At 46.6% G+C, this 144,179-nt stretch overlaps 2 protein-coding genes and 2 long non-coding RNA genes across 14 annotated transcripts in view; 2 read left to right on the top strand and 2 right to left on the bottom strand.

The window, feature by feature from the left end:
- Positions 1-37,283, top strand: part of Ano10 (anoctamin 10) — a 119,067-nt gene extending 81,784 nt beyond the window's left edge. For 4 of the 6 annotated variants that reach the window (XM_017596162.3, XM_039082772.2, XM_063266494.1 and 1 more), the window contains 2 exons: positions 12,067-12,183; positions 36,659-37,283. In XM_017596162.3, the coding sequence (XP_017451651.2) occupies positions 12,067-12,183; positions 36,659-36,811 (270 nt within the window). In that variant the 3' untranslated portion in view covers positions 36,812-37,283. Of the gene's footprint in view, positions 1-12,066; positions 12,184-34,733; positions 36,635-36,658 lie in introns of those variants that run through there. The other 2 variants (XM_063266493.1, XR_010054536.1) reach the window with 2 other exon arrangements.
- Positions 37,284-44,998: 7,715 nt separating this feature from the next.
- Positions 44,999-99,256, bottom strand: Snrk (SNF related kinase). 3 transcript variants are annotated; one of them, XM_006244062.4, is made up of 6 exons: positions 99,096-99,256; positions 79,963-80,658; positions 57,106-57,247; positions 52,740-52,952; positions 50,574-50,708; positions 44,999-48,390 (listed from the first exon to the last, which is right to left on the bottom strand). In XM_006244062.4, exons 2-6 carry the CDS (start codon positions 80,549-80,551, stop codon positions 47,229-47,231), a joined length of 2,241 nt encoding a protein of 746 aa, XP_006244124.1. In that variant the 5' UTR covers positions 80,552-80,658; positions 99,096-99,256; the 3' UTR covers positions 44,999-47,228.
- On the top strand, positions 80,656-90,828 carry LOC120094304 (uncharacterized). 3 transcript variants are annotated; one of them, XR_005488601.2, is made up of 4 exons: positions 80,656-81,683; positions 87,479-87,565; positions 89,153-89,325; positions 90,433-90,828. It is a non-coding gene; the product is annotated as an uncharacterized LOC120094304 (long non-coding RNA). The 3 variants fall into 3 exon arrangements; XR_005488599.2 differs by having other exon boundaries at positions 80,656-81,910; XR_005488600.2 differs by having other exon boundaries at positions 80,656-82,584.
- A 42,955-nt stretch (positions 99,257-142,211) lies between the features above and the next one.
- LOC134480253 (uncharacterized) overlaps positions 142,212-144,179 on the bottom strand; it is a 5,158-nt gene continuing 3,190 nt past the window's right edge. Inside the window, exons 2-4 of one of the 2 annotated variants that reach the window (XR_010054533.1) lie at positions 143,081-143,181; positions 142,442-142,711; positions 142,212-142,314 (exon numbers count right to left, since the gene is read on the bottom strand). This is a non-coding gene — a long non-coding RNA (uncharacterized LOC134480253). Of the gene's footprint in view, positions 143,182-144,179 lie in introns of both variants that reach the window. The other variant, XR_010054534.1, reaches the window with a different exon arrangement.

Below are 144,179 nucleotides of genomic sequence, written 5' to 3'. Positions count from 1 at the left end.
TGCTGGTGGTTAAACCTGATGTTGATGTTTCTGTAAATAGGTTTCCAACTGGGAAAAAGCTTTTTTTTTTTTTTTTTTTTTTTTTTTTTGACTGCTTGCAGGTCATCCCAGTGGCGGTATGTAAGCAAAGTCATTAGTACTTCCTATTAAAAACACTTAATGAAAATTATTTTATAATCAGAGTATGTCTATTTAGAGATGAAACCTTAAAATTTCCAATCTTGACTTACAGAATAATTTAAGTTAATTAACCTTCACTTTTAAGAGCAAACTTATTTTTGCAAAAATAAGTACAGAAAAGGTAGAGTCACCACGTGTTCTCCACTCACACAGTTGCCCTGTTCGCATCTTAAATACGTGGTGTCTGCTTCAACACCGATGAACCCACTGCAGGTCATTGTCAGCAAAGGTCCAGTTTATACATTAGATGTGTGTGTGTGTGCGTGTGTGTGTGTGTGTGTGCGTGTGTGTGTGTGTGTGTGTGCGTGTGTGTGTGTGTGCGTGTGTGTGTGCGCTCGCGCATGTGCCACATTCTACCATGACAATAGCACCAGAAGGCTTGTGCAGGCTTCTATGGCTCACCATTCCCGCTGCCCTTCCTCCCGCCTCCATTGCCTTCACGTCACTGTCCCTCACGTCACCACCCTTCATGTCCCAGTCCTTCATGTCACCATCCTCCACATCACCATCCTCCATGTCACCGTCCCTCACGTCACCTCACGTCACCTCACATCACCGCCTGGTTACTGCCCTTAAGTGAGCGTAGCTAGAACACTGGAGCCAGTTAGCCTTTGCTCCTTGTCTATCAGCAGCTGTTAAGACTTTGTGGCTTTTGTGCTTTATTAACTCGTTTCTCCTTCTCTCTGAGGCAGTAAAGATGTAGTGTGGTTTCTTTAACCCTTCACCTATGTGAAAGGCTTTCTTTGGGTGCTTTCTAGCTTTGGAACTCATAAATAAAGCTGCTATGATCTACAATGTAGTTTGAAGTGTGTGCTTACAGTAGATACGTCCCTTAGAATGAGAACTATCCACATTTGCACCCCCCCCCCCACTGACTCATCTGTGCAGAAGAACATTTCTAGACAGCACCTGTTACCCATCATGCTCGGTTTCATGGAGCTTTCTAGTCTGATCTGGAAAGAGCCTGGCTTATGGTTAAGATGTATACACACAGAGAGAAGCACATCAACCTACATGTGAATGCCTGCAAGAACTTTTGGCTACCGTAGTCAGTGACGAGTAGTAGTACTTCACCGTGCTGTGTATTAACCATGAAGTGATACCACAGACTCCTGTTTAGAATGCTTGGTCCACAGCAGATATGACTTGGAGAAGGTTGTAGAAACCTTTACAAGTGCTACCATGCTGGATGAAGTAGCTGGTGGGGCTCTGGGGTGTGTCCTCTGCCTGATGCTTGTTCCATGCTGCTTCTGAGCTTGCTGTGATGTGGCTCGAGCAGCCCGCCATGATGGCCCGCCATGATGGCCCGCCATGATGGCCCGTCATGAGCTGCCCGCCATGATGGCCCGTCATGAGCTGCCCGCCATGATGGCCCGCCATGATGGCCCACCATGATGGCCAAGCCTCTGAATGCATGGTTGAAAATAAAGACTTCCTCACTTAAATGGTTTATATCACAGCAACAGAAAAGTAACATTGAAAACTGGTTTCAGGTGCTCATTTCCGTGAACAGACCTGAGACTGTGTGGTTCTAAGCCTGATTTGTGGGAGGAATCGGGAGAATTTGTAAGAGCTTTGAGAAAGCCTACAGTCCTGAGAGCAGCTGATTAGATGACTCCATGGGGAGTTCAGACAACCAGAATGTGGGAAAGTGGAGACTGCAGTGCAGATGGGCTGCAGCAAGTGCTGTGGCACGGATTTGTCTGCACCATGCCCATGCCCATGCCCATCATGGGGGATGAGTTGGGACACGGTGGACTAATCAATTTAGCAGAGGAACTTTCACATCAGCACAGAGGTCGGGCTGTGGCATACATATTGCCAGCTGCTTTTAGTTGTACAAGTTCTAGAATCTTCTTCCTCCTGTCTGCCTGTGTTCAAATAAGCTAAGCGTTGGTGCAGGAACTCCATGCAGCCTCTGCCCCCTCGGTACTCACCACCTCCTCGGTACTCACCACAGCAGGCCAGTGTCTGGGTCAAAGATGGGCCGTAGGCTAACATGGGACATGATGGTGACCAGAGCAGTAGTGGGATTATGGAGCAAACTTGTGGAATAGACAGATCACTGTTTGAACCGTTGAGACCTCCTGTCACCAGCACAATCTCCTCTGCTTTACAGCAGCACACAGTGTCTACAGTGTTGTACAAACAGTGCATACTGCGGCCAAACAGGAGAGTACTTACCTCTCCTGTAGGAAAGGCAGCTTGTGGGCTGGGAGGATGTGTAACCAGAGCTGAGATGTGAGCTTCCTTGAGCACAGGTAAGAACCAAGCTACCAATGCCATCCCTGGGATGAAACAGGAAGTGTCTCTGCTTTGCTTTTGAGTGCTATGACGTCACGTTGATGGGAAAGACCTAGGTTTTCTCTGCCTCTGACCCTGGTAATCCCAGCTCTTGGTCAGCGTGTGACTCAGAGAGCTATCCTGAGAAGAGTTGAACTTCACTGTTCCCTTCTGTTTTCCTGAGACCTTCACTAGTTTTATCAGGTGGATAACTCACATAGAACGAAAAGAATCCACTTCAAATGCTTGGTTTGATGGGTATATCTGTGTACACAGGTGAATTTGGAGCACTCTGTCTCTCCAGGGGTCCCCTGTCACACATACCCCGGCCCTGACAGTTTCAACACAGGCTGTCACTGTGGAGAATAATCACTTGTTATACATTCTTGCCAATGGAGTAACAGCCTTTATATCTGATATCTTACAGCCTTTGTATCTGAATTTCTTTTATTCATCATGAGGCTTTGGAAATCCATCAGTGTGACTGTGTGTCTATTCTAAATAGTCTATAACATTGTATGACCACACCATGATTTTCATATTCACTCGTCCCACAGACGGCTGCAGAGAACCCTCCTCTGTACGGTCCATGTGCTTACATCAGCACTTGAGTAGGTATGTCACAGTATCATTGCCACACTTCCTGTAAACACATCGTCCGCCCTGTAAGCACTTGCCGGACTGCTTCCCACGGTGCCTTGAGCATTTGACACTTCCACTGGCAGTCAAGAGCGTCATGAGCTCCAAACCTTCCCCATATCTATTTGCTCACCACTTCCTTTTGCTGCTTTTGGCTTTCAGCCTGTACGGGTGTGTGCTGGTTCTCCATGCAGCTTTAGCTTACGTTGTCTGGAGACAAATGGTGTCATGTGTTTTCCTATATTCTCACTGTCACTTTATGTGTTGTTAACACTGTTTTAAAACATTATTGCCACCATGCAGTCTTTCCATAGTCGAGGTGTTAGAGCTCTTGTCTGTTCAGTTAGTGTGACCAGTGTCAAAGTACACGGCAGGTCTGTCCCCCCAGGCTGTGGCTGGGCTTCTCACTGACTTGATGCTGTTTTGAAGATGAGTTTTAATTGTCATAAGCCTTAACTTGTCACTCTGCATGGTTATTGTTTTATTATGTCTTCTTTTAGAAACTTCTGGTTACCCCACAGTCCCAAAGACTTGCTCTCGCAGCCCCATAGTTTTGGTAATCCTGTTTCCAGCCATTTTCTGTTAACTTCGCTTGTAGCTGGGATAGGGGTTGGCATGTTTTATCCGGCTATCTCTCTGTCACTGTTGAAAACATCTGTATACTCCCTGATCCCTTATCAAATTTTTCTGTGTGTGAGACACATTGTATAGATATCCTTTTCCTCTCTTTTAGTTTTTTAAAATTTATTTCATGTGTGTGTGTCTGTATGTTGTATGCATACATGTCTGTGGAGGTCAGAAGAGAGTGGTGAATGCTCTGGGCTGCAAGTTACAGTTTTTAGCCGTAGTGTGGTTCTGTTTTTTGTGGGGGAGGGTTTTGTTAGTTTTTGTTTTTGTTTCTTTCCAAGAAAATCATGTGCCTTTTCCCATAGGGCTCTCTTATCTCCACAGCAGTATTTTATAGATTTTATTTAGTTATGGTTGTGTGTCTGTGCATGTGAGGAAAAGAAGGGGTGAGTATGCATGTGCGGTAGGGGACAACTTTCAGGAGCCGATGCTTTCCTTCCACAGTGAGCCCCGGGCTCTGGCACAAGTGGCCAGGCCAACATAGCAGCATGGCCGCCTCCTTTACCTGCCCAGCTGAGTCTCTGGCTTTATAGTTTTTTCTATAGCATTTGTAATAAACTCAGCAGTCCTTCTCATAGATGAGTATATATTGGTTTTCTATTTTAACTGCTTAGCGGAAGATTTATTTTTGTTTTCACTCTGTATTCCCTGACTCTGCCTGTCAACAATAGTAAGTGACCTCCATGGGGCGAAGCTCAGACCTCATATGCACATAATTTTCCATCTGTAGATCTCTAGAGCGTTCCTCTGGTTGGCTGGCTGTACTGACTGGAGCCTCTAGTGGAAGGTTGGTACTTTGTTCCCGGTTTTCAGGGAAAAGCAATGGGTGTTTTGCCATTTATATATGATACTAAACTATGATGTTTCATTGGTGGTGGTTGTGTATGTTGGGAGTGGTATATGTTTTTGTATGTATTTGGGGTACACTCCTGTGCATGTGTCTGTGGGTACACCCTCCTGTGTGTGCATGTGTGTCTGTGGGTACATCCTCCTGTGTGTGCATGTGTGTCTGTGGATTATCCTCTGTGTGTGCATGTGTGTCTGTGAGTGTATCCTCCTGTGTGTGTGCATGTGTGTCTGTGGGTGTATCCTCCTATGTGTGCATATCTGTCTGTGGGTACATCCTCCTGTATGTGTGCATGTGTGTTCGTGGATTCATCTTCCTGTGTGTGTGCATGTGTGTCTGTGGGTACATCCTCCTGTGTGTGTACATGTGTGTCTGTGGATTATCCTCCTGTGTGTGTGCATGTGTGTCTGTGGGTTATCCTCCTGTGTGTGTGCATGTGTGTTCGTGGATTCATCTTCCTGTGTGTGTGCATGTGTGTCTGTGAGTTCATCCTCCTGTGTGTGCATGTGTGTCTGTGAGTTCATCCTCCTGTGTGTGCATGTGTGTCTGTGGGTTATCCTCCTGTGTGTGTGCATATGTGTCTGTGGGTACATCCTCCTGTGTGTGTGCATGTGTGTCTGTGGATTATCCTCCTGTGTGTGCATGTGTGTCTGTGGATTATCCTCCTGTGTGTGCATGTGTGTCTGTGTGTACACCCTCCTGTGTGTGTGCATGTGTGTCTGTGGATTATCCTCCTGTGTGTGTGCATGTGTGTCTGTGGGTTATCCTCCTGTGTGTGTGCATTTGTGTCTGTGGGTACATCCTCCTGTGTGTGTGCATGTGTGTCTGTGGATTATCCTCCTGTGTGTGCATGTGTGTCTGTGGGTACATCCTCCTGTGTGTGCATGTGTGTCTGTGGGTTATCCTCCTGTGTGTGTGCATGTGTGTCTGTGGGTACATCCTCCTGTGTGTGTGCATGTGTGTCTGTGGATTATCCTCCTGTGTGTGTGCATGTGTGTCTGTGAGTTCATCCTCCTGTGTGTGTGCATGTGTGTCTGTGGGTACATCCTCCTGTGTGTGCATGTGTGTCTGTGGATTATCCTCCTGTGTGTGTGCATGTGTGTCTGTGGATTATCCTCCTGTGTGTGCATGTGTGTCTGTGGGTACATCCTCCTGTGTGTGCATGTGTGTCTGTGTGTACACCCTCCTGTGTGTGTGCATGTGTGTCTGTGGATTATCCTCCTGTGTGTGTGCATGTGTGTCTGTGGATTATCCTCCTGTGTGTGTGCATGTGTGTCTGTGGATTATCCTCCTGTGTGTGTGCATGTGTGTCTGTGGATTATCCTCCTGTGTGTGCATGTGTGTCTGTGGATTATCCTCCTGTGTGTGCATGTGTGTCTGTGGGTACATCCTCCTGTGTGTGCATGTGTGTCTGTCGGTTATCCTCCTGTGTGTGCATGTATGTCTGTGGGTACATCCTCCTGTGTGTGTGCATGTGTGTCTGTGGATTATCCTCCTGTGTGTGCATGTGTGTCTGTGGATTATCCTCCTGTGTGTGCATGTGTGTCTGTGGGTACATCCTCCTGTGTGTGCATGTGTGTCTGTGGATTATCCTCCTGTGTGTGTGCATGTGTGTCTGTGAGTTCATCCTCCTGTGTGTGTGCATGTGTGTTTGTGAGTTCATCCTCCTGTGTGTGTGCATGTGTGTCTGTGGGTTATCCTCCTGTGTGTGTGCATGTGTGTCTGTGGGTACATCCTCCTGTGTGTGCATGTGTGTCTGTGGATTATCCTCCTGTGTGTGTGCATGTGTGTCTGTGGGTTATCCTTCTGTGTGTGTGCATGTGTGTCTGTGGGTACATCCTCCTGTGTGTGCATGTGTGTCTGTGGGTACATCCTCCTGTGTGTGCATGTGTGTCTGTGGGTACATCCTGCTGTGTGTGTGCATGTGTGTCTGTGAGTTCATCCTGCTGTGTGTGTGCTTGTGTGTTCGTGGATTCATCTTCCTGTGTGTATGCATGTGTGTCTGTGGGTACTTCCTCCTGTGTGTGCACGTGGAGGTCAGAAATCATCGTAAGAACTCTTTCTCCTTCATTCTTCATCTTGGTCTTTGAGGCAGGGTCTCTCACAGGACCTAGAACTCACTGTTGCAGTTAGACTTGGGGGTTAGCCAGCAAGCCCAAGGCTCTGTCCTGCACCTCAGGTGTTGGAGTCACGGATATGCATTGCCATGGGGTACTAGGGCTCTGAACATGTCCTCACAGCAATTACTTCACTCCTGAGCCATCTCCCCAGCTCCTGTATCTGCTCATCTTTCCCCTGACACTGGGCTACATTCCCAGAATTAGATGTGCTGTTTAAGTTGAAGATATTTCCTTCTGTTTGTAGTTTGCTGAGGGTTTCCATAATGAGTGAATATTCCATGTCAAAACTTTTCTGCATTTGTCTCCTGAGAACAGTGTGTTGTTTGACATTAACTTTCTCCTGTAAAACCAGCTTTGTGTTCCTGAAATACTTATCAGTGGGCCTACAGTGTATTTCATTTCTCTCAGGAACCACATCTGCAGAGTACTAGTAACAGTCTTCATTGTAAGGGGTCTCTGGGTGAGGAGTGCAGGTCAGCATGGTCAGAATTTACGGGATTTCAGTCTTAAGTAACAAGTAGCACAGGTGCATGGGTTATGTCATCTCTCTTGTATGGGTAGCACAGGTGCATGGGGTTATGTCATCTCTCTTGTATGGGTAGCACAGGTGCATAGGGTTATGTCATCTCTCTTGTATGGGTAGCACAGGTGCATAGGGTTATGTCATCTCCCTTGTATGGGTAGCACAGGTGCATGGGGTTATGTCATCTCCCTTGTATGGGTAGCACAGGTGCATGGGTTATGTCATCTCCCTTGTATGGGTAGCACAGGTGCATGGGGTTATGTCATCTCCCTTGTATGGGTAGCACAGGTGCATGGGGTTATGTCATCTCCCTTGTATGGGTAGCACAGGTGCATGGGGTTATGTCATCTCCCTTGTATGGGTAGCACAGGTGCATGGGGTTATGTCATCTCCCTTGTATGGGTAGCACAGGTGCATGGGGTTATGTCATCTCCCTTGTATGGGTAGCACAGGTGCATGGGGTTATGTCATCTCCCTTGTATGGGTAGCACAGGTGCATGGGGTTATGTCATCTCCCTTGTATGGGTAGCACAGGTGCATGGGGTTATGTCATCTCCCTTGTATGGGTAGCACAGGTGCATGGGGTTATGTCATCTCCCTTGTATGGGTAGCACAGGTGCATGGGGTTATGTCATCTCCCTTGTATGGGTAGCACAGGTGCATGGGGTTATGTCATCTCCCTTGTATGGGTAGCACAGGTGCATGGGGTTATGTCATCTCCCTTGTATGGGTAGCACAGGTGCATGGGGTTATGTCATCTCCCTTGTATGGGTCGCAAGCTCAGAACAGTGGCCATTCCATCCTTCTCCCATGTGCTCCTTCTCATTGTCTGTCACCAGCTCCATGTCACTCAGTGACAAGACAGAGAATCATTAATGACCAAAGCTGCCAAATTTCCACTGGAGTAGGAACTGGGGACCCCTGTGCTGGCTGACCAGACCTTGAGCTCCAGAGACTCCTTGTAGACACTAGAGACCGAGTCTCCACTGTGCCTGCCAGTGTTTCAGATGTTACCCCACTGAGCCCATAAGGGTGTTCGCTTCATTTCTGGCACCGAGCTCCTTGAAGTGTGTGATGATCTTGTGGCTCATAGGAAATACACATCTGTCTTATGGTGAAGCACACATAGTCCTGGACATGTGACAAACACAGAGAAATGCACATGTGACCCACACGTGCTGCAGTAAGAGCGCTCATCTGAATTAACTCAGACACGAGTTAATCTTTGTGTTGACTTCCAAGTCTTCAAGCCATCTTTGTCTCCTCTCCTCTCTGAATTATTCCAGTGTGACCAACGCCGCCTCCCTCATCAGATTCTACCAACGCCGCCTCCCTCATCAGATTCTACATTAGCTGTTTCTCTTTTGGTAGCTTACCCGAGTTCCCATGAAATGTCATCCACAAATTGAGTTAATGGTGGTGCCAACACATGTCAAGCTTACAGAATGGTGATATTCTGTTTTGTGCTCCATCACAATATATTGTGTACATCTCTGAGCAAGACTTACAAGTAAGAAATACTAGAAAGCCTTGGCTCTTCTACTCCATTCCCAAAAATGCCGTGTGTAGACCACTGCCACCTCAGGTGTGCTGACCGAGCCAGCCCTGCTCCTCTGTCCATGGTGCACACACCTTTGCCCAGTTTCCATTCATCCCCTCTTCCTGTGTGGGCTCCCACAGTGGTGCATGTATGTGTGTCCTCCCTTTCTAGGGAAGCTTGGATACATAGTCAAGGCTTGGGGTTCTGAACAGCTCAGTCTTCTTCACTCAGCATCAGGTTTACCACGTGTACAGCGGCGTCTATAAATCCGGTTTGTTGCTTCTCTGGGTTGTACATGTCCATCTTGGTGCAGTCCAGTTTCCACTGTTTAGCATCTGGGCTCAGCCTTGTGCACTTCCTTGTGGCTGTGAGCAGAGATGCGTACAGTGAGCCGATGTCTAGCATCTTCAAGGTAAACCTCTGTGTGCTACAAAACTTTGGGGACCTTAAAATATCCATGTTTTATCTAAGGATGGCATTCAAAGTGTGGTAGAGATTGTCATTAATTATAAACCCCAGCATCTGTGAGTCTATTTTTATAGTGTCCTCTTCCTTTTCTACTAATGACTCTGCAGGTGTTGGTGGCTTTTCTGCACCTGCTGAGTACCAGGTTGCCAGGGAGAGCCAGCTAAGGTATCTGAAGAGCAGGCAAAGTGGTGTATATCCATTTCTATTTAAAGAAATTAATTACTTCAGCATATAGCAGGCATTTAAGTGGTTTTAAAATGTTAAACACAGCCCTCAGCTTCCCCTCATTCCAGTGCCATGAGTTAGCACCCCTGTGCTTTGAGCTTTTGAGAACGGCAGTGCCCAGAAGACAGAGGGAAGGAACCTCACTGTCCCTGTGTGCTACCAGATTTTGTAGTTCCCTTGTCCTTTTCACTTTCATGACAGGACCTAAGATCAGTTTGGGAATACCAAAAAATTAAAAACAGAAAAAAGAAAAAAGAATAGACAAACATCTGTGCAGGCAGATGCCCACTGTTAGAATGAGACTTTCACAGGGTGGGCTGAGGAGGTGACTCAACCGGTAAGTGCTTGCCTCGTAAGCATAAGGACCCAAGTTCAAACCCTGTAGCACATGTAGAAAAGCCAGGCGTGGGGTTGGGGATTTAGCTCAGTGGTACAGCGCTTGCCCAGCTCCGAAAAAAAGAAAAGAAAAAAAAAAGAAGAAAAGAAAAGAAAATCCAGGCATATTTAATGCCAGCAGTGGGGAGGTGGAGATGGGTAGAGCCTCGGGGCTCCCTTGTCAGTCAGCCTCACCTACTTGGCAAGCTCCAGGCCAGTGAGCTATACAGCTTCAAAAAAGAAAGGTGGACAGAGTCTGAGGAAGACATTGAGGTTATCCGTCACATGTGCACACACAGAAGTACACACATGCACACACATGAGCACACACATGCGCGCACACATATACACACACAATCAAGCTCTCGCATGTACTTCCTCACACAAAAATTCAAAAGGAGGTTTTTTTTATCTCATTTTCTTGGGGCACTTTGGGTCAAATCCAGGATTTCGAGCATGTTGAGAAGCACACGAACTGTGTCCCTGACCCACCATCTTTTTTTATTTGTAATCAGGCATGGCCTGATTTTTAGGTTGTGATTGAAGGACACAGACATTCATCACAACGTTATTTTTCTTCTGAAACATAGATGACAGGCAAACTGACCTGAGGCCCAAAATAGGCTGAAAGTAGCCAGGGGGTTGGATTCGACAAGACAGTTAACACAGTGATTTTATAGATGACCACATCTGTGTATTACCATACACCATGCAGAAATGACAGACACATGAGGAAAAGATGATTCATGGATTTGCAGTGTCTTGTAGGAGGACCTGACCATAGGTGCTGTGGTACCCCAGCCTGTGCTGTCCTGTGGTTAGTGGTCTCTGTCTACTTGGTGAGGCTGAGGAGCCTACTAATTTCTAGGTCTTCTGGTTACGACATGCTCAAATCTAGCATGATGCTGACTCCTATGCCCTCCCACTCTCTCCCACTGCTGTGCCCCCTCCCACTCCTGTGCCCTCCTCTCTCTCCCACTCCTGTGCTCTCCTCCCACTCCTGTGCCCCTCCTACTCCTGTGCCCTCCCACACTCTCCCACTCCTGTGCTCTCCTCCCACTCCTGTGCTCCCTCCCACTCCTGTGCCCTCCTCTCTCTCCCACTCCTGTGCCCCTCCCACTCCTGTGCCCTCCCACCCTCTCCCATTCCTGTACCCCCTTCTCCCACTCCTGTGCCCCTCCCACTCCTGTGCCCTCCCACCCTCCCCCACTCCTGTACCCCCTTCTCCCACTCCTGTGCCCCCTCCCACTCCAGTGCCCTCCTGCCCTTTCCCCAGGAGTCACTGTTTATTTCTCCTCTAAAGAATTTATTTTATTTTCCTTCACCTATCTTTATTCCTGTCAACAGTAGTGTAACTTAACTTGTCTGTCTCTCTTTGGCTTCTTTACCACCTTCTAATTTTCTTTTTTTACCTTTAAAGATTCCCACCTTTTGATGTTCTCAGTCATTCACACTCTCCCTTACCCCATGCTTTGTTCTCTGGTGATTCAGATATCTGAGGGTGTTGAACCTCTATATGAGACCCTAGACAATCATGGGTTTGGAGAAAGTCTTTTGGGTGGGGCCGTGCATCTGTGGGATTCAGTAGAGGCAATGCTCTCTGCCTGAATGTAAATTGCACGTCATATTATGAGGCATTGAGGATGCTAGAGAGGAAGGGAGTGGTCCTCAATTGCTAAGGTCTGAAAGGGTACACGGAGTCTGTGTCCTTAACTGCTGTGTGTGGAGAGACCAGTTTAAGGTTCAGTTATTCTATCAATGTTTAACAATGGTCATGTCATAAAAAAAGCCACACCAGACATCTGGGGGTGTAGAGAATTTGAGCATTTACACCGGCTATGGCCCCGGCTGTGGTTCAGATGAGCGGTGGTGGACAGAGGATGGAGCTGATGAAGAGTGCCGGGCACCGGCTTATTGCTCACCAATGTGCAGGTCAAGAATTCTCTGGATGGCTTTGGAACAAGCTTTACTTTTCTACAAAGCACCAAGAGTGTACATGGTATCAGTTTATGACAAGAACTTACTTTCAAAGAGTAAAACAAAATAAGCCAGTAATGGTTGGATGGACTATACCAGAGTCAGCCAGTGAACTCCTGTCCTGATTAGTCAGTGATATGTCAGAGGCCACTAACTCAAGAGTCCCCAAAGTTAACAGGAAGAGTTCACGTCCTTTATGATCTAACCTCTCTGATGGCGATAGGTGGGTGGAAGTCTCAACATGAGGTCTTTCTCTTCACAGCACGCACTCTTGGCTTTGAAGTTCATACTTGCCTTTGCCATCCCTGATAAACCACGCCACATCCAGATGAAACTGGCCAGGCTGGAATTCGAGTCTTTGGAGGCACTCAAGCAGCAGGTAAGAGCCGTGCGCCTGGAGACGCTGTCGGACTGTATTCCTCTAGCACAGGAGCCAAGTCACTGTGTTTCCCTTAGCACTGACTCAGTGAGTAAACACAGAGGACTCGGGCGGAGGATGGGCTAGCACAGCCCAGACCTATAATGTCAGCAAGGGCGCGGTTAAGCAAGTAGAAATAGCCAAGCAATGGGAAACGGTAAATACAAATCTGAGGTTTTTATCTGGAGACTACTAGATTCCTCTAGAACACCATGTTCCCCAGTCTAGCAACCACCACATTAGAGGGAGTCCCTTGTCTGTGGAAACACAGTCATAAGACACCCCAGGCAATGTAAATCAGTAGGAAAAACAGCATAGAAGATTGTTTCCTGGTCCTACCAAATGAAAGAGAAGGTGGGGGGAGGGGAAAGGAAAAGGGAGAGGGGTAGGGGGGAAGAGAGAGAGAAGTCAGGGGGAGAATAAGGGGAGAGCTTACCCACAGTGGGATTCACCACTGGCGATTTTCTATCTGTGAGGAGAAGAACCAGAAGACAGTGAGTTTCTAGATGCTCAGAGTGGTCGTCTCCTGTGACATGTCTCAGTTTAAACAACAAGGCAATGGAGGCAGTGGAGTGGGCAGTGTCTTCTTGAGAACCCACTTCAGCTCCAACACCTTGAGCACCACACCATACTTAACTGGAGGGGGAAACATGAGAAGAGTTCACCGTAGCTGACCCTCTGAGAAGGAAGGGCTCTCAGGGCAGTGTTACAGATGTGGACCTCCCCCTTGTTAGGAGAGTACCATGGCTGGATGTGGGGGTTCGGCCCAGAAGAGGAGACAAGAGAACCTGGTCCCAGACAGCTGGGCTGGTTGTGCCATGGTGGATGACAAGACTCAGTTTTGGGGTTTGCTAGAGAAATGGGTCCGGTGTGTTCTTACCTGAAACTCAGCCTCGTTCAAGCTCCTAGTGCTCCACAGTGAAACCTCCCTGTGGTGGAGATCTGAGTTCTAGAGAACTATACTGGTCACGTGGCAGACTGCAGACATGGAGGGTTACACAGCTAAAATCCGTAAGGTGTTATGAGAGCAGCAGGACGCTGGATGGCACCTGAGCTTTGGGTTCTAAGGCAGCCAGGACTACAGCATAATGAAATGCTGTCCCCCAAAAGGTAAGGAGACAGGATATAAGTTTTATATAAAATAATGTTTCTTTCACGCAAAATAAGCAGTTTTAAATATTATTGGAAATTTTCCATTTACAGAAAAATGAGAACATAAAGTCTTTAGATGGTAACTTGTTAAAATAGCATGGATAATCTGTATGAAGGATATTTTTAAAGTGTCCTGGAATTAGAAAATGCTATCTTGGGCTGGGGAGATGGCTCAGTAGTTAAAACATGAAGACCAGAGACCAGACTCCAGAACCCACATGGCGACTGGCCTGCAATTCCAGCATCAGAAAACAGAGATAGAGACCCATCTGCAGAGCAAGCTGGCCAGCAAGATTAGCTGTAGCAAGGAAGTGTGGGATGACTGGGAAATCCTGCCTCAATGAACTACATAGAGGGTGATTCCCGACATTGACTTTGTGCCTCTGCATGTCCCCACAATCTGTGCACAAACACACCACACAGCCAAACCCACACATGCACATATACACATGTGCCCCCACACACACTTGTAAATTAAAAAAAGAAAAGGTATTTAGTCTTGGGGAAACTCCCTGTCAGTCAAATAGGCAGGAACAACATGGGGAGAGCTCAGCTTTTCTTCATCCCTCCCAGTTAGCCTCACTGCTGGAGAAGGGGACATCCCAGAATGTTCAGATGACCCTGCTTGTGCCTCTCAGCACTTCAGTTGCCAAGTGCCTTTCATAGAGCTTGTGGTTTCTGCCTTCTTAGCCTTTCGTTCCAGCCTCTATCTTGTAACTAGCTGTGGTTTCAACTCCCTGCTCTGCCCTCTGCCACAAGAGAGGCTTCTGCTTACCTCCTGTTGCCCTGCCTCCTCGGTTCCCACCCCAGAGCCAGGCACAGTCGAGCTTAGGCAGCCTCTGCCACCAACCCTGTCAGGAGATGGGTTTGCGCTTGGAATGGGGTTGGCCTTTGGGCCAGCATACCAACAATCCTGACTCGCAGACCCGGGTCTGGAGTTGGAGGCGCTCAGCACCTTCTGTTGAACCTCCCAGGGACAAACTGTTTTGCAGTGAACTTGGAAGGAAAGTGCTAGAAGCAGAGCTCAGTCCCTCACGGCAGGAAACTTGCATTCCTAAGCACACAGGCGAACTAGACATGGATAAAAAGAGCAAACAGGTGAACTCATTTGCTTTACAAAGGGCATTTGAAATAGCTCAGCTCAGTTGAGACCTTCAGGAAGAACTTGGGCAGATGGGCTGACAGAGACCACCACCCGATGTTTGTGTTTCTTTATAAATTGGCTTACTTGGTATCCAGTCCTTTTTAAAGATCCAACTAAAAACAGAAAGTTTATCCAAGATCCATTTGGTAACTGGAGTCCAGTACACATCCCAGAGCAATCCGTAGCACTTAGCTAGCTACTCCAGGCAGTGAGGATGGAAGCCTAGAGCCTCCCAGGAAGATGGCAGCCACTGAAATCAGCTCAAAGAACAAGACAAGGGCCCAAGTCAGCACAGGACTGCTGCCCAGAGGGTTGGTGCTCAGCCCTCATCCACACTGCCTGTCTAGCTGGGATAGCGCTCAGGAGGGTAGAGTCTGCTAAGCATGTGTGGTGCCCTGGCTTCCCTCCCTCCCCAACACAGGAAGAATGAATATTGTCTTGGTTTTCTGGTGTTAAATACATTTTAACCATTTCTCTGGTATCTCCCTTTCTCTACTTCTGTGTCCTTGAGGTATGGGAAACACATCTTTAACAAAACCTGTAAGGTTTCACACAGAGAATGAGGGTGCAAAGGCACCCAGCACAGAATGAAATGTCAGAGGGTGTGTGGAGACTACGCTGCCTATTGTATTGATCTAGAAATCTAAGACTTGTAAACCTAAAGTTTCTCAAGTCAGAGACGTTTGTTTTGGTCCAATAAAGAAGCGACAGCTGTGAGAACTGGGAAGTCCCTGGGCCTTGAGTAGGGAAGGCCCAGTGCCCAAGTCCTAAAAGCAGGTCCACGTCCAGTAGGTGAGCTCCGCTTTGCAGAGATTGAGGAGCCTGGTGCCCTCCGAGTCAGCCCATCCCTCTTCCTGGGCCACACAGCTCACCTCAGAGGCCTGTGAAGTTGCTGGGCAAGTCTATACCTGTGCTACCTGTGCTCTGTTCTTCTTGCTATTCCACAGGGCTCAGGAGAGATGGTGCCTACCACACAGGCCATAAGGTCATGATGAGGATATACTGGGACAGTGTGCTGAGGGGAGACAGGGATGCTAGGTGGGAACAAGGACCTCCTCATTCCTGAGCACCTTGTGTGACACCTGCAGCCACATCTGGGTGGTGTCTTAGAGTTCTGATTGCTGTGATCAAACACCCTGACCATAAACAACTTGGGGAAGAAAGTGTTTATTTCAGTTTACAACTCTCAGGTCATACTCCATTGCTGACAAAAGTCAGGGCAGAGACCATGCATTGTTGCCTACTGGCTTGTTCCTAATTGTCTGACCCAGCCTGCTTTCTGTAGCATTCAGGACCAATAGCCCAGAGGTGGCACCACCCACCTTGAGCTGGACCCGCCCACAATAATCATCAACCAATAAAGTGCACCACAGCTTTGCCCACAGGCCAATCTGGTGAGGTCATTTTCTCATTTGAGGTTCCCTCTTTCCAGATCAGTGCAGTTTGTGTCAGACTGACATAAAACTAGCCAGCAGAGAAGCAAGTAGGATTGGACCTTGGAAGCAACCCCAACTTTCTCCATGGTCCTCCACAGTTGGAAATTCTAGGTGTTGGCTGTGGCATCTGGTGTATCCTACGGATAAATGAGCTACACACGAGTAAAATCCCTCACACCTGGGTGACTCCCAGAAGCCTCTGAGTGGGGTCTGTTAGCCATTCCTTGGTGATTTCTCCCACAGTAGCTTTGCCTCAGCTAATGAATTAACCTTCTAGACTTTTCTGCCTTAGCTTCTTCAGTATATCCTTCCTGTGCCTGCACAAACACCATGATAAACATCCTCACAGGTGCTGGAGAGGTAGCTCAGTGGGTGAGCGCTTGCTATGCTAATGTGACCTGAGTTAGTACCCAAGTACCACAGAAACCAGAGGCCGGATGTGGCCATGTCAGGCCTGTACTCCCAGCGCTGTGTGGACAGAGCGCTGTGCGGGGCTCTCTGGATGCCACCCTCGCTCCAGGTTCAGTGGGAGGCAGTGCCTGGAGGGGGATGTAGAAAACTGAAGGAGCAGGACACTTGGTGTCCCCACCCCGCACACCCTCTAACCTCTGTGTGTAAAGAGTAGGGGGGTTGGGGGAGGGGCTGTGTCTGCTCCTAGGAGGAGATGTTGGCTCCTGGGTGGCTCATTCACTTCCTCTGCCATTCTTCTCTCGCTTTGGGGTCTCAGGGTCTCCATCTCCTGCCACTGTGTGATGGGGCCACTGTCCTTGGTCAGGCTTTTGTCTGTTCTGTGAACCGTGAAGTCCCCAGGTCCAGGCAGTGTCCCACACAGTACAAGGCCTGGCATCCAGTAGTCTCTGATTAAAACCTCAGATTTGTTGGCTCGTACGTAGTTCAGACACCAGTGCATTAAATAAATGACAAAGTGAGAGTCTTAAAATAGACACAGGCAAGAATGGAGACAAGTCATGTGCCTTCCTGGGATTGCTGAGGGGAGGAATGTGCTGAGTCGTTCCACATAAGCCCTTCAGACGGACCCCAGGAAAACTTGCCTGGTAAAACTCAGATTCTGTCCCATCGGTAGTGAGGAAAGCTTACGAAGTCTGTAGAATGACCACAAAGTAGGCCGGGTGCTACATTAGCCCTCTAGAACCTGGCAATGCAGGTTGCTAGAACCTGGCAAATGCAGGCTGTGGAGCAGCCCTGTACCCTGCTGGGCTGCAGTTCCCTCTGTATTCTCCATTCTCCAGAGAAGTCCTCAATGTACATGACTCCTTCAAATGGAGCTGCAGCTCCTAAAGGCCTCGTGACTGTGTTTGCTTTTCCCAGGGAGCAGCCTGTCAGTCGCTGCTGATCTCATTTGTTCTCTAAACAAAATTTAATCCGTACATCTTAGTTTCTCCATCAGATATGAGATGCGTGACTGAGGTGAAAAGCTTTGCTACATGTACTCTACTATGGTAAAAAAAAGAAATTATTCAGGAAAAGGATAATACAAATATGGTTTCCTGTAGTTATTGAGCTTGGAGCTTCCTGGGGAAGGCTGTGTTATGAACACCTGCGGGGTTGAAGCCCGCATATGTTTTTAAGCTACCAAATGCTAGTCGTTGACTTTTGAATGACCCTCCACTCATTGTATCTGCATATTGGAACACTCTACATGCAAAGGACACACAGGTCATTGTTGTTCCGGGCAAGAGTCTCAGTGCGCTGTCCCCCAACTCACCATTTGGCTGCCTCAGCCTGCTAAGTGCCGGGTTATAGATGGGCCCTGTTGAGACGTACCCTGTGAAACATTCTTCAACTTTTCACTGCTAAGATTAGAGATCCTTTGAAACAGAAGCAGCTATGCTGTTTTTACTACTGATTTACATTGCCTGGGGTGTCTTATGACTGTGTTTCCACAGACAAGGGACTGCCACTAATGTGGTGGTTGCTAGACTGGGGAACATGGCGTTTTAGAGGAATCTCCAGGAATTGCACGTCTGCTCATCTCTTTCTCTGAGGCATAGAAAGCAGAACTCAGGGAATGTTTGAATCCAGTAATTATTTAAAATACCACCCAATCAATAGGAAATAATCATACTGACGATGGTTCTGAAAATATAAATAGCAATATTGTAATGCAAAATAAAAATGCAAGCGATTAAAATTTATCCTAAAGATATTCCCTTCAGTTAGCCCCCTGGGTCCATGGGTCGACTGTGCCCTGGGGCATTGCTCCCTAAGCTGTACTGCACACGCAGCTGCATCTGTACTGTTCACACAGTAGTAGGTACTGGCAGATGACTAAGGGAGGCTGTGTGGGTGAGATGCTGGGTCATTTGTGCAAGGACACTGGTGTCCATGGAGCCAATCCCTCACTGACCCTGAGTCACCCCAACCATATACGATGGTTGAAGCTTAAATATGAAGTAGATCAGACATTACCTGCATTGTTCGATTGGCGAGTGTTAGGAGAAGAAAGCCCTACTGATCCTGACTCAACCCCTAAGGTTACAGTGTAAGAACACGTCTCTGTCTGTGCTTGTCGGCTTACAAGATGGACCCAGTGTTCTATGCCTCCCAGTATTTATACCTTTGTGAGTTCCTGTGTCCTTGTGGTTCTGAGTGTCCAGAACAATACTGCAGCCATGATGGCAGGTCTACTCCAGGCGAGGTTATGAAAACAAAGGCCTCTGGCTTTCTGGCTCCTGAATCACTGGCTCTCGGGAAGAGAAGGCTGCTGGGTCCTAAGGACACTCAGGCAGCCACATGACAAGGAACATGGCTGCCAACACCCCTGAGTAGCTCAGATTCTCTGCACCAGGAGTTGACAGATCATTCTCTGTGAAGAACAGATAGTAAACAGTCCCAAATATGAGGACCAGGTCCTCTGTCACAGTATTGAGTTCTCCAGTCTGCCAACAGAAAAGAATGACTCTAGGCCACAAGCTTCACTTACAAATGCAGATCGCAGGTGAAGTACTCAGCAGTCGCCTCCAAGCCTTGGGCCAGCTTGGAGACTGCAGTCTGACTCCACTCTCAGAGGCTTCTCAGGAGCTCTGTTCTGACCACAGCTGCCCAGCCACTTGCAAATTCCTGTCCCACCTTAAGTGTGAGACAGTGATCTGGTAAGCCTCTGAATTTTGGAGGACTTCCTAAGCACCAGCAACCCAGAAAAAGAGACTAGCTGGGTGATCCATGGCCCAAGTTTTGCCCTAAGTTAGCTGTTGATGAAGCTGGACAGTGGCAGACTGGGGTTCTTTCTTTTTAATGAAAGCAGAACAGCTGGTCTAAATTCAAACACCCACCCCAGGCCTTCGGCTCTGAGGCCCTGTGTTCTTAGTTCCCTTCATAATTTCCTTAAGATTACGTAAAGACACACCATCATTGCTGCAGTTCTGTGCAGGGTACACAGAACCACAGAGACCCCACAGAAGCATAAATGCCAAGAGTCCCTGATCACAGGGACAGGGACAAGCACAGCCAGAGGCGGACCCTTCTCCATGGAGTCAGTGACAGGATCACTGATGTTTTCCCACTGTCTGAGTCCTGGCTTCCGTCCAGCACAGTTCTTGGAACTTAGATGACACTGCTGCTGCCGAACCACCCTGGAGCCATCTCCACCTCTTTGTGCTGTACACTAGGTAAAACCAAGACTTGTTCACTGCAAAAATGCAGTAACACTCGGAATTTACAGTCCAGTCAATGTTCCTACAGGCTGTGCTGTGGCAGCCAGTGCTCACAGGGCCTGGGTGTATGGACCACCAAGTCTCATGCCAACCTTTAGTTCATTCACAACATTTTATTTGTTTGTTTAAAGACAGGGTCTCAACTCTGTAGCCCAGGTTGGCCCTGTCTTTATGCCTACTGTTTGAGCCCCTGAGCACTGGGATTACAGGATCAATAACTAACTTTATAGGCAAATAAAGTTCTGCCTATAAGGTATACAGTGTTGTGTTTATAAAAGATAGGGAGTGGGAGGGGGTAATGTTCAGCGGTGTTCATGCCGAGACATCCCTAACCCCTGAGGGACCAGGCACACGACATAGAGTAGAGTTTGTTTAGGGCATGGGAAAGGGAGTTCAGAGGGTAGTAGGTCAGAGATGTGGGGGATAGAGAAATGGAAGAGTAGAGGCCGACCACGAGCACGTGGAGAGAAGGGAGGAAGGGAATGGGGAGAGAGGGGACAAAGGGGGAAGAGGGTGAGAGCAAGAGAGCAAGAGGAGGGGGTGAGCAGCCCCTTTTATAGTGTCAGGCCAACCTGGCTGTTGCCAGGTAACTGTGGGGGTGGAGCTTAGACAGAATGCTAACATACAGAATGGATGTTTGAAGTAACCTGTCTTTGGATCTGTTTTATGAACCCACATATTCACCTCCCCAGACTGGTCCAAGAGTGGCTCTGGCTGGGTGAGGATCTCGGAGCTGGGTCATTCTGATCCTGTGGTTTCCAGAATGGCCAAGAGATAAGATTCAGGCTGTTTTACTGTGACAAGTTTCCTGGACAGTTGACCAAGTGCTCTGGGTGATACCATTCACAGAGAACATGACTGTGAATGAGACCTCCTGGGGAAGCCATGGGGAGAACGAACATCAGAATCCCAGACCATTTCCTGTTCTTAGGCTGCAGCAGCCCATCCTCCCACCTTGAAAACTCTCCTCAATGTTGTTTCCCTGTTTTCAAAGGTGCCTGAGAAAAAAACATTGCCTCTTGGTCACTGTGAGGTGGCTTTCTTGCTGGCTCTCCACTTAGAGCCCTCAGGGAAGTTCTGGCAGGATACTTTAACTTGGTAATGCAGGTCTTGACCCCAAGCCACTGGAGGGGAAAGACATGGCCTAGTGTGTGTTATTTGAAAAGTAAGTGGCTGTCTAGAGGCTGTCCACCCCTCCTCAGGTGCCAAGAGCCACCCTCCTGCAGCAAATTTTCACTTTTCTGTTTGCATTGCCTTGGCAGCGACTGCAGGCGTATTGCTGATTTGCAAGGCTGGGTTTCCTGACGATGAGAGGAAGCAAACTGCCACATGTCTGAGAGGCAGCTCCTACCCTGTCTGCTTTCACGTGGGATAGAGATTGTTTTGATTAGAGACAGAGTCAAACTAGATTACTTTTGGAGGGGGTGGGGGTACAGAACTAATGTGTTGACTTTTTTCAAGTATGTCCTGTACAAAACTTGTTTCGCACTGATTTATTTATGTGTACATTAATGTATTATGTAGGCCTCTTTTCTGTTAACAGTAGGCAAAGTGAAGACAGAGCCAACCCTGATCCTCCTCGTGGGTTCAGCCCACTGTGGATTTGAATGACTATTCTCAAAAGAAAGCACTCTTCTTCTATGAATGATGCCATATGTGTGTGCATGTGTGTGTGTGTGTGTGTATATGTACATGTGCATACATGAGTATGAGTGGCCTGTGGTACCAGGGGTGGAACTGCTACGACAGAGATTCACAGGACCTTATCACTTTATCTGCAGATAGGATCTTGCTAAGTTGCCTCTGCTGGCTTTTACTAGAGATCCCTCAGCTGCAGCCCACAAGTAGCTAGAAAGCAGCTGGGTGTGTGCACAGCGCTCTGGCCTAATCCACTGGTAAGTGCTGCTGTGCTGTAGGATCACAAATGGAAACGCACCCTGGGGGGTTGAGAGAAGCAGCAGGGTTTCTTCCTTCAAGGAATCAGCTATGAATGAGAAGTGAGGCACGAGGGCATGTCTGGGGTGCCCTCATTCCCCTTGACCTGCTGAAGTGAGCCTCCCCAAAAAGATGAGATAATCCAGTCTTGCTCTCCAGGGAGATTCCAGGTCTGTGCAGAGGGTCAGTGTCAGCAGCTGAGGAAGAGCATCTGCATTTGGTTTGGCAGCATGAGATCAGATTGTCAAGAGATTCTGGTAGGATTCCTAAGCTTGTGACTCCGAGGACTGGGTCAAGTCTGCACTGGGGTGGAAGAGACGTGTAAACCAACAAGTCACATGGCCTTGGAATGCCCAGGCAACCCCTGCAGAACTCTCATGGCTGTATGCATTGTGGGTTGGGGTGACCCAGAGGTGGTCGCAGGAGGATCAGCCAGCACGATTCTACAGATACCATGTTCTCAAAGGAGGGGAAAGGATTTGAAATGTTGAGGAATTAGCATCTTGACTTTGTCGTAAGGAAGGATGAAGAAAAGGTTTCAGGTTGTGTAAGCACATCAGTGTCACGCATCGCTCATCCTTGCCAGCCGGGGCCGTGCACAGGCTGTAGCAGTATAGCAGCATGACATTGTTTCAGACTCACATCACTGGAGTTGAGGTCCCCAACATTTTAAATGCAGCCTCCAAACACATGGCCACAGTTAGTTCTGACTTTCAAGTGTTTTACCGATGTGTGGATATGGGCAATAAAGGTACCTGCATGCACTTACGTTGGTATGCAGTAGCTGTGCCCTGAGCCCCAAGCAGCACGAGCCACACCATTTTCCAAAACAGCCTGAAAACAAGGCCCCATTCCACCCAGGGCCACCCAAGAGCCATGGAAAGGGACCACGGAGCAGTTTCCATGAAAATGGGATTCTTCCTGTGCCCAAGAGCCACAATCCGTGATCCTGAATGTGTTCATGTTCTTCAAAGAAGCCTGTGTGCTAAGCAGGCTGTTTTCTCTTTTTTTAATGATGGTGAGACAGAACCCAAAGACAGGCAGGTAGGGTACTCCAGAGGCAGAGGCAGAAGATGGCTGCAGAGCCCCATACCAGTGTAGACTAAGGAGTGAGCACCTGTACAAGAAGATAAGGGGGAGGAACAGGAAGGAAGGGGCAGGGAATTAAAGGTCCAGAATTAAAGTGGGACCCTGGACCTTTAACACAGACAATGAAATGAAAATTGACTGTGGGATGTTTCTTCTTAATGATGTGACCACCACAACTGCTCACTCAGGCCCCGAATAGCCACAGCCGTGGGTTTGTGTCACAACACTTTCTCATCCCTGAACTCAAACAGTGCATGTCAGAGGAAGTCTTTAAGATGAAACAAAAATGAGTCCGCCCACTTGAATGTTATGATTTTTACTTAACTTTAAATTTTTCTTCGTCTTGAAACCTTTCATGAGCAAGGTGACCTAGGAGTCACAGTCACCATGCAGACATCTCAGTGCATGCACCCCACCCCCTCTCACCCTCACTCCCTCCCCCCTCCTCCCACCTCCTTCTTCCCTCTGTCCCACCATCCTTTGTCACACCTTGGCTCCCCTGACTCTTTGTAGCCACAGTTAAGGCTCTTGTTTCATGGCCCCCCAAGTCTGTGTGCTCAGGCCGCTGAGGCTGAGGCAGAGCTGGGCTGAGCTCTCAGTGGCTGACAGCAGAGACGCTGGTTTATGAGTTGATTGGACTTTTCCTCCTTTTTTCACATCACAAGTTGGAGAATGCCTCAATTAGATATTTCACCGTAACTCTATGGTGCCTGAAAGAAATAGAGGAAAACATTCTTCTCTCCAGAACCGAAGGAGGAGGCAATAACCTCTGTCACAGTGGCTGCTGAGAATGACCAGGGTCCTATGAATTTGTTGGTAATTAGGCAGTGAGAACCATATATTTTAGGCTAAAATTCTAGCTTTGAACAAAAGCTTAGAGATTAAACTGTGCTGAGGAATAATTTGCCTGTTTCTTATAAACTGGAGGAAAGCAGTGAGTCCACAAAATCACCACACAGGCAGTTCCTAGAAAGTAAGTGGGCACAGCCTCTGCTCAGTCAGTGGACGGCAGAAGCCTTATTCTGAATGATTCATAAGCAATAGATATTTATAGTTCTACAGACCAGGAAACCCAAGGTTAAGGCACTATTGGACTCTGCATCTGGTGAGGGCTTCGTTCAAACACAGAGCCCTGACACTGCAAGCTCACATTGTAAGGGCAGAGGGTCTTGCTTAGGTCTCTCTCTGTCTCTGTCTCTCTGTCTCGGTGTCTCTGTCTCTGTCTCGGTGTCTCTCTCTCTCTGTCTCTCTCTCTCTCTTTCTCTCTTTCTCTCTGTGTGTGTGTATGAGAGAGAGAGAGAGAGAGAGAGAGAGAGAGAGAGAGAGAGAGAGCAGAGAGAGAGTGTGGGGGAGAGAGACAAAGGGAGACACTCATGGAGACAGACAGAGACAAGGGGAGAACCCCTCTTTCTTTTGTGTGTGCACTGCTGTGAATTAAGGGTCTTAGGCCCCACAGATGCTTGGGAAGTACTGTGCCACTGGCACTTAGCATCTCAATCATCAAGTCTGTCTTATGAGAATACTAATCTTGCTCATGAAGGTCCAACTCGTGATGGCTTAGCCATTTCCCCAAAGCCCCACCTTTCCATGTACCACAGTGGTGTGTGGGTTCTAACTTGAGCGGGGACACCCATGTTTACCCTTCAAAGACTTCCTGCTGGAAGTGGCCACCGTCAGATTACCTCTCTGCCTACTGTGGACTGTGGCAACTCACCAATTCTCCCAAGATGTCAGTCTGTTTCCCTAGGATCCCTCCACACCCATGAGAGCTTGCGCCTCAGAGTTCAGAGTTCACCAAGGGGCAGTGCTCCTTGCGATGAGCACTGCAGCTCTGCAGACCTGGAAACAGCTGCCAGGAGACTCAGGAAACCCATGGGATTTGGGGTTTGTTTGGGTTAGAGCGACATCTCAGGACACTTTGCAGCTAAAGACTATGGCACAGGTCTTAACCATTTTTAAGTCTTCACTTATTTAATGCCCTAAAAGATTTTGGAGCTACTCCTTGGTTCACAGAAGTGTAAGCCTGCAATCTCAGCACTTGGAAGCTGAGGCAGGGGAGCCACAAGTATGAGGCCAGCCTGGGCTATATACTAAGAAATTGCCTGGAAAACCAAAACCAAGAAGGAAGATGAAAGGGAGAGGGTGGGGAGTAAGCCATGGAGGTGATCCTAACTCTTCCAAAGGCGCAACAGTCCCTCAGCCTGACTTTTAAACTCCTGTTCCACTAGCAATTAGCTGGGTACTAGAAATCCATGCCCAGGTTCCCAGAGACCGCAGGCAGGCTGAGGCATCCTGAAGATGGCAAGGAAGAGTAGAGCCTCTGGGCAAGGCAGACTGTGACCCAACTCTATAAGCATCGTCTGCACTTTGACTCGGGCCTAATACTGCCCCTGCTTCCCTGTCCACAGCACCAGTGTTCCCCAGTCAGAAGAAACCTTTAGGTGAAAACAACTTGGGGATCTCGCAGCTGCTGGCTCTTTCCAGAAACTCTGTTCTAGCTACTCCTGGGTAAGGGAAGGGGCCTCTTCTAAAAGCCACCCTATTTTAAAATGGGAAATGAATGAAAATGTAAAGCCATTAAGAATGTCAAAAATGAAAGTACTGTCAGTTAACCACGTAAGTCATCTAGGATGTTCATAGAGCTGGTAAGAACCAGAGCTGAGGAGAAGTGGCCTGAGCTGCTGGGAGGGGCAGTGCCTTCTTCAGAGCACCCCCAGGAGCAGGTAAACACCAGGGGCTCATGTAATATGGAAATAAGGGCTGGTGTTTATACTAATTACAGCATACCTCAGATGCAAATAAGGGTTTGTGTCTACACAGGTCACAGTCTTTGAAACCTTTAGCACCCCTCACAGCAGTGCCTCTCTAGGCCACCAGGGGAAGTACTCCACATTGGCCCCAGGAAAAGATGGTATCAGTTTCTTAGATCTCACTTAAGATTGTGACCCCCAATGTCTGGTACAAACTGAGACAGCCCTGACTGAGACGGAAGCTGCTGTGTTCAGTTGTAGTCATCATGTGTTTTTCACGAGGAACTGTGTAATGTTCAAGATGTCTGGTGTCAAAACAAGGCAAGCCCAGCTTTTGACTGACAGTTCTTTTATTCAAGGCAGCTAGGGCAGCAAGGAAGAGGCCAATAGTTACTCATTGGAGAATCAACATCTCCCAGCCTCTGATACTTATTTACAGGAGGATGAATATCAAAAGTACTAAAGTAATGTAAAGATCTTGTCATTAACTTTAAAATAATGCCTACCACCTGCCCAGTGCTCCAGGGACAGGGGGACCCCTTCATCTCTCTGAGCCCAGATTGGCACCTTCAAAAGAGGGTTCAGGGAGTCCAAGACTGCTGAGGATCCCAGGATAGGCAGAACCATGGAATGACAGGGTGCAGAGAAAGCACCAGAGGTCCACCAAGGCCCTGTTCATGCCGACCAGGGTGTGTGCATGTGAGGAAACTGACCGGGGAAAGAACTGTGAGGAGCAGAGGGGCCTCACCCAGCATGCAGGGCTGGCCAGTGTTGTTCCTGTAGCAGTTGGAAAACTCAGAATTTACGGGGAGCTGGAAGGACACTTGGGAAAGCCTGCCCAGCCGGTTAGTAGGAAGTAGCTCCCAGCTGAGCCCTCCTCTGATCCACCTGACAAGCCACAACCCCAAAGCACCAACGTTTCGAGCCTTGTACCTGTGTGCCCTTGTCACAGATGCCCAGCAACTGGGACTTTCTCACCCGGATGCAGGACATCGATGGTGGAGCTGTAGGTACTCTCATTAGCAGTGGGCGACTGTGGCCCTTTGCTGTGAGGACCAACGGGAGCCCAGGAGTCTGGAATGTGACCTACACATCACTGCTGGCCATGCTGCTGCCCCTTCATAGGACAGCGGAGTCTTCTGGTAACCGAAATTTGGAACAGCTTTATCACGGGGAATTTGGCAGCCTCTGGTCTGTGTTTCTGTAGAAGCTAATAAGCCTGTTTCTAAAATTGACATGGAAAATAAAGGACCTAAAAATAGCCAAACTTCAAAAAGGAAGACCAAACCGGAAACAGTGGTGATGTTTTCAGAGTGTGCGGTGAAGTCACAGTGAGGACAACATGGGCGGAGGACCTGCCTGTGACCACAGAGAAAGGCTGCAGGTGAGTGAGCTGGTGATGGCTGCAGCTGACGTCTCTGGAAGGTCTGGATGTCAGCAGGCAGGAAATCAGCACAGGACCACCCTTGATCGTGAGGGGGACTTCATATCTTATCAGTGTGCTGAGAAGCCACAATCAATGGCTGACAATAGGGGTGTGGGGGCAGGAGGAGAAGGGTTTGGAGCCAGCCTGGGCCGCATAGGAAGATCCTATTGGAAGGAAGGAGAGAGGGCAAAGGAAGGGAAGAGTGGAGGGAAACAGAAGAATCTACAGGAATTTGCCTGGGTCAAGAGAGGCTTCCCTGGAGCTTATGCCCCCAACCCCACTGCCCAGGACCTTATCTCAGCCTACTGTCCTGCCTCTGACCTATATGCACTGCTGGGAATGGAAGCCCCGCATAGACTATCCCCACAGACCTCAGCTCCCTGAAATCCAGAGGAAAGCTGCAAATATGGGAGCTGAATTGCTCTCCCCACACATATGTCCTGTGACCCACCCTCCAGCATTTGTGGCATGGGAAGCATATTGAAGTCTCTTGAGAGAAAGGGAGGCTAGGTCTGCCCTTAGCTGGCTTGTGTTCATTCTCAGCAAGGGAACATTGTATACTGTGTGTGTGTGTGTGTGTGTGTGTGTGTGTGTGTGTGTGTGTGCGCGCGCACACACACGTGCACGCGTGCACCTATAGAGAAAGATGGGATGTGGCCTTGTAATAGGAGTAGAAACAACTTCTGTAGTCCACAAGGAAAGCAGGGAATTGTCTTTTAGCAGGAAACTAACAAGATGGAAAACGTAGGGCCTGGTTGGCTAATTATTTCCCATAAGTTTCAGCCAATCTTGACACAAGGGGTGCATAGCATCTGTTTTGAGTGGATCATGTATTCCTCTGTAAAATGGGAAAGTTCACAGAGGAAGCCAGGAACAGAAACATACAGAAAAGGCTAAAGATCAAGAGGCCAAGGGAGAAGAATTCTATATAGGGAGAGGAAACTCTAGAGTGACTGTGAGAGAAGCCACCAGGGAACAGCTGGCTTTGTAAGGGGAAGCTGAATACAACGGGGGGGGGGGGGGGGAGACCACACCCTACTGAAGGAAGCCTGGGGATAGCCACCAGAGGCTGCCTGTCTGGGGCAGAGACAGAGAAGGATTCCAAGAAACACCCAGTGGGAAGTGAGTTGCCGCCTTGCCTTAGAAATAAAGATAGGCACCGGGCTCCAGCCTGTGACCCTGGTGAGGGACCAGGGGAGGCATACAAGACCCCTGGGGCCCATGCAGCCAGAACGAAACACTTAGCACTGCAGGAATGGGGTGGGGGGTTGGAGACCTCTTGTATCAAAGGTAAAGACTTTGGCTAAGAAAGAAAAACAGTCACAAGGGATGGACAACAAAGAGCACAGTTTAGGATCCTAAACCAAGCTTAAAGCCAGTGAGTAGACAGGATCTCGGAGAACCCAGAATGGACTTGTTAGAAACCAGCAGTGTGACTGGCGGCTTTCAAGCCCTGATGTGGGCAGGGGCATCACAATGCCCAGACAGGCCTTCCCGCTCAGTGGAATAGTGCATCAGGCTCAGTGCAGAGAATACCTAGTAATTTCCAGAAGAATGAGAGGTTTTAGGGTTTTGACAGCCTGGAATAGCTCTGGGTGGTTTCCATATAGTCGAAATCATGAAGTGAGCTTGCCTGGAAACAAGTCCACACTGACCTCCCAGGATTGGGGAACAACTGAGCAACATCACTAATGACCTACGCAGGCCTTTTCTGTTTTCACATCCAGCCATCCTTGGCATGGCCATTCATCATGGTCTCAAGGGTAGCTGCCTCTCGCTGCTCCAGGCACCACTTATCTATTTCCAAAGACAGAGAGGAAAGGAAACCTTAAGCACAAGTATCCAGGGTCTAGCAAGTAGTTCATTCTTGCCCTAACTATGAGGCAATTGAGAAGGCTCCTGGTGGTCTGACTGGTGGTGTAAATCCTGGGCTCTACCACCAGGGGGCAAGCCATGGACACAGGTGGCCTAGGCATCTGGAGCTGTCCTTTCAGGAGCCTGGCTGTCTGCAGCTGTTGACATGGAAGCTCGTTCAGTGGAGCCCTCAGTTGCCTGTGCACTGTAGGTGTTTGCCAGCACATTCTGTCATCAGAGTTCTGTGGAGACAAGAGAAACCTAGAAGGGACTTTTGAGAGACGGCCATCTTCTGAGGGTCTGCTGGAGGAGTACGAGCATGCAAGACTCCTCAGATCCCAGGGCAGAAAGTCTCTAGGAGATAACTAGGCCTGTTGGCACATACCTATAGCGCCAGCACTCAGGAGGTGGAGGCAGGAGGATCTCCAGTTTGAGGCCAGCCTGAACTGCAAAATAAGTCTCAAAGCGGGAGGGTGTAAGAGTGTCAGTGATGCTGTAATGTAGGTGAATGTCAAGAGACCGGGTGTGTATAGTGTGGCCATGATAGGGCGAGTTACCTCACACAGCCGCTTTGTTGGATTGATAAGGCAGAGATTAGTCTGCAGAGGCTTTGGGAGCTAGAGATAAGGAAGCAACCCCGTGGACAGGCACACCTCTTCGTTTTTCTCAGAAGAAAAAGGATAGGCTGGAGACTGGCGGGGCACCTAGCACACAGCCCAGTGTCTCCACCATACACCATGTCTCATTTTCTGTTAGCTGAAAGCAAGTGGCTAGGTCTAACTCACAGTGGAGGATAGGAGGCTCCACAGAAGCTGGAAGCCCAGGGGCGGGGACAGGGTCATGATAGTCATGAGAATCATGAGAAATGCCTGACCCACATTCTAAAACCCAGCTATGGAGAACAGCTTTCATGTCATAATGCTCTGGCTGGTTCCCTGAGAGAACTTTGTTTAGGGCACACAGTTTTCCTGTGTCTTCCTTCAGAGGGACTTTAAGGTTTGGAATTTAGTTTGATTTGTTTTTGCTTGTTTGAGTTTTGGTTTTGTTTGCTTTGTTTTTGAGGCAGGGCCACACTATATAATCCAGGCTGGCCTCGAACTCCCTACCCTTGTGCCTTGGTTTCCCTGGTGCTCGGTGTATGGGAGTATGCACCACCCCTGACTTCACTTTTGTCTTGTTTTGTTGTTTTGTACTTTCTGGATTTTGTCAGCTTTGATACACTTTAGAAAGTGGGAGGCTGCAGGAAACCGATCATTCTTTCACTGTTGGTTTATTTCACCGTTGAGAATCACTGAGTTAGCAATGTCTTTGGGTATGTAAGGAAAGGCTTGTTTATTCTTCACTGACTCGTGTAGGGCTGAGAGGTTGTGAGTCACTTAGCTGGTTCAGGAGAATGTGGGGTGAGGCATGGGCAGCTGGCACAGCCATGTGATTTGGGACTCCTCGAATTTTGTCCGCAGCTTTTAAATGTGATACAATGCCAACAGTTAAGTTATAAAAACACATTATTAAACCCTCTGGAAGGTCTACCTAAAAGAGAATTGTAAATGGGACACCTGATTTGCAGACAGTCTGTGAGGGACCCCTGTTGTCTGTGGAATCCTCAGATGGCCGCCGTTGTACTTTTGCTTCTTAGTGTAGAAGGTTGTCCCTGAGAGCATGTGCAGTCCCCAGCGGCCCTGGCGCTCTTCCACGGAAGCTGCTGCTGGGGGAAGTGGACAACTCAGAGAGGCAAGCTTACCCAGCTGCCTGTGGAAGAAAGGGATGTGAAGAGTGACGGCAGCTGGTGTCACGGCACACGAATAAGAAGTCTCTTCCAATTCTGGACTACGGTTCAAGACTGAGAAGGCCAGCAACTAGGTGGCAGACACCCTGTCACCTTATACACCAGGAGAAGGACATAGGGCATGGCCCGTGAGAGCACTGTGTGCCTGGCCCGGGCTCAGGCACTGTTCTCAGAGAGCAGCTGGGGTCAGGGGTGCCCTGGAGCCAGGATGCAGCTGCTGGTCTCGGAGACGATCAGGAGGCCAAGAGTGGTCTGCACATGGCCCTGCCCTGAGCTGCCCCAGCTGGAGGGCAGAGAGAAAGGCACAGGAGATGCAGGAGGGACCTGGGGTACATTCCAGCTGTGTCTCTGGTGGTTGGACTCTGAGGGGCCTTCAACACTTCTCAGTGGCTGTAACTTTCTCACAGCTCCTATTAAAATACCAAGATGGGTCTGTGGGATCCTGCTTCTCTGAGGATGAGACCATCCCTGGAAGCTGGAACTCCAGGGATGTTGGCAGAAGTCCCTACTCCCGTGTGTTGTGCATATGTCTTTTGTACCTCATGAGGCTTGGGGTCTGAGTCACACTGGTGGGGTTTTGTCCCCTTTCTGACTGGGTCATGTTTTGCTGTGTGATCAGCCATCACTTGCTGCCTGCCTGGGCCACTGGGTTGTGTGTGCCAAGGACACAGGTCTGGTATCCATTCCTTTAGGAGAGGAGGATTTGAGTCCCCTCACCGTGTAGCTCTCTTCCCTCTGTCATGCCTTTGAATTGAGACTATGCAAGGAGGTACACATGTCCATGTGCTCTGCCACATGTTAATTTGGGACACTTAGTTCAAAGGGAAAGAAAAAAGGACACCCAGGATTTGGTTATTTGGGTGGCCTATGGTTGTCTGACCCCAAAGGACTCTGAGGAACAGTTTCATTTCATTTCCTAAGGACATGTAAATTGAGTCTTCCATGGGCTTTGCTCAGTGACAGAATCATTCCACAAAATCCTGACCACATGTTCCTGAAGCATCTCATCTGTCAGATGGCTTTCAGGTCGCTGCAGGCAACACCTGCATTTTCCCAGGAGACTCCCACACTGGGTAACAACCAGCCTGCCTCCTCTTCTGTCTGCTGGTTTGGGCTCCACAGCAGAACATAGATATAGCGTTAGGAGAAGGAAGGACAGATTATTTGAAGGTGTGTTTAGTCCAACACCTATGAAATGGATCAGTCCATCTATCTGAAAAGCAACCTGGACACTGTGGCTTCTGCTTGGAAACCTTTCCCCTGCGGTCCAGTGGATCTTGACAACACTGGCCTTGATGACAACATTGGCTTAACCCAAAGTAATCTCTTTGTCAAAGAGCAGATCAAAGAGACCGCTCTTCACGTGTGGGGTGCCATCCTGGAATTTACAAAACACGGCACTGGAACAGAGAAGGAAGCCACTGCTATCAGACTTCAGTCAGGGGCATCTCTATTCTTATAATCAGTGAGAAGAGGCCAGTGAGGTTGGCATTAGGACTGTTTGGGGGAATGGTCAGACAGATTCCCTCCCACCCCACTCAGGATGGCTGTCATCAAGAAAACAACAAAAGCTGGCCAGAATTGGGGAGTGTGGCTCCCATAGTATACTTGAGGGAATGCTCAGTAGTATAGCTACTATGAAATTAGTATTAAGGTACCTTAAAAGACTGAATATAGATACCACTCCTGAACCTCAAGAAATCAGTCAGCATAGAGTGGACACACCTACACAGCCACACACATACCAGTCAGGTAATGGGATCTGATAGGAAGAGATAAAGAAAATATCACACACACACACACACACACACACACACACACACACACACACACACACCATTTACAGGATAGTTTAGAATTAAAAGTAGTATTAAGCAAGAACAACCAGAAGTAGAAAGAGAGATGCACATTTTTCTTGAAAGTAGAATCCAGTTTTTCAAACAATCAGGAAAATAAAACAGAGACTTCTATTTTGAGGGCTTCTGTCTGAACAGGATAGTTTAGAGTCTGGGTAGCATCTTCAAGAACTGAAGACAGATTACTACATTCAGAGGAACAGAAGCAGTGCAGTTTGGCTGCAAGAGAGCATGGGTTCCATGTGGTCAGGAGTTAGTGTTTGGGCCTGTGGGGGTTTGAATAGGTTTGGCCCCCACAGACTCATGTGCTTGAATGCTTGCCCATAGGAAGGTGTGGCCTCATTATAGTAGGTGTGGCCCTGATGTAGGAAGTGTATCACTGTGGGGTGGACTTTGAGGCCTCCTATGCTCAAGCTCCTCCCAGTGTGGCAGTCTCCTCCTCGCTGCCTATGGATCAAGATGTAGAACTCTTATCTCTTCCTCCAGTACCAAGTCTGCCTGGACACTGCCATGCTTCCCACAACAATGATAATGGACTGACCCTCTGAACCTGTAAGCCAGCCCCAAGTCAATGTTGTCCTTAGAAGAATGGGCTTCTTTTTATGGGATCCAGAAGGAGGAGGAGCAGTTGGTATATATGGGTGGTTCTCTTTTTGATTGACAGGCTTGTATTATGCAAGCTTTTGCACAGTAAGCATGTCCTTCCCCAAGATGCATCTGGTTTTATCATATGAGCATCAATCTTATGCACAGGCATAAAATGCTAAATGGGGAGCACTTTCCCAAAAAGTGTACTCAGAGGACAGTTTGTCTTACTGCAGACACCCCAGATCAATCCAGCCCCCCCCACACTCACACACCTACTCATACACACTCGCCTCTCTTATGTCCAGGTAGGATCCTCTGAGCACATCTGCATGGAAACTGGCCACAAAGGACGCTCACTGAAGGTTGCTAGGGAAGGGGAGAGGCTCTGCTGTTGCAGCCGTCCAAGGAGGCGAAATGACGGGGACGAATGTGGTCAGAGCACCGTGTGTGAAAAGCTAAAATGAAACCATTATTTAATTATATGACGGAAATGAGAAAGGATGACTAGCTTCTCACTGTGGTGAATGCAGAGACCTGGTGACGACAGCTCATCCCTGCTGTTCCTACACATAGTACTTTTGTTTATTATCCTGGCGTCACCTAATCTCACTGTGTTTGTGGCATAGGAAACACTCCTGTTTCCCTTCGGTGGGCGAAGTGGATGGGCTGTGATATCTCATGTCGAGTACTAAATTAGCCCCTGGGGTTACCCATTCCAGAAGGAATCATGGGAGTCTTCAGGATATGTTAGAAGGAGGGATAAGCCCAGACAGCTGCCCTGCCACCTCTCACAGCCACATGTGAGCCCGTAGGCATCCAGGTAACACACCTGGTGGCTGGCATGGCGAGTCTGTGACTCACTGCAAGGAAGCTGTGGTTTTGATTCCAAGTGGCCTCTTGGGAGGAACTTGCTGCTGTCTGGCCAGCCTGCAAGTCAGGAGCCAGGCACAGTGCACCCCTTCACCCACCCTCATGTCTGGTTTGGGGTGCAGAGGCTGTAAAGAGCTTCATCCCTCAAGGATGAAGCTGTCCTCTGCCTTCACACACGAGCCCATTTCGTTGCACCCCACTCCTCTAAGACAGGGGAGCCTCCAAGGCAGGGTTGTGTTGGAGGTTTAGAAGCTAGAAGACAAAGCCACCCAGTGGTAGCTGCCCCAGTGTACCCCAAGCCTTGATTAGGCCCACCATGCCTGGATGCTTCCAAAATGTGGTGACTGGATTCAGCAGCCACTTAAGTATGCTCTCCTTGTCTTTCACATCTGGATAATTCATTCCACCTCTGCTCTCTGACATGCTCTGGAAGCTGTATCTGTTGTGAGAGCCTGCTTCCCTGAGTCCTTGCTCTGGCATCAGAGCCCCTCTGTCCAATAGCTTCTAGCACCTTCCTTCTGAGGATTCAGGTGGCCGAGCAACTGCTAACGAACTTGCCCGAACTTTTGCATCTGACTTTAGAAGCCTAGGTTGGGGCTGGGGCTGCAGCTGGGGCAGGGGCAGGGCTGTAGCTTAGTGGCAGAGCATTTGTCTGTCAAAGGCAAGGCCCTTCAGCATATCAACAGATCTGAAACTCATAGGCCACCCCAAATGCCATCAAGTTCTCATGGGACTGACAATGTCCCAGGGGCTCTGGATCTCCAACCACAGTGAACCTAGCACATTTTGCAACATGATTTTAGGAGACAAATGAATTGCACTGTGGTCCTTTAAGGGATGGCTGACCAGGTGCACATTTAAGAACAGCCCAGGTAGCTCTGACTAAAACCTGCACCATCTCCCAAGGCCAGCTGATGCTTAAAGGACTGATTTTGCTCCTCCTTTCCCCAGACACTCTAGGTCAGAGTTGCTAAAGAGAAACTGGAGAGCTGGTAACCTTGGGATGCCCTTCAGCTAGGACCACCCAACTCAATTAGGAATCTCCAGCAAGGGACCAGCCACAGAGGGAGGCAAAAGTCACAAAGGGGTAATCTTGACTCAGCTAACTGGGCCACTAGGCTCCACTGTTCATAGCCCTCCTCTAGGGCAAGCTCAGGTAAGACAACCTGTGTTCCTTGACCATCCCCCTACCCTGCCACAGCAGAGCAACATGGCCCTGATACCCCAGACACCACCAGAATCTTAGGACTATCCTGACCCAGGCAGGCTTCAGGAGAGCCAGCCTGGCAGATTCTGAGCTGACCTTGGGCCTAAAAGAGTGGCACTGGGGATACCTCCATGGCTATAGCAATTACAAGGTTAAATAGGGACAATGGTCACTTGGGGTGTGGTCATTCTGAGAAGAAATTCCATTTGCCTTGAGCTCCATTCCAGAAGAGTCTCCTTCCAGGAGAGCCATGGACTCCTGCGTGTCCTGTGACTGTTTGTCCTGTCATCTGCACCATGACAGCTGCATATACACAAGGAGCAGCTTGTACCTCACAGGACCCTCGGAAGCTACCCGGTTCTCTCCCTGCCTGAAAAGCAGGGTCTGCTTAGATCCAACACTTCTGCAAATCAAGTCTTCTATTTCCTGTGTTACTTGTCAGTCAGGAGATGAATGTTTATACCTGAAAGTTTCATAGTTGTTCAGGGACATCAGCTGCCAGGGTCGTGGTGAATCTGGGCTGCAGTTTCCTTGAGTTTCCTTGACTGGGGCAGTTCCACCCCAGTAGCCACAGGCCTGAAGGGCTGTCTGTGACAGACGAGGGTCTCACCTTGGGGAAGGTGCACCAGATGTTGGGACTTGTTTCCTAGTCTACTTGACTAATTCAAACCAACTGCGCCATTCTGCTGGGGACACATAGCTGTGGGGCCCTGGGGCCATCTACCCAGTGCCCCAGGCCCTTGCACAAAAATATGCCCTGCTCTGGCCAACTGGTCACCCCATTCTACCTCCTCCTCCTCCATTAAAAGCTACCCTGGCTCCATGTAGAATGTAGAATAGGGCTAGACTCCACAGCCGTCCCTGAGTCACGTGAAGGAAAATGGAGCTGGCTATGAGGCACAGTAGGCTGAGATGCATTACACCTCAGATCTGTCAGAGCAGAGATGGGCTCCCTTCATGGCCTCGGGAGGGGCCTTTCTGCCTGTGTGACCCGTGGGCCCTGAGGGCATAGCCTGGTACGTGCAGCCTGGTCCTGTTTGCTTTTCATAGGTGAACAGCCATTGTTGCAAACCTCTGCTCTAAGTCTCATTCCAGACTATGTATTCAGAGGGAGCCATGCTCTCTGGTGGCACTGGAAGACATGGCTGCGATCTGCAGTACTGGGGGAGGGAGGAACACTTGAATCTTCTCCAACTCTTCTCAGCTGGGTCCCACGGCGTTCCCCTGGGAGGATACGGGCTCTACGGAGGGTGGCACAATGCCTCTGGGGCAGCAATTGAGGAAGGCAGCAGACACATCTCTGCACAGCTGGGGTGCCTAGGTTCACAAGGCCAAATTTTCCAGTCACTCGTCTCCTGGGGCATCATAAAGACTTGGTCTTACTTTGGTGCCCTGACTTTGCTGGGGTCCTGCCCTCCTACTCCATCCAGGGAAAAGCCAGAGGCTCGTCAGGCCCCAGTGTTCTGGGTTCACAGCAGCATCTCTACCTGTAATAATCATTCTCTCCAAGCAGGTAAGGAACCCAGGAAGGAAGCTTTGGGCAGTGGCCTAGGGAATCTCCTTCCTGGGGTCCCGTCCTCTGCCCAGTGTCTGCAGAACAGTGCCTCTGCTGAGCCAGTACCAGCGCAGATTCTCGGGGTTCACCTGGCATTCTGTGTTCCCTCAACAGCAAATGAAGCTGGTGGCAGAAAGCCTGAAGGAGGAGTCCCAGGAAGAAGAGAAGGAAGCCGCCGCATGCCGCATGCCGGCCACCCTGCCCCAGCCTGAGCTGAGGAACAACTGCATCACACCTGGACAGGGAGGGGACGCCAGCCTGAGCTGAGCCCGGAAGGACGCTGGGCTGTGTGAAGTGGCTGAGAAGCAGCAGGCACACCAAGGTCCAGCTCTGTGGGAGAAGAGGCTGGGCTCTCGGTATCTCTCTCCCTGGTGCCCTCTCACCTGGACCCCCAGGGCCCCACACCCCTCCCCCAGCATCACTGCGCAGAGCCTCTGCCGCCCTTGAACTTGTCCCTTCAGAGTCACCAGCTTTCCACATGGCATTCACAGTAGGTGCCAGTCACTTCCAACCCCAGGGGCCCCATGGGGTGGTGGCTCAGCGTCTGTGCCCATTATACCCGTGACGGGAGCCATGCTGAGGCAGCAGTAGCAGTGGTTGGGGGCGGAGTGGGGAGACACCTGAATCTCCTTCTTGGTTCTGTATGGCGGTGTGTTGACACTTTGTAACTGGTGTTGTCACTTTGTAACTGGTGTTGACACTTTGTAACTGAGCTATTAAAGGCAGCCATCCGCTCTGACTCCTGCTTCTCCCTGACTTGGCAAATGCTTCAGCCCCAACCCCCATGAGGTGGTGACATGCGCAGCAATGAGATGGGGATCAGGAGTGAAGTGAACCCCAAAGCTCACAGTCAGGCCCAGGTTCTTGGTGGACGCTGATGCTGCTGCCACCTCAGGGAGCCCAGTATGGGCCGGAACCTGCAGCAGAGTGGGGTACGGCGGCCAGAGGTGCTGTCTGCCTCCCCAGCTGATTTGCAGGTGTGACAGCTCGCCTAGGAAGCCAGCTCTATAACGATGGGAGCTGACGCCCTTGCTGGACCCTGTAAGCTATCCCAACACTGTTTAGATGGCAGGCTCCATGTTCACTCCCCAGCAGGAGGCTGGGGAGCCCACTCACTCCACACAGCTCAGTGCTCCGCTCCTGTTGCCCCATTTGACCCAGAGAAGAGGCAGCAGCTGGCTCAGTACCATTTGTTTTTAGACGCTCCGACTTGAACTTTGTCCTCACCCTTACTTGGTAGGACACACTTCAAGGCATGATTGTGCAATGTTTGTTGGTTTCCTGATGGGACTTTCTAGATCAGACTTGTGTTTTAAAAAGCCAGTAAAGGGGGGTTGGGGATTTAGCTCAGTGGTAGAGCGCTTGCCTAGGAAGCGCAAGGCCCTGGGTTCGATCCCCAGCTCCGAAAAAAGAACCAAAAAAAAAAAAAAAAAAAAAAGAGCCAGTAAAGGGGCAGCCAACAAAGAAGCCCTTAGACCCCACAGTCTCCTTAACCCAGGAATTCAAATGGGACCCTTGGCCCCGCCTCTTGGGCTCCACAGAGCCTGACCTAGGGGACAGTCACAGGAACATAGCAGGGTGTGATCAGCGAGACCCCTGGGTACCCAGTCTGAATCATCGGCCCATCTGCCCACGAGTGGTCCCAGCTGCTGTCTTTCTAAGTGGATGGACCCCGCCCTGTGCAAACTCAGCGGGCTTCCCTGAACTCATGACTGCTGTTTCCACATGCCCCACTTCCGACACCAGAGAAAACAGGGTCCTCCCCTGGGCCTGTGCCCACAGGAGAAGATGGCTATGGGGATGGAACGCACCCGGTGTTGGTTGGATTCTTCTGAGAAGGCTGGAACTGTGCCCCTGTGTTTGCGTTCCCAGGACTCAGAGCAGATAGAGTGCAGTACACAACAGCCATTCGAGGTGTGGTGTGGGCGACAGCAGATGTCAGCACCTTGTCACTGTACCAAGGCAGGCATCTGAGGAGGCGCTATCCCACCCTGTGCCCTGTACCTGCCCCACCAGGCCCATTCCTTCATGTGTTCACCCACTTCACCTTATTCCTTATAATGTCCTGGTCGCTGTTAGCTTCCTCATCACTGGTCTCACCTCAGCCCTTAAATACCAGCCAAGACATTACCCTGTGAGCCTGAGGCCCCTACTAAGGTCTCCAACTGCCACCTCAGCCCTCACGATGACTGACACCCAAGAGGATCTGTCCCATCTGCTGTTCTCCCCAACCTTCTGCTTTTGGTTTCTTGCCCGCCCCAGTTGCCAAGAGTTGGTCCCCAGCTCCATTAACAGGCCCAGTCAACATGTCAGTCCCCACCTGGCTGGGAGAAAGAGTACCAGGGGTCAATACCCAAGACAGTGGAACTGTGGTCAGGTAGGGGCAGGCCTGTGAAGCCAAAAGTTCAGCCCATTGCACAGAGCAGGGGCCCAAGGAGGAAAAGGGCAGGTGCACCCTGGGAAATGACGGGGAACTCCACACCTGGTGTTCTAGCCATACAGATGCTTCACAGAAGTTACTGAGAGGTACACCGTGTAGGCCAGTCAAGAGCCCCAGGCATAAGGGAGGGAAATGTCAGTTGAATCTCACACACAAGCCTGTCCCAGCCAGATGTGACATAAAGCAGCCAAGTCTGGATGCAGCCAGGAGATATGTGCCTAGGGACAGCTACTTCAGTGTCCAAGTAGGTTCCAGCAGATGCCAGGGCTGTAACCGGGGACCCAGGCTCTGGATTCTAGATACAGGCACTGACCCAGAGGCTGTGAAGCCAGGGCCTCACTTTGCCTCACTAAGGACTAGTTTGCCCCACCACATGCAATTCAAACTTGTTTCTCTCAAGTGTAAGACCCAACTGTCAACGAGTCTCACAGGTCTCAGCAGAAATGGATGGTACTGGGGTTGGCTCCAAGCCAAGTCACTTTGAAGTCAAACTCCTGTAGCCTGACACGAATGGTCAGATCTGTTTCTGAGCCAGACTCACCTGGGCACCTCCCACCACACCTCTCACTGGAGCTCTTTCTGCTTCATGTTTCAGGGTTTCAAACGAGAGTGCCCATGGTGGTCCTGGGACAGACTAGACCTGGGCTGGTGGCCCTGGGTATCAGGTGGGATGTCTCCCCTACCACCCTTGTTTGTATCTGTCTGCTGCATGCCGTTAACCCCCTCCTAGCAGCTCAAACGTCTCAGAACTTTGATGTGATAAGACCACTGTTGAAAGAAACCCAACCAGGCTGTGAGGCAGAAAGTCAGGCTTCATACCGCCCTTCTCTCTCACTCGGTTCATTGGATGGACAAGGAAGCAGGTGTTCAGAACTTGAGTGGCTCGCCCTTTGCTAGCTACCGGGACTGTGTTCACTGTCTATAGCACTCCATCTCAGATCCCCTTCCCAATATCTAACACCCTGTTCTCAGCTTTAACCCCCAAAGCTCTTGCCTCCTTCCATTGGGGAAACAAGCATCTAGGGCAAAGGTGAAAGGTCACAAGGTGAGGGCCAGAATAGTCCCTACACGAACCCCGTGGCCCTTCCCCATGGGGCCATGCCTGATGCAGAGCTCCCATCAATGGACTCATGATGTGGACCCTGGGGAACTCCATGCCTGCCTTCATGCTCCGCCCAAGGGTGGCCTGAGAAGAGGACCTGACAATCTGGAGCCCTCTGCCAGGGCAGCCATGTCTGTGGATTCCCTGCCTTCGGTTTGGGAAGACACTTCTTTCCCAACCCACAAAATGGAAGGAAGATACTTTTCTTAACCCTGGGAGAGTCTTTGTCCAGGTTTGTTCAAGTGGGCACCAGGGCTGAGAATGGAGGCCACTGTCCCCAATTCTCTAAGCGTCTCGAGGTCTGGTAAGGAGGCAAAATGGGGCAGAGGACAGAGAAGAGTCGGGTGGAGAACCAACTAGTGCAGGACACTCAACGGTCACACAAAATGGTGACCAAAATAGGCTATGCACTACCCCCAAAGACATTTTAAAAGACTGAAGTAACTGTATTCTGATGGAAAGACAGAATCCAGCCAGAAAACTCAGCAGGCACTGAGATGGGAAACCACCGTACTTGGAAATTAAGCCCCTCGCAAAACGCACACAACATAAAGATGTATTTGTTTGTATGTGTACGGGGTATTTGCCTCCAGGTATGTCTGTGCACCATGTGTGTCTTGCCCAAGGAGGCCAGAAGAGGGTACTGGATCCTTTAGAACCGGAGTCACTGATGGTTGTGAACTGTCATGTGGATTCTGGGAACTGAACCCAGGTTGTCTGCAAGAGAAGGCAATTCTCTTAACCTTTGAGCCATTTTTCCGGTTTAGTTTAAATGGATTTCTTACATCTCTGTGTAGCGAACAGACAACAGATGTTGAGAAACCCCAGGGGACGTTCAGTGAGTGAAGGTGCAGTCACAGACCAGGGTGCCAGGAGGAGAGGTTCAGGCAAGACCAACACAAAGGGTAAGACTCACCCGTGGGAGGATGCTGGGATGAAAGGGGAGGGAGTAGGTGATGGTAGTCTGACTGTTAACTTGACAGAATCTAGGATCCCCCAGAAGCCTAGCTGAGCACCAGGATTCATTGCTCTCTGCCTCCTGACTTGGAGGCAACATAACTGCTCCCGTAAGCTCGAGATGCCTTGGCTCCAGGGCCAGGATACTGAGCCAAAATGAGACTTCCTCTCCGGTTGTCTTTATTGTCAGATATTTTATCTCAGCAGCAAACTCAGTACAAAGAAGTAGGCTCACTGCCATGAACAATCTGACTTGTGGTTCTTAGGTCTTTGGGACTATTTTGCAGGAGAAATATGAGAGTTTTGGAACTTTGGGTCAGAAAATCTCTCAAAATCCTATAAGCAGGGATCAATGGGCCATTCTGGAAGGCACCAGGAAGACAGGCATACTGAGAGAAATGAAGGCAGTGGAGGCCCCGTCTTAGTCAGGGTTTCTATTCCTGCACAAACATCGCGACCAAGAAGAAAGTCAGGGAGGAAAGGTTTTATTCAGCTCACACTTCCACATTGCTGTTCATCACCAAAGGAAGTCAGGACTGGAACTCTAGCAGGTCAGGAAGCAGGAGCTGATGCAGAGGCCATGGAGGGATGTTACTTACTGACTTGCTTCCCCTGGCTTGCTTAGCTTGCTCTCTTGTAGAACTCAAGACCACCAGTCTAGGGATGGCACCACCCACAATGGGCTGGGTCCTCCCCCCTTGATCGCTAATTGAGAAAATGCCTTATGGCTGGATCTCATGGGGGCATTTCCTCAACTGAGACTCCTTTCTCTGTGATAACCTCCAGCTTGTGTCAAGTTGACACACAGAACCAGCCATTGCGCCCTCATGAGGTTCCAGAGACACAAGGACTTTCTTAGGAGCTAGGCTAGAGGCCACTCAAAGTGTACTCTAGCAAAGAATCCAGCTTCATCTATCCATCTTTCAAGACCCTGAGATGACCTTAAGTGGACTGATGTTGTAGATATTGTAAATTAAAATCAAGACCTCAATCCACGCTATCACCGGCAGGCACTATAGGGCCACATGACATCTGCAGGGTATTTTTATCTCAGTCAGCCAGATGCAGCAGACCCTGTGGCCCAGAGCTCTCAAAATGTCTTCACCCAACTCACTAAGTTCCCAATTTCTATCCCACACTGCCGTGGGCTACTCTCCGGGCCCTGCGGCGACACTATGGCTGGCCTCAGAAGCGACTGCCCTTCTAGCTCTCACGGCATGGGTCACCGCCATCCCAGCCCCATTCGACCATCCACCCCCTGTGGTTATAGTCACAACTTCCAGAAACCTGCTAAAATCAAAACTCAATAAGCTTGTAATTTATCAATCAGATTTATATCAGTGAATCCTCACCCCACAAAACAGCCACATAATAAACTCGGAGCCAACTGATATTGATATAAGCTGCCCACCTAGATAAGACAAATTGTCCTGTAGTTATCCATCCCTTGTAAGATTTTCATAACTACCTGTGGTTATTTAAAGCAAAAGCGGGGGTGGATCATCCTTCTACATCTTCATTTCTTCTTCTACTTTTTCATCTCTCCTGCCTTACCAGAACTCTACTCCCACCTTTCTTCTGTACTGCCCAATCACAGGCCTTGTCTTATCTTGCGTCTGCCCTCACCTGCATAGAGACATCAATCCACAGTCTGGTTTGTTTGATGGAAGAAATTAAAGACAGTAGAACATTCACTCTATGACATGGCTACTCCACACCGGTGCTTTACATATTCCCAGTGAAAAGTGAGCAGAAAACTAGGCAAAAAGATCTTTAAAATCCAGTTTGATTGGGAAAAAGATTTCAAGCAAATTAAAAAGTCCCAGACAAAGCACGGGGACACCAGCACTGCTGTCGCTGTGGAGATTAGCACCAAGGAGACTTGTGCTCCTGGTGACATGCCCTAGGGAAAGACCCCACCCATGGGGTCTGTCCTGGGAAAACAGAGTGTAAGCTCAGGATGCTACTGAAGCAGGGGTGGTGCCCTGCTTGGGATCGGTTCACAAAGGCCATGGCACAAGGGCTCGAGCAGCACACCAGGCTGGCAACACTGCTTACACTGTTCTGCTTGAAGCCAGGCAGTCTGCAGCAGTCAGAGGGCCTGAAGAGGGTCTTGAAAAAGGTTACTATGTGAAGCTGTGTGAGGAAATCCAGTTTGCAGTGGACACACGAGGATGTTAGCGGTCAGAAGCATAGGCTCTCTGCTGAGGAAAGCTGCAGGCATGGAGTGCAAATAGCGAGAGAGAGGCTGTAGGTGCTGCAGGGCAGAGCTAAACGTCCCATTACAAGCCCCTGCTGCCAGCCAAGGAGCACAGGACCATGGCTCCTGTGTCATGTCGGCCTGGTCTTTCCTTGCCACGTACAAGGAAACGTCTCTTCAGGTACAGAGATGTTTATACTCTGAACCGCTGCATGCTGGACGCATGTTTATTTCATAAAGGCTCACAGATAAGACACGGCTTTGGGCTACAGGTGAAACGTGGGCTCCGGGCTTTTGAGATATGGGGGAACTGTTAAAGACTTTTAAAGTTAGACCGAACGTAGTTTGCATTAAGGCAGCCGTGAACCTGTGGGAAGGGGTAGAAATGCTGTGTTTAGACGCCAGTTGGCAAGGGCATGTAGGATCCAGGATCACCTAGGAGACAATCCTCTGTCCTTACCTGGGAGGATTATCTGGATTTAGACTTTGGGAAGGAGGTCTGTGAGGAATTAGAGATTAGCTGAGGTAGACCTACCCTAACAGCCAAATGAGCACTGAGCATCAGCACGCAAGCTCTGGTTCCTCTCTAGACGCAACATGACTACCTGTGGCTAGCCCAAGTGCCCCCTTCTCCGACAGGTGGACTTCACTCCTGAGTCAAAACATACCCTGCTGTCCTTAAACTGTCAGCCAAGGTATTTATTGCTGAACGAGACAAGTAACCAATAAAGGCCACCACCAGAACTTCCGCAGTTGCCACTTGAGGAACACCTCCCGGACAGGAAGAATCTCAAAGGCTTGAGAGACTGACATGCTGACTAGATGTATCTAGGTAGTCAGAGGTGGCCGAAATGCATCCCTGGGGAAGATATGAAATGTCTGGAAGGCTTGCTGGCGTACGGTCTTGAGTCTGCATGAGTTGGCTTAAGTCAACTTCGAGTCACCCTATTCGGAGGCAGGGAGGAGGAGGAGTCTAGAAGATGGCGCATTTCCAGCTGGAAGAGCCCCAACTTAGCAAATTCTCTCACAGGAGAGACGCATGTTGGAGCCTGGGCTGTGACTGCTTCAGCCCAGGGGTGAAGCAGAGGAAAAGAAAAGCAGCTCTTGACACAAGACCTTGTTTTGGATGTGTGAAAACAGATTGTGGAAATAGCTACACAATCCCACTGAATGCTCTAAAACCCACTGGACTATGTAACAGTCAAATCGTGCACCACGTGAGGTGCCCCCCAAGACATTCCAAGATCTGCCTCCTGGATTTTGCAAATGGAGGCTATGCTGACCAACAGACGCAGCAGTAAGAGGACCTAGGTGTGCCAGCAATGTGAGAAAGTGGGCTGCAGCGGGGACAGCTTTGGCTAAGGTGGCCTGTGATGACTAAGACAGGCCCCACGGCTGCCGGGGGAGGCAGACCTTGGTACCACAGTCAAGGAAGGGCAGAACATGTGCAGCCACACAAAGCAGACCGTGGGAGCCTGTGGCAATTCTAATTGCTTTGTTTGCTAACGTAAGGCCAAGCAGATGAAACAGAATTCAGTTCTGAATTCCTTCTGTCCTGATGGTTTAAAGGAAATGCTGCCCTTCGGATAGTGTACTAGGCCTCTCTGGGGCCACCCGACACTGGTGGGCAGGACTGTTTTTTCAACCCCACCAAGTGATAGGAATTGAGGGCCCGTGGGAAGCAAACTGCATCTCCTAGTGCTGGACTGGGCATGTATAAAGCTGTAATCATTAAAAGAACACAGACCCGGCTTCTATTGCTGAACACCAGTATGTCACTTTATTATTAGATTATTTCCCATCTGTCACATACCTGTCAATGTTCACACAAGGAAAAAGACTGGCCAGACTAGAGGCAGCTGACCAATCGGCTGACAAGTGTATGCTCTCAGACACACCAACTCTGACTCCTCAGACATCTTAGTTCAGGCTCAGGACTTTTAAAATTGGTGTCAAGATTGTCACATCTTTAAATACAGATAGAATTCCAGAAGTACATAATTATATATATATACACACAGAAAAATACAAGACTAACTTTTCCCACAATATTTAATTTATACACTACTGTAACTCTATGTGACTTCTGAAGACAGGTTAGGGGACAAGTCACTGGTTAGAGCAAGGAAGTAGTTTGGTCCACTATTGGTGTGATGGTTCTGCTCCCTCCCTCTGTGACGACATCCCATGACACACAACACATGCACAGACATCCACTTGTCAACAAATGGGTAAGACAGCACTCAACAGACACTTGTGTACCCAGAGGGTCACCAACCACACACAACTAATAAGGCTATGACCCAGCTCTGCAGTATAATGGCCAACACTGCTGATCTAAAGTGAGCACCGTATATACACCTGAATATAAAAACCACTGGAGACCAAACGCGTACGACTGAGTTCAGAGGCGCTGCTCCGAGGCTGGACGTGACCACAGAGGAGTATGTACATTACTTGGAAAGCAGCTGCGACAGTTTATTGCAATGCCCCGTATAGACATCTCTCCTGGCTCACACCGATGTGGCTCTGCACTGAGAGCCACACTGGCTTCTGGCCCTTGGAAGGTCCCTGCTTAAGGATTTCAAGCAAATGTGCTCTATGGCTTCACTCACGTCTACCCTCACAGCTCTCAACTGTGTGACTGTCACACTGAGGGACTGCAGCTTAAAGCACAAGCAGTTAGCTAGCTCTAGGAAGGATCTTAAGTATCATTTTACTTAGTAAAGTCGGGTTACACTGTGAAGTTCTGAGTAATATACACTAACCCTAAAGAAGCAGTCACTGAGCACGGAAGAAAAGTGGTGGCCTGTGTCCTGCCTGCTCTGACTCACGCTCAGGTGCAGCTGTCACTCAGAAACAGGACAGCAGCTGAAGAGTGAGGAGAGGACCCTGGCCAGCTGCACCTGCCCCACAGGCCGCTTGAACACTGCTTACAAACCCCCTAGGGCACCGTGGAAAGCCCAGCATCTGGGCTTCCCAAGATCAGGGAGGACAGGCATCGAGAGAGGATGCCTGGGGAGAGGAGACAGCTATCAGTCCGGAGTCGTTGGTAGGGAGAGGACGAGCTAGAGCTCTGCGTTCAGTGTGTGGTAGGAAGGCAGCAGAATAGACTCCCGAGCACTACCCTTCCTGAGTAGTTTCTCATCAGCTGCTCTTCACAGCTGAGCCAAACGCTGCCATGGAATGGAAGAAACCCGAGGCCACCTCACCACCGAGCTCCTGGAAAGCCACCCCAGGAAGTTCTGACTTTGCTGCCTGCCACCTGTGTGCACTGTGGCTACTGCAGCAGGCCCTGTGCTTCTCGATCCACACAGGTTTGAAGGAAACCCCGCCTTGTGTCCTCAGGGGAAACTTACACAGAGCCTCTTTTTTTGTTCTGTCAGACAGACATACACACTCTAAATAGAGTTAAGACTTGAGTTCACCTCATCGCCTCACAAAAGATTGTCTCCTTGTAATTCTATGGGGTAAGCTGCCTCACAAACTAAGTAGCTGATCTCACCTACTACAAACAAGAACACTTCTGTCAATGAAGATATGAGAGCCCCAACTGCGTTCACAGTCATTTAAGACAAACAGGTGTGGGCGCTCAGACTGTGGCTCTAAGGTTCTCGGTGCACAGGCCCCGGGCGGCTGGCCTGTGGGCATCGCATCACCACGTTATTGCTTTGGTTCTGTCTCGGGCACCAGTGGGCCTCAGAGCATCGAGTTTCCCTATCACCGGAGGTCAGGACAGGAATTTGGGCTTTTCACAAGGAAACGAGAGCATTTCCCTCCAGGTTAAGTGCAGAACATGAATTTCTAAGCGCTCCATTACGTTGGGTTCCAGATACACAACTTCATCCTGGTCATCCACACTGAAAATCATGAATGTAAAATCACACAGTAGACTTTTCGGCTGGAAAAGAAAAGTAGCGTGTAGCAGCATGCACAAAGACCATGCATTGTCACGTCAGAACAGATGAAGTGAGCACGCTACAGCTCAGATGACGTGGCAGCAGCTGGCGGGGCTGGAGGCGCAGAGCAGCCCTTCCTTGCGGCTGCGTTGGATGTTCACGGAGATGGTCTTCTCGCACAGAGGTAGCTGGAGCACGTTGTTCCTCAGCTTCTTGGTCCTCACAGGGTCAAGGTCAGCAGAGGGGCCGGGGCCTGGGGCACTGATGCACATCTTCCAAGTGGACCTCTCCTGCACCTTCACGCTGGACAACAAGGCCTTCTGCGGGTCCAGAATGTACTTGGCGCCATGGAGCTGCGAGCCTAGACACAGGCTCACGAGTTTGAGGCTCTGCACAAGCTCTGCACCACGTGGAGCGGCAGAGGCGGGGGAGGATGAGGAGGAGTCAGGGCCTGCACAGCGCCTGGAGGAACCTGCTGTACCCGATGGGGTCCCACCTGAGCCTCCCTGGCCACTGCCGCCCGTGCCCTGCTCTCCTGGACTCGCCTTGTCCACACCACCACCGCCGCTAGGTTTGCTCTGACCGCCACCATCGCCCTCACTGCCTGGTGGCCCCTCACTGCTGTCACGCCGGTGCCACGAGTAAGCCAAGCCACTGTCCTTGTCCAGCCGCCGGCGGCTCTCAGAGTCATCATCGCTGGTCTCAGAGCTGCTGCAGCTCGAGCCACGGCCCTGGCTTTTCCTGCGGTGGTAGCGCTTGTGCACTGTGCCTGGTGACGCGATGTTCATCTTCAGCCGGCTCAGCTTGGGTGGTAGGTTCTCGTCCATGTCAAACTCGTCGTCAGACTCGCCCTCCTCGAAGATCTGATTGAGCACCGGGGCACTCTTTCGAGATGTCAGGCGGTTGGTGACTGATGGCTTCCGGCGCAGCACCACCTGCGTGGACAGGGACACAGGCTTCTTGTCCTCCTCATCTTCCTCTTCATCTTCTTCCACCCTGAAGAGACACTTCCGCCCACTGGCTGCGGGCTTCAGGCTTGCGGGTGGAACAGTGGACAGTGCTGGCCCCGCCAGCTCCGGGAGCTCATCTTTCTTGGCTGGGTCACACAGGCCTTTGCTCCTGTGGCCATTGAGGACACTGTCACCAGCCCGAGCAGGAGACTGCGGGACTGTGGCATGTGACAGAGGGGTGGCAGTGAGATCATCTTCAAGGTCTTGGGGAACATCAATTTTAGTTGGCCACGACTGCCTGTGTGACAGAGGAAAAAGAAACTGTCATGGAGTTGCTGGCCGGTACTGGGGAGACAAACAGATCAGGGTTTGTTGCCCAAGTGCTAAGAACCTGCTCTCACACACTAACCACCCATGGAAAGTCAGGTGCGGCAGGCAGAGCACACGTTGTCCAGCACCATCACAAGGTGGTGGATGGAGACTGGAGAAGTTCCAGAATCACTGGCCAGCAACACCCCCACAGATGGCAGAGAAGACCCTGTTTCAAAAAGGTACAAGTGAGGACCAAAACCCAAGGTGTCCTTGAACCCCACAAGGAAGCCATGACATACATGCCTTCATAAAGTTGCATGCACACGGAGCTAGGACAGAATTCACACATCATACCACAGCTGTCAGAAAAAACATGGGGCAGACAGATGCTGGGGGAGGCCCAAGCTCACTGTGAACTTCAACACCACACTTATACACATACCTGAATACACGCACACCTGCATACGTGCTCACGCATATATCCAGACACACACGCACACCTGCATCCATGCCCACATTCACACCTACAAACATGTATATGCTGTCATCTACTTGAATGCATACCTACACACATAATCTAGATGCAGTCTCACATAGACACAAATGCTACACACATTCAATTATACACATGCACACCTACATACATGGAGAGGCTCATATGACACATTCATACACACAGACCATCTACATATGAACATCTACGTACGCACATGGGTGCACTGCAGCCTTATGCGCACAGTGTGGATAAGATCCACCTGGACTGTCCAGCACAGACTTAAAGGATGCTGTGCAAGCTCAGCACTGATCAGAAGACATGGAAATGGGTCAATGAACTTAAAGGGCAGGGTCTGGAGACAAACCTCTTCTCTAACAAATAGCTCTGCTGGTACAAATTCCCACACAAGGGTACTGGATAGCAAAACTGTTAATTAAACGCTGTCTTTCAATGTGGAATTGCTGGTGTGGGCAAGTTCTCTAACTACCCGAGGGGAGGGTAGCCCTCAGAACTATAATGACGCCAGAGGCACTTACAATAGCTACTTTGTGACCTACACTTGTAAATGTTACCCAGACATCTTCCCCCAAGTTGGCGCAACTGTAGGGAGGAAGAACTGCCTGCCTCTGCCTCTGCCTCTGCCTCTGCCTCTCTGCCTCTCTCTCTGCCTCTGCCTCTGCCTCTGCCGGAGCTGGGTGTTCACTGGGGCTGATAAGGCCACCAAGTGGGGAAATAGCCAAACAGTGGGGCTTGCAGGCCTGCAAGTAAGGCCTGCAGTAGAAGCTAAGGCAAGGCGCCATGGAGAAGCAGGAACAGCATGGCAGGATGCAGGCTTGGATCTTCTCCTGTTTCCACAACTTAAAGCAAAACCCAGAGGACCACAAACACCTGTGAGTGAGAGCTCTTCCCCCACAGCTGTCACTGTGTGAAAAACCACAGTTTCTTTGCTCATCTTTCCTCAGCATATGTGACTCGCCTGTCCAAAACGGCAACAAGTAGTAGAGCCCAACAGGGCAGAGACCACATCTGAACAGAACAGAGCAGCAAATGAAACTGTCAAAGGTTGATGCCACTGAGTGCATAGAAGCCACTGCTTAGTTAAAGTCAGTCACCCAGAGCTGTGTGGGAATGTTGTGAAATCTAGTCAACAAAAGAGGTGTCATGACAACCCTCTTCTGCAGGTAAAGAACCAAGACTGGTCACCCAGGCTTGAAGGACAGTAAGGGTTCATTCTGCCAAGCAAGGCTGAGGACCGTCTTCAGTGAGGGCTCTGGTCTAACTCACTGAGCCCCTCCTCACAGCCTCAGGAGGTCAATGGTGGTACTCAGGTAAACCAGAGCTGTTATGTTCCTGAGAGTAAGCAACTAACTGAGCTGATGGTCCAACTTCTGAAAGCCTAAATGCTCCCTACTTAAAAAAAAATTCTTCCAAGTGACCATAGGGTTACCTCACTGCTCTTGGAGGAAATCCTGAAGGAAGCAAGAGTGAGATGCCCAGGTGTTGGGAACTCCCACCGCTGCATACAGCAGAGCAGCATGGTGTAACCTCAGTGGAAAGCAGCCGTCCACATCATGAGGGCAAGGACCCTCCTACTTGGAGAACTATGAACCATCAACAAACAGTTCTCTGTGTCAAATGTTAACTCACTAATATCAGTGAGGTGTTTTTCTCACCTGAACTGGGCCTTGATGTTGCTGGGGCTTGCAGACCTGGTCTGTATTTCTTTCTCTTGCTTTTCTCGCAGGATCCTTTCAGCAAGTAAGAAGTAAGTGGCGGTGATGTGGTTGTACCTGTTGGTTTCCAGGGCTCTGAGGAAAGAAAGCAAAAAACAATCAGAGGCACAGCTAGGTTTTTACAAGATTAAAAAACAGTATCATCTAATGATGTCCAATATGTGGGAAGGTTTTAAAATGAGAAAAACACAAACTAGAAAGAACAAAGCCCTGTAGTTGTTTAGGTTGTGACTGAAATCTGAAGAAAAAAGGAACTGAATAAAAATGTTCAGAGCAGCAAGGAAAGAGCAAACTGCAGCAACAGATGGACGGTGTCAGTGTCCCGGACAGAAGAAAAGGCACTAAGGCTTCCAAGAGCAGTGTGTTTTCTGGAACCGTGGCTGGCCTGTGACGCTGGGTTTTGCTGAGGAGGAGAAACGGCTGAGGGCAAGGTCCATGCTACCTAAGGCACTGTGTGAGCAGCTGTCAATCAGGATGGTTGCAGGAGTTCTACTCTTGCATCCACTAGCAGTTTAGGCACTGGAGAGCCAGTGCAATCAAGAGGAGGCTGCTCTCATCCTCTCCCTGAGTAAAGTCAATGTGTTCCTGTATCCATTTAAAGAGCAATGCTCACAGGACACCGTGTCAGGGCAGGCACCATGGCAGTAGGCCTTACCCACCTCCTGAGCTGGCAGTCAGGGAACAACGGCACAAGGCTTAGGAATACGCAGCTCTGGTTTCTTTAAACCTCTGGCCTGGCAAACTGCAGTGTGCATGAGGAGTCTGGGTGTGAGGCCACTATAGAGAAGCAGCACGAGGAGTCTGGGTGTGAGGCCACTATAGAGAAGCAGCACGAGGAGTCTGGGTGTGAGGCCACTATAGAGAATCGACAAGTGTCCTGTGTTTCCTCAGGTCATTTAAATGCTGGGCACAAACTTATGAAAACTCAGAAGCATCTGGACCCTGCAGAAAACGAGAGCCAAGTTCAAAAGCCTGGCTTTATTCTTGCAAATATTTATTTTTATCCTAACTACAGATACGACCCTTCCCAGAAAATAGAGCTCCCACTGGCCAACATGGAGGTTTGCCCTACATGCCCAGCCTGTATCAACCTTTTTCCCACGTCAGAAAACGTGAGATGCTACAGCCAGACCTAAGTGGCCATCCCACGGTTGCCTCTCTTTGCTGCTTTCCTGAGTTGGGGCACCTGTCTCATGGAGTACATGAAGTAACCACTCTTCCCTGTGGCTGTGCTCTATCTGCTGTTTTCAGTAGGACCTCTGACCACGCCTTGTCATCAGAGCAGACAGACAGAGCAGGGCTGCTGTCACTCCGCTTTCCTGCTTGCACTGCTAAGGTAGGAATGGCTCGTTTTGACAGCCTTCATGAACAACTGAGTAATATGCAGGTTTCGGGACGGTGCAGAAAGGCTCCAAGGAGTAGACAGCAAATCCTGTAGGCTTGGGACCACTCATCCCATCCTGCTAAGTACAGTGCAGCCAGGGGCAGCATGTGACAGCCCCACTGGAACCACCCACACAAAATGCATGCTCAACTGTCATGACACTGGTCTCTGCACTCACAGTGCGACCCAGGAACGATGGGGACACTTCCACAGACACTGTGTCACTGACACTAACCACCCTACTCTACTCCTCTCCACAGGCACCAAGAGAGGCCTGGCAACACCTGACAGGCTTACCTGTCCTCTAGAGTGAAAGGAAGCACAGAGGCTCACACACGGGGCCTGCCAGGGCCAGGGGTGCTAGAGGACAAGGACGCATGGCTGCCAGCCGGGGGCTCCAGGCGGGGGCTCCCTCTGTGCTCTGTCCCCACAGGCTTGGGTCTGACAGCCTGGCTCTACTTCTTATTTGCTCCCTGCTTCCTGATGGCCAGGCAGTGTGACTGGCTGACTTACTGATGCTGCCACCACACCTCCCCACCAAAACAGACTACATCCCCTTAAACTACAGGTCAGAAACAAACCCTTCATCCCTTAGAGTGCTCTTTGTCAGGTGGTCAGTCACAGTATTAAGTAAGCAGCACGGCCTGAGAGTGTGTAAAGGCCATGGGAATCGAGACTCCTAGACCCCAGTCTGTCCCCAGTGCTGACAAGCGCAGACATACTCTACGATGGCATCTCGATCTGCGATGTCCCCAAGCACCATGCGCTGGATGATGCTATTGTGCTCCTCTTCTGAGAGGTTCTTGTAGGACACGAGGGGAATGTTATACTTGGTGGCTGGTGAGGGGTCCACTCCCTGGAGCCAAGGGTGGCTTTCAATCTCTTCCAGAGAGGCTCTCCTTTTGGGGTCTCTCTGCAGCATCCGTGTGATGAGGCTGTGAAGAAAGAAAGGGAGCCCATTACTGAAGCGAACTGTTGCAAGGACTAGTAATGATGGCTGTTACCAACAAGCACTGTTTCTTACATAGTCACAAGCAATTTAACTAGGTTCACTGACAAATGACAAGCTGGTGCCACAGTATTTATAAAACAAAACAATCCCAGCCTCTTAGTGTACTGATGAGACGTAACTGGCAATGGACAGAACCTGTGCTTCTGAAAACAAGCTGGCTCAGTGCACACCGGAGACCAGCGCTGGCCAGCTCGCTCGCGTCACAGGAATGAACGACTCTCCTGATGAAAATAATACCATGTAAGACATTTTTAGGAGTGGACTGGCAAAATATAAACATGGATGCTTGACAGCTAAAACCAGAGTGAGAGCAGGGACCGTGGGGACAAACAGCTGGCGGCCTCACGGCTCCCTGCGTTGTTTGTGAGCTGCACTAGGCTCACGGGGCTGGCCACAGTGGGCAGCAGCTACTGACGGTAGGTCAAGAAAGCTCACAGGCCATGCCCAGTGAGAAACAAGAAGGAAATCCACTGTTCAGACGAAGGTGAGAGGAAGATGTGTGGAAATGCACAACTCCTTTCTGTAGAATGTAACTTAAAAGAATTCCTGAACAATGTTTCAAAACTAATACAAATAAAACCCACAAAGGAAGTTAAAGTGCCAGGAGCAAGACCCTAACACAGAGTAAATCAGAATGCAGATACTGGGAATGTACAACACACCACACCCACTTGCACATTAAATGTACCTCATAAAACCAACTCCAAACTATGACCAGGGAACAGAAATAGGCAACATTATGCTAGACAATCTTGTGAAAAAAAAAATAAAAGGGAACTTCTAAAAGTGAAAAATAAACTGTAATTAAAAAAAAAAACAAAAAAAACACGGATACATTTAAGAAATTAAATGTAAGAGAATTCATGAAATAAATATAAAGCCAAGACCTCTGTATGTAATACATGAACTAAAACAAATGTAATTCGTTATAGTAAAATATAAAATATGAAGACAGATTTTTGTCTCTAAGCTGAGATAGAAAATACCAAGAAATAAGATGAGACAGAGTGGAGATGCTAACACGACGCTCACAGCAGATTCAAAAGGACACGGGAAATGAGGAACACATATCTGAGGAGGTAATTAATAGCTGAGAATTTTCCAAGTTCATGCAAGAGTGCGAATCAAAGGCCAGGGAGCCCAGCAGCCTAAGCATAATAATACACAGAAGCCCCAGGAGAAAAGCAGAAATCTGCAGAAGGCGCTGTAAGGTAGACATCTGACTTCTCAGTGACAGCAACAGCTTCTTAGAGACACTGGGAGGACATCTTCATGGCTGAGAGAGAAGAACCAGAGGTTTAACTCAGCAATGACTCTCGTGGTCACACACAGCAGTGAGCCAGCCCCAAGGAAGCATTAACCAAGCGATGTTTCCCAAAAGGAAGGACTCAACTGTGGTAGAAGAACAGACTTCAACTGAGAGGAGTACAGCAACGTTTGTGCTAACATCTGGATGATTATCAACATCTGACTACATAAAGTGTCAACTCAGTTATAAAATCACCACATACTAGTTAATAGTGAGGAATCAGGATTTTAAAGTATTTTAGAAGACAATAGAGATAAGTATTAATTGTAGATTTTAAAAAAACTAAAATAATGGCTTACACCTCCCCAGCTAGCTGAGGATGAAGCATACGGTGGGAAAGGAAAACCCCACCACCCAGGGCAGAGTCAGGTCAGAAGAGATGTGTACGAAGACCCCACATCTGCAACCACGACTGATCTCAACAAATGCAGGTAGAGCAAGATCCATACCCCAAGGACCAAGGAAGCCCTGGGTCTGGACTGTTAGGAAGGGGAGGGAATGCCACAGGTGCCGATCCAAAGACAGGCGTGGCCCTCTCTAGACCACACACAACTAAGCAAGAACAGAAGGCAGAGCAGTTTGCAGCGCACCTGTATCTAGTAACTCTACCTCAAAACTGTCAAAGCAAAAGCTCACAAACCTTCAGGAATAAAATGAAGCCATCATCACAGTAGAAGATAATGTCAGAGGTAACAGAAGCAGTGAAGAAAAAACTCTAAATGCAAACGATTTTGAACAATTCGTGAGCTTGACCTTAAAATGTACATAGACCTCTGGCCCCAACTTGAAATACATTCTTTCAAGAACTCAACTATAACAATTACCTTCACGATGGACATAAACAAGTCTGAAAAATCTGAATACATGGTAATATACAGACTCTATTTTAACTTAATAATCAACAGCTGATTAGAAATAAAGCCACACTGTGAACAAGGCAGGTGTAAGTAAGAGAACGAAGATGAGGAAAGGCTTCAAGTTGAATAGCGAAGGCCTGGTCATGCCCAATGTGGAGAGGCTAACCTGTGTCAGAGGAGTTTTAGTCTTAAATATTCTAGGAGTGAAGGAGATTCTGTGAGGTGCATAGAGTTCTGAATAAGAAAGCACCCTCGTTAGGCAGAGAATTGGCTGACAGGAGGACAGGAAGAAAGTACAACTGTGAGGGAACACCATCAGAAGCCAGACACGGAGGAGACAACGCTGCAGACAGCTTGGTGACAAACAAGGAGCATCCACGCAGAGTACAGCCCCAACAGTAAAGGCCTCACAGTCACTCAAGGAAATGCACAGGAAGTTAGGAAAAATGGACAGTTCCTTAAAACGCCACTCAGAAAAAGACATTAGGAAAGGTTGATTTTGTGTGTTTTTCTCTGAAGGGAAACACAGAGGCAGTACCTCAGATCTTAGGAATGGGAGCATCCATGTTGATTCTATAAATGGTGGGCTTTCAAATGACATAGTTGATGTAAAGTGAATAGATATGTTTTTGTTTGTTTTTAAATGGGAGCAGGGAAGATAATCTTGAGCTATAAATATCTAACCTGCACTTGGTGTACACCAGCTTCCTAAGGGCAACAGTAAGAGCTGGGACCTAAAGTCACCACTACACACGCACGCACACAAGCTTGTGTACACACACTCACACATGTACACACTGGCACATGTCCACACACACAGAGGTGCATGTGTGCACTTGCACTGGAAAACACGATCCAGCATAAAATCAACAACAACCACCAGTACAGGAAACAGAGCTTCCCAGAGCCCTAGGCTAAAATTACCATCAGAGCCAAGAAACAGAGAACGCCTTCTATGTGCTACACCCTAAAATCATCATCACCAACAACACATAAACAGCCTCCATGTGCTCCAGTCCCAAATTGCCACCAGCACATCACCATCACCACCACACACACAGGGCCTCTTCTGTGCTCCAGCCTGAACTCTGCACTTTGCACTATCACCTCGCAGTTTTCACAGTAACCCCATCAAGTACACTTTTCCACTGTCACGTGAGCAGTAAGCAGAAGAGCCAGGATTTAAGTCCACAGAATTCCATGCCCAAGTTGGGACTCTATCTGAAAGAGAACCCTCAGTTGTACATAGCTTGTCCTTACAGCTTGTTGGGAAACACTTAAAACTTTGTTGATACAGAAGGAAACATTTTAATTGGTAACTACAATCTCAGCTGGTTCATTTAAAAATATCACAAACTTCAAACAGCCCTTTCACAGGATTCTCTCTCACACACAGATGATGGAGAAAACCTCAATGTGCCGGTCAGTGCTGACTTCCCACAGTGGCACATAGCAAAGCACAGCTTTACTCTGCTGAGGAAGGACGTGTGAACATAAGACATGCTGTCATTAAGATGTGCTACCGTGACAGAGTCAGGAAATACCATGGAAGGACATGTTCTTGCCAAACAGGAAAGCCCAGCTCTTCTGGAAGCTTCAACAGTTCCACTCTTGCTTTCTGCTACTGAAGAAAAATGCAGTGGCCAGGGAAGGTCTTACCCACCACTCTGGAGGCTGAATGGCAAAAAGGATTTCTTGAAAACATGGGTAAGAAATAAGCAAGAATGTTTTGCATTCTCCTGTTGGATTTCTTACAAAATACTAATAGGTGCCCCAAACAACAACAGAAACTTAATCTCATAAATAAATGAGTCAAATCCTTGCCCATGAAGGTGTGTCAGGTGTTCCTGACATGTTGGTGAGTCAGTTTCTGGTAATGGAGTCCCTTCATGAACACATGCTTTACTTACTCCCTGCACCCTGCAGACACACGGGGCGGCACAGTGTACTTGCAGTCCATGATCATGGTCAGCGTCTCACTGTCGTTGGCTTCTTGGAAGGGCGGCTGCCCACACACCAGCATGAAAAGGATCACACCCAGGCTCCATATGTCTACAAACCAAAGGTGACATTTAAATACCGGAGTATCTAGAAAACCAGGAACATCAGGAAGGGGAAAGGTAAGAAAACAAGTATTTTATTCTTAATGTAAAAATATTCAGAGCAGACTACAAAATTTCAACAGAGCTGGTTTAAGCCCTGTCTGATAACAGAACTAGGAAATAAGTGTTGCCATGCTTCTAAGCCACGGGACAAGGTACACTCTTCCCTGACTGTGGTGCACCCAGCATCAAAGATGTTAAAACTGTGAAACTGGAGAGGATTTGCCTGAGGTCGGCATTACCTCAGCTGTTCTTGACCTTGTCTGGGGTGGTGACTGGGCCACATAACTCCTGACAGGTATAAAGGGAAGGCTCCAGCTCAGAGACATACTAAACACAGTTATCATGCGAATAAACAGTGAGAGTTGCTCATTAGGACAGGGAAGACATGGGGGTGGAGGGACAGAGACCCTGAGTTTGGTTCCCAGCACCCACACAATGGCTCATATCCTCCTGTAACTGTAGCTCCAAAGGATCTGACGCCCTCTTCTGGCCTCCATGCACACTGCACTCATGTGTACTACTCAACCCCCAACACACACACACAATTTTAAAAGGTTTTTAAAAAAAATTTTTTTTTTAAGAGGAGAAGGAGTTTCTTGGCATTAAAGTAATCCAGTACTGCCCAGTTTTGGACAAACTTCTGTCCTGACAGGATCCTGCCCAGTGTGAAGCTGCAAAACTAACAATGGAGGAATCAACACTAACCAACCTCCTTTCAGTGGAAAAACAAAAGCAATGCTTTCTTTGAACTTTTTTTTTCAGAAAAAAAAAAGGATTTAAAAAAAGCATAACAAATTTTCATTCCAGAAATGAAAAAATATGTGAGCTACACACACAAGCACACACAGGCTCAGACGAAAACCTAGGTGCTATGAGGCCTGCCATGACATCACGTCACACCTGCTAACAGGCAACTGCTGTTTTCATGTAAGCCTAAAACACCCAAAATAATGGAGGTTCCAAGCTAGGAAAATTAAAATTTTTAATCATTTCCTTGATTTAAATGGAAAAGAAGGGCAACAAGTGAGAACTAACCCATTCCCCACAGTGTGGCTTCTCAGGTGTGTGTGTGCTTACAAAGAGCAGTCAAACAGCAGCAGAACAAGCCACTGAAATTAAGGCACGTATACAGACCACTTGGTCTAATCCCTAGAACATACCTAGCCTGCTCTTGAAGTGCATGAATGGTCTGACCTGCAGGCTGCCTTGACAGTGGATCTTAGAGGTCTCTAACTTAAGTAGCTTCAGTAATGACTGCCAACCACACTTATTCTTTAAATAGCCATTGAGAAGTATCTAAAACTTTAAGATTTTTAAAGGAAATGTATGTTACTGATATTTAACTTCAACTCCCCTTGTGTGAGTTTTAAAAGATTTATATTTGTATATGAGTGTTTTACAAGTGTGTGTGTGTGTGTGTGCGTGTGTGTGCGTGTGTGTGTGTGTGTGTGTGTGTGTGTGTGTTATGTATGCCACATGTATGTATGCCACATTCATGCAGTGCCATGGAGGTCAGAAGAGGGTGTCAGATCCCCTGGAACTGAAGTTACAAACAGCTGTGAGCCCGGATAGTCATGGACTCCATTTCCTTCTTCTGTAGTTGCCTTGGTTACCATGTCTTAGGACAGCAGTAGGAAAGTAACTAAAGCAAGGGTCGTTTCCTCAAGCACATGACCTATTTTTTTATATAGCGTTTACAGTAGCATTCTGTCTGCTTCGTGTTAGAGGGACAGCTAAGAAGATCAACACAACAAGCAGACCCCACAGTCTGGCTAGTGCTTAAGTAATTTCTCCATGTGGAACCACTTACAAGTGAAGGAACTTAGAAATAGAGCCCTATACTAAGTAATGTGAAAAATGCTGAAGCGTTTCAGTTAAGAGCCATACAGTAACACAACAGACAGCTTCAGAAGTAGGCAGCCCTCCCCGCCAGGATGAGGGATCAGCACTAAGCATGCACAGACTTGCTGTCCTTCTCACCCACGGTGCAGCTCCGCCATGCACACAGCGCTATGCACATAGGCAATCTGTAGAGCCCTTACAGTGTACATATGGGGATGTCTGTGTAGGCACTGCTCTGGTTTCTTCAGCTGCTGTGATGAAACACTGCCCAAGAGCAACTTATGAGGGCAGGTTTATCTGGCTGACCCTTTGAGGTCACAGTCCATCACTGAGGGAGCAAACGAGGCCAGAACTCAAATCGAAAGCTGATGGCAGAAAGCCACAGAAGAGCACTGCTGGCTGGCTCACTCTCTGGCTCAGGACTAGTTAGCTTTCTTAAAGAGACTAGGGTCACCTGCCTAGGTAATGTGCTACCCACAGTGGGCCGGGCCCTCCTACATCAATTAATAATCAAGACAATCCCTCAAAGATCTGACACAGAGGCAAACCCAATAAAGACAACTACTCAACTAAAACCCAGGTGACTCTAGGCTGTGTCAACTTGAAGTTAACGCTAAGACAGTCACATACCTATATCCCATTATCACAGATAAACAAGGACTTGAGTGCTCTGGAGGTTAATATGAAGTGTCCTGGAACCAATCTTCTGTTGACACTGAGGACTGTATTTCTATTCCAGCTTTGTTTCTCCTCTCCCTTTTGTCCTTGAATGATTTTATTTTTTCAATACAGGGGCCAAAAGAAAATGATAAAAACAGGCTACCAGCCAGGCACATGGCTACACACAGTAGATCACAAGTTGGGGTCAGCCTGAGAGAACCTGTCTCACAACAAAACAAGTGATAATAACTAATAGCCCACTGAACAAATGTGGGATGTTCACAAATGACTTTAAAATGTTGGACTTGGGCTGGAAAGATGCTTCGGTGATGAAATGCTTGCTCTGCAAGCATGAAGACTGGAGTCTATATCCCCAGACCTGAACCCACATAAACGTCAAGTGGCCATGACAGCCACATGCATCTGTCTTTGAGGATGGAAACATCATCTCTGTCACAAACTGCCTCGTGGGATCAGACAGACCAGGGCATTCTGGTTTGACTGAGACCCTGCTCCACTGAGTAAGGTGGAAGAGCTACCACGGGCAAATTCTGGGCTCAACCTTGGGTCTCCACATCTATGCATGCGCGCGCACACACACACACACACACACACACACACACGCACACACACACACACACACGCACGCACACACGCACACACGCACGCACACACACACGCACACACGCACACACGCACACGCACACACGCACACGCACACACACACACGCACACACACACGCACACGCACACACGCGCACACACGCACGCACACACACACACGCACGCACACACACGCACACACACACGCACACACACACACACGCACACACACACACAAATGGATGAAAAAGAGTGTGACAGTAATCTATATCCCTAGGAAGCTGCTGTGGGGAGTGAAAGGCTAAGCACTGACACCTTGCTAAGTGGATGCTCAAAGGCACGGAGCTACCCCCACTCAGCAACAGCAGGCACTGTCCCAGCAGAGCCAAGGCTCGGACCTTACTTCACTTCAGTGAGGGAAGCCAGAGCTAAGGTTCCAGAGGCATAAAGGCAGCAAGAGGAAGAAAATAAGTAAGTAAGTAAGTAAGTAAGTAAGTAAGTAAGTAAATAAATGGAAGGGAGGGGGGGAGGGAGGGAGGGAGGGGATGACGGGGAGGGTGGTAAGGAAGTCTTCACGGTAGTCAGGTGAACTGCTGAGGACTCCAGAACCTCGGTCCTTTCATGGTTTGAACGCTTGGCCCCTAGCAAGTGATGCCACTTCCCAGGGTAATGGACTGAAAATTCATAGACCTTTCATTCATTTCTGCTGGGAATTTTGGTCACAATACAGAATATATGCAGACAACTGGTACCACTAGTGTGGTGATGGTGTGATACACCTGGATATGAGGCTTCAATGTCAGAAACTGGTTTACGGGAGGAGAGAGAGGAGTTTGGAGGCCCCAGACAGGTAAGCCCAAGAGTGCTCCAGTCTCTGCTGGGTAGGCCTTTCTGGTCAGAATTCAGAGGACTAAGCCAACAGAAACACAAACAGCAATGGCTGTGCCCAACAGGCACAGTCACTACTGTTGCTGTCAGTCAGCTTTACAGGGAACATCAGAAGCAAAAGTGCAGGATATGACAGGAAATGGTGCAGGATCACAGTGACGGCTCAGGGAAGAGACATCAGTGAGCCACGGCTAGTACAGGGGAGCTGCAGTTAGCACTGCACCCAGGCAGGGACCAGGGTGTGAGATGCAAAAGCACCTTAAAACATTCCTTTAAAGAGACAGCATCAGGGTGCCCTGCACAAGCAGTGGTGCACTTCCTGGGCTCAGCCATGTGGGCACCCAGAGGCTGCAGCACGTGTGCAGGGTCACCCAGACATGCAGAACTCAGTACTATCTCTGTGATACTCAGGCAGGGAGGAAGCTGCGGGCGGGAGCTGACGCAGAGGCCGTGGAGGGGTGCTGCTTACTGGCTTGCTCCCCATGGTTTGCTTCAGTCTGCTTTCTTACCGAAGCCAGGACCATCCGCCCAGGGACGGCCTCACCCACAATGGACTGGGCCTCCCCATCAGTCAGTAACCAAGAACATGCCCTAAAAGCTTTCCTACAGCCCTATTGTATGGAGGTATTTTCTTCATTGAAGTTCTCTTTTCTCGGATGAATTTAGCTATGCCAAGCTGTCACAAAACTAGCACAGAGCCCATGAGTGCTGCAAATGGCAGGGCCCCGGGAAGGATCTCAGATGGTGCCAGCGCATGCTCTGGCACTGGACATGGAGCCATCAGATTTGACTTGCTTGCTGGATTTCAATCTTTGGTTCAGTCTTTCCTGTTTTCCTATTCCCCCTTTAGAAGGGGCGTGTTCACTCTGTACCTCTGCATAATGAAAATATTTCACACAAGGTTTACAGCTAAGAGACATTAATCTCAACAGACTTTAAACTCTGACCCTCAGAACAGTGTAGGACTGATGACTATGGCAACTAAACACATTACATTACAGATGGTCATGAGCCTTTGAGACCAGGAGCTTAAGTCTGGACTATTCCCCACTGTCCAACGTTCTGGACACTTGACCCTTAGCTCGAGGGACCATTCGGAAGGCTGTGGTATCTTTGGTTAAACCTGGGAAAAGGGAGTGAGTAGGGACTGGTCTTTGAGGGGTACACCTGGCCCTGCTTACTCTCTGTTCCTGACCTCTACCATGTACAGCTCTGCTGTACACTCCCACCTTCCCTGCTATGATCCAATGAAATGTTCATTACCTAAGTTCTCTCAGGTCCTAATGAAGGTCCCCAGGAACAGATGGCTGGTGACAGCAGGAGAATTACCTCTCACAAGTTGGAGAGGGAGGCAACATTATCTTCATAAAAATACATTTTGGTATTTTATTTTTCCATTAAACATTTAATGCAACTGTAAGCTCCTGAGCCTGAGGTACTAGTACTGCCAGGACCTACCATCCCAGTCCAGGCTAGAGAAACTGGGACACAGAGAGACCAGCACATTACCTTCATTTTAAAGACACCATAGCGGGAGCGTGTGCAGTCATGTTACAAACAGAAAGCACCCGGAGCCCGAGTGTGGTGATGCTGCTCCTTCAAGTGACATTTTGATTCAGACCCAACTATAAAGGCTCTTGGTTGACAAAAATGAAAAAATAAATGCTAACTTGGTAAATATATAAAAAAAATACTTTCAATTTATGCTAACACAGGAAGAGAACAAATCTGAAGTCTGGTATTATACAGGATAAGAGTTACTGGTAGTTCTCAGGAGAACTGGAAACATAATTCCCAAATGAGTCCAGAGTCTCCCCTCCTAGCCCAGGTAGGATTATCAGTCACAGTACATTCGAATGCACAAACTCTCAGGTTGATATAGTAGAGTTTATATTAGAAAGGGCTTTTAGGAAGGCTATCAAAAGATCAAACAAGACAGACAAAAGAACCTGCCAATTTAAAAAATAACTTCTAATGTGAATTATCTAAAATAAAAATGAGAAAGTAATAAAATGGGAAGATGAGAGGTTTCACATAGAGATCTCTATTATTTTTCCTCAAGCTTTCTTTTAACAGAACTAGTCAGGAGTTAAGTAAACAGAAGCAGAACTAGTCAGGAGTAAGTAAACAGAAGCAGAACTAGTCAGGAGTAAGTAAACAGAAGCAGAACTAGTCAGGAGTAAGTAAACAGAAGCAGAACTAGTCAGGAGAGAGAAACAAAAGCAGAAAGCTCTAAAGTCACTGGGATGAATGCCTACAGCAACTCCTATTCCTGCTAAAATCACACATCTGCACTCAAACAGCTCTGCTAGCAACTGACACGTGACCTGTGCAGAGACACCCGGGACTACTCTCAAGTCCCTGGATCCTGGGAGTCTACAACAAACGCTGGTCCCTTGTTTCCTTTGTGATAAGTCTGACACTTAGCTGCCTGTGGTTTACCACACTAAATTCCTATTTACCAGCAAGAGCTACCGGTGTGAATGAAAAATCACCCAAAGCACTGGTCACCAAAGGTTCTCTCCTGCTCCCAACAAGGTCTGTGGTCAGACCCGAGGATAGCAAAGCTAGCACAGAAATGAACGATCAGGTTATTTCAACTAAAGTGAGGCTGGGCCAGGGCTGTGTGCAGGGTAGGGTGCTTGCCAGGTAGGACCAAAGCCCTGGGTTTGATCCTCAGCAGCACAAAAAAATGGCAAAGCCAGAGCAAAGCAGAAGAGGCTGGAGGAACCTAGACAAACCTCCCACACACAGCAAGCTATCTCCAGCACTCTCAGTCTCACTAGTCTCTATGTTGATGCACGGTATCAGGGGGAAGCAGTCTTTCCTTAGCAGAGCCAAGAGGAGTAGATCACTGCAGTGGTCTCCACAGTTCCTTTCCAGCAAGACCCAAGTGAATGGAAATGCTCCGTGCAACTAAAAATCAATGCCCCTTGAACTAAGCTATAGACTTTATCCCAAACTGTCCCCATCTGTGGTCAGCCTCCTCATTGACACTTATATCCTGCACCTAAGCTTAGAAAAAAATCACTGACCATTTCTCTATCACCCTGTGACTCTCGAGTCAAGGACACAATTCTACCATGTGCTTAAATTCTCCAAGAGCTCCCTCTACAGCTCCCTCTACTCATCTTCTTTAAGCTCCTTCACACTGCCCTCCAGCCTGGAGACCTAGGACCCAGAGATCTCAGCTGTAGGCAGTCATTGCAGAACACATTCTCTGGACCCAACTGAGCCTGCTACTGCGGTGACCCTGAGACCATGCAGAACACAGTTCTATAATACTGTGGAGACAGCAGCTCCAAACTGCAAGAGCAGGCAGTGCTTATTCCTAGCTTCTAAAAAAATAAAGCTAAGAGGAAAAGGCCTCTAAGAAGTGTGCAGCAGAGGATGGCCAGTGATCACCAGCTGCGGTTTGCTTTAGTCAGCTGTTTACCACTTGTGCAAACTTGTTTGCTCAAGTTAAAACAGGGAAAAGTTCAAGAAACCAAAAAGTTATCAGTCACACTGTGAAGTAGTAAACACACACACACACACACACACACACACACACACACACAGCTCACACTGTGAGCTTGTGCACACACACAGCCACACTGTGAGCTTGTGCACACACACACACACAGCCACATTGTGAGCTTGCCTGCACGCATCTCTCCAGGCAGGCAAGAGATACTAACTCAGCAATTCCTTTACATCCCACTTTACAAACCTAGTGCCAGTCAGGAAACAGCTTTCATAAATGAAGAAAGTAAGATAGTCAGGCAAAAAATAAAATAAAACAATAAATAAATCGCAGGCCACTTCTTTTAGCATGGCTTCATGACAAGAACATGCTTGTCAAGGTGAGAACCACTGCAGCCAAATTATCTAGCTTCCCTGAGCCTAATCTCTTCTAACCATCACTTCTCTGGTGACTTCTTGATGATGCCAACTGCTTCTGGGTACAGAGTAGCGCATGTTCTCTCTCTCTCTCTCTCTCTCTCTCTCTCTCTCTCTCTCTCTCTCTCTCTCTCTCGTGTATGAGATATTCTTTACAGGAATGGGAGTGAAGGAAGAGAGGAGGAGGCCTCAACACAGTCTTGTATTCTTGGAGAAAGGGGGCCTTCACCATAACGGGGCAATCTGTGGGGTTCCCTCAAGGGACTCAGATCAATTTCTCCATAACAAGAGTAATAAAAATTCAATCTTTCCCCTCCTTCCTTCTTTTTCTTTTGTCTTTTTTTTTTGGTTTTTTCAAGACAGGGTTTCTCTGTGTAGCCCCGGCTGTCCTGAAACTTGCTCTGTTAAGAGCAGGCTAACCTCGAACATAAGAGATCTACCAGCCTTTGCCCCCCAGCTGCTGGGATTAAAGGCATGTACCACTACTGCCTGGTGGATTATTTCTATTTTTATCACAAGTAATTGCTTCAAAGATTAAGAACATTCAGTAAACCCAGGTATGTTCCACAAAAATTTATAGCTGTCATAACCCATTTTTTTCTGAAACGAGAATTACTGACCATCTCTGTATGTATGTGTCTATGTCCACGTGTGTGGCTATGATATATGTGTGTGTGTGTGTGTGTGTGTGTGTGTGTGCACAAGTTCACACTGTAGCTATGTATTTGTGTGTGCATGTGTCTGTGCATCTCTGTGTGTATCTGATTTCAATACTAACATGTGGAGAGAATCTAAGGAATCAAGACAGTATTGGTGGCTGTTTCAACTACTTCCATTTCCCAGCACAGGACATATTGATTTGCGTGTTCTTAGTGAAGGGGACCCCAAAGTCAGAGCAAACACAAGTAGCCACCCAGTTATATTCCCTGACAAAGTCCATCTGAATGCACTGATTACCTCACGTTTTCTACCTAATCAGAGCAACCTTAAGGAACTGCTAAAGACAATGGTGAAGAATTAGTTACAAATGCACACCTTTACAAAATTAGATCTTTTTGATTTACCTCCCTTTTATAAGCTCTAGGGGAAAATCCCTAGCTGTCATTCATTTTTACTGTATGACATAAAGTCTGAGATGTCCACATCATCAAAGTAAAAACCATGGAGACAAGGGCATGAACACAGCAACTCACATCAAGAGACAAGGCTGTGGGCACAGCATCGCACAGTAAGGCCTTCTTCATTGCCTGTCAAGTGTGGATGCTCTTTCAAGGGGCACCCATTAGAGAACTCTGTCAGGGCACAGTGACTTCACAGCTGGTCCCAGGTAGTAACTGGACACTTCAAACCCCACTCAGTCCTATACAACCACCAGTCTGACTCTAAACACAAAGTAGAAATGTTTCAACTAAGGACAAATGTGGTGTGAGTCCATCTGTCTGGTCAGTATAGCACAATCAAGAGTATGAATAATTGGCACTTGATGAATTTGAAGTCTGTAGAAACTTGATACTTTGGTTTAAGAGCCGGTGAGGTAAGGCATCCATTGATTCTGCATAAAGCTCAAAGTGTATTGAAGATAGGTGCAAAGCCAGAATAATATCAGGGGCAGAAATCCCTTTACATGGAAACAGTCAGCTGAGACAAATAGACTTCCTTCAGAAATCACAAAGGGTTTAACAAAACAAAACTTAGGGAAACTGAGGCATGTGTTTAAAAGGATACATCATTGCCCTAGAAAACATAAAATGTCAAATTTGCCAGAAGGTTTGACTTCCTTGTTAGAAGAGAAAGAAAATTAACTTTAAGATAGCAACGAGTTCTACAATTCTCACATCGCTGTAGCTATTCTCAGGTCAGCTGTCTACACCTGACACCTCAACTAGACAGGGACATACAAATGTATACAACTTGTTTTCCTATATTCAAAAGACATCAGTATGTCTTCTAGAAATTTCAGCAAATATATAACCTGGTTGACTCCTTCGGACTGCCTTCATATTATAACTTTAGCCAGAAAGTTCTCTAAAAACTGGCTACCTACTTCTTGGTTGTAAAGAGATTATTTACTGCTTTCTGATTATGAAAGCAAAGAATACTTAATGCCAGTAAGAAAGACGGCAGTCTGTTAGCCCCCCGCCCACGTCTAGCTATGACATCATAAACAATCCTGAATACTAGTCTGTTAAAGATCCTAGAATGCTGATCACTTCCAAGTTCTTTAAGGTGTAATTTACACCCACCCCAGTTCTTAGGGTACATCCATCAAATCCTGACAAACACAGTCACATAAGCACAGCACAGTCAGATCCTGACAAACACAGTCACATAAGCACAGCACAGTCAGGTGCAAAGCATCTTCACTTACCGTCTTGTACAGCCTTTATGTGCTGCCCTGTGGTGAAACCCAGCTCCCCGCATAACCCCATGGGTCCATTTTGTGTCCTCTAAGCTTTGCCATAAAGTATGGGCATGTGGTTTCCTCAGAGCAGGAGACTCCTGGTCAGGAGCACTCAACTGCACGGCTATTCTACAACTTCACCCAGCCTCGGGCAATTATGAACAATGCAACTGAAGGCACTGTTTTCACTTAGAGGTTTTGGAGGTGGGAGCATGTGTGCTAGAGACTGAAGCCAGAAAAAGTTACATTCCCAGTGTTTACAGGCTATTATGTTAACATAAATGCTCACTTGCCTTGAGAAAGGCCCTTTCCCTCCTCAACTCTTCGTATACAAGCCCTTAGTTGAACAAGAATATGTCTGACATACTGCATCCCAGGGGAGCTGCCACTCCTTCTCCCCAGATTAGCCATCCTTCCAGTCAGCATCTACAATAGTTCTCCTGCTGTCTTCTGAATACAGCAGTCCTGTTACTTTGTCCACACGACTTGAATAGCCAGCTGAAGAACCAGACTAAGATGCAGAGGAAGCTGTGTGGGGCCCCGGCCTTCTCTCAAGGGACACAGGCAGATTCAGATGCAAAGTCAACACATGTACGTACACTCTAGTATTCACCAAGCTGCAAACCAAGCGGTCCTCACACTCAAGTCTGGAGTCAGCAGTGAAGGAGCTGGGAGAAGCAGAAGCATGGCCCTTTTCCACAGTGTATCACCCAACAACAGGATTTAAAAAAGGACTCCCCTGGCCTCAGAGGGCCCTCCAGAGTCTTCCCCATCACTTGCTAAGAGGAAGCCCATCTCTGGAAGTCTCCACACTACCCACTAGCTGAAAGCTGGACATGGAAATGCTGAGCTTGCTAGTATTTTATATAAAATCACTGCCAATCTGTAAGAAACTCTGAATGACAGCCATAAACAAAATACATGTGGTTTGTCCATGTTAGGTACAAAGGACTACAATTTTGTTTGTTTTGTTTCTTGTTTTTCTCTGCTTCCTGGTGCACTGCCAAGTCAGGGCCAACTGAAGCGTTATTAGCAAGGTGTGGTGACACTCTGGAGGCTACAGCAGGAGGACAGGAAGTGCAACGCCAGACTCTGCTTTAAATTAGGGAAGAAAAGGGAAAGTAAGGGAGAGACTTGGGGGAGGGGAGGGGTTAATGTATAAGCAGATCTCTATGAAGTGTGACTGACAGTTTAGGAGTCTCAGTACCCCATCCCATATAAGGAACCCCATATTCACACGACAGCCTCCTCTCTTCCCTTAACAATGCCAGAGAGTCAAAGGTTAGACAGAGGCCACTCAAATTCTCCACCAATGAACTCGAACTCCCCTAATTGATGCTATCACTTTGATATTGAGGCTAGATGGTCAATCCCAGCAATTTGTATCAAGTTGTTTTCTTATAACCTGATAAGAGTTGCACCTTGGGCAGACAAAAAGGTACCAACTGAGCACGTTAAACCTGAGAAAGGTGGGTTTCTACCCCTCAGGGAATCGGGTTTGGCTGGTCCTACTGTGCCATCTGCAAACACATCTGCATGGGCTGACTGAAGGCTGAGACCAGTTCTCAGAAGAAGAGAGCAAGCCCTCAGGAACCCAGGGTGTGAACTTAATGATTCCTTGTGACAGCCAAGCCCAGTAAGCAAATGGTATTCTCTGTTAGTAAAGCTCTTTTGTGTAGTATCTGAAAAGAATAAATTACTAAAACCCCTAAACCAAAAAGGCTTTGGATGTTGGAATACAAGCTTGGAAATGACTTGTGCTTAGTAAGATTTAGTCACATCATCTGATCTGCCGGGCTCACTGTCTTATAAGAATCTGTTCCACCAACTTCAGCCCTCTAGAAAGTTAAGGCACTGCTAAACAGAGAAACAAGGACCCACCCTGGCACACAGTGATGGGCCACACCATCTGGGGCTTCTCTGCCTACTAAGCTCTCAGTCCACAGAGGGTGTCCTATGAACCTTAGCAAATATGTCAAGATCCAGTGCAGAGCTGATACACAAACTTAGCTAACAGTATCAAATGGGTTTACAAGCACACATCAAATGTGCTGAACACTCCCATTATGGTAATGTGGTTGGCAATGTAGTCATTGGTTAATGGACTCTTTAGGAACAGCCTTGTCTAGAAAACTTAGCTCAAATTTTCTATCATTTCCTACCCAAATCACAGCTAGATAATTTACAATAAGATAAACAATCTACAGTAAGTAAAGTGGGGGGGGGGGGCATTGAGAGATAGCTCAGTGTTTAAGAGCACTGATTGTTCTTCCAGGCCACCTGAATTCAATTCCCAGCAACCACACAGTGGTTCACAACCATGTGTAATTCTAATCCCAGGATATCTGATGTCCTCTTCTGGCCTCCACAGGCACTGCAGATATGTGGTACAAAAATACATACAGGCAAAACACCTAAACACCATCATCACCCTCTCTATTCAACCTCTCTACTACCCCTCCTTTGTTTTCAGCAAAGAGGCGTCATACCCACTGGGCTCCAGGCCTTAGATCTACCTTGGAGAGGGTCTCTATCCTTCAAATCCCCAGACACAAAGCCACAATGGCTGACAGGCTACAGTTTTTGCGTTCCTAAGTTAAAATGTAAGGATATTAGTTTGGGCATTAATTTTATAAAACAGAACGCATTTGTGTGCCTGCAGATGTATAGTGTGTGTGGAACACAGAACACATTTGTGTGTTTATGTGCCAGCAGCTCTATAAGTGTGTGTGGAGGCCAGAGGACAGCTCAGCTGTTGTTCCTTAGGCACCATCCACAGCTCTATTCTTTTTGAGACAGGGCTCTCACTGACCTGAAACTTAGCAAGTAGACAAGCCTGGCCTCACAAGTCTGTCTGTCTCCACCTACTCAGCACATACACTATCACACCTGACATCTTAAAAGTATGGGTTCTGGGGATGAAACTCAGGTCCTCCAACCATTTTACCAACTGAGTTATCTTCCTAATCCTTGGCTTTATGTAAAACCAACAACAAAAAGCTCATGGACAAAACCTGGTAAGTCAGTGTTTTAAAAAGCCAGATGTTTATCTAAGTGTGTTTACTAAAGGAAGAGGGGGAGACAGCAAAGGCTGGTGAAGGTTGGTGTTTAGGATGACGGCTATGAAGAAGCCTGGCTTCTACAGATCAGTCTGCATGGTTAACTCAGCTCTGCACTAACCTTGCTCCACCCATGTCAGTGTGGTAAATGAGAAGCTGACTGTCAGGAACCACAGCCACCGAAAGAATTAAGTCACACACTGCTTAAGGCCATCCTCAGCCACATAAGCAAGTTTGAGCCAGCCTGGGCTATAAGACACCTTGTTTCAAAATAAAACAAATGAACAAAAAAACAGATTTGTTGTAAACTCTAAACTCTTTGTTTTACAAGTCAGTTTTTCTTCTTCAAAAGGCACTTATATTTTATATATAAATATAACTTTGCAAATAAAAAAAGGGCAACAGAAAAAACAGGCTCCCTTTTATAGCATCAGCACTCAGAAGGCTGAGACAGGAGAGTTTGAGTTGGAGGCCAGCCTGACCACATACCAAAACTATCTCAGTGAAGGGGCAGGGGGTGTCAGTGTTTTGCATGTGACCTGATGGTAAAACCATTCTGCGTCTACATGCATTTCTGAGTTTAAATGGCTGCTGCCTACCTGTTCTGAAGTTCCAGCCTCTCCTAGGTCCACAATGATGTGGAAGGAAAAGGTGGGATAGAGAGGTCAGGATCTTAAACTTCTGACTCCTCTTCCATCTCTTGAATACTGGGATAGCAGTGTCTTACCCGGGCCACATCATTTTATGCAGCAGTGGGGGGGGGGGGGGGGACGACACCCAGGGCCTTCTATACATCAGGCAAGTGCTCTACCAACTAAGCTACATTTTTTTTAACACAAAGTCTAACCAACTATCCAACAAATACCAGCACTTACTTACTTACTTACTTACTTATTTCCTTCCTTCCTTCCTTCCTTCCTTCCTTCCTTCCTTCCTTCCTCCTTCCTTCCTCCCTCCCTCCCTCCCTCCCTTCCTTTTTCTTTCATCTTTACATTTTTTAAAAGGGAAGAAAGACCCTAGCTTTAAAGGCTGGCTTAGTATGCATATGTAAACAAGCTTCTGAAAGTTAAATACAGCTAAAACCAAAATGTGGCTAAACATGTGAGCAAAGCTCCCAGGCTCACTCACTGGCCCAGGCTCGCTTGCTAGCCAGCCCTCCCTCCCCACTTTCCCATGGCAGCCAACAGTGTAGAAACTCCCCTGAGGATAGGTTTCCAGAGTAGAGAGCACCTCAGATACTCTTTCTCCCACAACCGAAGGCAGCCAGGATCTAAGGCCAAATGTCCCCATGGGAGACAGTAGCCATAGCACAGACCAAGGCATTCAGTGACTCTCCAAACTAGAATGCACTGAGGCAGTTATGTCAGTGGTCTGAGGGCTTTTGTGTCAGGCACTATTATGGCAGGAGGTAACAGAGCCCAAAGAACTGGAGAAAGACTGGCCATGCAGAGGGCCCCACCTATGGAGACATAAAGGTCTCACAGACCTGATGGCACATATGTAGGAGAATCCTAGACAAGACTATTCAGTTCCAGGCAAAGGAACAAGGCAGGAGACAGAGCCAGGTCCACAGTATGACCAACTGTAGCCACAGCAGATGCCACGTGAACCATCAAATAAACAGTCCAGATTCAGGAATCCTGTCCCAGTGAGGACCTCCCTTTGGGCAACAGATTTTGCAGAGTGAAGTGAGACACTCATGAGCAAGGTGGAGATACACTGTTGTCTAGAGTGTGCACATTCTCCCTCTCCTTCCCTCCCTCTCCCTCTCTCCCCACCAGCCTCACAAACTCATATTTTCAAGACCACCACCAGTGTTGCGATGTGGTGTGTGGTGGTCCCAGTGAGCAGTACGTACCTTAACTATAGCAGAACAGAAGCAGAAGCAGACACTGACAGCTCATCAGACCTTAGTGCTTTAAAGCTACTTGTGCACAGTTTTGATGCAATATATTACAGGCAGTCACAGAAATCCCATCCTAAGGCTCCTCCTGGCCTGTGTTGCTGAACCACACCACCACCAGCTCTAACCCTCACACGCAACATGTTCCCTACAGTGTTTCCTCAAGAGAATCCCACACAGTCTTCTGGTATGAGGTGGCATTTTTAATTTTGCTGAGCTAGTTCTCTTTGTAACTAAAGCTGGCTTGAATTCCTGATCCCCCTGCCTCTCTCTTCTTAGTGCTGGAATTAAAGTACGCACTTCCCCACCCTTGGGAAGGACTCAAGATCTTCAATAATGAGCATCTTTATTGCTACACAAACCCCATGGTGTGGGAGGTGTTGCTCTCCCCATGATGGTGGACGTGTGGGTAGATGTGAGCACAGCTATTCACCACAGCAGAAGTGTGACCACAGGGCTGCATGGTAACTCTACATTTTATTTTGTAAGACACTGTCGCACTGTTTCTAAATCTGGTTTTATTAGTGATTCCTCCAATATCCTGGTTATTGGTTGTTGGTGATGGATTTTGTTTAAGTTTAGTTATCCTAGGTCCTCTGCCTTTCCCTACGGATTTGAGATATCTCTGTGTATAGGGAGCTATGGATATCAGCTGGGGGCTGTGCTGATGGATCCCTGTGGAGGGTGACATCAACACTGCCTCTCCTCTCCGTCAGTGAATGGGGTGCTCTGCACTGCCTCAGGTCTTGGATTTTCCACAGTCGCGTTCATTCATCACTTCCAGTCAGATATGCCCATGCACACTCCTACTTACTTCATTACAAACAATACTGTTTGAATTTGTCCTCCATTTGTTTGTTCACTGTTGTTACTACAGAAATGCTTTTGCGTTTTCTCTGATTGTACGTCCTGTGAGCAGAACTCATTTATTAGTAAGTTTTCTGTAGACTTTTTGAGATTTTCCAGGTAGTTAACCATGTCAAGTATAAGGAGAGACAGTTTTATTTCTTCCTTCCCACTGTGTATGCTGTGGGAGCACTGTTAGGAATAGCAATTAGACATCCTTGCCTTGTTGTGGAGACAGGAGCAAAGTACTCAGCCCTCAGCAAAGGACAAGGATGCACACTCTCTGGATGAGATTGCTCCTGGATATTCTCAGTTTAATGAGAGCAGGTAAAGGTCAGTACTTGGATGCAGGATAGAGCGTGGACTTAGGAAGAATTCGACCATTTGTATATTAATATGCACGAGTACACATTCATGACTTGGGATCATCAGCACTGAATGCAGAGCCATGAGTATAAGAGACACTACAAAGTACACATACACAATATTTTTTCATATTTGTAAACTGTGTACGTACACAGTACAGAGTACAAATACAAATATTAAGCTATATGCTTAATCTGAAGCCAAGCTTACATTATATTAATGTGAGGCCATGTTTAAAAACTCAGATTTCATTTCCATTTATTCCATGACTGGTCATATAAATTAATGCCGAGGCTGGCTATTTCATCTTTGAAATATTTGTCTATAAATTAGGAAGCATCTAATGTAGGAGTTTTAAGGTTAAAAAAAAGTAATAACCCAGGAAGACTCCAAATCTCAAGAGAGATTTTAAAAAGTCTCAATGACAAATCTAATTTTAATTTGAAACTTTAAAATCGTAGAGAAGTCAAGAAGTCCTAAGCAATGTCAGGGTTCTGCACTGAACAAGAGCCAGAAGCCTGAGGCCCAAGAGTTTTCACTGCTTAGAGATTCTATAAGGAAGGAAAACTGATTAAGTGCTTGTCTAGAACTGTTTTGGGAAACAAAAAGACATACCCAGAAATCCTTGTGAGGTCCATTCCCATACTCCCAGCAGCCATGGCCCTCCTCCCCATTGCCAACAAAAGTCCCAGGATACCTCAGGAGACCTTTTCCACAGGGAACCCCACAGTCCACTGCCACAGTTCAGTCTCTCCATAAGAGAGGCTATAATCCAGAGATGAGTTTTTATACACATCATCATTTTCTTCCCTCTCCAACAAGAAACCAGCTTGACACAGCTGTTTGGAAGCCGTCAGAGGTAAGTGGAGCAATGACCTCCAGAACATGACCTAGTTGGTCCCCAGTCCCCCCATCCCGCCCCCTACATTCCTAGACTTGGCAGAAAGGGGGCTACAGAGGATGGAATGAAGGGTGACTCCCAAAGCCCAGCACACAGGACCCTTCTTATGGTGCTTCTTTCTAGATTTGCACTGGACACAGGAAAAACTGGCCCAGGGGATGGTGTACTGATTTTTCTACCTCCTAACTGTACCTAGGTCTAGCAGACCAGCTCCAGGCAGGGAAAATGGACCATGGGTTTGGAAAAGAAGACGGTATCTAGAGGAGATGCTAAACCTGTCATACAGTAAGTCCAGACGGCAGGAACTTCCCACTTAGGCACACACCCAGCTTCTGTCTGTTCCCTAGATGAAGACTACAAAACCAAGACAATACATGCACTGGTAAGCTATTGAAAAATCTCACAAACACAAGATGAATCCAAGAAAAGTGAATGTGAGCAGAAACAAGGTCACAAAGCAGAAAAAATAAACACCCAGACAACCCACTAATGGAGTTCTTATAATCAAGCAAAAACAGCACAGCTCAATTGTTTTGGTAAATAAAAAAGGCATGCGACTGGTTCTGGCACTTACGGTATCCACTTACTCTCCTGTGCTCCCTCTGATCCAGGCAGTCTGGATACCCTGCCTGCACTCACAGCTCCACCCCATCTCACACTGCCAATGGCTACTCTCTGAGCCTGTCAGCAATCTCTCTACTCATCTAGTTCCCAAGGTAGGTTACTATCATGCCAGGCATACACGTCCTAATTCGGTGGCGGGCCCAGTGCATCCTAATACACTCTCTTGAACTTAATTAAGTCGCCACAAAAAAGAACACACCACACAACAACCTCTGATCCAATTGATAAGATATAATTTGCCTATCTAGACAGCACAAAATCCTGTGCACACCCATCCCTTAAGAACAGTCATAACAATCTGTTTCTATGTGCAGGGAAGAATCTTAACATCTGCCACCATGTTCTCCCAGCTCCTTCCTCTTCACCCCACACTCCCCCTTCTCTAAAACTTTTCTCCAGCCCATCCTTCCTTCATGTCCAATGATAGGCCTTGTTCTATCCTTCACCTGCATACTGATGTCAACCTACAGTGAGTGAAGATACTTAAATCAGAAAATGAGACAAGGTGACAGAAGAGGCATGGATGTAAATACGTAAGACACAGTAAGGCAGAAGAAAGCCGTAGTAAGAGAGTTTCTTGCTTTCCACACGTCCAGTGAAACGAAGCCAAATGTTGTAAAAATCAGGAACAATTGTGTAAGTTAGAAGACAGTTTGGCAATACCCTGGTAAAGAAAGATGTACACATCATGTGACCAAGTAGTGCGCACGTCTCTCTGTGTGTGTGTGTGTGTGTGTGTGTGTGTGTGTGTGTGTGTGTGTGTATTTGGAACCCAGAATCTGGTAGATGCCCCAACCCACTAAAGGAGTGTGATGACATCGCTATTGAATAAACTGTTGAGTATTCCTACTTAACTTTATAGGTTGGTAAATGCAGCATATATGTCAGTCATCATGGCAGATTTCTTCAAGTGTGTGTAAGGACAGGAAACAAACTGATAAAGAGCACATACGATACACATTGTATGTATGTCCACAGCACAGTGCGGTGGCATGCATGTGCCGTCAAGTGAACAGGAGGAGACAATTCCTAGGAGGTTTTGTGGTTTTGTTCTAGTGGCACGTCAACACTGACGCTCAGGTATTTTCAGTAAGTATTCTCTCCTCCCTCCCCTCCTCTCCCCTCCCCTTCCCTTCCCTTCTTGATTCTTCCTCCTTCCCTTTCCTTCCTCCTCCTCCTCCTCCTTTTATGTCTATCCTAAATGTTGCATAATGAAGCTTCAGAAAAGTTAAAGAGAACAAAAGCATTTGGAGAGTGAGTGTTACCAAGCAGCAAACACTATGTGTTGGTGAAGTGTGCAGTGATTTGCCTTATAGGTTACTTCTTTTTCTTTGTTATTTGATTTGATTTTTAACTGACCCTTTGTGATATGATGTGGATAAACATATTGTTTCCACATAAGAACCAATAGTCTTCTTTCTGTTCATACACTACCATGTCAAAGTTAGTGATGCTTTGACAAATGATCATAGGCAAACTGTGTTACTTCTTTATGGAACATGGCTGCTTTTGCCCTTCTTTATGGAACATGGCTGCTTTTGCCCTGAGGCTTAGCTCTGTTGTCATTCGATTCTTTATTCTTCAGGGAATCAGATTTTGGTTTCACCTATTAACTACACCTTTGTCTTCTATATGATTGTTTTCTTTTCCCTGATACATTCTAGGCTCTGAGTTTCCTCTACTGTGTGGTATCTTGGAAGCCTCATCAGTGTCTTCATTTCTAACATGATGCACACTGTGGCCTCTGCCCACCCCAAGGACCTCACTGTGCAGGCTGCTCTCAGCTCTGCTCATCTTTACTCTGGTTTTCTGCTATACTTTAAAGCTATGTAGAATGAATTATTTTAACTTTAAGGGCATACATTTTGTCTTTTAGCTTATTGGGTTTTTAATACTCTTTTTTTTTAGTTCATTAAAGTTAATAAATATACATTCCAATTGGGTTTTACTTTAGGAAATATTTTTGGATTTTCTTCTCAGTGGTTTGAACATAGTAATATTTACAATGGGGTTTGCATGTTCCCTGTGCTTACCGTGTTTGGGTAGATGAAGAGCTTTATACATGAGTTGGTTCCCACTCTGCCCTGTGGTTCTGCTGTCAGCTTCTGCTTTGTATATGCTATTTCTAAGTTGTGTAGCGTAAGATCTGTAAGTTTATTTCCCATGAGGAGCTGCACCTTTGCTGAGAGAAGAACAACTCATTGTATGGTTATCTGACTACACTTCAGTCCTGCCGATCCTCTGCACTTCCGTTATCTCTGTTCAGGTTTGTTTCCTTTCAGTAATGTATAGCTTTTATCTTTGGGTCTAAGCTGAGTCCATTTTAAGGTGAATTTAATCTGTACTATTGCTAGGATATTTGAATTACTTGTTTTTAAATTTTTATTTTATGTGCATTGATGTTTTGCATGCGTGTGTCTGGGGAGGGTGTCGGGTCCCCTGGAACTGGAGTTACAGGCAGTTTTGAGTTGCCATGTGGGCTCAGGTCCTCTGGAAGAGTAGCCAGTGCTCTTAACCTCTGAGCCATAGCTCCAGCCCTCCTTGATTTTTTAATTTGTTCTCTTATGTGTCATCTTCCCTATTTCGTTAGTTTATCCAGGTTTTTCTTTCCCAAGCTGTTGGTAAAATAAGCAGCTTGTTTTCTTCTCATTGGCTTTTACTTTCAACATTTTATTATATCTCCTCCCCTGCAGCTAAGAAACTTCAGTAGTAGAATTTTGAGATGTTTCCATTTGTTTAAGGGTATCTTTCACTTAATTTTACAAATATCTTGACTTCCCTTTCCTTCGCTTGGACTTTCTTTTTTTAAATTATCCTTTTATGGAAGATTTGTGAATGGTACTCCATGTCATTGTCTATCTAAAAACGCACTCACAATGATACTTTGGTTGGATACAGAGACACATTCTATTAATTTTCCCCCAAGTTTTAGATGTTTTCTGCTATCCTTTTGCTTCTAAAGTGCCCAGCTGGGTGTCTGGTGTGAGACTGGTTTTGTTTCTTGTCACTGGTTCTGTGTTATTGAGTGTGTCTAGATGCAGGTGAGGGCTGGCATAAGTTAGGTCAAGGCTATGATTGGACAGTAAAAAAATAAGGTGGGGACAAAGCTTTTGTAAGGCTGGAGAGAAGGAAGGAGAATCAAGTTGGAGACGGGGAAGGATGACCCAGATCCAGATGGTCTTGAATTGCCAAGGTAGCTGGAATGGATTTCTGTGGGCAAATTTATCTTATCTAGGTGGGCGGTTCATATCCTTATCAATTGGTTGTGAGTTTATTGTGTGGATGTACTGTGGATTGAGAAGTTAACATGTAAATCTGATTGTTGGGCTGCAGTTTGTTGAGTCTTGTTTGTAACTGGCTGTTGGAGTTTAACCATAACTATCAGGGGGCGGATGTTGGAAATGTAAACATAGCAGCAGCAGAGAGTTATGAGAGGGCAGCTGGCTGGGACCAGGGTGCTGTGCTGGGAAGGCTTGCAGACTGCCTGGGTCAGAAAGTACTTGGAGACAGTGTGGAGCTGCTGAGATAAATTAGCGCTCATTAGTTCCAATGGCCTGCCAGAGCCAGAACTAGTAAGAGAGCAACCACCAGGATACTCAGGGGAACCGTTCCACCCTTTTTTATTTTTTACCAAAACAACTCACCAAAATCTCTGGCTCAAATACCCTAACAAAAGGCTGAGTGAAACCTGGTGGTCTCTGAAGACAGAGGCCGTCTAACAAACTGCCTCACCTGTGCTTTACATGGCATTGTCACCGTAACATACAGCATGTTGTTCTCACTTACCTCCTGTGGCCTGCAGCTCAGCAGCAACACTCGTTTCTATGGAGTGTGATGTCCTGTGCATGTAATGTCAGAATATGTTTCTCTGAGATTAAATAAAATCTAAAGCTGATGGCACCTTCAGTCCAACAAATCCTTTCACGTCAAAACAATTTCTTGTATGACCTTCACAACTGATATGGTTCCAAGGGGACAAAGCTACACTAACCTGAGAAACAGCAAGCCCTTCCACTACAGATAAGTAATTCTGGACAAGAGTACAAAGGACACTGAGGGAGAAGGCAAGGGCAGCTGGTAATGCTAAGGGCCCCGTATCAACAGCCCCACACATGCAGGCATGTAGCACTGCAGGCTCCTCTTCTGCCCTTTGTTCCCACAGTGCTAGGGCAAAGTTCCCATCTGTACAATGAAAAAGCAAACAAAATTCGGCAGGAGAACTGTCTTATCTTACAGATGAAGAAATCAGCAGAGGGGTCAGTTACTTACTAAGGTCACAATTAGCCCAATCCCAATTTCTGATTCTTCACAGAGTGGGGAAGCCATGTTATCACTCCAATGTGGTGTGACAAGATTGTTAAAGGACGTTTGCAGGAAGGGACAGTCAGGGTTACTGCCAGAAAACAATCTAAGATGGGAAGGAAATGAACTCAAGACTCTAAGGAAAAAAAACTTCAGTGAGTATCCTTAAAGGTTCCTTTCAACAATACTCTAATACCTTTGTTTTAAAACAAAGACGTTTTCCCTTATAACTTTGAAATAACCTGTCTGCCAGCTTAGCAAGACACAGTATTCATGAAACCACATTTCTTCAGTAAGACACATATAATCTTTGAGATTATTCTTAACCAATGTAACCAACTAACAGCAGCAGCAGAGCTCCAACAGAGCCCTGGGTGGAACCTACCTACTGCAGGGGCATCGTACTCATCGCCAAGCAGGATTTCCGGAGCAGAGTACGCAAGAGATCCACAGCTTGTAGTGAGCTTCTTTCCAGGCTGAAACTTGTTGCTGAAGCCAAAGTCTGTCAACTTCACAAGACCTTGTTTTTCAAAAAAGACTACATTCTCTGGTTTCAAGTCTCTGTGAACCACATGGAGTTTATGGCAATAGGATATAGCGTGAACTATCTGAGCAAAGTACTTCTTTGCCAAGTCTTCATTAAGACCCTCCTCGTGCTTCATTATGTAGTCAAACATATCTCCTCCATCTCCAAGTTCTAGAATGAGATACAGTTTGGTCTGGGTGTCTATGACCTCATAGAGACGCACGATGTTGGGGTGCTGCACTAGCTTCATGCACCTGACTTCCTGGAAGAGGTGACCAGTGGCTAGAGTGTCCAGCTTTGTCTTGTCAATGACTTTCACTGCCACCTTCTCACCTGTGAAGACATGCCTGGCCAGTTTGACCACTGCGAAGTGACCTCGACCCAAGGTTTTATCCAGATCATACAATCCAGCAATTTTTCCATCATAGCCTCGCTTGAACCCTGCCATGCTGGTTCAATGAAGGGGAAATACTTAAAAAGTGCTTGAAGTGGGTCTTCTCATATGAGCATATCTGCTGGAGATAAGGCCTTTATTGTCAACATCATAATGGATACCTGTAAAACAAGAGAGACAATCAACTTGTGGATTTTCTTTCTATTGATTTAATTATTTTACTTTGAGAGCCTTAAATCAATTGAAATATAAAATGAGTCAAGATTGTTATTAAAAATCTATTTATATACTTACAGTTATCAATCCAAAATATAAACTGAAAAGTACCACAGCCCACAAACAGAAAGTCGCAGCTCACTGAAAGCCATTTAGGGGAGGGGGATATCAGAAACAAGTAACTGACAAGTTTGATAAGCTATGTTTAATGACAAACATTTCCCAAGAGTAAAATTCCATCGGTCTTTAAAACTATGGTGAGAGACCCCAGCAGTGGGCAGAGACACCTTGGTGGTGGTCGTACACCAGTCATGGGCAAAGCAGATGGCAGCCCTTTGTTCATCCTAGTTTGATGGGTAGCTTAGTGATCAAAGCTGTTTTATGCATAGGACACATAAAAATCAAAGAAATCCAGGCAGCGCAGCACAGCACAGGAGGAAGAGAGAGACCAGAGGAAGACCACAATACCTTTCAGACCTGCCCTCCAGCCCATGGCACAGGTGGACCACAGACACCTCTTGCCTCCAACCACTCAGCACAGAAAAGGATGCTGCCTACAGGTCCATGAAGTGTGTGGCCAGCCTGTAGTGGGAGCTACCACAATGTCAGAGTCTGTGGTGCTCAGGTAGGAGAGAGAGAAGTGGAGCAGCTTGAGCATTATGAAGAGAGATGGAACTAGAGACTCAAGGCCTGGTATGAGTGGCCAGCCCCAGTACCTGGTGCCATGATCAGGTCCCAGCATGAGCTGTCACTGAGGGTGATGTTTGAGCCCATGACTACATAGCAACAGGGTTGGTGTTGATGTCCATGACTCACATGTCACTGATCAGGGCAGCATTGGGGCATCACAAGGACTGTGGATAACTGGCCCATCCCCTCACTGGATGCAGAGGGCTCTGGAGAGCTGGTCTCATCTCTCATCTCTTGCCAGCAGCAGAACTGGGGAGAGGAGACCCTGTGCCTTGCCCAGGTAGCACAGTGGCACTAGTTCTGGCAGCAGTCCCGGGGTGTGAGTCAGCCATGATGGCCTGCCTATGAGAGAGCTGACCCTCGCACTCAATTTGCCGGCGGTGGCATGGGTGCAGAGGTGATGGAGGCCCTCCCCTTTCCCTGTGGCAGTCAGGAAAGCTGCCCACAGGACATGAGCTCAGGAGAGCTGCCCCTGCCCCCACCAGCTGCAGGATTCAGGACAGCAAGGTAGGACTGGCTCTGGTAGAAGGGGCATGGGTGAGCCAGCCCCACTGTCTAGTGTGAGGTGGTATGGGGCTGATACCCTCCCTTTCCCCTCGTCACCAACGGTGACTGGAAGAGCTGACACTGGGATCATGAGAGCAGGAGAGTTAGCCCTGCCCCTTTACAGGTTACAGCACTCATGGCTGCACCTCACCTGGACAATACAGTGGAGCTGGCCCTGATGGCAAAGGCATTGGTGAACCAGCCCACAGGGTGCGAGAATGGGAGAGCTGACTTCCCTCCTGCCAAGGGTGGCATTGGGTAGCCTAACTGAAGCAGTGCTTGTTGCCCTGGTAGTGCAGCGAGGGAGAGCCAACAGGCTGACTAGCTCAGCTGCCACCCAGGCCCAAGACCCTGAGTGGGTCCACTCCAAAGTCTTATCATCTGCAGATTACTGGGACAGGAGAGAGGGCCAGCTGGTCCTGCTGATCCAAAGCTACAAGAGTTCCTTGATACAGGGCAACAACAAGATATCCAGGAGTCCAGATGAGGATCCAATATTGATGGTGTAATAGAAGCCAGAGATTCCGAACCAGACCAATGGCTCATTCATTACAAGGAATGTGAAGATGTGTGGGACACACTATGACACACTACAGCTTCCATGATGAGATGGTTTCTATGTTTGCTGGTTTTTTGTGAGTTTTATTTTGGGAAGCAGGTTGTACAGTTGAAGGGGCAGATATGAGGGGATGGGAGATGAGCAGGACTGGAGTATATGATGTGAAACTCACAAAGAATCAATAGAAAGTTTTTAAAAAAATATGGTGAAAGCTCTCAGAAAAAGGGAACATGGAAAATAAACATCAGCAGAAACCCAGCAACCATTTGCTCTCACCCAGAGACTAGCTATTGTTTCAGAGGGTGTAGGAAGGCCCCTTTGGCACAGCCTTCTCTTACCTCTCCCCTGCACCTCCAAGTAATATCTTGTAATCTTTAAGTATCTAAGGGTTCCTGAAGACCATTCTGTCATTGCCCCAAATCTAAATCAGTACTGACACCAAGAGGATATATAATCAAAACTTTTACTACGTTTGAAATGAGATGTATTTCCCAATCAACCTTCTGTCTCAAGACAGCAGAGATTAGACAGTCCCTGGACATAGCATGCACTCAGCACTCTGGCTGGAGGTCACTCACTCTCTATGACCACTTCCAAGAGCTTTTCTAACTCACATAAACTGCCATGGCAGCTCATTGTCCCAGAGTACATACATATTCACTCTTACAAACTAGCTAAGTCTCAGGTTTGTTGGTTTTAGAAGCCAAATTTACTTACTTAAAATTTTCAACCTTTATAATATAAACTTCTGACAGAAATATGTTCTTATAAATGTTCTTGACTCAGAAAAAACAAATATATAAAATATACAAGTTAAAATGGTACTTTAAATCTCACAAATTGAACAAACGCTTTAGAAATGAGTACCAAACTCTAGTGATGAGTATGCTAACCTCCCAGACAAGCTGGCACGCACGCACACATGCACGGTACTTTGGTGAGGCCTTCTCCCACAGTCCCTGGTGTGTGCTCTAAAAGCAGACTCACTGCCTGTGCTGTGTACTGTGGAGGTGCACATGACCTGAGCGCACTAGGGCAGTGCTGCGTTCCAGCATCAGCATGCTATTTCAAAGGTCAGAGGAAAAGCCCAAACTTACTGAAATCATACCACGGGCACTCATAGAGGTAGGACTCTGTTGTGTCACAGGATCCTGAGATCAGACTGTCTCATCTTAAAGCCAAGGAAACTGCATACACGTGACTGATATTAAAGCTAAAATTCAATATAAGTCAGACTTTATAGCCCACACTGGAGATCAAGCCCACTCTTGAAGATCTGATCACTCCAGTCACATCACACTTGATATTTAATATAGTAAGAGTCAAAATGCAATTATGAAAGTGATATATTAACACTGCTTCAAAAATTACTGAAATTGTTTATTTAGGGTCACCTAAAAACTGACATACAATAAACTTAAATAGGCCAACAACAGCATTTTCACTAGCATGTTCCGTACTTTAGAAGTCACTGTCATCACACTCAGCACTGACTTCTTCTGAATGAGCACTGTACACGTCACATAACCAGCCTCACACTGCAGGGCAGTCTAGCAGGAGCTGGAGTCAGCCCCAGTGCATATGACACCTGTCAGTGCTTTAAAACTGTTCTGCTACATCTCTACAAACTGAGTTGAGAACCAAAACTGAATGAGTCTGTTTTTACTAAGATTTTAAATTAATAAACCATATAGGAGCTTGAGAAATGACTCAGCAGTCAGGAGTGCTTACTGCTCTTGCAGAGGACCTGGGTTCAGTTTCCAAAACCAATGTTAACTCCAATCCCAGGGTATCCTGACACCCTCTTCTGGACTTCAGTCCCAGGGTATCTGACATCCCTTCTGGGCACCTGTACTCAGGAGCAAACACAAATATAGACACAGATACAGACACACACACAAAATAAAATATTTCTATTAATATATCCTATGTATAAGAGTGCTCTATTTGCATGTACACCTGCATGCCAGAAGGCGGCAATGGAGCCCATTAATGATGACTGTAAGCCACTATGTGGATGCTGGGAATTGAACTCAGAAATCTCTGGAAGAGAAGCCAGTGCTCTTCACTGCTGAGCCATTTCTACAACCCCATAATTAAAAAATAAATAAATAAATAAAACAGACTAGTATGTAATAAAAGTGTTAGAAAGAGCCAACATCTTCTGTACTGTGTATTATCCGGTTCATCTGAGCTAATAATGTAAGCAATCTGACCAATGTAAGCAGGGAAATCTAAACTAAAAAGTGTTTCTGCATTTGGACATTTAGGTTCCCTAAAGAAACTTTAATTCATATGCTTAGTCCAGAGACTCTGTCTAACCTCAATCCTCAATTAACTCTGTGTTCAGCTGTTCTTACCTGTCTAAGTGTATGCTGCATATTTTTGCAAATTCAACTTTTACCTCCAAAACAGATTTCTTGGGACTGCCTACACCACTTCCTCATCTTTATTCTTTTCCTCTGTATTTCTGTTTAGATGCATTCTGGAAAGTGGCAAATAGATCAAAGTAGATAAATCAGTCTAGGGATTGTTAAAGTTAAGCCTGTGGCTAAGAGGGTGGCTCAGTGGTAAAATGTAGGCCACACAGCAGAAGGACATGAGAACAATCCCCAGAACCCACGTCTGTAACCTCAAGTGCACGGGCTGGGGAGCGTGGGCTGGGGAGCTCAATGACAGGCGGGTCGGAGCTCATGCTCAATGGCCAGCCTAGCCAGATCAATGGGCTTCAGGTTCCGTGAGTGAGAGAGCCAAGGAGATAGTTTAGGGATAAAGGTCTTCGCTGGACAACCTGAGCACTATCTTTAGAACCCAGAAACTGTCCTCTGACCTTCACAAGAGGCAGCTGTGGAACGCACACACAGAGAGTAAATAAATGTTTAAATTGGGGGTGGGATCAGCTGGATAATGATCAAGGAAGATACCGATGATAACCTTTGGCCTCCACACACGCATGCAGCATGCATGTACATATATATACACAGTAAATTGTTGTTCCATCTCTGAGGAGCTCAGTGGCTCTGTCCTGCCAATCCTGTGCTAATGTTCAGAGGTGGCTGGGAGAGGTGCAGGTGTGTCTGTACTGGCTCTAGGACATACCTTGCAAAACTGCATGACAGATCACTCTGTTACCAGTAGTTGCTGTTTCTCCTAAAGAAAAATACAGAAAACGATTTCAGTGTATTCTATTTGTTTCAATTTTGCTTAAAGTAAAACTATGTATTCTAGGACAAGACAAACCTGAAACTGCAAATCTGCCCTTGGTGACCCTGTCCCACCTTTTCTCTTTCTCCCCTGAAGCCAGGGCTCTGCTCATGCTAGGCAAGTTTTCTGTCACTAAGGCCCCGCCCCGGCTCAAATCACAGCTTTAAAGAAATAGCCCCAACGCCTGACATTTTCTAAAGACCTCCTAGGTAAGAGGCTCTGAACCTGCATCTGCTGGATCCTAACTGTGCACCAGCAAAGTATGCATAATGAAGCTCAACTTGTCTGATTTACCTCTGCCTAGGATCCTGCTCTGCCTGCCTCTAAGTCCATCCCACCTCCTGAAGCCCCTGGACAAGCTCACCAAGCTCCCACTACAGCAGCAGAGGAGAGGAACCCACATAAGACACCCCTTCTACGCAAGGCAGAAATGCATTGTGATGCCAGCAACAGGCAGCACACGAAACACCTTTATGTCTGCCACCAGAGAATAAACAAAACTGTCACTATGAGCAAAGCAGCTGCACTGTTCCCAGTCCCTAGCATAGTAAGGAGTCCTTTCCAAAGTGGGCTTACGGGCTTTCTACCAACCCGAAACACAACACAAATAAGCAAAAGGCTTGAGTAATTCTGGTGGCCAAAGCGACTCACACGCCCATGAAAGGTGCTGAGTGTCTGGGCAGTCAGTGAGCCCAAGTTCAAGTTGCTTGAGAGAAGGTACAAGGTATGGGAGAGCATACACAAAGATGGCATCTAGCTAGAAAGGCAACTCTGCTGGAGTGGGAGCCAAGAATACCCCACAGCCGTGTGCACAGTCCCCCACTTACTCACAGGTAAACTATAGCTTGCCAGCCTGCCTGCCTGCCTGCTTCAGCTCCAAGTGGGACTTAGCAGCTCCTCCCACTAGCCCTGCTTGCTTCTCTCTCCAACAGTCATTCCAGCAGTTTCTGTAGCAAGGCAGCATGGCGATCAGTAGTTACGCATTGGTTCTGAAAGCTCCCTGATATGAGCCCGGACCACCAATCACAAGCCATAGGCCCTCAGCAAGTTACCTGACAGTCAGTTCCCTGACTAGAAATGTTAGTAACAAGAACACAGCCTTGCCTGTAAGCCTAGTACTCAAAAGGCAGAGTAAGAAGGATTAAGAGTTTGAAGCCAGACTGGTCTGTATAAAATACCACCATATTTCATCCCCAGACCAAACTAAATCAAACACACAAACTTTAAAGGCTGTGAAGGGGGCTGGAGAGATGGCTCAGCAGTAAAACGCTCTCACTGCTCTTGCAGAGAACCTAAGCTCAGTTTCCAACGTGTCACATCAGATAGCTCACACACCTGGAACTCAGAAACCATCTGAAACTCAAGCTCTCTGTGGCACCTGCACTCAACATGTGCAGCACGCATGCACACAAACACAAACACACACACACACACACACACACACATGTGCAGCACACACATGTGCATGTGTGCATACTCAATTAAAGGCAATAAAAACAAATCCTTTCTGTAGGTTAAGGGATGTGGAGATGCTCTACAATTACAATATTTGGCTGTGGGGTGTTCAGAAGACCCCCCTGTCTGTGCTGCTGCATCCCTGCCATTCCCTTCTGGCTGCTCCCCTACAGCAAAGGAAGAGCTCACTGAGAGAAGTTTCCTGCTTCTCCAACACATCAGACTGAAAAACTAGCAGCAAGATTCTGGGATGCAGAAAATAATATCTCTAACAACACTAAAATCTGATATTCTTTTTGTTTTTGAGGTAGGTTCTCGCTATGTAGTCCTGCTCAGTAGATGAGGCTGTCCTTAACCTTAGAGGCCTACTTGCCTCCTGAGTGCTGCTGGGCTTAAAGGTATGTGCCACCACTCCCTGACTAACATCTGATTTTCAATAAAATGCCTTTTAAATAAAAAAATCTAAGTACTTGTTTACCCTGCTGCAATGTTTGGCTTAGTACCACTATGTAGCCCAGGCTGGCCTCCACTCAAGATCTTCCTGCTTCAGTCTCCCACATGCCTGAATTATAGGACTGCATCATCATGTCATCCTAGGTAACACACTCACAGCAAATCCGGAAGCAAAGACTAGAAAGCCTGAACCTCACAGTGCTAGCAAGAACATCAGCGCTCTTAGCTATGGTGGTCTCAAATTATACCACTCAACCCTTGGTCTATTGCACCTGCCTTTGTCCTGGTACTGGGATTCCAACTATGAAAAAATATGTTTAGTCCCAGAAAAAGTTTAAGTAGAATATGTTGGCCAAAAGAATGGGGTATAGTAAGGGAAAATCATCTGTACCTCCTCTTTGGTAATAAGCCAGAGAGCTCTGCAGATGTCCTCTAGGGACACAGCCAGGTACAAATTCTAAAATAAACAGGCAGAAACACACACACACACACACACACACACACACACACACACACACACACAAACTAATAATTTACTTCAAGTTTGGAAAATGCAAAACTGTACAAGGAAACACTCACCTGCAATCTGGGAGGATGGTTCCAAGCCTGACATTCACTCTTACAAAGCAGATACCTTAAGTACAATGACTACTTTTTCCTTTCTTTGTAGAATAAATATTTTCTCATACTAAGCTCTTTAAAAATCAGTAGTTTAAACAACCGCATAACTGAGCCGACATCTTTCTGAACAGCAAGTATCACTAAGACCAGCCACCTTAAAGCAGCCTTCTTTCGTGGCACACGCTTATACATTTAGATACCTAGGCTAGACTTAAGTGAAGCAGGCTAACTAAGCCAACAGTGTTTGGAATATGGAAACTGCAGACTGGGAAACAAGTACTGGTAGGTGTTATAAGAATATATGGATTTCTTCCAGCTTAAGCAAGCAGAAAAGACTAAGCATGGAGTGAGGCTGAAGAAGAGGAAGGAAGTGTGGGTGGCCCTACACACTTTGCAAACGGCTCAAACAGTTGTAGAAGCAGCCTCTGCTACACCTACTGTGGGTCTGGAAGCCACCGTTACTCCTGCTGAAACTCACTTTGAGCTTTTTGGTCACATCACCACTGCAGAGGGGTCTGTTTGTCAAACACGTATCCCGCAATGTTCTCCCCCAGGAGAGGTGATCAAAGATGCCACTGCACTCAACTCTGAAAAAACTCACAGCTTGCTGAGAAATCAAACAAAACAGGCTGTGTGTAAAAATCAGGCTATCCCTGAGCTTCTCGACATTTTGTTTAGAATACAACATTCCCCCAAATGAGTGAATCAATATTCCAACACACAAAATCTCTGAAAAGTACTAACTACAGGAAACCCCAAAAACAAACAAACAGGGCCAGTAGTTCTTCACATAACAGAGTCAACACAAGGCTCTGTTTTGGAAAGCTGAATTTAACCCTTCCCATAGAAACTAGCTAATACTTTTTTTTATATAAATACCAAAAAATGAAGATTATAATCCTGAATCATAGGAACGGCCAGACTGAATGCCACACCTATCAAGAGCCAACTAAGGTCAAGGACACAGCCAACGCTCAGTGACTACTTGATCTGCTTTTTTGCTAACACTTTATCAACAAAAGTGACTCAAAGACCCAGAAGACCCTAATGAGATCCTCCAGTAATGTCAGGAACCTCAAGTCAGGTACAGTGGCATAGTCCTATTATGTATTCTCTAGTGTTCTCTTTATCCAAAATATGCAATATTTCAGTTTTCTAAGAGTGTGCCTCCTCCTCCTGGGAGTAATGATGTAAATCAAGGACCAACACCCACAACTGGTCAACAGGCCCTAAGTTAGGAAGACCTAAAGTTCTGTACTGGAGGGGGTGTGTGCTAAAAATTACTGTGGGTTTATAACTGTATCGGTCTGCACTCACTGGATGGACTCACTGTGGCATTAAAATTAAGAGGTAAGCCAATAACTCTTATTAGAAATGTCCTAACAGGCAAAGTTACACCCACAAACCTAAGGACTTTGCAAAGGAAGGTAATGCCTATTAGGTATATTTGAAGTTTTGTTGTTTTAATTAAAATATAATGATATCATTTTCCCTTTCTCTTCCCTCCCCACAACCCTCCCCATGACTCCCTTTACTCCCTCTCAAGTTAATGGCTCTTTTTCTCTGTTACTCTCACACACACACACACACACACACACACACACACACACACACACACACGTATAAATACAACTTGCAGAATTCATTAATGTTACTTGTATGTATAGGATTTCAGAGCTGACCACTTGTTGACAACCAATTAGGGGTCTCATCTCTGAGAAGATGGATTCTCTGGTCGTTCTCTCGGCATTCCTTAGTTGACTATAGTTCTCTGCCTAGGAGATTTCAGAGACCGTTGTTATAAAAAGCCCCAAATAGTCAAATTATAGAGAACAACTGATCTTGGAGGGCCCAACCACCGTGGATACATTTGTAATACAACTCTGCACTTAAGGCTCAGGGAACCTCAGGAAAGAGAATGCAGAAAGTGTCTCCTAGAAAAAGCAGGGAGGTTCCATTCACAACACCTCAACAGTATGGCTGCCTAAATAAGACCTGAGCAGGGTCAGACTCCTTACCACATTCTAATTTCCTTGCAAGTAGGCAACACTAATGGGCTCTAAGTCCTGACAAGACAGCAGTGCCAGTTCAGAGGCCTGCTCCAGGCTCTCAAGAAAGGCAATGTCTGTCTTGTCAATCCAGATCAATACTCAAAGTGCCAGCTTAAGTAATCTTTCTCTTGTCTAAGCAGATCAAGTTGTAACTGGAACATACAGAAGAGCCAGACCAGCCCCAAAAACTGCTGAGCAGACAAGGCAGAGCAGAGCTGGTACCTGTGGAGGAGACCCTGGATATCAAGTCACAAGCCTTCAAGCCACAGCACGGGTAAAGTCAACCACCTCCATAGAACCTGCCTCTTGGTTAAGGATGCCATCACTTCCACCTGAGCTTAAACTGGTGTGGTGACAGACCTGTCAGAAGTACTTACATAACAATACTGACTTAAACAAAGCCTCATGTGTGGAAACGACTGCAAAAAAAAGTGCCAACCCACTTTTCCCAGGAACACAGAATATAAAGAGGAAATCATGGAAAATTTAAAACAATATTTTAAACCTTCTCTTTTAAAGCTTGTATGTCAAATTCATTTTTATTCTCTGTTCCTTCTTTCTCTGATCTGGGATGAAGACAGCTATTTTAAAAATGGTCATAAAAAGAATGCTGAAACAGAACACTCACCACAGACTAAAAGTATTGGCTGGTTCTGGCTTAAAAAGAATCACTAGAATTTTCTTACACGGGTGGGGCTGAATGCTAACTTTCTATATAGCAAAAATGTGATGAATCCTTGATTACAACCTTACCACAGGTTGGGCATCCATAGCCCAGCCTCAAATATTCCCAAATCATCTGACCACAGTAGACAGTTTCACACCATGAAACGAACTTTCACAAACTTAAAAAATATGCAAAATTATATCGAGGCTAGGTGTCTGAGTTGTACATGGAACAAAAATGACTTTCAAGTTTAGATTTAGATCCTACCCCTCAAACTGCATTAACTCTCTATTTAAAATCTGACATTCTAAAAAATCTTTAAAAAGTGGGGGAAGGGAGTACCCAAACTCCAAAACATAGTTCTGGTCCCAAGCATTTCTGAGAAGGAGCATCTTTTGTTCTAAATGTGTCTAAAATAAAGACAAGGACAAATACTTTACACTCAATAATGTTCAATGATATTTAATACATCAAAACTCAGAGATAGCATATAAGTCCATAATACAGAATGATGTAATAAATCAGTCTACCCAGTATTAAATTATGCCATATAGTGCCAAGCAGAAAAGGTTCAGAGGCTACAGAGAGAGCTCAAGTTAGTAAAATGCCTCTCGCAGTGACCACAACCCATGGAAGAAGCCAGTGTGGTGCACACTCGTACAATCTCAGCATCAGGGAGGCAGACCACGTGGGCCATGGGGCTTCCTGGCCAGCTAAGCATAGTCTCACTGGCATGCACCCCACCCAGGGCTGACCTCTACCCTCCACGTGCATGCACACACACATATATACTTACATACTAAATTCATTTACTAAATCTCACAGCATGTCATCCCAATTTTTTTTAAAAACTATGTTTGTATGTATTATAAAAATCTAAAATGCTAAATCAGTAAGAATATATTTTATATTCTTTTGGATTTTGTTAGTGAAACATGTACTGCTTTTATAGTCCAAGAAAGAGATTACTAAAAAAATTTATTTTCTATATATAATTTTTCACCCAATGAACCTTTGCATTAAGAGATCTATAAAATAGGCCAAGTTCTTTGAAATACATTGTTGAAGGCCTGTTTTTGTGCTCTTAAGAAATAAGACCTGAGGTAGCAAGTATGCAGCTCTCCTGGGTTGGGAGCAAGAACACTGAGTCACTTTTATTAAGCAAAAATGTGTGCCTTAGTAGAGGACACCATACCATCCCTGTCTTTAGAACTTTATAAACCAATAAAGAAAACAGGACCCTCTAGAAAAAGCCCCCAGCAGCTTTCAGATGTTCTACCATGGGATGAGACGGGAAACCAAAGGAGGGCAGGGACAGTCAGACCAAGGAAGAGAAAACCAGCAGCAGAGAGAAGGTGTTTGCTTGGCTGGCTCATTCTCTTTCCTTTTTTCATTCAAAGTCAAGTTATAGCTGTGGAAAAGGCTGTTCCTGAAGGGTGCTTGATGGCCAACCATTTACTGAGTTAGTCACAGTCACTAATTGAAGTGCAGAAAATGCCCAGGAAAGGCAACGCATCAGAAAACTGATCTGTGTCTCAAGGCAAGAAATGGACTTAGGATCCCTAAGGAAGTAGCTAAGAAATAAGATCATCAGAGATTTCAAACTAGTTGAAAAGTTCATAAGCAAATTTTGTTGATTAGAACTCCCATTACCACCCATAGACAGCACTCTATCATTCAGTGAAAACAGAAGTGAATTGTATGGCAAAACCAGTGACTTTTTTATTGTCTTGTTTCAAACTTACAATGTCTCTTACCATAATAAATTGCTCATGTGATTTCCAGTTTGTGTGTAATGGCTTAAAATGGAAAGCCACGGGGCAAAGATGGTGCGCAGTGGATAATGGCATTTGCCACCAAGCCTGACCATCTGAGTTCAATTGCCAGGCACCAGTGACAGAAAGAGAAAACCAACACCTGCACGCTGTACTCTGGCCTCCACACACTCTCAATCAATTGATCAATCAATCAATCAATCAATCAATTTAGACAGTTAAAAGGAGGACCAGAATTCCTGGGAATCTATGTACATAAGGGCATGTTTACATTTGTTATGTTGTTAAATCCTCACACTGGCCATTTAATGAGAAAGACAGCAGGGACACAGAGGTAAATGAAGGGCTCCCTCTACCTCCCTCCTGTGACTGGGGAGAGTTGTCTGGGGTGGACTCCAGGCCCACTGATCCCACCAAGGACTAGAACATTTTCCTCTAATAATGCAGTGCTTCCCTTCTACCCAGACCTCCCTAATTCCCATAGAAGCCAAAACACTACAGTGTACCTCCGTGCATTTCTGGTCTCCTCCATTTCTGACGTGCTATGGAAGTGCTGGTCCCAGCAAGCCACTGAACATAACTCACAATGCCAGCAAAGGCTCACCAGCTAAGTATCACTGACAAATAATTCTTGAGGCGTTGAGAGTCTGTGTTTAAGACAGGAACTTATGGACAAACTACTATGCAGAAGAGAGGCTGAGGTCATTACTGGTCACCTAAAAATGGAACAGCTTGAAAACAACAGCCTACAATTGCTTGTACACCATCTGCGGACAGCAAGAATCCTCCCAAACTAAATCACCAGAGCAAGTCAAGAAAAATTCAGGCAAGCTCTAGTTACTGACAAACTTTATCCTTTTCCAAAGAACAAACTTAATGTACTTTGCAAGTCACATTCTTTCCATTTGTTTCAAAAAAGCCATTTCCTTCCTAAGGGGATGGGTACACAGCCATTCAGCAAGGGAATCAATCAGTCCCTGAGGCCAGACTGAAAGACTGTCACTCAAATTTCTCTAGCACTATCATGATTCTTCATGCCAACAGAAATCTATTTAACCTACCGGAAGTTAGGTGAAACAGAACACTAACTTTAAGCTCCAGTCTCTCTATTATTCAGTGTTGTACATCATCATTAAAGACATCCACAATTCTCTTGTACAATACAGCCTCATATTCTATTCATAAACAGGTTAGCACATTGTCCTAGACCCAAAATGAACTTTCATAAACATGACACACCGAAAATGTTTAAAATGTAAACTCTACTCTCTCCAGCCAAGAACCAGAATGAAATAGCGAACCAAGTTTCACAGACCACTCCAAATTTCCCCAGCCATGCAACATACTGAGTGGACACTGGCACAACAGCACAGAAGAGGAGCTGTGGCTTTAAGGTTCCAGATTTCAAAGTGTCACTTGGTGAGCTGTCCCTTCCTCCTGCTCCACAGGCTCATGTTAGGAATGGCCACTCATTTATTCAGCAACTATGCAGAGCATGGAACGGCATCTAGGGCCTGAGAAGCAGTGCAAGTCTGGAAAGCAAAGTCACCACCCAGACAGTTCTACAGCACCCAAGGATCCCTCCAGCTCTTTAGCCTTCCTCCCAGGAGATTCCAGTGCTAAGGACTGCAAGGTTAGTTCCCTAATCTACTACTCTATTCCCTAGTAACCACAACACCCTGCCCCCAACAACACTCCACTGTTTACAACCTCTTGCAGGGACAAACAGTAAAAAAAAGGTGTTCTTTCCTTTAAATCTGCCTTGGGGGTTCACAGAAAGCATCCCAGAGAAATCTCTGCGTGTGCTTAAGCGACAAGCTGAAATCATGTTGTGGGAAAGAGGCTTACCAAGAGGGATAGCTTTGAGAGCTTACTCTGGTGGGACAGTACTACCAGTGAAACACAGCTCCAAAGGGCCTGGTATCTTTTCCTCAGGTCTGGGTAGCCCCAACTAATGCTTTACCACCCAGTTTACAGGTCACCATCCTGATGTTCCCTGGTGCTCTTCCCACCTCCTATCACACACCAGCTCCCCATATACACCAGCAGCACAACATCCTGCACCATCATCATCACAACTGTGTAGTCACTAATCTGCATGTCCATTGACAGCTAAGTTCAGTTGTACAAATCACGTGTGTCTTACTCAGTTTTGTAGCCCAGGTACAGTATCTGCACACCCAGTAACTGTTAGGTATAGTATCTACCTAAAACACACTGACACATTTTATTATATGACAGAGTCTCAGATAAAGGGACAGTAATGAAATGATGGCTTCAGAAATTAGTCCGCTGCAAAATGAGTCTGACTGGAAGGACAAAATTCATCTGGGGGCCAGCTAGGAGACAACTAGAAATATCCCCAGGTAAATGATTACCAATGACTTAGATCTGAGGGCTGCCAGAATCTGGACGGTGATAGCGAGGATCAAGTAGAGGAGATTGGCTGTAGAGGGAGACTCCCAGAGCGCAGCATCGGGGCAGGCAGAGAGACATGTGGAGTGAGGAGAGTGAGGGCAGGTGGTACCAACCTCAGACTGGAGATGGAAGACAACATACACAGATGCTGTCAGAGTGCAAGATTTCCTTCTAGTCCCTAAACTGTGTGCCTGAACAACAAGGAGATCCAGCCCATCTGCAGCAAAATAGGCAGGTTTCCATTAATGGCTTATAAGCCATTCTAACTGACGAAGCTGCCTCGTGAGTGCACACACTGTATCAGGCATGGCTCCCACCTGGGGATGTAAGAACCAAAGCAGTCAGCCATCAAGGAGATGCCTGACAAAGTAACCACATGTCAACAACTGAGAAAACCAGGCCCACTGGAGCTGTGGTTTGACCAGTTACCATATCAGTCATGTGGTATGCTGGGGTACTGACTTCATACCCAACAATAAATGGTGTAGGCTAATCTGCAATTGAGCAGTAAACAGAAAAGGATGGATGGACTTTCTTAATTTGCACCTGGAGACACTTAAAGCATCATGTCCCATGGACGGACCAGGCTCTATGACTGAGTTGCTACCAGCAGCAGACTGGGGGGGTCCCAGCCTAAGAAAGGCCTGCTGGGCATAAGCCAAATTCTGGAGGTGCCAAGGGCAATTCATAGGAAGCTCTTGAGGCGACATGGTGAGATGAGTGTTCAGGGAGGACCAGGCAGGAATCTGTAGGCAGGGTCCTCTCCTACCAAAGGCAAGAAATGGTTTCTCAAAAGACCACAACCCAAAACAGATGTGCAGAAAAGCAGACGAGGAAATAATTCTGTGAGAACGACGCAGTTCAGTTCTGTCCTGTCCCAGGCAGACCACACCTCCAGTGCTCTCTCCCAAGGCCACCAAACCTCATGGATTTCACAGTGTGGATCTTCCCAAACCACAACAAAAGCCAACATATCCCAAAGCTGTAGTCATACCTTCCTCCCTTTACAAATGCTTTATAGAACATGCAGTCGTTTTGTGTCGGCCTCAACTCCCTTCCACACACTTAAGTCTGAGTTCTCTAACCACTGACCTCCTCCTCCTTCAACCCCTGCCTGGAGCCTTTCAGACTGGCCTTTAGTGAGAAGCACCCCCTACCGTTCACTGCCTCGGGCTCTATGCAGCTGTCCCTATTCCTGTTAAAAGCTTCCTTCAGTGAGTACCTCAGTGATCCACCACAGCCTGCTTCCCAGCAACTGGTTTCTGCTCTCTCTCCCGCTGCTACCCTCCTACCCTGGGGCCCTCCCAAACAGATAAGAACTCCAGGAATAAATGGTTAAGGTTAAGTTCATCCTCCCAAATCCACTCAGCCTTTCTACCCCAGTAGAAAGAAGTAGAAAGAAGATTTTTGTCTGCACACAATGGGGAGTGCCTGCATCCTGAACAGCAGGACTTCGTTGTATTTTGAGGAAAGGTCTCACTACGGTTGTGCTTGCTATGAAATCCAGGCCAGCTTTAAACTCATGACCCTCCTATCTCAGCCTCCCCAGTGCTGGCAGTGGGAGAGACATAGAGACAGACACAGAGACAGAGACAGAGAGAGAGAGTGTTATCACACATGCTTTTGTTCTTGAGATGCCACACATACTATACAGCCCAGGCTGGTCCTTCCTACCTCTGACTCACAAGTACTGGTATTACTCGGGGCTGAATTAGTTTTCCTACAAAAAAATGTTTTAGCTAAAAAACCCTCTCTTATGGTTGAGATGCTGGTAAAGTAAGTCTTCAGTATTTCTCACCTATGTGTTTAGGTCAGAAAATCCGGGCTGTGTAGAAAATTCACGGTAACTTTCTTCATCCGAGGCAGTATAATGAACTGATGCTCAGAAAGGTGCAATGGGAAATAAGCCGTGTCTTATTTAATACCAGTGCCTAGAATCGTAGCTACTCACTACCTCTGAACAGCCTTTTCTATTTAGTTTCACTTTCAACAGGAGAACAGCATCCTCGATTTAGTGTGGACATGTCCAGTAAAAACAACACAAATGTCCTTCAATTTTAACAAAAAGACATTTAAAAGGCTTCCTTCCAGGCTTATGTGTTTGAGTTACAGGATCACCATACAAAGACCTGACCTGTACACCTGTTCTATAAGAGTAAGAATAATAACTAGTGTAACTTTCCAGTTTTTGGACGTTCTAAACCAGTGGCTCTCCACTGTGAGCTGCGACCCCTTTGAGATCAAACGACCCTTTCATAGGGGCCACCTTAGACCATCGGCAAACATGTTTACATTGTGATTCATAACAGTAACAAAATTACAGTTATGAAGTAGCACCGAAAATAATTTTATGGTTAAGAGTCACAACATGAGGAGACATACTAGTCACAGCAATAGGAAGGTTGAGAACCATTGTTCAATCAAATGTGTCATACTGCAACCACTCATCAAAACTTAGAGTAGTATAAAATTTACTCAGGAGAGTGTAAAAGGATAAAAGAAAATTTCTGCGTAAAATAACTGGCTATGCAAAATTTTAAAAATCAAAAAGTGGCACACCGAGCGTTTCTGATCAGGAAGCTTCGAGGACAGGAATATGAAGTCAGTGCTATGCCCTTGACGTTTTTACCCTGCTTCAATGTGACCTTGGGAATGTCATGTAATTTCTTTCAGCCCTAGGTCTGTAAAATGGGTCAATTTTACACTGACAGTCAGAAAAACCGCTATGTATTTCGTGTTCTTTGAAAGAAACTTTTCTAATTAGTACGTGTTAATTACCACACATACAGAACATTCTTCTTCAAGAACCCAATTCCAAGAGAAATATTTAAGCAGACGTTGAAGACAGATTTCCTGAAGGGAATGGTTTTATAAATCTGGAAAACACTGTAACAAGATTAGAAATTAACAAGTTGATTACATAACCTTGACAACCTGGGCTTCCGACTACACCGATATGAACTGTGATAAGTTAAGGACCAATTTGGGACAGTGTCCCAATCCCTACAAAGAATCCAAACTGAGCCTTTTGACGCTGGACAGGAATCTGCTGGAAACTCAGCACAAAGAGCTGTACACCTGTAGGTCCATCGCTTACTTCACCTTAAAGCTGACAAAAACGCTTCAAGCATCGAGGTGATTTCGCCAAAGCTCCTAAGACTTGGAGAATACGCTCATTTAAATGGAAGAGAAAGTAAGAACCTGACAGCCCAGAGGCCCTACATCCTCTGACTTCTATAGTCTTAGGAACCCTGGAGACACATTCTCCAATGCGTACATGACCCGAACTCACAGCAAAGCTCCTAGGTTGTAGCTGACACCACTGTTAAGAACAACACAGCTGGAGGAAGCCTAGGCATAAAGGGCTGCCACTTTCTGGCTGTCGAGTCCAAGCAAAAGGCAAGGTGTTTGTTTTTATTTCAAATGATTCGGAAAGAAATCAACAGGCGATGTCTACGGAAAAGAACGGCGTCTCCTAATGCGAAAAAATCCGAGCAGTCCCTGGGGAGCCGCACCGCTGCCCCTTCCGCAGCCCGGCGCCCATCTCCGCAGACAACCGCGTTCCCGAGCTATCGTGAGGCGACGGCCGCCCGCCTCTGCAGCGGGACCCAAGGCCCGCGGGGAAACTGAGGCCCGCGGAGCTCGAGTTGCCCGGGGCCCGTGTGCCGGCGCGGCGCCGGGTCGCGACGCGACTCCCGCGCTGCCGCAATCCCGCGGCGGCCGCAAGGGCAGGGCCGCGCCGGGCTGCGCGAGGCCCGCAGGCCGAGCGAGATCGGGGCCGGGGTGGCGCCGCGGGCCGCGTCCTCCGCGCAGGGCACCCCGGGCCGAGCGCGCAACTTACTTTCCGCCTGCGGCGGCGCCCGCCCAGCCCCGCTGAGGCGGCTGCTGAGGAGAAGCGCAGGCCCGGCCCACGCTCCCGCGCGGCGCGCTGCGCTCGCCCTACCTCAGCCGGCAGGCGGGCATCGGTCCGCAGCGGCCGCGGCGTCGACAACTCCCTCCCGGCCGCCGGAACCCCGCACCCAGGGCTAATCATAATACCGAGCGGGCGGCCAGGGGTACGGCCGCGTTGCGCATGCGCGGGCCTTCCGTCATCGTGACGAAAGCGATGGGGTGGGGCCTCATTTGAGGGCGGGGCCTTAGGTCGGGCGGGGCGGGGCTGACCAGGCGCACCTGCAGGCCAGCTCCCGGACTGCTGGAGGGCGTCCTGGCCCTGGCCTGAGCACGTCCTACTTGGGAAACCAGAGGCACCGGAGAATGGAGCTTGTACAGAAGGAAGCACCAGGACGATGGACAGCGGCAGGCCATAGCAGCTACAGCTACAGCTTTCAGGGGATATCTGAGGACAAGCACAGCATCTTGGGGCAGAGGGCAAAGAGCACACGCGCTTTATTTATGAAGGTTCACGCTATCTCCCGTCCAGCTTTAAGCAACGAGAAACAGCGAAAACAAATATACATATGCACATGCATATACACATGTATATATATACATACACACATATACATATATACACACATGCACAAGCATGCTTACACATATCACAAACATGCATACAAATATGTACAAACATGCATAGACATATGCACCAATATATACGCACACTTTTTTTCTTTACTGTTTCTTCTCTCTGGGAATATGTTTGAAGAATTTGCTGATTTGTTACTACTTAAACGGAAAGGAGCAAACCCCAGCACCTGAATGCAAGCTTGCCTCTAGAGTCAAAAGACACTGGCCAGGCCAGGCAGGCAGCCTCTGAGAAGCAGCATGGAGATGTACACACCAGGCATTAACTTGGCTGTTCATGCTTCTGTGCCAAGATGACTCAGAAAGGGATGTTAGTGGTTGCAGGAAAAGAGGGAGTGGACTCCCAGCTCTAGCTCATGGAAAGATAATGAACCGTGGAGATGAGTCCTCTGGGGCTGCTGAAGAGAAGCCAGGTGCCAGGTTTCTCTCACCTACTTTTCCTTCAGTGTTCCCTCATCCCCAGTAAAGAAAGACACAAGCAGGATGAGTTTCTTACATGTCCAAGCCTGGCTCAGCTGACTGGACAAAGAAATCGAAATAGCTTTTGCCATCTCTGTTGGCTAGAAAATGGCAAGTCGTCTTCCTTCATTTTCATTTATTATTTCTTTCTTTATTTTTACTACACCATACACTTTGCATGCCTGAAGACGTCTGGGAAGCAGAATGAATGGGAAGGTGGTCTCTCTGGGTAGTAAGATCTTCTGCTGAAATGTGGGCTTGGCCTTTCAATTATCCTAATGCTTCAACCTGGGTGGTGCACATAGGAAAGCCTCAAGATTGGCCTGTGTTGGGGTTGGGGATTTAGCTCAGTGGTAGAGCTCTTGCCTAACAAGCACAAGGCCCTGGGTTTGGTCCTCAGCTCCGGAAAAAAAAAAAAAAGATTGGCCTGTGTTCCTTGCAGGCCCCACCTGCAGTCACTCTGACTTAGGATCATGAAAGGATAATGTCATTTGATGTAGAATTTTTTTTTCTTTTTCTCTCTTTCCATCTCGCTTTTCTTCTTTATTTTTTTTTACATGTGTGTTAGGTGTGTACACAAACAACATCCATGTAGAAGTCAACTTGTAGAAGAGACAGCTCTGTCTCTGCCCCGCCCCCCAACATGGGTCCTAGGGGTGGAACTCGAATTAGCAATCAAGGCAGTGGGCACCCCCACCTACTGAGCCACCTCAGAACTTCTACCAGGGAGATTCTAATTTAGACGCACGTTGAGCAAGTGCTCCTAACTAGGACTTGCACAATCCACTCTTTTGTTGAAAGACCTTTGCCCTCTAGGAACGGTCACTACTCAAGGACACTGTGGCCAATGAAGGAGTTAAAGCATCACTTGTAATGGTCTTCCAAGGGAAGTCCAGTGGCCAAGTTTGTACCCCAAAAGGACATTCGTAACACAGGACAGTGGCTACAACACATGAGCCCTTGAAATGTGGTATTTATGTTGCTGCTATGTACCTCAGACTCTGACCAAAGCAATACATTGAAGTCAAATTTATGAACTGATTTCAGTGAAATCTGCTTCAGTTATCTTCCTGAGATGAGCATGCAGTGCTCTCCACACAGCAGCCATTTACTTATCTATAGGGTTTCCCTGGAGGCTGGGGCGATGCTGGGAAGAAGATGACCCATTTTTAGCCCCACACCTTCAATGTGTTAGTTAACATGATATGATTATGCTTGAGCAATATTTTAAAATATTTAAATACAAATTAATGTATTATTACTTTACTTGGCTCTTAATCAACTTTGCTTAGTTTAATGAAGAAACCCCCTTCTCAGATCTTCCCCAAGGCTTTATTTAATACACATTGGTTTCTTATCACTGGGTTTTTTCATGGACCTGCAAGAAGCCTTAATTAGATACATGTTACAAAATTTCAAGATGGAGCTTGCAGCCTTGTGCTACAGTCTCTGGTTCGGATCTCAAAAGCAACAGAGTGGCAACTATTTAAAGAAGTCCTTTAATAAATGAAAACCAGGAAAGTACAACGAATTAGATTAAGATGTGAGAACCAAGCAGATTAGTGAAGAATTATCATTCTCTTCTTGACCCTCGAAAGCAGTGTGTTTTACAAGCTCACCTTATCCAGACAGTATTACTTTTTTATCAGTTACAAAAAAGTTTTTAAAAGTATATTTAAAAGTACCTCTAAAGCAACAGTGATTATTCACCTGAAGTGAATATTTGAGTTGTGACTGATTTTCATTTATATTTTTCAACTAGTCATTTTGTACATTAACACACTTCTAAATTTTCTAACGCATTTGTAAATCCTGGGTTCATCCCAGTCCACAGAAATACTTCATAGGAATGGCCTCAAAGGCTTCCTTCCTTACAGTCTGGCATCGGTCAATCCCACCTAACTCTCTTATCGAAGATGTGAATTGATGCTGTGGTCATGTATGCATGCATGCATGCATAAGTGCGTGCATATGTGCATGTATGTATATGTGCATATGTGTACACATCATGTGTGTGTGCGTGCACTGGTTGTGCATGTGTGTGTACTCATGCACACTCACATATGTGCATATGTGTGTGTCACTACGTGAGTGTGTAATTTAAATGCTAAATACTGCATTTCAAGACCTGGTTGCTCCAAAACAGATCCTCCTGTATACCAGTTTTTGTTGTGCAAACCTTGCCCCTAAGTTATCTGTGATTGGTTAATAAAGATGCCCACAGCCTATAGATGGGCTGAAGAAAGTTAGGCAGGGCTTCAGTTCCTACTTGAGGTCTCAGGAAGGGACTTCAGACATTAAGAGGAGAAGAGAGGGGAAGAAGAACTCATCATGGGGTAGGTAGATTGTAAATGCATGGCCTTGAGGGTCAGCCTATTGGAGAAAGAACAGCCCAGACAGAACATGGAAAATGGTATCTTGAGATTACCAACAGAGAAGTAGATAAAATAGTACAGAGGGCTGATATCTATCCAGCTCTAGTGCTTTAAGGCTTATTATAAATATAAAGGTTTTGTGTCTTTTATTTGGAAACTAAATGATCTGAGTTCTAATCAATTTACCATACTATACAGTAATAGTATAAAATTAGCATAATAGTATAAAAACAACACAACATGGTGTTGTCAAAATATACAAACTTTGGGGCTGGAGAGATGGCTCAGTGGTTAAGAGCACTGTTCTTCTAAAGGTCCTGAGTTCAATTCCCAGCAACCACTCGGTGGCTCACAACCAACTGAATGGGACCCAATGCACTCTTCTGGTGTGTCTGAAGAGAGCGACAGTGCGTAAAATAAACAAATTTAAAAATATACACAAACTTTGATTTATGCCCCCTCAAAATTATATGCACATTATGATCCCATAGCAAATAATCCCTTGTTCAAAACTTCTGTGTAGTCTACAAGACCCTTTATATTGCTGCCCCTGCCTTCATCTCTTTTCTTCTCTCTGTGTGTGTCTGTCTCTGCCTGCCTTCCTCTCCTTCTCCCTCTCCCTCTCCCTCTCCCTCTCCCTCTCCCTCTCCCTCTCCCTCTCCCTCTCCCTCTCCCTCTCCCTCTCCCTCTCCTTCTCCCTCTCCCTCTCCCCCTCATCCTCTCTCTCATTCATATACATCCCAGGTCATCCTCAAACTGTGTTAGGCTGGTCTCGAACTCACAACCCTCCCAACTCAGCCTCAGTGAAAGGTTATACACCACCGGTGTTCATTGTAGTGAACTTCACTGTGTGCCTTCAACTTCCCCAGTTCTTAGAGAGAGAATTGCTGTTTTACACCACCTCACCTTTGCTTTTCCGTTCTCTCTACTTTAAAATGCTGCCTACTACTCCTTCCTCTGCTTCCAACTCTTGTGTACTCCTAAATCCATACTCAGCTTCAAAACCCTCTGGGAAACACACTGCTATCTGGGATAACCAGTGCTGCCCCACTCCAGTCTGATTCAGGAGTTCTCTGGAACTGGCAAAACCTCCACACTTACCACTTAAAGACATTTCCCCCTTTCCAATCTAGACGCCTTTAGTCCCATTTGCTTGCTTAGTTGACTGGCTATAACTCCCAAACACACTATCGAATTGGAAAAAGGGGAGGACATTTCACTATTAAGGATGATCCTTCTTGCTACAGATGCTACTTGTCTGGTTGAGAAATTTCATAGTTTGTTATGAGTTCTATCATGAATGAATATTGGATTTTGTCAAATGATTTTCCTGTGTGTATTCACACAGCCATATGGTCTTTGTCTTTTATTTTTGGTGTGTAGCATTAATTTTCAAATGCTAAGCGAATCTTGTGCTCCTTGGATAAATCCAGCTTGATCCTGTCTAGATGTTGCTAGATTTGACTTGTGACACTTTATAAGGAATATTTTGCTTGTTTTCACGTGCTGTCCCTCAGTGTTTCTGGTCTCATGGAATCAGCAGAGTTGCGCCTCTTCTGCTCCTTCTGAAAAAGCTTGTTAACCTTTGTCATTATTTCTTCTTCAATTTTTTTTGACAAATCTTCTTCAGCAGTAAAACCAGGGCACAGATTTTTCTTGATGGAAAAACTTCTAATTAGTAATTCAGTTTCTTTAGTTATTCTGTTCTGGCTTTCTGTTTCTCCTCAAATTAGTTTCGACGGTTTGTTTCTGGGAATATGAGCCATCCTCACTTGAGGCCACCTCTTAGCAAGTCTCTTCACCTCTTCTGGGTAACATCACTCAACTCACTGGCTAAGATTTTTTGTTTCATTTTCTTTTTCCAGGAATCAACTTTTGCTTTTACTGCTTTGCCCTATTTTTTATGTTCGTGTCCATTTCCTTCTGGTTATTGTCATCCATCATCTGTTAGGGGTTTAATTTGCTTCCTCCTGAGACCCTTTCTTTCCAAGTTGGTCATCAAAGGCTACATTTACTTTGACATTTTACTTAGCCACATCCCCCACATTTTGAGGGGCAGTGGCTCTGCTTCTAGCTCTTTCAAAGAACTTCTACTTTGCTGTTCGATCTTCTTAGAACCCCTGGCTTATTTGAAAGTCCATGCTTGGTTCCCAATATTTGAGATTTCACAGCTATTTCTTCCCCCAAATTTTGTTATTCTGTCTTTCTCAGAGAACATACTTTGGTGATTTTGCTCTTTTAAATAATAATGAAGTTTGTTTTAGGGACTGTCATTGATAATCTCTTCCTTCTAAAATATGAGTGAAACCTGTTTACATGATATGGCATTCCTTCGATTATATAACGTCAAGAAAGAAATGACACAACTGGCCTCCTGTAGCCATGAGCTCGTCTTCCAACAAAGGGGAGAAAACAGAGAAAGCTTCTGGTTTGTAGGTAGAAGTAGAAATTCTAAGCACGAAAAGAATTCTGCGTAGTGCTGCTTTACAGATGGAAAAGGCACGTAGAAAGGACCAAGGCGAAGCTCTCTGGAAGCCATGTGGTCACTAGCCCAGAGCCAGGACACATGACGTCACTCCTGCAGCTGAGAGGAACCGGATTTTCTTCAACAACCTGAATAAGCTCGGAAACAAATTCTTTCTGGAACCTCAGAGCCCAGTCAGCCGGTGAGACAAAAATGTCAAATATCTGTTTGTTCACTGCTAAGTCTGTGGGAATTTGTTGTGCCACAATAGAAAATCAATATACTAAAGGTGGCCATGGTGGGGCACGCATATAATCTCAGCACCCGGCAGGCATGGTTGGGAGGATCAACAACTCTAAGGCTGCATAGTGAATTCGATGCCATCCTGATCTAATGAGACCCTGACTTAAAACAGAAACAAACAGAATCCAGGATGGGGAGAAGAAAGAGAAGTGGTTTTTTTGTTTGTTTGGTTTTTTTTTTTTTTGTTTTGTTTTGTTTTGGGTTTGTTTGGTTTGGTTTGGTTTTCAGTGGGTTTGGTGGGTTTGGTTTTGGTGATTTTGTTTTTGTTTTTTTCTTGGCAAGTATGGTTTTAGTCTGTCAAAAGTAAAAGTCCTGCATCCTGGCAGAGTTAATTTGGAAAATAAAATAAGATTTTAGATTCTCTTTAAAAGTCAGAAGCCCCTGACTTTGAGATTATAATTTGTAGCATGCACAAGATCGGCTCAATGGCTACTTACACACCCCTCCCCCCGTACCCACGGCACTCCCCAACCCCGCCCCCACCCCATTAGCCAAGGTTTGGGCTCTCCAGTTCATGTTTACCTATCTATCTGGACATTTCCTGGACCTGGCTCAGAACATGGAACAGTACAGCATCTAGTTGACACATGCCAACTCACTGGCAGCGACCACTCAGTATCTACTGTTAGGTTTCGTGAGGAGACGCCATGGAGAAAGCTTTCCACAGGAATATGTAAGTAAGTTCTTGAGATGGCCAAGTCCTGTGGCACCTAACAGGACTGAAGAACGTGGTCTTAAACTTGTTGACCTCAAGGAGATAGATTTTAAGTCCCACCAAGAACCTCTGGTTACATCTCATTGGCCAGATCTAGTTCCACGAGAGATCGAGAAATGTAGTTTCTAGGTATCCACATGCTCCCTTAGCCCAAACAAAGGAGGGAGGATTTTGACAGGAAAAAGAGGAAGGTGGACTTTGGGCTAGGTGGCTCAAAGTCTTAAAATCTGGGGTCCAAAAGGGACCAAGATGAGCATCCTAGAAGCTGCCAAGCCCTGTCCCACCAGTATCTCCCCAAGTAACTGCCTGCCTCCATACATGCCGCCTTTTATTTAATTTGATATGGAGGAAGCCACACAGAGGGTTCTTCTGTGGTCTGCTTTCACTTGTAGACCGAATACTGGAGAGAGGGAGGGGGAGGGGGAGGAGGAGAGGAGAAGAGAGAGAGAGAGAGAGAGAGAGAGAGAGAGAGAGAGAGAGAGAGAGAGAGATCAGAATAAGCTTTCTAATAACCAGACTTGAGGGAAGGAAGGCTAAGGGTGTGATGTTTGGGCAGCCCTTGTTGAGTCCATGATCGTGGGGTGCTCTGTCATCCTGAGGATTCACTGCAGCTCTAAGGCAGTATCTGTCTTGATGAAGGTGAGACTGGTCTTTCCCAGGACAGACAGGAGGTGACAGGATGCCTGTCAATGCAGACCCGGTGGCTGGAGTTGGCGTCTGATGAGTGAGCAGAGCTGAGCTGAGCCATCAGGACCCAAGTGTCGAAACGGTCAACCCATTTCCTCAGGGCAACCTCACAAATACAGCTTTACTCACTTCTGTCCATGACTGTGTGTATGTGCATGCCAGTGCACATGTGCGTGCAGGTCGTGCATACGAGTGTGTGCATGCTGAGGTCAGAGGACAAGGCCACCTGCTGTTCTTCAGGTCCCATTTGCCTCGACATTTAGGCAGGATCTCTTACTGGCCTGGCACATGAGAAATAGTCTAGGCTGTCTGACCAAGGAGCCCCAACAATCTGCCAATCTCTGCCTTCAGACCGCCGTGGTTGCAAGATGCATCGCCACATCTGGCATTTTTTTTTTCACACGAGTACTGGGGAGTGATCTCATCATCACGCTTGGAAGGCAAGCCCTTTACTGCCTGAGCCACCTCCCAAGCCCCAGCAATTCTTTTCACCCTGCCTATTGTACTTCAGAACCAGGGGCATTAAGATGTGTAAAATTAGCAACAGTAAAATCAGAATAAGGAAAGCTGGTTCAGGATTCGAGAGCAACCGCCCAGAAATAGTAGCCCCACATTTACCAACACTGACTCCCCTGTCTTCCTGGGCTGTGGAACCAGAATAATTAACTGCTCGCTTTCCCAGCCTTTTCTTCTGGCCTGCATATTTAGGTGGAATTCAGCTGTGGGCCAGGGCGGTGGGTTTGGGAATAGCTTTTGTTTTTCTCACACAAAAGGACAGCTGCCGTTGGCTCTGGCCTTCCCTTTTCCTTCCTCCCTGACTGTGGGCATACTGCCTGGAATTGGGGCCACTCTCCTGGAACTGTGAGAGAGGCTGGGAGAGTCACAGTGGTGCTGGCCCTGGTCCTCATGAGCTGCTGAACAAGTGCTAACAGCTGCCTGCTCCAGACTCTCCATCCTGAGTCTAAATGGAAAACTCTGCCCATTGCGTAGCTGAAAGCAACACAGTGCTGACCAACGCAAGTCGGTGAACTGCCATGTGTCGGGGGCAAGCAGGAAGGAGGTGCAGAATGGGGGGGCGTTCCAGGTCTCAGTCATGCATCAGGAAGATTACATGGGTACTTTTTGTCCTTAAATGCAAGGGAAATGTCGGATGGCTATGGCCAGATCAAAAAGACCTGGAAGTGATGTAAAGGAAGTTCTGTTGACCGAAAAGGAAACAAGGAACAGTTTGCACGCACACACACACACACACACACACACACACACAATTACAAGTTCTGTATAGGAGAATTCCGGCAACTAAAGACAAAAGGAATGACAGACTAGAAAGCCAGCACTTTGCAACACCTCCTGAAATGGCAGTCTAGTCATTAACCCACACCAGCTACTGGGGAAAACTCACAGAACTGTCCAGAAAACACGAACAGGCTAAACCTGGGCTGATTGTGTGTGTGTGTGTGTGTGTGTGTGTGTGTGTGTGTGTGTGTGTGTGTGTGAATTTGTTTGTTTTCCTATCTTTTTTTTTTTTTAATTCTTTTTTTCGGAGCTAGGGACCGAACCCAGGGCCTTGCGCTTGCTAGGCAAGCGCTCTACCACTGAGCTAAATCCCCAACCCCTGTTTTCCTATCCCTTAATGTGGGATATTCTCAAGGTCCACAGAATCTCCATGAGATTTCCTAACCAAGAATTAAATCAAAATAGAAGAGCAAGTTAAATTACACCAGAGGGAAGGAAGCCAAATCCAAAAACAGAGAAAACAAGAGAATGGACTGGAGAACCCAAGTGACTGTGTCTTACATCCAAGGAGCACAGAGCCCCCAAACAGTGAAATTCTGGGCCTTGAACAAAAACTGACTGAAGCAGAGTATTTCCTGTGACCCCCAAACTGCAGCTCCTACTCCCACACCTGCTACCTGTGGATCTCATTCCAGAGCCAGGGAGCCCTTTCTTACGGGGACATCCTTCCACTGCCAGCCTCGAGTGAACCCTTCTTATGCTCCCCTTACTTCAACCCCAATGGAAACCCCTTGGCTTTCTCTGAGCCCAGTTGACCATTCAAGCCAAGCTTTGGTCTGTGGTTGCCCTCCGTGCCACATGTCATCCACCCTCAGGAAGGACCTGTTTTCTGAGAGTCATGAAAGGAAAGACCACAGTGACAGAAACCCAGCTCCTTCAGTGAACTTCTATGGTGGCCCCTCAATTTACTCTATAGCCTGTAAACTTCTCATCAGGGTAGGAACTGCCAGACTTCACCTCTGTAGCCCTGGTGCCTTGCACTTAGTAATAGCGAATTAAATGTATTTTAGAGCGTGGGCTGAGCAGTTGAATAATTCTGAAGTTCAAAAACCCAGTAGTTAAGGCCACCAACTTTCGACCACACTACTCGTTAAGAAAGGAGTCTTGTCCACAAGTGTTAACTTGAAGGTGTTATGCGAATGGGGAGACAACGTAATACTCTTCCAGAAGTGATTGGAAGGTCTGGTAGAAAAGATGGCCTGAATTCTGTGGTCCACCCCAGGGCCCCTCTTTAGCTTCCTTTCATCAAGAAGCTGCCTTTTCTGGAGTGAGCAATCAGAGGGCTGACTGACCTCAGGTAGTCCTCCCACAGCCTTAAAACCCAGAAGAGGGCTGGAGGGAGAAGTCAGCAGCTAAGTGTACATACTGCACTTGGGGAGGACCAAAGTTTGTCCCCTAGTGCCAGTACCAGGCAGGTTACAACAGCCTGTGACTCCATCCCCCGGATGGTCTGACACCTCTGGTTTCCAAGGGCGGCAGCACTCCACACACCCAGACAGATGCATCAATAAAAATAAACAATAAATCATAAAAAAATCTAGGAATGCTAGGGGGAAGGGTAGAAGTAAGAGGAACAAAGACTGAAAGCCAAGCCTTCTCTGGCTAACACTTGCCACCTTAGCGTACATGGGAACCTGACTCACCAGAGAGTGACTAAACACTGATTCTAATCTTCAGCCCCTCCCAACAAGGTCCCGTTGCCTGGACCTAGTGCTAGTTATTAGAGCTCACTATGCAAAGGGCGGAGGGCCAGATTACTCATGACAACCCCGCACAGCCTCAGCACTAGGCTCTCAGTTATTCAAGGTAACAGAGCACTTGGGCTGGGCTCAGCACCGAGAGAAGGGGCAGACCGTGTTCAAACCTAAACAGATAGAAACAGAGCCTTTCATTTACGTGCACTGAGCTCTAAGCCCACAGCAAACCAAATCAACCAAATGTCCCCATCCAGGGCCTTCCCATGGTCGCTGTTTCCAGTGTGAACTAAGGGAGAAAGGGGGTCACCAGAATAAATGACTGTGGAACGTACTGTTTATAAACCCATGATTGTCAACCCAGGCTGAAAAGTTCAAACCATGACTGTTGTGAAGAGTACCTCCTCCACAGACTTCAAGAGTCACCCCTTGTTAGTTTGGTGGGATAATATCCGTTCGGTTACAGCTGTCATTAGCATTTACGTTACCTGTTCCAGCTACAAGGCCTCTGGGAAAGAGAGATCATGGGGACTCATAGGCTTAGGCTGTATTCAAGGTTAAGAGCCTATGGCTGCCCCGTAATACTAAGCACTGGGGAATGACAACTCTCAGCTGTCTACCAGATCACGGTCCATTTGACGCCAACTTGTCATGAGAGTCAACACGCAGTGCAGACATTTAAAGGCTTTTATTTTGGGGATGGAGAGGGAAATGTCCCCACAGGCAGGCATACATACCACACGCACTGCCTTTGACTGACACCTTAGCGTTTGGTTCTGCAAGGCTTGCATAAGCCGCAGGAGACAGACTTCTTGAGGGTGGAGCGTCAGTTACTTATCTTGTTGCCATGACAGATACCTGACCAAAGCAACCTGAAGGAGGAAAGGTATGTTCTGGGTCATGGTTCGAGGAGACAGTCCTCTGTGGCCAGGACAGTCATGGTGGTGAGATGGCTGCTTGCCCATGTATGTAGCCAGAGAGCTGCAGAAGATGGCGGTACTCACAGACCATGGGATGGTGCCATTCACACCCAGGCTGTGCCTTCCCTTTTCAGATAACCTTCTTGGAAGTTCCTTCACAGACGTGCCCAGAAGTGTGCTTCCTAAGAGGCTTTAAAGCCCCTCAAAGTGATAGTCTGGAGCAACCGTCACATGCGGGACCCTGGGTATCTTATTACCTCTGCACTTTGCACCTTTCATCACTGTGCGAACATAGAATCCAGAGCTCCATAAATATGTGCAAACTTAGCAGACCAGCATCGTGGGTACAGACAGGTGGGAAAGAACATCATTGTGTCCTTAGATTTGGGGAAAGGGAACTAGGGTGGAAGGAAGTAACCTGATTGCTTGCGACTCCTAGGTACTCATAGAGCACAGCTGAGCTCCTGTCCCAGAGTCCCTCTGAGATGTGAAAACACCAGACACAGTGCCATAAACATATAAAAATAACATTGGGATTAAGGTCTAAAAGGAGGTAATTATAAAACTATTTTATATGTACTATAGATTTATAGGAGGATCTGAAGTGGGGAGTGGATATAAGAGAATAGTCCCCAAGTTCCTTTCTGATCTTCCACACCGCATGCTTGCCCTGCAGCCACCACGTTCCCAGCTAGTTTCCTCCTGTTGGGAGAGGACATAAGAAGCAGCTTATATAGGTCAGGCGGTATTTTAAAGCTCCATCTGCTAATTAATTTGGTTAGAGTGTGTTGCCACCAGGAAGTGGTGAGCCTTTCCCAGACACCTTTGGCTGTTTGCTCATCAAGAAAAGTCACACGTTTTTCTCTGTGTAAAAAGTGTCAAAGGGGGGAAAAAAGTCTCTGAAGAGCCTAGGGTCAGGACTTTTTTAAACCCCAGCACATGGCATGGTGACCCCAGAGAACCAGGAGGGACATGGCATGGTGACCCCAGAGAACCAGGAGGGACATGGCATGGTAACCCCAGGGAAACAGGAGGAAAGTCTCTCTGGAAATATACATCAGGTCACTGTCCTTTTCTTTCATGTCAAAGGCCAAAATGCTGAGGCCTAAGCACATGCTCACCTCAGGGCTGTGTGCACGGCCATGGCTTGCTGGAGCTGTGCTTTGCTTTAATAGCACGACAGAAGTCCAGAAATTTGTACTGAGGCAGCAGGAACTCTTACACCATTACAGGCCTTCAGATAAAGCTCCTGAAATGTATTTTAGCTATTTGCACTGCCACGCTGCAAATCTTACCAGCTTTTCTACAACCTGATTCTTGGGGAGGATCCTATAAATACGTGGAGGTCAAAACAGCCTTTAAAGCCAGGGACTGTGGTGTGTGCCTGCAATCCCAAGAGACCCTGCATGGAAGATCCAAAAGGTGGGAATATAGCTCATTGTCAGTGTGCTGGTCAAGTCTGTGAGTGGTTCCAGGTTTGACCTCCACTACTGAAAACAAAATTCAGTTTATTTTTTTAAGATTTTTTTATTATTTGAATTATGTATTTCTGGGTGGGGCTATGCATACCCACAGACGTCAGAGGTATAGAAGCCCTGGTTCTGAAGTCACAGGCAGTAGTTAGGTGCCTGACATGGGTGCTAGGAACAGAACTCCAGCCCTCTATTAAAGCAGTCTGTGTTTGTAACCACTGAGTCATCTCTCCAGCTCCTAAAACCAGCTTTCGGGTAGCTCTACTACAGTCGGGTCCCTGGCCCCTGAGAACTGCAAAAGCAGGCATCAGACATTGACTCCGAAAGACTTAATTCTATTGTTGTCTGGCCTCAGTCCAGAGGGTGCTGGCATGCCCTGCCTCTAAGGATTGCAAGCTGGAGATTCGATGAAGTCCTGGGAGCATGAGGAGGCCCAGTGTGAGCATTACCTGCTCCTATAGAATGAGTCTAAGCAGGCTTTGAGCAGAAGTTCTGATGCCAGAACGTAATGTTCAACCCCAAAACACCGGAATTAAACTGAAGATATGAGGTTTGAGGGCTGCAACTGTTTCACACACTACACAGAACACTCACACCTCTGTAACCAGCAGTTCCACTCAGCCTGTCACATTCTTAACCTTAAAGAAACCCACATACCTTGGCTCAAGGAGGTGTGTTACAGCACCTTCACTAGAGCATCGCTTGTGCAATCAGGGAAAATTGTAAATACCTAAATCCCCACGGTGTTAGTCAGTGCTCCACCACCATGACAGACAATCAACTTACAGAGAGACAGGGCTCGTCTTGGCTTTCAGTGTAGGAGGTTCCAGATCACGACTGCTTGGACCTGAGGTGAGGCAACCCATTTGTAGTACTGAGTGCCTGGCAAAGGAAACGCCCTCACCTCTCAATGGAGAAATGAAGAGAGGACAGGGCCAGGCTTCCAAAGTTCCCTTTGAGGAGACTCTCGGTGACTAGAGACCTGACGTTAGTCTCCACCTCCTGAGGTTTGCAGGAGTCCAATACACGGGAAAATTCAAAACCAAACTCTAGCTAATGGTTTCCATAACACCTACCCATCAAAGGGAGTACCACACAGCAGGAAGTAATAAGATAGACTTCTGCTGTTTATCATAGAAGGTTCCTCAGAGCATATCATTAGCTAAGAAAACTTTGTAACAACACCTCAAGTGCCATTTGTATAAAAACAAACACAGACACTCAATACAAAGTAACCATGCGTTCACATATGATCTCTTCAGATGCATGTATCTGTGTCAATCAACCAATAATGTCCCTGAAACAGACCAGTAATGGAGTAGGAAGGGAGAGAGGCCAAGATGAGAAAACAACCATCGTGGAAATGTTGTAATACATGAAATACAATATTCCATGTACAAAGTAAAATCACCACATAAAATATCCAATACTTACATACCCATTATGACAATGTGTAATAATTCATGGTAATATAATAAGACTTACAATCAAATGATTTATTAAATACATTATAGTGATTTATCTTTATATAATTTCTTTTGTAAAATTTAATATTTGTCTATGAAGTTTAGCTTTATCTTTATTTATGTATTTGTATGTGTGTCTGTGTGTGAGTATATGCACTTCTTGCATACAGGTGCTTTCAGAGGCCAAAAGAAGGTATAGAATCTCCTGGAGCTCAAGCTACAGATGGTTGTTAGCTGTCCAAAACGGTTTCTGCGGACCAAATCTAGGTTCTTTGCAAGAGCAGAGTGTGCTCTTAACCTCCAAGCTCTCTCTCCAGTTCCTGTGTATGAAAGTTCAAGCAACGCATAGGAATGTCTGCCACTGCAGATTCCTGGGTCTTAGTTTCAGATGTTTCAGTTTGCAAGCAGAACCTAGGAACCTGCGCTTTGAGCAGCTGGATGTTATCACTGGTGGTACAAGGCCTAGACATTTCGATAGTTTCACTTTGCAGAGTAGGACGCACAAATTATTCAGAAGTCTTGTTGAAGTTTCATCGGAATGCAGAGTTGGGGGGCCGCGATTCCATATCTCTAATTTAGTTGCTGGTGGTGGTTCCCGGAGTCTGTAAAACTTGACTTAAAGGAGGATTCCAAATGGACAGCAAGTCATCAGTGAGGAAAGACTCAGAAGAGGAGGAACAGACATGTTGGAGGGCAAACGAAGTTGTACCGAGGAACACCCAGGGGGCTGGTCTGATAAAAGGGGTAGCAAGAAAGCAGAGGGGCGAAAGTTGAGGGGCGAAAGCAATACTGCGCTTAGAACCTGACGCTCGGCACATAGCTACTGATACAGGCTTTCAGGAGAGAAGGATCCCAGCATTCCAGTGTGAATGTGCGTAGGGTGAATCCAAGAGGCCTAAAACTGTGGTCCGGGTGGAAGGGTCCGATGAGCTGCTCATGGTCTAGGGCTGGGTCTATCCTTGCAAGGTCATAGCTTCCTGGAAGCAGAGTCCTCATGCTCCCCAAAAAGAAAAATGTTCTGACTTCTCTCTGAGCACTGAAGTCTAGTCCCAAATCACAGAAAGCCTACGGGCTGCTGTGCGCGCACAGAGAATAATCAGCCATCCTCATGGGCGTCACCAGCATCACCTTTCTTTGTATAAAATGGTACTTTTTCCAAACTAGTAGAAGAGGAAAGCTTCTACTTAGCAAGGTTATGACCCGCTCACACAACTGTAGAGGACTCCTTGAGAAAGGGGTAAGGATTATGGTCAGGGTGAGGATGGGGTGAGGGCAGGGGCGGAGCATTGTAGCCTCCGTGTTCTTAGACTCTCCGGAAGGTTAATCTGATTCCACAGAGTTCACTCCTTTCTCTGTTTTGCTTTGCAGGAGATGACTCCAGTCACTGTTGGCATCCAAACTCAACAGAGTGCTGTCGAAGCTACAGACCCCATTAGAGCACGGTCTGCCCCTGGGCAGCTCCCCGGGGTCTCCCTGGGATGCAGAAGCACAGTGACCCTCCCCGTTTTCTATGAGACCAGTATTGTGAGGCTTTCCTGGGTAGGTAGATCAGATGTAGGGGACCAAAACCTGACCAGTGGAGCAATTTTACCCAAGTCTAGTTCAGTGATGCAATGAATTTATCAAGATTACCTCTCTCTCTCTCTCTCTCTCTCTCTCTCTCTCTCTCTCTTTCTCTCTCTCTTCCTTCTTCTCTCTCTCCCTCCTTCTCTCTCTCTGAATATATATATATGTATATATATATATATATATATATATATTCAAAGGTAACTGCATTTCTTAAAAGTCCCATATCCCAACATGTGTGATGACTCACAAAAGCTGTACACCAGGAACTCCCTGCCCTTCTTGCAGACAGCTCCTCGGAAGAGCATCCTTCCCACCAGCAGTTACTTACTGCTTGTATTACTTCAAGAAGGGACCTTGAGAGTCTCGGGCCAGTTTGAAGGGGTGATGTGCCAGAAGTATCTCTGTCTACCCCACAGCTGAGTAGTATGTGTATGGGGCTTTTCATTTGGGCATTATCATCACACCATCTGTTTTATCACACCTGGTGGACGCATACGCTGACACCTGCATTAATATTTGACCACCAGGCTCTGATTACAGCGTCAGAGGATTGCACCTGCATGAGAATAGCTGCATGTCTGACTGCAGGTCTAGTTCTGTGGTAATAAATCACAGATTGTTGTATATGTCTCTTACAATTTGATTTTAAATGTTTCTTCAATTAAAAACAAAGCTGTTCATACATACAATTCCTAAAGCACGCTATTTAATTATTTTAAATAAAACTTTTTGTTCTGATTTGAAAAGAAATATATGCAATTATAGAGAACCAGTTGAGGAGTAAGATCTTTGAAGGTAGCAGTCATTACTCTACCCAATAATGTATATTTTGTGGTAACTCGGGAGAAACGGGGCAAAGCCTTTTCTTAAATTTTCTCCTAGATGGAGTAATTTTAGATTTATATAGAAGTCTTAGGCACAATATAACTCTCATTTCCTCTCACCTGACTTCCCCTGATGGCAACATCTTATGTAACTGTAGAACATTTGTCAAAACTAAGAAATTAGCAGTGGCACATGCTGTTAGCAAAACCACAAAAATCCGTTTAGATTTTGCCAGCATTTCCACAAACATTCTGTCCAAGGTGCACAGGGATAGACTTTGTGCTTCATTTTACCTCACGTATGCCCAGGTATAATGTCAAACTACTGGGAAAACATTGTTTGTGGTTACATTGTTTGATTCTTTTTCAGCTGTAGAATAAAGTATAGTGTGCACAATTGCTCCACTGGTCATGGGGGAAGGGAGGATCCCACTGGAACTGTCATCGTCCAGGATCCTAGGGAGTTTGCTCTGTGTATGTGAGCCTGTGGGGAGGGGATGGCTAAAATGTAGCTGTGGTTTCTTTAAGAGGTCCTAAAGGTGAGCCAGACACAGAGCCTGCGTTCTCTCTAGGAGTGAGCTGACTGCTGGTGTGTGTCTGTGTGTGCGTGTGAGTGTGTGAATGTGTGTGTATGAGTGTGTGTGTGTATGAATGTCTTTATGTGGTGTCTGTGTGTGAGTGTGTGAGTGTGAGTGTGTGTATATCTCTGTGTGTTTGTGTGTCTGTATGTGTGTATGTCTGTGTGTGTATGTGTGTGCCTATGTGTGTGTCTGTGTGTGTGTATCTGTATGTGAGTGTGTGAGTGTGTGTGTATCTGTATGTGAGTGTGTGAGTGTGTGTGTATCTCTGTGTGTTTGTGTGTCTGTATGTGTGTGTCTGTGTGTGTATGTGTGTGCCTATGTGTGTGTGTATCTGTGTGCGTATCTGTGTGTGGTGTCTGTGTGAGTGTGTGAGTGTGTGTGCTTATGTGTGTTTGTGTATCTGTATGTGTGTGTGTGTGTCTGTGTGTGGTGTCCATGTATGTGAGTGTGTGTGTGTGAATGTCTGTGTGTAAGTATGTGAGTGTATATGTGTGCCTATGTGTGTGTGTGTCTATATGTATCTGTATGTGTGTCTGTCTGTGTATGTGAGTGTGTCTGTGTATGTATGTGTATCTCTGTGTATCTGTATGTGTGTGTGTGTGTATATGTGTGTGCCTATGTGTGTGTGTCTGTGTGTATGTCTATGTGTGTCTGTGCATGTGTCTGTCTGTGTGTCCGTGTGTGTGTGTGCGTGTATGTATCTGTGTGTGTCTCTGTGTATGTGTATATGTGTGTGTGTGTCTGTGTATATATCTGTGTGTGTCTCTATGTGTCTGTGTCTGTGTGTCTGTGCATGTGTCTGTGTGTGTCTGTGTGTGTGTGTCTGTGTGTGTCTGTCTGTGTGTCTGTCTGTGTGTGTCTGTGTGTGTGTCTGTGTGTGTGTCTATGTCTGTGTGTGTATGTCTGTGTGTGTCTGTGCATGTGTCTGTGTGTGTCTCTGTGTGTGTGTCTGTGTGTGTATGTATCTGTGTATGTCTGTGTCTCTGTGTGTGTGTGTCTCTGTGTGTTTATGTCTGTGTGTGTCTGTGCATGTGTCTGTGTGTGTCTCTCTGTGTCTGTGTGTGTGTGTTTGTGTGTGTGTATGTGCGTGTATGTATCTGTGTGTGTCTGTGTGTGTGTATGTATCTGTGTGTGTGTGCGTGTATGTATCTGTGTGTGTCTGTGTGTGTCTGTGTGTGTGTCTGTGTGTGTATGTGCGTGTATGTATCTGTGTGTGTCTGTGTCTCTGTGTGTGTGTGTGTCTGTGTCTGTGTGTGTGTGTCTGTGTGTATGTATGTCTGTGTGTGTCTGTGCATGTGTCTGTGTGTGTGTCTCTCTGTGTCTGTGTGTGTATGTGCATGTATGTATCTGTGTGTGTCTGTGTGTGTGTATGTATCTGTGTGTCTGTTTGTGTGTGTGTGCGTGTATGTAGCTGTGTGTGTCTGTGTGTCTCTATGTGTGTGTGTCTCTCTCTGTGTCTGTGCATGTGTCTGTATGTGTGTGTGTGTGTATATGTATCTGTGTGTGTCTGTGTGTGTGTGTGTGTGTGTGTGTGTGTATGTATGTGTGTTCGGCGTCAGACATCTTCCTTAAGCATTTATCATCTTATTTTTTGAGACAGGGATGCTCACTGAACCCAGAGCTGATTCAGCTGGACTGACAGCTCAGTGATTCCAAGAACCCTTTGATCTCTGCCTTCATATTGCTATGATACCACTCAGGCCTTTATATGGTTGTGGGAATCTGAACTCAAGTCTTCATGCTTATAAAGTAAGCACACTGCTGACTGACAAGCTCTCCCACCCCAGTTGTGGCTTGATACTCCTAAGAAATTCATCAGCAGTCTGACTGTGCCCGAGGAGGGCAGGGCCATGAGTAAGGCTTGATAAGCAGAGGCGTTATGGGAGGTACATCTCGAAGTTTGGCTAACAGGAAGCTTGCGGGCGAGTTTAGGCAAGATGAGAGAACATTCCAGGCAGAGAGAACAAGCAGATGTAAATGCATACTGGTGTAAAATAGTACAGCATTTGGGAAGCCGTAAACTACTTCTTAAAGCTGGAATTCCCACCTGGCAAGAAAATCTAAGGCTGCTTGGGTAGCAAGGAGTAGATCATGCCCCAACCACCAGGTTTCCAGTTAAATCCTCTAGACTCATGTTATCTGATGTGGTAACCACGAGTCACAGGTGACAACTGAATCTAAGTTAGTTAAAATACAGTTTAAAAAATCAATACTGCACACTACCTATATTTCAAGGGCTCAATAACCACATTCGGGTAGCAGTCACATGGGGCAGATAAGGAATAGAGAGAGCTTATCTACCAGCAAGAATGGTTCAAATAATAGCATCTGACTATGCTCCAGGGGACCATAGAAGAATCGTAGGCAGTGGGATACCATTCCATGTTTGGATTACTATTTGTAGTTGCTGGAGTGGACATAAGCTAGGGATCAGTTGGGAGGCTGTGAGCACAGATGTGGGAGCTGTGGTACAGGTGTGGAGACTGGGTACAGGCTGTGGGCACAGGTGTGGAGGCAGTGGGCACAGGTGTGGGGGCTGTGGGTACAGGTGTGGAGGCTGGGTACAGGCTGTGGGCACAGGTGTGGGGGCAGTGGGCAAAGGTGTGGGGGCTGTGGGCACAGGTGTGGGTGCTGTGGGCACAGGTGTGGAGGCTGGGTAGAGGCTGTGGGCACAGGTGTGGGGGCTGGGTACAGGCTGTGGGCACAGGTGTGGGGGCAGTGGGCAAAGGTGTGGGGGCTGTGGGCACAGGTGTGGAGGCTGGGTAGAGGCTGTGGGCACAGGTGTGGGGACTGTGGGCACAGGTGTGGAGGCTTTGGGAACAGGTGTGGAGGCTTTGGGAACAGGTGTGAAGGCTTTGGAAACAGGTGTGAAGGCTTGGGCACAAGTGTGGAGGCTGTGGGCACAGGTGTGGAAGCTTGTGAGTAAATCTGTGATCTGTGAGTATTTGACTCACAAGCATGAGGACTTAGGTTTGGACTCCCAGCACTATTGATAGGTAACTGGAATCTCATCATTGGGGACATGATGACAGGTGGTTCCTAGGGGTTGTCTGATTAGCCATTCTAGATGAATTGGTGAGTTCAGTGTTCAAGTTATTATTATTTAAAAAGCAGACAGAGATAGAGGAAGACACCTGGCATTAGTCTCTGGCCTCTAGGCATGTACCTTCCCTTCCATGCACACACAAAAGAAGGCATTTGACAGAGCCTGACCAGTTGACTGGTGTCATAACAGAATTGTCTCCTTTTGCCTGGAAAGTGCAAAGCTTGAGTAGAACACTGAATGGCTCACTTGGGATCTGACATCCTCCCGCTCTGACCTAGAAGACAGAGGTTCATGAACTAGTGGACCTACACACCCAACACAGGGATGGCAGGTCTCACTTCATCTCCAGGAGGACCTGGAGATTGTGATAGAAAGCTGACATTGATTCACAAGACAAAAGGCCTCACATGGGTGGAAAAGACTCAAGTTTTCTGTAGGGGCAACAAGTCAGATATTTTACTGAACCCCAGTTGCCTACTGCTTGAAGTTGAGAAACCATGAGGGCTGGGAGAGCATTTCAACACTGGTAAGTTTGTTTGGGCAACTCCTTTCCTCAACTGACACTGCTGCTGTAGTCGTGGAATGGGAAAGTTGATGAGTCCTCATTGAGAGAACAATTAGGACAGCATGCCCAGTGAGCCACTGACTCACAGAGCGCACCTGACAAGAACTTCGATCCAGGCTTTAGAGTTCTGAGGGTGTGGACGTCAGAATGTGAGAACATTATTAACCCATGCTCTGGGTTGAATCAGGTGGCGATCTTAATTCAAGGCAGTCAACTGCAAATAGGCCTTCCTGCAACAGTTACTTCATGGGCCCAGAACTCCCACTGTGAGCCCAAGTCTTGCAAACTGGCAGAAGAATCCATTTCTCTCTCATGGAAACTCAGGAAGCTGGCCCTGCTTGTATCTGTATTCAGAGGAAACTAAGGTACCCAGGTGAAACCGTTTACCAATGCTTTTATGGTTACTGGTGTTCAAATCCAGCGTCTGGCTCAAAGATTTGCTATGAGGAAGCACACAGTATGGGGTTAAACTCTGGGACCTCCAGTTATGCACTGGATATTGTGTTAGTGCTACGATGGCAACCCTCTGAGGGAAAACAAGAACTCCTCCAAATAAGGAGGCCCTATCATCTACAGATTAATGGATTCAGACACGATGAGACTCCTTTCCTGGTGACTCTCCCATCCCTTGTGATCACATGACAAACTTCCAGCCACCTTCTGTGGAAAAACATCTCTTTGAGAAATGTTTGCGATGCATGGTGTCAAAGCATGGAATGCAGGCATGTAGCTAATGAGGCATTCCTGCAGGTTTTCCCAGCACAGAGCCAAACACATCTCCAGCAGGATCTCCCGCAGAGCTCTCACTGCAGGGAGCTGGCCTCACCCTTAGGTCCTCACCACCAGCTACAGTGGTTAGCATGTGTCTGCCTAAGAATGTCTTTAACTGATGAGCACACATCCCAGTGGGACAATTGCTACCTGAGGGTCTACCCCAAGGATATCACCAACCAAACTCTGACCCTGGTGACCCTAGAGATGAGCATCTGTTCCTGTCTCTGGCAACCCTGTATTGGGATTGCAAATGCATGCCGCCATGCCTGGCTTCTTTCATGGTACTGGGGATCTGAACTCATATCCATCCTCATGCTTGAACAACAAGCACTTTCCAAGTCATTGTCTCTGCAGAACCCAAGCCCTTCTACGTTTAAGACAATGTTTGCACGTGTAGTCTAGTCTAATCCAGTTCTAAGTGTCCCAGTGGTAATGGGTCAAATGTCAGCGGGGAACCAGAGGCTGTACAACAGTGAACTGAACCTGCAAACTTATCCTTTGGAATTGCTCTGTCTTTCATGGCAACGCCTGACGTTGTGCATGCATTTGCTGTCCCCACCGTCCAGCTCTTGCGGTGTCTTCTGGATGGCAACAGTCTTCTAACTCCCAGCCAGCTTCTAGCTCTGCCATTTTTCAACCAACGTAGGAAGAACTCCCTCAGTCTTTACCTACTGGAGCTGTTTACCAGAGCTCTTTCAGGAGCCCCACTGGATCCACCGGGCCCTTCCTCTTCTATCTCTGACTCATTGGACGTATGGAGACACTGAGTCTCGAGAGCCAAGGCTTTGTTATCTGAGGTTGCACCATCAGCAATGACTTAGGGATAACTAACACATGAAATCAGAAAATAATGTCCTTATTGTTTCCAAAACTGCACAGTGGATCTGGCGTTCTTCCCAAACAGAGCTGCACCCCACTTAAAGACACAGATGCCGTCCGTCCAGGTCACCCCTCACTTTCAGAGCTTGCAGGGTTTTTTGTTAAGTTGACCGGCATGTTCTGTAAATCCCCTGTCCTCATCACTAAATTGAAAAGCTCCCCAGACAATGCAGCACTGGGTGCTTAATGCCTTGTCATTTAGCAACGATCAATTGGAACAACATTCTGTCCCACTATACTCTGATCTGGGATTAGGTTGCTTTTAGCATGTAGGAAAATTCCAAAAGAAAATTCTATCTGCCTAGTGACAGAGAGGTAAATTTACCCTCTATACTTCTTGCCCCAAGCCTAACAAAACTTTTAAATTTTCTGCATCAACTTTCTAAAATGAAACCCAGATGTCCATCTCAGACAGGACCACCATGTCACTCTGGAGGTGGGTTTATTTTAATATGTAAGGTATTTTAATTTTAGTGATACACAAGTGCATGATAATGAAAAACACACACACACACACAAAAGAGGTTCACACTGAAAAGCCATGTCTCCCCCAGTTCCTTCTCAGTCTTAGTCTCTTTTCTATGAAAAAATACCCTCATGAAAGCAACTTAGGGGGAGAGGCTCTATTTTGGCTTACTGTTCAAGTCTGCCACAGTGGAGAAGTCAAGGCTTCAGGAGTCTGAGGCAACTGCTTACATCACATCCACAAACAGGAAGGAGAAATCACAAATGAATGCTTGTGCTCAAATCACTTTCTCACTTTTGTACAATCCCAGCCCAGAGAATGGTGCCACCCACAGTGGACAGGCATTGCCAACTCAATCAACCTGATCAAGATGACCCCACTAGCCTTCCCAGAGAGGAACCTAACTTAGATAATGCCTCACAGATGTGTCCAAATGTTATTTGTGAGTGATTCTAGAACCTGTTGACAACACTAACCTCACAAGCTACCTCAACACGCTGATTCTTATCAATGTCTGCTTAGTTACTCTATTCCCATGACTCTTTCGGAAATCTGTTTCTATATCCTAGATCAGGTTCCCCAGGAACAACCAGAGTCTGAGTGAGGATTCAGGCTTACAGAATCTGAGGCAGAGGGAAATGAGCAAATTAAGGGTGTTTGCTGGAATCAGCTTCAAATTGCCTCTGTGGGGAACTCTGGGCATGAACAGAACTAGAGTCAACTCACATTGAGGAAAAGGATGTTTAGCAGGCTGTGGACTGAGGGACGCTCTTGGTGGAAGGCAAGTCAGCCCCTTCCATAAGGTTCGGGGTGGGCTGTTTGCAGTCTACATTGCTAGCAGAGGGGCTGGGTGCTCTGGCCTGGTAAGGGGAACCTAGATAAGGCATCAAGAAATCAGATTATTTTATTAAATGGTGGGGCAAGCATATAACTCTCAAAGCATGCCTCAGAAGGATACATGGGCAGGACAAATATGTCTGCCAGCTTAGGCAGGCCTTTTGGCTGATGGAATGAAATATGCTATGGAAGTCTGGGAGGAGGAAACTCACATGCCTGGAGCGTGGTAAGCCAGGCTCTGTGGAAATTGGAAGGAAGTATCAAAGATTAGAGAGGCATTCTGTGTGATAAAAACACTGGAGGCGTGATGGGTACTAATCCTCTGACCCCGAATGAGCAGTAGGGGAATCTAGAGGGAAATACCTTTTATTGTTTACCAAGAAATAACTATTATTTCTCTTCTTTGTTTTGTGTAGCAAACATTTTCATTTTTATATAGATTTTTCCAACAATTAGAAAAGTATGACACAGAAACAGACACACTTGCGAGCAAGTGCGCATGAACACACACACACACACACACACACACACACACACACACACCCTAACATCTATCTGTCAGTTTTAGCCATTTGGTAGTGAGAACAGCTCTTCTCTTTTGCTTGGCTTTTGGAGGGAGAGAGTCTTCCTCTTTCCACAGCTTACAGGTGTTTTCTACTTCCAGACTGCAGAGTGAAAACATCAACAAACTCACATCCCAGGCAGAGAGGCTCTTACTAGGCAACAGGGCCCCTGGGAGCTCAGGCAGGAGACTTGTCCTCACAACTGCTGCCAAGGGACCTGGCGCTTTGTGGTCTCATTCAGCTCCCACACGTCCTGCCCTTCCCCCTGAGGAGCAAAGAGGCAGGCTTGCCCCCATCTCTCCACCACATCCTCCTCAGCCACGGATAACATTGTATCAACATTCTCTCCCCTGTTTCCATTTCTAAAGACGCACCATCAGAAACATAGCTCTGTTTACATTCAAAATTAAATACATACACCAACTTGTTTCATCTAAGAGAGCCAGAAAGGAAACTCCTGTTTACCCCCAACCCAAATAATAAGGCTCAAAGAGCCCGAAGCCATTTGGCACACAGCACAGTCCCGGGAAAGAAGCAGCTGTGATGGAAACTGGCTGGAGTAGAGAGCTCATTCCCAAAGCCGCTCCCTGTGGGCAGTCTGCAGCTTATCTGCACCCATATTGAGACGCCAAGCAGTCAGGCACTTAGGAAAAACAACCTGCCAGTTTCAGTGTCTTCTGTTGCTCTAACAAAACAGCTGAGGACAAGAATTTACCAAGAATGGACCCGTGGTTCCATCTTCTGGGTAGGCTGAGGTGGGAGGATCACTTGAACCAATGAGCTCAAGTCAGCACGGAAAGAAGCACCATAAAGAAACAAGTTTGGGTTCATGGTTCTGGAGGCAGCAGAGTCCAGTAACAAGGTTCCAACCTAGAGCTTCTCATTGTTGGGTTGCCAAATACCCAGCAAGAAACAAGTTAAGGGTTGGGGACTTAGCTCAGTGGCAGAGCGCTTGCCTAGCAAGCACAAGGCCCTGGGTTCGGTCCCCAGCTCTGGAAAAAAAAAAAAGAAAGAAAGCATGAATAAATTAAAAAAAAAAAGAAGCAAGTTAAGGGAGGAGGGGCTTATTTTGGCTCGCAGTTTGAGGGTTCATGTTCTCAAGGAAGCTGTGGCTGCAGGAGTCTGAAGCTGCTTGCTACATCTCAGCAGATCAGGAGCCAGAGAAAGAACGCTGGTGCCCAGTTTGCTTTCTCCTTTTTGTGCTTTTAATTCCTTGGGTTCCGCCCACAGGCAGGGCAGGTCCTCCCCACTCTCCTCCTCTCTTGGAGGCACTCTTGAAGACATTCCCTAAGGCGTGCCTCAGTGATGCCTTAGGTGTTTGGAATTATTGATCCAATCAGATTAACAACAGAAAGCAACCATCATTCTCAGCATCTGGAAAGGGCCACCTTGCAGTGTTGTAATACAAGACGTCACCACATGCCAAGGCTGAGCAATGTGTTAACCCAGATCTGTCTATAAAAACCATGGTGCTATCAAGGGATGTCCCCTACTTAATTCTGTACAATCCTCATTATTTCCCCAAAATACCGGCAACATGTACAGTTTAATATTCAGTTTACAACGCATAAGCTTTAATGGGAGATAGTTAAATCATGGCAGCAAGGATCTGGCTAGTGGAGCCCATCAGACTCCTGTCTCTTCCAAGCAAAATGTAATACACGAATGTGTGTGCTCTATTCGCTGCACATCCACACATTTGTGTGCCTAGCACAGTGCTGGGGTCTCAGCAGGATTCCTTATAAAACAGTCCTGCCCTTTGCTTTTGTACTCACTAGGCACCTGTTCAAATCACGGTCAGTCCAGTGTCGTAGGCGCACAGGGTCAAGCTTCAAGGTGGTGAAGGAATGCTCTGTGTCAGGGCTTCCTAGACAGGTTTCGATGAGGGCTTCTTGGAGAGAGAAAGGACATATATGGAGTTCTAAGGGTGGATGAAACCTTGTTAAGTAGGTTTGCGGAAGAGAAGAGACGGTAAGGACCGACATTTTCACGGTGGACAGCTAGGAGTCAAGACTAAGGCTGATACTGGTGGACAGCTAAGAGTCAAGGCAAAGGCTTGTGTTATGATGCAAGTTCACACGCACTGAATGGAGATGCCCTTTGCCAAAGAAGAAGCTCAGTTGTAGAATTCTCTCTTTTAAAAGGAAAAGTGAACCAGAGTGATCAGAGACAGATACCCACAGGAAAGACTAGAGAAAACCCAGACGTTTCACCAGGAAGCCCAGCAGAGAGGTTCCCCATGGGGATGGGGTGGGGGACAGACCTGAGCAGTGACAGGTGTTTATTATCTAACAGTTCATGAAGTTTTACAGGCAGGCTCTACGCTGTTTATATCTTTATGATTGGGCCACCATAAATCAGGCTCTTCTTTGCACGCTCTTCTGGAGGTGAGAGGGCAGGTGTCCCTTAGTGCTTTACGGGGTTTTCCCTACCATTTTGCTCAACTGGTTTCCTTGTGATATGGGCGGTCCAAGGACTTCAGGGGAACTTATGATTCTGCCCTCAGGAAGGAGAAGTCTGACGTATTCCAGCAATACTCTCCTCCCCGCAAATCTCCTGTGTTAGAAGCAGAATCTTCAAGTACATATTTTGCTGATAGTTGGAGGTCAGGATTTGGGGAGGTAATGAGCCTTACTGCTTTGTAAGAGAAAGAATAATCCGGATAGCACATCATTGGGACAGGGGTGCTATGTATTTGGTTGTTGTTGGTTTTTTACCTATACTCCTAATGGACTACACATTATATCATATCATATCATATCATATCATATCATATAATACAAATACTTTAAATGAGAAGAAAAGAGCAGCAGTATTGGCTAGCGAAGTTGGGGGTGGGCCTAGGAGAAGAATCTGGAAGGGTAGGTTGAGTGACGTAGTTGAGTTTGGAAGGCGATGGAACTCAGCTGCTGGGCTGGCATCTGGAGAGGAGAAAGGGAAGAACACATAGTCGCCTGTTCACTGCCAGAGCAAGAATCCAGAGGGGCCGGCACAAAGTCCTGAGCAGTGGAGAACAGAAAAAAGGAGGCAGGAAAGATGGGTGTGGGTGACGGAGGTGGCTGGTAGAGAAAGGGGAGAAAGAAGAGCCTTGGTGGGAAACCTGAGAGGGTCTTGGGCAGACTTAGGCAACAGCTCCACCGAGCTGAGGTCACATCCACACCATGTTTGATACTGGGATCTCTGCATAGTCTCATAGCTTCAGACAGACCCTGCTCCTCTTGGAAGGTGGGAAGCTTCACAGGAGCTCCTGGAGGATTAGTTTGTCCCTGGCATCCATGTTCAACACCCTGTCTTCTACTTTGCAACCACTTTAGCGCTATTTGTTGGCTCCCACACCCACTGTCTATCAGTGGCCGTTTTCCACTAGCTCCATCTTCTCTTTAAATCCCGGATGAAAGTCATGACTCTAAATCCAAGGAGCTCAAGACTGCCCAGGGTCAAGTCATCAGGCATGTTCTGGTAGACTCTATGCCACTGACTGCCCCCTCCCCTAAAGGCAATGAAATCCTTAATTCCTTTCTTAGGGGCGGGGTCTCACGTACTTCCGGTTTGGAATCTCATGTACTTCCGGTCAGCTATGAACTTGAGAGGTAGCTGAAGATGATCTTGAAGTCCTGATCCTTCTGCCCCCACCTCTCAAATGCTGGGATTATAGAAAAACACCACTGCACCCACCTCAAGAGTTATCCCTTAAATATGAAATGCACCCACAGGCCTGGAGACACAGCCCAACAAGACTGCCGAGCCTGTGACATTTAGTGGCGTTAAACTGCAATCCTAAGTTTTACTCAGCATTCTCATTTATCAGGATGCACGCATGCTAGCGTGCTCATGTAGAAGTCAGAGAACAGCATTTTAGAGTCAGTTTTCTCCTCGGACTGTGGGTTCTGTCTGGGGATGGAACTCAGGTTTGTGTGGCCAGTGCTTCCTGTGGAACCATTTCTCTGGCCCCTCATTCAACTTTCTATATTTGACTTCCTTGATATCTAATACCTTAAAGGTTGTGCCAAAAACCAAGCCAAAACAACATGGGGAATTCTGAGAAAAACACTTAAATCCAAATCTTCAAAATATGCTTTAAAGTAAATATTAGTAAATAGAATAAATATTCAGGTTAGTGAGGGAATTGCTCCTTTTCTAATATCTGGATTTGACTTGCAAGTATTCTTTACAGACCAGGGCACAGAACTAAAGAATGTGCCTTATGGTGCTCCAGGGGAGCGGAGGCTTCTGGGAGTTGGCTCAGAGGATGAAAGACTGGTTTGCCACGGTCATCTCTGGGAGATAGTAGCTACAAAGTATCACTCAAGGGGAAGTGCAGAGGAAAAAAACAGAGTAGAAAGGAAAGTTTGAGTACTTGATCAGCTGGTACCTTGATGTGTTTCTCTTGACCCCTTGTGGATGTTAGGGGCCAGGGGACCAAGCCCTGGAGTTCAGGTTACACAATGTCCCTGTTCTTCCTTTACAGCAAAGAGTTTACAGCAATGTCAGGAAATAAAGTACACATTTTCTGAAGGAGAGCCTTTTTAGCTTTTATGCTGTCTGTCCAGACTTGGTGCACTTTCAAAAATTTTTACCATGTAGTTTGAATTTCTGTCCCTGGTCCTGACTGTTATTTTCTTTTTATTTAAGACTATCTAATCAATAAGATATACAGAGCAATCAGTATAAAGAACACAGTTCTTAATGTTCAGCTCGGCGAGTCTTCGGCAAGGTCGGACAGAGGAAAGAAAGCAGCGGGAATTTAAAATTCACCTCTGCAAGGCTTTCAGCAGCACCACCAGCAATTAGCAAAGACGCCAAAGCAGGCAAAAGAACAGGGTGTTTGCAAGAAACATGGAAAGGTTCAGACAGAAAATAGGGAATCTGGCAGTTATGAGTCCTAATGGTGCTAAGCCATTTGGTGTGGGCTTCATAGGTTTTCTAGGTGGTCCAGCTTCTGCTGTTCATATGATCTGGCCATCATCCACTGGGGCCAGTACTCTGCTGTGTGTATGTGCACATACATGGTGGTATATCACAGTGCATGTGTGGAGGTCAGAGAACACTTTATGGATCTGGTCTCAGGAATCAAACTCACTTTGTCAATCTTTGCCCAAGCACTTTCCCCCACTGAGCCAACTCAGCAGCCCAGAATAGCATGTTTTGAAATTTTAAGTGTCTGGCAATTTTGAGCACACAGAGTACAGAAAGTGTTAGAGCCACTTCCCACAAACAGAAGACCCTCAATGCACTTAGGGAGGTTGCTGTTTAACAAGTCAAGACCAGGTCCTAAGACTCCCTCCCAGACCCTCTTGCAAGATGCAATCAGCAGAGGAAGTAAAAGGAAGAGCCATGCTGAGTCTGTCACAGTGTCTTAGTGCAAGGAGCTGGTGAGAGAAGATCAGAGGTGTTGTGTGGGACAAGGAAAGGATCAGAGAAGAGCAGTTAGTGAAGGAGGGAAGGAGGAAGACTTCTAATACAGAGCTAAAGACATGGCTGCCATCATACTTCTGTTTCCATAGAAACATACACGTGTACACATACATATACACACATATACACACATGCACATGTACACACACATATACACATGTACACACGTATACACACATATACACACTTGTACATGTACACACATATTCACATGTGCACATGTATACCCACATATATACACACATGGACACACGTGCACACATATTCACACATATATACACACAGATACACATATACACACATACACACATATACACATATATACACATACATACACACACATATACACACATACACGATATATAAACAGGCACACACACATGACATACACACACACACACGCACATATACACACATCTAGCTTGCAGTTTGGTGTGGTCATGTGACCACATGACTACTTCCTGGCCAATGAAATTCAAGCAGAAATGATAATCAAATGTACCACTCACCAGGTTTCTCCCTAAAGGTTCCTCCCCTTCACCTTTCCTACTGGAATGTAGACAGGGAACCATAAAGCATTTCAGTGAGCACACTAGGCTAGAGTTAGTAAAGGAACAAGACTGAGGCAGTCCAGCCCATCCATCATGAAGCCATTGTGTTTGCACTGGATTGCTTGTATCCGGTTGTAGGAGAGTAACTGATTCTGAGTCACTGTGATGTGAGCTATTCTTACACTCTGTTGCCTCTGTCTCTTCATCCACCCATTAATCTTGTCTTCTGTCTGTGTGAGATCTGGTATGTTACCCGCTGATACAGACCTGGGAATGTGCCTGAGACCAGTCCCAATGCTTACATCCTCACAGGATCTGGTAGGATCAGACAAAGAGAACACAAAGCAAGTGCTTTGACTCTGACTCCAGGACATCCACCTGCAGCTGGTTACCACACTTGAACCTCAGACTTCACACTGAGGGCCCGTCTTTCTGGCAGATTGGGGTCTAGGAGTTAATTGAAGCTATTGAAGCTAGTTTGAGCGTTTCATTGCTGTCATTTCTTACATACAGCTTGATGACTCTTAGGCTCAGGACAATTTCTTCTGTCTTCTTCTTCTTCTTCTTCTTCTTCTTCTTCTTCTTCTTCTTCTTCTTCCTCCTCCTCCTCCTCCTCCTCCTCCTCCTCTTCCTCCTCTTCCTCCTCCTCCTCCTCCCACTCCTTCTCCTTCTCCTCCTTCTCCTCTTCCCCCAACTTTCTCTCATCCTGAAAGGAAACATCTGTTCTAATCATCATAGATCTGCTGCAACCACTGATTTTGCTCATCAGCTATGTTTAATAACTTTGGTTTTACTTTCTCTCCCTTTTGTCGCCTTTTAAAGTCTTTTGCCCCAGGTCATTTCATTCTAGGGCCTTTGGTAAGCCTCAAGGAGCTCCCAGCATGCCCACCATTGGTAAGATGAGAACTCTTTACTTCCCTACCTTACTGCCCACTTCAATTAGCATTCTTAAAACTTCCCAAGATGCTTCTGAAACAAGCTCTTACCCACAATGCATCCCTGTCTTCGATGGGCTCCTTCCATGGCTGCTTGCCCGAGTTTCCCAGTCACTTGCCCTTAGTTTGCGCAGAGGACAGCTGAACTGTGGTCTGTACCACTTCCTCCTGCTTGATTAATTGCCAGACTTTCCTGTTCTCCAGCTGAACTGGCTTTGTGCTCAGGGCATTTCGCTTCCATTACACCAAATCCATTCTTGACCCTAATGATGTGAAATGTGCTTCCATAATTTTCCACTAGGTGAATTACAGTAATGCCCAGAGTGCAACTCAACCTCTCCTCCTCACTATGACTTGACTATGAAACATTCATAGATCTTGAAACATATGGTAGTTTCTTCCCATGCTACTATGCTCAGGGTCAGCTAAGATGCTGCCAGGGCCCAAGTCTAGTGCCAGAACTCCACGGAAAGCAACCGTAAGAGGCTGTGGACTGAATTTTAAACGTAGAGCCTTCTAAACAACATAACCTGGAGTGCTCTCTTGTCCTGCTCCCTCTCCTCTCCCCCTGACCCTCCCCCTTCCCCTTCTCTCTGGCCGTGTTAAGTAGTCCTACTTTCTATGTGCTCTCATTCAACCTGCCTCCCCTGAAGTCTGTTGTCCAGCAAAGCTCGGCCAGCAAGCTTTCTAGTCTCAGGGGCAAGTCTTGGCTCTCTGTTCCTGCAGCACGAAAGGTTTTGTTTGCTTTCTGTTTCTGACTGTGTTCCAGATGGATGCTTCCGGCCTCCCTGTTTACCATGGGACACACACAGACTCCTGCTTCCCCTCATTCTTCTCCAAGCACTTTCTTTCTCTGAGCACCAGTGGCCAGGGAAATCTCTTCCTCTAAACACATCCTGTCAAATACAAAGAGCAAAAACATCCCAGGCTGGAATCAAGAACTGGGGTGGCTTGGCTCCGTTTCCTACTGCAGAAACTGGTCAGTTTGGACTTTCTAACAGGGTGTGTTTGTTAGCCAAGGGGGAGGGTAGCCTAGTCTGTCATGAAGAGAAAAATGTCTTTTATGTCAGTTCTGAAGATCCAAACAAAGGTTCTTATGATGGCATGTGACCATCCTTCCCACAGAGCTATCACTCACCCTCATTGTCTGCTTTTTCTGTCGTTATTTTTTTGGAGGGACAGGGTCTCACTATGTCACCCAGGCTAGCCTTGAACTTATGCTCCTTCTGATTCAGACTCCTGAGTGTTGGGATTCCAGGTCTGGGCCACCATGCCTAGCTACCATTAGTGCCTCAGAAGGAGTTCTTCATGCTTCGCCACTGTATTGGTTCTCCCAAGATGACTTCTGTGTCATCAAATGTGTGATTGTTCAGGGTTCCAGGCCACATTCTATGAAAGACCCAAGACCGAGCTTGCCTTGATAGTTTAGTTGACACCTGAATCTGGAGAGGGTATCACATCATGTCCACAGGGCAATGCCATAGGAAAACTGGAACTATTTCTGTTCAGAATTCTAGTAGAATGGATAAAAGTGTCTCCTCAAGGTTTCTAGAGTCCCTTCAAAATCTGCTTGCTTGTGTTAACTTCTCCGAGGAGAGCCCAACAGCTTGGTGTACAAAGGTTTGCATCCTTGTGGGCCAAGCATTCGATCATTCTGTGGCACCAGGGTGACAGGGAGGAAGGAAGGGAGGGAGGCTACAGACCAATAGAAAAATCAAAGCCAACGAAAATTCCAAGTCAGCGGTTCTCAAATGAGCAGGAACCAGATTTACAGCCAACAACCCAAGTGGGAATGATGTCTGGGATCTACGTTTTCGTGCAAGCCTACACGCTATCCTTGTACAAGCATCTCGTGAGAGGATCTAAGGACATGTTCCTCACTCTCTACTTAGAAACATGCTGCATTAATCCTTCTTTCATTGGATGAGGAAACAAGAAGAATTGCCCATTGAGGAATCCCTAAAGACACCATGTAAGACTAGAAATGAAATTATGTGGCAGTAGATCGTAATAAAGAACATTTGTATTGGGTTTGACAGCAAACCTCAGGCTTGGATAGCCGTCCTTTCTTTTGATCTTCACGACAGCCCCGCAAGGCAGATAAAACCGACAGTTTTTATTAATCTTATTATGGGGGTAGAAGAAAGGCTCCATGAGGTGTCTAAGACGACAGACTGTCCTGTGTTCATTTTGTGGCTTTCCTTATGCCATCCAGGCATGGCAGAGGGAGGGGCTCTGGATTAACAACTGAAGAGAGTTGGAGTTGCAGGCATTGGTCCATGTGAGGTCTTGAATCAAGGGCCAGAGGACCCTAAATGCAATTCAAAGCTTGTTGGGTCTCATGACCAAGGGGGCAGTATAAAATGGGGCTGGACCAAGGGAGTTATGATGACTAGGTCAGAAGAGTGATCTGTGCTGTGTCTAGGGAAACTGTGAGACCATCTCCTCTTGTGAGAGAGGTCTTTGGTGAAGGTTTCAAAACGGTGTCCATTCGCTTTGATTTTTGAGTCAGGGCTAGGAGTCCACCAGGCAAGAGAGAGTCTCAAATTCAGGTTTTCCTGCAGTACTCGGTGCAGAAACTGTTTCCATCTCAGCAAACAAGCTTGTGTAGAAAATAACAACAAAACTCTCTCCAGTGGGCTGGACATGTAGCTCAGTTGGAATAGTGCTTGCTTCGTGTGCACAGTGCCCTTGGTCTATCCCCAACACTGCATAAACCAGGCATGGTAGCATATTCCCATAATACTCGCACTCAGGGGCTATAGAGCCAGGAGGATCAGAAGTTCAAGGTCATTCTTCTTTGGCTACCCGACCAGTTAGAATCAAGCCTGGGTACGTGAAATCCTGTCTCAAAACCAAAACTCTGTATTTCAACAAGGCATGTCTTGAGCAATATGAAAAAAAAGAAAAACCCAAAACAACAGCAAATTTGTGCTAGAAGTCTGAGGAGGTCAGTGCAAGGGCCAGCGCTGTGTGCTGGAACCAAATGTGGCTTCCCCTAGCTGCTAGGGCCTAGCAGAACCCAGTCAGCTTTCCTTGGCATCGGGGATTCCAAATTTGGTTAGCTCGGGCACACGGATATTCCCCAGCATTCCTAAGATCTTTGGCAGGCATACGCGTGTGATCAGGGCTAAGTATGTCCTACAGTAGGACCTGACCTCTTTCCCACTTTGCTTAAGTCATGACTTGCTCTAACGAAGCTGGAGCACTGGCAATCACCTCTCCAGACTTCGTTAGATCCAGTTTCAGTTCATTATTTCAGATTTTGCTCTATGGGTAACAACTGTCTTTATTGTTGTTAAACAAAGGTAGTTTTCCCCCTTCTAAATCTATGTATCCTTTAACTGTTTTATCACATTTCTTTCATGCGTGTATTTGTGTGTGTGTGCTTGTGCCGCAGCACGCGTAGGAAGGTCAGAGGGCAACTTGTGGGAGTCAATACTCTCATGATACAGGTCCCAAGGACCAAACTCAGGTAATCTAAGCTTGGCCACAAGCGCCTTTACTACTGAGCCATCTCACAGCCCCAACACTTATATTTCCTTTTCTCATTTTATTGCATCAGATAAGACTTCTAGCACAGTGTTGAGAAGGGATGATGTTAGAGAATATTCCTGCAGAGCTCTGGGTCTCTATGTGATGTTAACTGTGGGTTTTGTTCAACTTTTCCTATGTATCTTTTGATAGTCAATATGTTCAAAATCAGAATCTAATAAAAGCTGGCCTGTCTGTGATCACGAATTGAAATATGTATTTTGATTTCAGGAGACTAAGTAAAAACACTTCATTCACTCACTGGTTTGAAATTAATGAGCCCAAAAGACACAAAATAAATATCTTTTTACAACTGATTTGTTCAAATCAGAATACAACCAAGTTTAGGTGAAATTTTAAATTTTATCGTTGTTGTTATTGTTGTTGTTGTTGATGTTGTTTGGGGACAGGGCTTCACTATGTAATCATGGCTGGCTTAGAACTCACAATGTAGACCAGGCTGACCTCAAACTCACAGAGATCTACTTGCCTTTGTCTCCCAGTTGCTGGGATCAAAGGGATGCACCACCATCACCTGGTCCTTAGTTATTATTTTTAACATAGTAAGTTGTTTATATTGACAGTGATGAAAGTATACTATTTGATTATATATTTAGTGTATATTTACTTTTAATTTAATTTTTAAGTTTAAAATGTGTTATTTTATTACATGTGGTGTGTGTGTGTTTCTGTACATGTGAGTGCATGTGATGTGTGTGTGTATGTGCGTAGTGTGCATGTGTGCATGATGTAAGTGTGTGTGTGTGTTTCTGTGCATTCAAGTGCATGTGTGGTATGTATGTGTGGTGCGCATGTGTGCATGATGTAAGTGTGGTGTGTGTGTGTGTGTAGTGTGTCCTTTACCTGCTGAGCCATTTCTAAGGTCAATGCTTACATTTTTTTTTCTATTCAAGCTTCCTTGTGCATTCACACGAGAAATGTTGCCATCTCTCCCCAGAGGAAACCCCAGTCACCCCGATTTCCTTTCACATGAACCCCTGGTGGCTACTCATCTGCTTCCTGTCACTGTGGATTTAGCCATGCTGGACATTTCATCCAAATTAAATCTGAAAATGCATGGCTTTTTTGTCTGGTTTCTTTCACTCAGCATAATACTTAGCACAACATTTTCAAGGTTCACCCATAAGTGCCACTAATTCACTCCCTTTGGGGTGACAGACCGTTGACTGGATAAGCTGTGTTTGCTTGCTCACTTGATGGACGTTCAGGCTGTGTACATGCTTTGGCTCGTATGAATAATGCTGACCTGAGCAATTTCGTGTGTATTTTTGTGTAGACACTGGCTCCAGTTCTCCTGGGGTGTATATGAAGGAGAGTCGTGTGGTAACTCTGTGTCTAACACTTTCTAGAAATGCCAGAGTACTTAAGTAACTCCAGCATTTTGTAGTTCTTTATTGAAATAAAATAAACAGCTCTACCAGAGATTTAACCATTGGTTCCACTGTTCCCTAAATATGTGCTAGCTTTGATGGAATGACTGACATTCCCTGGTTTCATACCTTAAAACAAACACACAGAAAGCTCCATTTAAATTATACACTTCTCTAAAAGGAATAAAATATCCCCAGTGGGTGAAACACTGTCCAGGTTATAATATTCCTGCTGATCGGCCTTATTGGGGTAAGGATGGGCGGGGAGAGATCAGACCACTAAGAGAGGAGCAAAGACTATTGTGGTGGGGACAACGGGGAACTTAAACCTTTTCTGCTAAGGTCAGAAATCTCTTTTTCCAAGTCCAAGAGTAGTCGAGCTAAGCAGTTATCTGCATGAAATCCACCCTAACTTGGAAAGACAGAAAAGCAGATGTTTAGCAACTGTCTGTGGGGTGGGGCAGCAGGGGTGGCATGGTGGGGGAACCCCGTCAGTAGGACTTGCAGATATCTGTGCTGCAAAAGCCCTCATCAAAGAGATGCTGCTGGAGGGGTCCTTGGACGAGATCTGCGGGCCTGAGTCTCAGAGCAGGGCAGTGCTCAGGAAATGAAGGCTGAAACATTCATTTGGGTAGAATCAGGGTGTAGTTACTTATACAGACCTAGAACCCATGAGACCAACAGTAGACACAGAGAAAGAGAGAGACAAAGAGACAGAGAGAGACAGAGAAGACACAGAGACACAGACTCAGAGAGAACAGGAGAGAGAGACAGACAGACAGACAGACAGACAGACAGACACAGAGACAAGGACACACAGAAAGCAAGACAGAGAGAGACAAGGACAGAGACACACAGAGAGAGACAGAGAGACAGAGAAAACACAAAGACACAGAGAAAGAGAAACAGAGACACAGAGAAGACAGACTCAGAGAGAGAGACAGGTTAACAGAGACATATAGAGACACACAGAGTCAGAGAGGGACAGAGAGACAGAGAGTGAGAGAATGAAAGGAGGTCAGCCACATGAAAGAGTAAGTTGACACAGCAGGGCTGGTCAGGTCCCTTTCCATTCATTTCCCCTCCTCCTCTCCCTGTCTGATCCCTTCCCATCACCTATCCCTCCTCCCACTGCCATATTCTTTAGGCTAAGAGTTTCTCCTTTGTAATGCAAACAGCTTTCAGGAACACAGAGGCCTGCCCCAGAAAGCTGCACTAAAATGCCAGTACAGGCTACAGCGTCAAGCTCTTTGTGAAACACTAATTAAGGTTCGGATAGTCTGATGTGGCCTCCCAGAGGGACAGGACAAACAAACGGACTTCATCCTTGGTCTTGGTGTGAGCCTGCCTTCCATCCAGGAAGCTCAGTGACTCGGCTAAACTGACTGGCCAGCGAGCCTGAGGGATCCTTCTATTTCTGCTTTCCCAGAGCTGGAATTACAGGCATGAACCGCCAAACCCGGGTGGGTTCTGGGGGAACGAACTCAGCTCCTTACGCTTGTAAAACAAACTATGGATTGAATCATGTCCCAGTCCCCTAAAACTCAAGCTTTATCCAAAGTAAACCAGCACAACCAATAGAGAAGAGAAAAATCAGACACTGAATTGAGAGACGCAGGCAGAAGGCCGAGGGATGATGAATAACGTGGCCGAGGAATCCTTCACAGAGTCAAGGGGGTCTCTGGAAGAGCTGTCCCTGAGTGACTGGTTGCTTAGGTGATGTACCATTTCCAGCCAATTCGATGGACTGTGTTTACTTTTTCCCTTCCCTGTGAGACTCTGGCAGAATAGAATCCATGTATTTAAGCAGGTGCATGCATTTCCTTTGTGTGTGAAATGAAACTAAGGAGATAATTTTAATGAATTATGGATGTTCGCTTCTTGTGATGTGGAGACAATTGAGGCTGATTCTCTTTCCAGAGGAGTCTCTCCATCTATCTAATCTATTAAGAAATAATTGAACGGGCAACAATCACTTCCATGAAGCGTCTACTAATGATGCTGTTCTATGAACGGTCTCTGCATTCAGAAATGCCAGTTGCTAAAAATGGAGCATGACGTCACCGAGAGTGTTGATAGAGATTTTAACGACGCTCAGAAGCTGGAACCCTGAGGAATGAGGGATGTTTCTGTTTTCTGTTCCCTTTCTTGACAGTGCCCCAGATCTCACCTCATTTGTTCCAAAACCTTTGCTTTTTTTTTTCTCCCAAATTCAAATTCTCCATCTACTTTTGTGTCATGAATCTTACAAAGTATCCAAAAATATAACATTTTCATTAACTGATTCACATTCTTTACCTCATTCAGCAAGCTCCCAGACAGCTGTCAGAATGAGCTCCACCAGAGCCTGGGTCTGTTACAGTTCCTTCATTTTTAATCTTACAAAGGAAGGTTTGGAATGCACATGAATTGGGGTCTGTTTCAGCTATAATAGAAACCAAAGCAACACTGACTTTTTTTAAATATTAAAATTCTGTCTCCCATGAGTTAAACCTAGAGCAAATTATACAGGCATGGTAGCTTCGTGACCATCCAAGACCCAGGTTCCTTCTGTATTGTTGCTCTGCCACTGGCTCAGTCAGGGTTCCTATTCCTGCACGAACATCATGACCAAGAAGCAAGTTGGAGAGGAAAGGGTTTATTTAGTTTATTTCCATGCTGTTCATCACCAAAGGAAGTCAGGACTGGAACTAAAGCAGGTCAGGAAGCAGGAGCTGATGCAGAGACCATGGAGGGATGTTTCTTACTGACTTGCTCCCCCTGCCTTGCTCAGCTTGCTTTCTTATAGAACCCAAGACTACCAGCCCAGGGATGGCACCACCCACAAGTGCCTCTCCCTCCTTGATCCTAATTGAGAAAATGCCTTAAAGCTGGATCTCATGGAGGCATTTCCCCAAGGGAGGCTCCTTTCTCTGTGATAACTCCAGCTTGTGTCAAGTTGACATACATAACCAGCCGGTACAATAAGGTTATATAAGAAAGGTAGCTGATCATGAACGAGAGAATCAGTCAGAACACAACAGTCTTTCATAGTTTCTGCCTCCAGGTTCCTGCCTTGAATTTTTGTCCTGAGTTGCCAGCGTTTATGACCTAGAATATAAGCTGAAATAAAATCTACTCCACCTAAACTGATTTTGGTCATTATGTTTACTATAGCGACAGAAAGCAAATTAGAACATCAACTCTTTAAATGTCACTACTAGAATTCACACTCAGCACTTAAGAGTTAAAAATCCATTTCATAGCTGCAAGAGAGTCTGGGAATTAAGACATGGTTGGTTTTTTTTTTTTTTTTTGGTGTGGGGGGCGGCTCTTGACCTACAAATTTGTTACCCTGGAAGAAAACAGAAGTACATATTGGGAAGAGCTAACTGTCATGAGTATAATTAGATTAGTGATTTTAAATTTCTAATTAGATTGTGTTCTTTGCCTTATCATGGAATGGGGGGGTGTGGGGTCCACTCAGGGGAGAATTTATATGCAGTTAATGGTTGATAGAGAAGAGAAAGACATTTTCTTCAGTGGTGTACCCACTGGTAATGTGCCCATCTCCTGGAAACAAACTGTGAGGAAACAATTGGGCCATATGCATTAAGAAGGGATGGAATTAGAGAGGGAATTGGTTGGGAAGAGGTAGTGAGTTATCAGAACTGGAGGAAGACAAAAGAGGGTAATGAGCAGTAAGTGTGATTTAAATACATTGTAGCCATGTATTGTCATTTCAAACCCATTATTATGCATAATTAAAATGTGACAATACGACATTTAAAATTGTTTCTTTCATGGTTCTTGGTCTTAGGAGGGCTATATGTGAATTTTGGGGGCAGGGAGGAATGGATGAATTTACATATTATTTTAGAAAAGGTATCAAAATCAGGACATCTCGTTCTTTAAACTACAGTGGTGCTCATCCTGTCCCCAGCACTCCCTCCTTACAGAGCTGGAGCCAGGTTGCGGAGGGAAAGAAAGACCATAGGTAGGAAGACAATCCCATGGCAAAGTCATTACCACGGGGGTGGGTGTTGACCTGCCCTGCAGCACAATCCTCCTTAAAGACCAGAATCCCATCACAGAACTGCTTTCTTCTGTCCAGACTTCCACTGTCCTGCCTTTTGGCCACTACGTAGAATGCTGGAAGTTTCCTGGCTTTTGCTTTCAAGTATCTTTTCAGATCAGCAAGATGGCTCAGTAAGTCAGGGTGTTTGCAGTTGGAAGTGATAGCCTGAGTTCAGATCCCAGGACCTACTCCATGGGTAGAAGGAGAGACCCACCTTGGGTGTCCTCTGGCCTAGCTCCCTCGAAAAAAGTTAAATAGCTTTTCTGTATTGTTGCTGTGCTAAAGCACCATGATCAAAGCAACTTATAGAAGGAAGAGTTTATTTGGGCTTGAGGTGAGAGACAGAGAGAGAGAGAGAGAGAGGGAGAGAGAGAGAGAGAGAGAGAGAGGGAGAGAGAGAGAGAGAGAGAGACCACAGTGGTGGGGAAGGCATGGCGGAGGCAGCCAGAGTAGGAAGCTAGTAGATCACGCCTTTATCAACATGCAGGAAGCAGAAAGAGCAAGATGGAAACAGGAACAGGCTATACACTCTCAAGGCCCACCCCCAATGACATGCTTCCTCCATCAAAGCTGCACCTCTTAAAGGTTCCATAACCGTCCAGACGGCTGCCACCAACTTGAATAAGTATTCAAATTCACAAGCCTACGAGGGACATTTCTTCCTTCAAACCACACTTCAAAACAATAAGCAGAAAAGTAAATACTAATTAGTCTATCACAAAGGCCTAGAAGACAAAAAGAAGCACCTGTTCATCTGTTTCTGGGGTAACAGGGCTCACTTTTCATATAACTAAAAACATATCACAGATGTGAGTGTCTTATATCCACACACGCGTGCACGTATGTATGTACAGTGTGTATACTAAGCACTCTACACGTGTGTACAGCGCACTCTGACTTGCTTATAGCTAGCGTTTTGTCACAAGGCCTCTTACCACAGACCTGTCTACAACGAGAAAGTCTGCAACATTATTCTCCATGGCTGACAGCATTCTGTTAACCCTTGGTTTTTACAGTTCTGTTTTAGGACACCCAACATAGCTCATTGTTCTGTTTTTAAAATATTATCACTATAAACAAGACCTTTGGATGACATCCTTGATTATTTACTTAGGATAAACTCCTGTATATAGAATACTGGGCAATCTCTTTGTGATGTTTCAGATGGTTTTGGAACATGTGGCTGAATTTGTGGGAAAGTCATAATTATATATACTTGTATTATATATGAGGGACTCTAGATTCTGGTTTATATATGGTATTTTGTCTCTAAAGTGTGAAAAATCAACAATATCCTATAATTTGGGGGTCAGCCCACAGTTACAGAGCTGTCACCACCCCAATCCTACTTTAAACAAGTTTTGCTCTCATTCAGCCTAGCCTGGGACTTACTAGGTAGTCCAGGCTGGACTGAAAATTACTAGTAGCCCAGGCTGATCCTGGGTCTTGATCCTCCTGCTCCCCTTCCTGTGCTGGGATTGCAGGTGTATGCCCTGCAGGGCCTGCCTCACAACACTTTTTTTCCCCTGTGTCACGGCTGCAAGAACTCGGGGTCAAAGGTCACCAAAACCAAATTCAGACATGGGTTTCTCCTCACTTCCCATCACCTTCACAGCCTAACAACCCTCTGCCACTTGTGATCTGACACTGACCTAGTCAGTGAGTGCCTTTTACCATCGTCAGGGCCAACTGCCCTGGACAAGTCTGCTACCTCGAAGTGGGAGCACTCACCTGAGGCTGTCTCTTTCCTTGGCACTCCTAATCAAACGTTTCCTGCCTTGGTTTGTACATCTTTTAACTTGGCGCCCAAGTGCATATTTGAAAGGTCCTATAGATTCTATGGTAGCTCTTTAGATGCTCGGGGTAGGGGTGGGGTTTGAAGGGGGAGCATCACATGCCCAAGATCACAAGGGCTTAGAGCTGTGGAACTACTGCCTCTGTGTGCTATCGAGCTTAATTAAACATTTAAAATATTTGAGGGTCCAAAAATAAGAACCCTCTGTTGCTCCAAGTGTTTTCATTTTCCAAACTCCTGGGGTTGAAACAGATTGTTCTTCCAAGATCATGTGCTATTTTGATCGGCAACGTCAGGGAACCCACACCTGTCTGTGGTGTGCACACCTGTCTGTGCTATATCTCTGCGCTTGGACACTGTGTTCACGATGTTGGAAGCAGAACTAAGATTGTGTTAGAAGTATGTTGCCATGGCTGAAGGATGCTGTCCCTCTAGTTATTCTCTCTCTCTCTCTCTCTCTCTCTCTCTCTCTCTCTCTCTCTCTCTCTCTCTCTCTGTGTGTGTGTGTGTGTGTGTGTGTGTGTGTGTGTGTGTGTGTGTGTGTTCCGGAGGTCGACACTGGTGTCTTTTCTCAATTCCTGTCTGGTCCACCACATCTTTAGAGGTGGGGCTGGACTCGGGGCACTGGCATTGCAGGTGTGCACCGTCACCTTTTGCACAGTTCTCCTCAAGCTTGCACAGCAAGGTCTTTACGCATGAGTCACCTCTCCAGCTGACATCCCATTTTTACTGTGAGGTTATTTCTGCCCTCCTGTGCCCCTCTCCCCGACGTTGAGTTACAAAAATTGCTTATCTTTTATATTTAGTTCCTTGCCAGCTATATAAATTCTGAGTCTTCTCTTACTGTCTGTCTTAGTCAGGGTTTGTCTTCCTGTACAAAACATCATGACTAAGAAGCAAGCTGGGGAGGAAAGGGTTTATTCAGCTTACACTTCCACATTGCTGTTCATCACCAAAGGAAGTCAGGACTGGAACTCACACAGGGTAGGAACTTGGAGGCAGGAGCTGATGCAGAGGCCATGGAGAGGTGCTGCTTACTGGCTTGCTCTCTTACAGAACCCAGGACCACCAGCCCAGGGATGACACCACTCACAATGCCCCCCGCCCATCACTAATTGAGAAAATGCCTTACAGCTGGATCTCATGGCGGCATTTCCTCAAGGGAGGCTCCTTTCTTTGTGATAACTCCAGCCTGTGTCAAGTTGACACGCAAAACCGACCATATGCTGTCTTTTCATGTATGGCTCATCTTGTCTGCTGTACTAGGTAGAAGCATGAATTGTGGTGGTGTCTTGAGGTATCTCAGAGTTGCCACCTCATGCCAGCTCGTCAGCTCACAGAGACTCCTGGATCACTCTGGAAGCCATTCTGACCAAAGCCTGTATGGCACTGTCCACATCAGCTGTGGACACCAGCAAAAGTTGTGGTCGTGAACTTTTCTGTTATTGTTGAATGTTTTACCATCAAAATCTTAAGAGGTACACAATACAGCCAGAGGCGTGGTGAAAACCCAGGCACCCCTTACTCAATAGATAACGCAATTACAGAGTTATGACCTCGACCCAAGATTTCTGTTATTTCACTCATATTCACAGCAAGTGAAGTTTTAATAAGGAAAGAAAAGAAAAGAAAAGAAAAGAGAAGAAAAGAAAAGTTCCAGCCCCTTGGTCTTTCTTTTCTTTTTCCATACCATTGATTTGTTAAACAAACCAGGGCCTCTGCCTTGCAGGATGCCTCACATTCTGGAGTGAGACGTCGTACCATTACTTACTGTGTTCTTCAGCTTTCTAGATTTCCTCTTAACTGGTAGGTTGTGATTTTCAACCTGTGGGTCATGACCCTTTGGAGTTGAATGACTTCCACAGAGGTTGCCTAAGACCATCAGATTGGATAACAGATTTTTACATTGTGATTCACAAAAGTAGCAAAACTGCAGCTATGAAGTAGAAATGAAAACAATTTAATGGTTGTGGGTCACACAGCATGAGGAACTGCATTAAAGGGTCACAGCATTAGGAAGGTCGAGAACCACTAATCTAGACTCTTGATGAGATTCTGAACCTAACTCTTTAAGGCAAGAATGGGTCCTAGTCAGTACTGTGCATGCAGTACTCCTCCACAAGTGGGTATATCTAATCTCACACCCACAGATGGGAGGTTTGGGAGGTTCATTCCCTATCAATATTTCTGAGATAGGGGGTCAGGGAGTGGTGGGGTCAGAATAGCTGAGGACAGCATTAACTTTTGATTAAAGGTTGCCTGAACTTTTGCTATTTATTTCTGTCTGTAATGGAAACGATAGCAGACAGGTTCATATTTTGAACATACAATAGCAATAGGTTCCCAAACTCACTGTCACCTTAAGGATGACACATGAGATCCCACTATTCTATCGTATTGTAGTTAATAGTAGGATTTTTTTTCCTGTAATGAAACAATATGGTTACCCGGAAACAACTATGGCACAGAAAGGGAAGATTAGTGTTTCTCTTTGGTTTTGGAACAATGATTTAAAGTCCTAGCAACCTCTAGTGGAGAACCATATTCTTTTCTCTTTAAGGGTATCATCGTGAATGCATGGATTTTTATACAGTTGGTTCTTAATCTTCTGATCTGTTACATTCTGAATTTTGGGAGGAGGTGTAAATGCACATGTGTTTGGGGGCACTCATGCACATGTGTGTATGTGTACATGTGCATGTATGTGTGGGGCCCATAGCACATGTATATGTGGGGTGCATATGCACATGTGTGTAGGGGTGCACATGCAATGTGTGTAGGTGCACATGCGCATGTGGTGGGTGCACACATGCACATGTGCACATGTGCACATGCGAGTGTGTGTGGTAAATATGTGCATGTGTGTGGGG

Source organism: Rattus norvegicus, chromosome 8, assembly GCF_036323735.1.
Source record: "Rattus norvegicus strain BN/NHsdMcwi chromosome 8, GRCr8, whole genome shotgun sequence".
Classification (NCBI taxonomy): Eukaryota; Metazoa; Chordata; class Mammalia; order Rodentia; family Muridae; genus Rattus; species Rattus norvegicus.
This window is presented reverse-complemented; position numbering and strand designations above follow the sequence as displayed.

Coding starts and splice junctions, on each gene's coding strand:
- Snrk (XM_006244062.4), bottom strand. CDS start 80,551: ATGGCAGGGTTCAAGCGAGGCTATGATGGAAAAATTGCTGGATTGTAT. Junction 57,248..79,962: donor GTACGATGCCCCTGCAGTAG/GTAGGTTCCACC, acceptor TTTGGTTTGTAG/ACATATGGAGCCTGGGTGTG. Junction 48,391..50,573: donor AACATCAAGGCCCAGTTCAG/GTGAGAAAAACA, acceptor TCTGTCACACAG/GCAGTCGTGGCCAACTAAAA.